Source organism: Acanthopagrus latus, chromosome 17, assembly GCF_904848185.1.
Source record: "Acanthopagrus latus isolate v.2019 chromosome 17, fAcaLat1.1, whole genome shotgun sequence".
NCBI lineage: Eukaryota > Metazoa > Chordata > Actinopteri > Spariformes > Sparidae > Acanthopagrus > Acanthopagrus latus.
The window spans coordinates 9,872,520-10,008,043 of NC_051055.1; the positions used below are offsets into that span (position 1 = coordinate 9,872,520).

The 135,524-nt window shown below is 41.1% G+C and overlaps 7 protein-coding genes and 1 long non-coding RNA gene across 15 annotated transcripts in view; 4 read left to right on the forward strand and 4 right to left on the reverse strand.

Annotated features, from left to right (window-relative positions):
- Positions 1-3,169: 3,169 nt before the first annotated feature.
- LOC119006173 lies at positions 3,170-6,664 on the forward strand. 2 transcript variants are annotated; one of them, XR_005070699.1, is made up of 5 exons: positions 3,170-3,288; positions 4,202-4,234; positions 4,336-4,436; positions 5,964-6,082; positions 6,613-6,664. It is a non-coding gene; the product is annotated as an uncharacterized LOC119006173 (long non-coding RNA). The 2 variants fall into 2 exon arrangements; XR_005070700.1 differs by having other exon boundaries at positions 6,543-6,625.
- Positions 5,270-8,687, reverse strand: LOC119006172. 2 transcript variants are annotated; one of them, XM_037074604.1, is made up of 6 exons: positions 8,463-8,687; positions 8,015-8,153; positions 7,072-7,280; positions 6,468-6,615; positions 5,948-6,070; positions 5,270-5,850 (listed from the first exon to the last, which is right to left on the reverse strand). In XM_037074604.1, exons 2-6 carry the CDS (start codon positions 8,112-8,114, stop codon positions 5,801-5,803), a joined length of 630 nt encoding a protein of 209 aa, XP_036930499.1. In that variant the 5' UTR covers positions 8,115-8,153; positions 8,463-8,687; the 3' UTR covers positions 5,270-5,800. The 2 variants fall into 2 exon arrangements, with proteins under 2 accessions (XP_036930499.1, XP_036930498.1); XM_037074603.1 differs by having other exon boundaries at positions 8,418-8,687.
- Positions 8,688-10,910: 2,223 nt separating this feature from the next.
- Positions 10,911-18,411, reverse strand: cd22 (cd22 molecule). Of its 2 annotated transcripts, none has more exons than XM_037075287.1 (10): positions 18,273-18,411; positions 17,514-17,805; positions 16,526-16,668; positions 16,219-16,301; positions 15,867-16,072; positions 14,028-14,291; positions 13,356-13,661; positions 13,020-13,119; positions 12,378-12,437; positions 10,911-12,003 (listed from the first exon to the last, which is right to left on the reverse strand). In XM_037075287.1, exons 2-10 carry the CDS (start codon positions 17,572-17,574, stop codon positions 11,994-11,996), a joined length of 1,233 nt encoding a protein of 410 aa, XP_036931182.1. In that variant the 5' UTR covers positions 17,575-17,805; positions 18,273-18,411; the 3' UTR covers positions 10,911-11,993. The 2 variants fall into 2 exon arrangements, with proteins under 2 accessions (XP_036931182.1, XP_036931181.1); XM_037075286.1 differs by having other exon boundaries at positions 13,020-13,122.
- A 151-nt stretch (positions 18,412-18,562) lies between these two features.
- Positions 18,563-34,412, forward strand: hpn (hepsin). The gene is made up of 13 exons (XM_037075285.1): positions 18,563-18,785; positions 19,929-20,079; positions 26,790-26,897; positions 27,105-27,146; positions 27,920-28,049; positions 28,132-28,251; positions 28,446-28,486; positions 29,530-29,695; positions 29,946-30,136; positions 31,427-31,522; positions 31,738-31,880; positions 32,130-32,294; positions 32,583-34,412. Exons 2-13 carry the CDS (start codon positions 20,043-20,045, stop codon positions 32,625-32,627), a joined length of 1,284 nt encoding a protein of 427 aa, XP_036931180.1. The 5' UTR covers positions 18,563-18,785; positions 19,929-20,042; the 3' UTR covers positions 32,628-34,412.
- A 30-nt stretch (positions 34,413-34,442) lies between these two features.
- Positions 34,443-39,099, reverse strand: LOC119006512 (B-cell receptor CD22-like). Of its 5 annotated transcripts, none has more exons than XM_037075280.1 (10): positions 38,998-39,099; positions 38,853-38,905; positions 38,244-38,582; positions 37,815-38,039; positions 37,362-37,640; positions 36,287-36,782; positions 35,720-35,750; positions 35,254-35,400; positions 35,060-35,163; positions 34,443-34,902 (listed from the first exon to the last, which is right to left on the reverse strand). In XM_037075280.1, exons 2-10 carry the CDS (start codon positions 38,890-38,892, stop codon positions 34,842-34,844), a joined length of 1,722 nt encoding a protein of 573 aa, XP_036931175.1. In that variant the 5' UTR covers positions 38,893-38,905; positions 38,998-39,099; the 3' UTR covers positions 34,443-34,841. The 5 variants fall into 5 exon arrangements, with proteins under 5 accessions (XP_036931175.1, XP_036931179.1, XP_036931177.1 ...); XM_037075284.1 differs by lacking the exon at positions 38,998-39,099 and having other exon boundaries at positions 35,254-35,397; positions 36,287-36,365; positions 36,498-36,782; positions 38,853-38,991; XM_037075282.1 differs by lacking the exon at positions 38,998-39,099 and having other exon boundaries at positions 36,287-36,365; positions 36,498-36,782; positions 38,853-38,991.
- A 1,925-nt stretch (positions 39,100-41,024) lies between these two features.
- si:dkey-33i11.1 (B-cell receptor CD22) lies at positions 41,025-51,405 on the reverse strand. Its single transcript, XM_037074472.1, has 19 exons — positions 51,272-51,405; positions 51,101-51,166; positions 49,691-49,789; positions 49,448-49,559; positions 49,207-49,352; positions 48,966-49,086; positions 48,703-48,839; positions 48,290-48,412; positions 47,878-48,024; positions 47,206-47,311; positions 46,672-46,835; positions 46,107-46,256; positions 45,788-45,919; positions 44,650-44,731; positions 44,424-44,472; positions 43,802-43,888; positions 43,493-43,626; positions 42,637-42,763; positions 41,025-41,725 (listed from the first exon to the last, which is right to left on the reverse strand). Exons 2-18 carry the CDS (start codon positions 51,147-51,149, stop codon positions 42,661-42,663), a joined length of 1,941 nt encoding a protein of 646 aa, XP_036930367.1. The 5' UTR covers positions 51,150-51,166; positions 51,272-51,405; the 3' UTR covers positions 41,025-41,725; positions 42,637-42,660.
- A 23,806-nt stretch (positions 51,406-75,211) lies between these two features.
- On the forward strand, positions 75,212-88,477 carry LOC119006272 (basic helix-loop-helix transcription factor scleraxis-like). Its single transcript, XM_037074794.1, has 3 exons — positions 75,212-75,606; positions 76,016-76,232; positions 87,749-88,477. The coding sequence occupies exons 1-3, from the start codon at positions 75,212-75,214 to the stop codon at positions 87,785-87,787; spliced, it is 651 nt and encodes a 216-aa protein (XP_036930689.1). The 3' UTR covers positions 87,788-88,477.
- Positions 88,478-121,990: 33,513 nt separating this feature from the next.
- The window catches only part of gapdhs (glyceraldehyde-3-phosphate dehydrogenase, spermatogenic), a 13,715-nt gene continuing 181 nt past the window's right edge, over positions 121,991-135,524 (forward strand). Inside the window, exons 1-11 of the mRNA XM_037074484.1 lie at positions 121,991-122,089; positions 131,412-131,465; positions 131,969-132,065; positions 132,521-132,627; positions 133,353-133,443; positions 133,538-133,656; positions 133,821-133,902; positions 134,039-134,190; positions 134,315-134,477; positions 134,982-135,079; positions 135,204-135,524. The exon at positions 135,204-135,524 is cut by the window's right edge and continues 181 nt beyond it. Of these exons, the coding sequence (XP_036930379.1) occupies positions 131,437-131,465; positions 131,969-132,065; positions 132,521-132,627; positions 133,353-133,443; positions 133,538-133,656; positions 133,821-133,902; positions 134,039-134,190; positions 134,315-134,477; positions 134,982-135,079; positions 135,204-135,273 (1,008 nt within the window). The 5' untranslated portion in view covers positions 121,991-122,089; positions 131,412-131,436 and the 3' untranslated portion in view covers positions 135,274-135,524. The remainder of the gene's footprint in view (positions 122,090-131,411; positions 131,466-131,968; positions 132,066-132,520; positions 132,628-133,352; positions 133,444-133,537; positions 133,657-133,820; positions 133,903-134,038; positions 134,191-134,314; positions 134,478-134,981; positions 135,080-135,203) is intronic.

Below are 135,524 nucleotides of genomic sequence, written 5' to 3' on the forward strand. Positions count from 1 at the left end.
TGTAGTTCAAAGTGTGTGTGTGTGAGTGTGTGTGTGTAAAAGCTATAATATAATAATTAGAAAAAGTAGATAGAGTGGCTGCTGGTGATGACATGGCAGAGATAGAAATGGAAGACAGAAACAATTCATTACCTTTATTATTTTGTGTCAACTTATTTTAATATAATACTAAAGATAATTTAATGGTGTTAATGCTTGCATAATAGCAAATAAGGCCAAAATCTAAATGCCCAGTTACCTCATCTATTGTAACAGGCTCTATGGCCTCACTGTATCCATATATTGTTGCTGGTGTTTGTCTGCATAAAGCACCAGTTGCCTGTAAAATTGTCTCTGTGAGGTTAGATAAAGGTCACTTTGTTCCATGTCAGTGGCACGTCACTGATAGAATTAGAGGAGCTAGGGAATATAGTGGGCGGATGCTGTGTGAGGTATTTCTTTCAGTATATGCATCTGGCCCAGCAGTGCTTGAAGTGGTGAAAGGGCCCCATATTCACATGCTGGCATGAGTATTGGCCAGTATCAGCAAATTATTAAGTGTTAAAGTCTGAAGGACTACAGCAAATAATTGACAGTAATGCTGATGTTGACATATATGTTCTAACCATGGGGGCAATCATTTCAGTCACTAGAGTAAAGAATAGCTGATTATGTACACTAGCTTTAGTGCAGGGGCTGGGATGCCCATTGTTCATTGTATTGTTTGTTGTTTGTTTTGTCTTCGGGCCCCTTTTGGAGCCAGGCCAACATTGTCGTAAGGTTAACATAACAAAGAAAAGCGGAAAGGTGAGAAATGGGATAGGTGAGCTTCACATAGTGCCCCCTGGGTAATGCAGTTTAGTACTGTAGTTTCTGAGGAGAAAACAGAGCATTATTATGACAACATATTGGGCAAAACACAACATTATTGTCTGAATATATATATGTAAAATTGCCCAACAAAACTATTGACTATTTTATATCACTTGTGGAGTCGGTAACAGCAGGCTGACTTTTCCCTTAAAAAACATCTTGTTTAAAATGCATTGCAAAATTCATAACGGCCATTTTCTCTGACCTCATGCTCAGGGTCGAATGCTGGGAACGTGTTCTGCTGCTGTGTTCCAGGTTGCAAGTCCTATAAATGTAGATGATGATGGACAGTGGAAATCTGGAGGGGCTCAGGGCCATAGTTCAAGTCACCAGCTAACATTAGCATTTAACTCCTTCCTAGTTGACATTAAAGTCTGACATCCAATGCATTTCACTGCCAGGCCTAAATAAATCTGTCCTGAACATGTGTTGATATTTTGGAATCAATACAATTTTAATGTATAACACTATCAAATGGAAACGTAAGGCGGGAAGTTGTTCAGTACAAAGAAGCCAGCAGGTTAGCAAAAATGTTGTTGTCTTATCCTTGAAATATGGCCCAGTATCCCTCCAAAATGTTCACTATCTGTTGCCTTCTCAGGTACTGATCAATCAGGGGGGTGACATAAAACCCTCATAGCAGGGTGACAAACCGCTGGCAATTTAGCTGCTGTTACATCAGTGCACTTGAAAAAATAAATCATCCTTGATAGAGGTTGGTTGTAGGCCACTAAAAACGATTCCAAAAGTTGTAAAATCTATTGTTGGCTTGACTCAATATGATCAACTTGTCACTATTTAACTTTAAGTGTAATAGTCTGACCTGTCTTTACTCAGGTACTGATAGGTGTAGCAGGATGAGCTGAGCCATTGTCAGTTAAAGGTCATCTTGAGAACACACACTGAACAATGTAGGTTATCAGTGGACACACATAGGGCGACGCACTCGTCTCTGTTATGATGGTATTCGGTGTGTTTGTCCATAAACAGTCGAACTAAAGGTCTGAGAACAGGTCAGCTGACATTGCAGTGAGATAGATCCTGTCAGTCTGCAGATAAGAGAGCTTCACTCAGACCTGAAAAATCCTATGAAAAGATTTTTAATGTCTGTCTTCGTGCAAAGTTGAGCCTTGACAGTCAGTGGTGGGTCCTCATGTGACAAGGGTGTGTATTTAGACATGGTTACCAGATGGAGCTTTTTTTCCCCCAACCAGAGCTAAGAAGTGACATAGGACACTAGAGAAAACGTGACCTGACTGACTCCTACTGTATGCTGATCACTGCAGGACTGGAAAGAAAGACACTGGAATATGACAGAAATCATGAAGTGAACCGAGGTGTAGCTGAACAGCTGAGTCAACACATTGCTCCATACTGCCTCTGTTGTATCAACTCAAAGACGAGGCAGAATTCTCTCCTGCTGATGCCCTGAGTGTGTGTGTGTGTGTGTGTGTGTGTGTCTTGCTGGCTCTCCATGGTGCTCAATCAGGTGTCACAACACGCATTCAGGGGAATGGAGATGATAGTCAGAGAAAGTTAAAAACCAAAATACCAGTTGTCGTATTACATTTTGGCGTTCACATTTAATTGAGCTCAAATGTAGAGAGGAGATTGAAAAGAGTAGAAGCCTTTGTGTTGCAGATAATCAGTGTTCAGTGCACTGCAACTTAAGAGAACTCACACAAATGGACAAAACACAAGAAAATTCAAGGATGAATTTGCACAAAAATGAAAATTCAGTCATTATCTACTCACCCCTATACACACTATTTAAGATAAAAACTTAGCTGTAGCTGCTAAGCTAAAAGTGTTAGTACGCACCCCATCAGAAGCAGTAGCAGAAGCTCGACTTTGCTTCAAGGTGGTAAATATTGTCTTTTTAAATCAGCTGGGATCTCAGGGATTGAGACTGGGATTACACTGGATGAGCAGTATGGAGACTTTTTTTTATTCAAAAAGTGTAATATGTACGAACTTTAGTGGAAACATGCTACATTTAATCAAGATTATCAATGGAATGTGAAGAAATAATAATTTTGACATGATGACTTCTTCCTATTGTGTTGCAGAGATACCTGCTGAAGTCAGCATGCAAACCAGCTAGCCCAAGGCCCGTACTGATTCATAGCTCCTGTGCTAGCAGTGTAAACACCAGCACAACCCTGCTCATCTGACCCTGCAGTTTGCACAGCTGGCTGCACAGCTAACCAGGCTGACACGCTAATTGTACCTACAGTAACCAACAGGTGGTGGTTACTCTGGAGAAATGCTGCCCACAATATGTTTTGAATCAAACTGAAAATTCGTTCTTACATAAGGCACCTTCAAATCATGTCCCCATGCACTTCAGCTGTTGAGGAGAAAGCCGCAATGCTGCTCCAAAAATAACCCTTTTGTGGAATAGGAACCTTCTGCCGACTTTCCATCGGCATGTGGGTGAGTAGATGACTGAATGTTCATTTTTGGGTGAACTCGTCCTTTATGAAAACACTTTCACCAGTAATGTTACGTCTCTCCTTGACCTCAAAACGTTTTCATCAAGGTCAAGGAAACATGTTGAGGAAGAAATTGTAAGCACCCTTCCCATTTGTGTATGAAGCACTGAGGCATTTAGAGAATTCACACAGGGCTTAACATGGCTGCCACTTTACTGCTCAACAAGATGATTTCCTAACCCTAACCAAGCAGTGTGGTATAGGTTCCACACTATGTACACACTACCTAACCATTTTCAAGAGAGTGTTGTGTAACAGGTGTGTCATGTGGCCACTGTGAATTTTGCCGATGGACCTACCTGCAGATAAGAGCCCCCTCTTGGCAAAACAGACAGTCAACCACAACCTCAGCATGTCCCGTCTGAGTCTGGCATCTACTTGCAGCACTTCTAAATTTGGTTGTGTGTTTTTCAAAAGCTGTGAAGGTTTTGTCAAATAAGTCTAATTCCCTTGTGTTTTGTCTATATGCATGTGTCTGTCTTAGATTCTATTCCAAAGGGTTATTACCTCCTTTGCAGTTGCTAGTAACTCCTATTGTTTCTGGTACTTTGTGCCATAGTCCAACATTAAAACAACATAAAGACAGGATGAGTACAAAGAACAGCAACATCAAAAATACTGGAGGCAATGTCTGAGACACCAGCAGAAATGTAATGAGTTCCCCACCAGGGGGCAGCAACAGACACTCATAACTTCTCTCTCTGTGCTGTCACCCTTGCATTTCTGCTCTATGTGTCCCTGTTACACATTTAGCTATTGTTTCCTATGGTAGTGCACGTTTTTGCAGCAAATCCATCTGAAGAATCAGGGACTGTGTAAAATTGCTAAACCATTTATTATATACGTTTTTACAGCAGCAACACCAGTGCAAGATCATCCTGCTGCAGGTCAGTATTGAGGGGATACAAAAATATCAACATATCAAAATATCAACAAATACAACTGATGACGATGTTTATTTCATCTTTTGCTCTTCTGTAACCACCAGTCATCTTGGACTGTACGGAGTGATCCAAACAGCACACCCAAATGGAGAGCCATGCTCAGGAGATGAGTCCGTAGCTGATATAATCGTAACTATCAAAAATTGTATGCACACTCTTTTTGACATCAGGTAACTTTAATCTTCTATTCAAAGGCCACACACTAACAGCAAGCTCTGATTTGCAAGTTTCAAAAATACGAATGAACCGTAAACAAGAGCAAAGTACATTATCATAACTAAGATATATCCAACGAAATTTAAGGATGGAATGGAGAGCACAAATATCAGTAACAGCATGAAAACACAAACATCCCTGAGTTTACCTTTGGTAACTGTTGAAATAAAAGCTACTTTAAGCTACCAAAGACCATGACTGTACAACCACATCAAACCGCATCAGGACAATTTACTTCACAATGCAAATCTGTGCAAACACTCAGCATGACAACATAATGACATCTACCTCACCTAATCCCAAATAAAGGAACAGCAATTTTTTCAGTTTTAAATTGGTAAATTGTCAAAAACATATTTTTTTTTGGGGGGGGGGGGGGGGTAAGTGCTTCCCTCAAGTGGACAAGCTGTGACAGTGTAGCTGACTTACATGCTAAACAAGCACAACTGGGACCTCCATCTGAGTGTTTGACCTTCAATAGTGTGTTGGTATTCAGCTGTAAAGCTTGTACTAGCACAAAGAACAGACAGTCCTCCTCATCCGGCACAAAGGTTTTTCTGATCACTTGGTCAGCACTTTCATAACCTGTGACCACTTACTGCAGCCAGAGCTAATGTTTAATTAAGTATATATTTGCCATTTTTAATATATATATATATATATATATATATATATATATATATATATATATATATATGTATATATATATATATATATATATATATATATATATATATATATATATATATATAACCGCTTATTTCAATGGCATGATTATGCCAACCATGCTGCTGCAGTCAGCTACCAACCATTATTGGTAGCTGACTGCAGCAGGACGTTATTAACTTGTTCACTACATTTAGTGTGGCCAAAAAACTATTTGAATAATTTACTGACACCAACAATTTCACGTTTCATTTATAAACAATAAAGGCAGTGCATTTTGATGTTTGACCCTACACAAGTGGGGAGGGAGACCTGACTTTTTTTTATTTTTGTGAATTATTTGTAATGCTTGATATATTATACAGTTTGAGGCTATGAGTAATGTGTGTAGGATCTTGAGGGCAGAAGGAGGAGGGAATGTGTTGGGGGTCAGACTGGATCCCTCCTTAGATTAGACTTAGGTTCAATTCAGTTTTCATCTTAGATCAGTGAAATGACTTAAAAAAAATAGACAGGCTAATTTCTGTTTCTATTCCCAGTTAGAAATTGAATGGAGACCAACTTTGGATATGTTTAACAAAGCATCATCAAGCAGCAACACAGTCTCCCCCTGCTGTCTGTCTCTTTTTACTCCTTCGTTACCATTGTGTTCAAATCATCTTCTGTTTCCCTCCCCCCTGAAAATAAAAAGACATCACACGTTACTTTTCAACTTTCAAATTGTAAATGAAAATGTGCATTTTTTACATCCGTGAACTGAAGCAGTGTACTTACAGAAGCACTTCTGCAGGGTCTCAGATCTCCGCAGCATGAGAAATGATAAACCAGCCACCAACAGCGTGCCGAAGAAGCCCCCAATGACACAGCCAATGAGAGTTGCGTAGCTGGTGCCATCATCTAGGAGCAAAGGTAACAGTGAGGGAGGAAGACTAAAAAGAAAAACACCAGGGGAACGCCTAAATTATGTTTTACAAATGTAAAATATAAGAGTAAGTGTATAGACAGCAATTAATAACGCAAAAACAAAATTCAGAAAATACAGAAAACAACTTTATATTACAATTAATTATAGGATTTTCCTAGATTTGTCTATTTGTTTTGTGTGTATCACATGAATCAAAGGAGTAACGATATTTATTTGCATACTTCACCCCTCTTTCAATGATAAATACCAGTCGAATGAACAATATTTTGTTTTATTTTCTTCTTTATATTGACAAAAACCCTGTCTGGATCTTGGGTTATTAAATGTACTAAAGGGAATAGGCAAGATTACTGTGTGTTGATCCTTTACCATAAACATGTAGGGTGGCAGCAGTTGCATTGAGATTGTTTGACTGCTGACAAATAAAGCTTGCTCCATTGTCAGAGAATGAAGTTCCCTTGAGGGTCCACACAGCCACTGACTCTTCTTCCGTCATATCACAACTTCCATACAGAGCCTGAGGAGACAGACAGCAAGGAATGGATGGATGGATGGATGGATGGATGGATGGATGGATGGATGGATTGGCAGAGTGGCTGAGACACCATTCACCCTATTACAAGACGCTATAACATCAAGATGATTCTTAGGCTCCTATTTTGAAGGGGAAATATGCAAGAATTGGCCACCTGCTAAATCCTATTATATATAAATAAAGTGAAGGGCATCATATCACCAGTGTAATAACTAGCTGCTACTAACTGTAGCTGCTGTGAGCTATTTAGCTTGTTTAGCCTTGCATCTGGTGGTCCAGACAGGGAGCCCGGAGCACCGGAGGAATATTGGTGTTTACACTGCTAGGACACGGGACCTTGGACTGGAACAGGACAAGGCTATCTGTGCAACACAATATATCAACATCATAACATCAAAAAACATCAGAAAGACAGTTTAGCGAGTGTGACCAACTCACCTGGGGGATTTTTTCTACGTGGCCATAAGGGCAGGTGAGACTGTAGTTGCCGTGAACCCCATAGATGGTGAATGTGATGTTTGGAGAAGCTTTAGGCACTCCACAGCGAAACTCTGCAGGTTCTCCCACAGCCACGGTGAGGTTAGCTGGGCGAGTGCGATAACTGAGAGCAGCAGGGTTCGGTGCTGAAGCAGTGATGCTGTCTTGAGCTGGAACAGTAATTGCGCATTGCCGATGTGTGTGTGTTCATAAGTGAGAAAGACGAGGAAAGAGCAAAAAAGTGGACATGATTGGATTGCACCGCTAATAACTACAACAGTGAAGACATTTACAAATAATGAAAGGCATATTACGAGCTGGTATAAAGCTAGCTGCCACTAGCCCACTTTCCATTCCTCAAAACTGAATATGAATCGTGTTCATTGTCTGTATTTCAGCAAAACCCAATCTCACCAGGAAACACTTAAATGCAACTTGTGTAGTGTACAATGGATCTTGAGAAATGTATTGTGTAACAGTTGCCACGACACACGTTCCACAACATTACTCTGGTAATTGCTGAGTTGGGTTGTGATTATATGTGCCGATACCCAGCCATCCTGTTGTGTAGTGCTGATCAGGAAGTAACGTCTACGTGGAACTCATATCTGACTTTAGGCAAACTCCCTCCACTGCCTCCATAAACATTTGAATATTCTAATGACTTGAAACTCATCTTTCACAAGGAGATTTCTTCTTTTCACTGGAAGTCATACAAGCTGCAAAAATGCTGACGGTCAAGGTGAAGCCTTCCTGCCTGCTGCAGTGAGCAGTTTGACTAGTTCATTTCCTGCTATGATTTCTTTACTGATGGCAGTCTATGGGTGATGTATTTTAATGTGTGTAAGTGGAAATGTGTCTTGATTAGATCAAATATCTTGAGATCACAGATGTGGTTGATTACCGGAGGAGGGTGTGGTTATTTTGAGCAGAACCAGCAGCAGCAAAAAGATCCATGAAACCTTCGCCGTCTTCCCCATCTCTCTTTTCCTCCTCGTCTCCATTTTTGCATCCACTCAGTCTTCTTTATTCCAAAAGTTTATCTGTAGAGAGTTGTAACTTTATTTGTCATGCAACATAAATAAATAGATTAGATGTAAGCGTACAAGAGTCCTTGTGGCTCTGCTTCCTTCAGATTTAAAAACAGAGCTTTTTTTACATTAAAAGATGGAATGTGTCACTGCTTCACATGAAAATGATGGCAGAATTTTGGGAGATATCAAACTGAAACCATCACACCATCAGGATGGAATAAAGCAGTTTCTAAGGTGTAAAATTAATTCATAATAAAACAATGAAAAATGTACCTTGAAATGTTAAGAAAGACAAACTTGCTGATTAGTGACACGGACCGTAAAATGTCGTAGAAACTCCTCAACAGCTCTGCAGGCTGCTTCCTTATTTGAAGGCTATGACGTTGCTCCTTTAAAAATAGACCTTATCCTCCGACAGAAGCCTCGACACCTTGTCTAAACTGTCTGACCTTATATTTCTACTGACAGTGTATCAATAAACAGTGAAGAGGTCGTCTCCACACAAAGCCGACTCTGTCCTCACCTCTCTGCCTCACTCCATCCTTCGTGCTTTAACCAGGTGGGAAGTTAGGAAACAACAAGGCACCCGAAGGAGATGGATTCCTACAAATAAGAAACAAACAGGTTGGGCAGGCCTGGCCTGAACCAATAATAGCTCCTGGGAGAAACGTCAGCAAGGCTTTTCTTGCCGCCCCATTTACTTACACTCACTCTCACTCACATACACAAATCTGTTATCGCGCCCCCCCCACACACACACACAGTTGTCCTTACCTTTCCTACAGTCACTCAGTCTATGAAGAATATGCTTTAAATACTTGAGTGACAGAATTTTACTGTTAAATAAGTTCCCTCATTTTTGAAGGACAAGCAGCTTGACCCGCTGTCATCACGGCAGAAATGGCCTCACCTCCTGCACTTGTTCTTATTGAATGCCTTAATGTTAGACAATGAGACAGTAGATTTCATGGATTCAAAAAAGAGAGATTACATTTAGTTTTGCTGCTCTGTAGCCATTCTAGCAGCTCTGTGAGGCTGTAGGCTACTTAAGTGCAGTGATTTTAGCTGAATTCTAACATCAACATGCTAACATGCTCAGTTAGGTATTTTCACATGAGCCTGTTACCATGCTAACTATTGCTAATGGGCAATTGATCTTCTGAAATCTTTTGTGTTTTGTGTCAGAGATGATGATCTCAATGCTGGTGCTTCTGATCCTGAAGCCAGGTAAGGACAGATTTGTTTTTATTTTAAATTTTTTTGGCAACGTTTTAAATCACATTTTTAAATTTAGATTACACTGTTATATTTGCTGTCTCTCTTGTCCATGACTGTTTGCCAACATATGGCGAACATAATTCCCAAAAAGAGATATTCTAGATTTCACTTCCTTATTGAGGAAGAAAGAAGCCATCCTCTTCTTCACTGTATGCCCACTGAAAGCTCCCCCCAGTACTCAGTGGCTCAATGATATGCTCTTCTATTCTCTTCAATCTTTCCTTTTCCATGTGTTGGGTTTGTCTCTTATTTTACTTTGAAAAGGCAACGTTTAAAAAAAAAAAAAATAAATAAATCCATTCATATGTACAGTACTTTATATACTTTTCTATATACACATTTCCATGTGGTTCTAACATTGTTTTACCATCTGAATACAAACCTATGGTCTAGACTTCTCTGATGAGTTTAGCCCCTTTCGTTGTTTTAAGATATCATTGTCACAGACAGATACACAGATTATTCTGCATGCTAACCCTGCAGCAGTCAACCACACCTGGCATGGGGCCACTCTTCCCAGTTTCAGCTCCTTCGTTCCAGGTGGGCTCAGGACAGGTGCTGTCATTCCCCTCTATGGAGGCATCTCACCTTGGACTGCTCCTTTGCAAGGCCATGGGAGGTCAGGAGGTCAATCATACACCTGATACATGGATACACTGCGCTGTTATTATCTGTCATATTGATATGGGACCATTGTCTCATCCAATGGGAATGATAAAATGTTACATGCTGGCCTGACTCTAAGGAGGGCTTAGAATTCTAATTATATTTGTCAGATACTCTGGAGTTAGACCCAAATCTACTTGTTTCTCTCCTTATTTTATAAAAGAGGAATTAAAACAAACATTGCATGCAATTTTTACAATGTATTAGTGGAACATTTCTAACTATCAGTTTGCTGAATGAGAAAAATCTGAGATCCTGTCAATGTAATGTTTTTTCTTCCTCTGTCTTTATCAACAGCAAACTATCTGATCTCCCTTGACTGGAGTCAAAGCCATCGTTATGCTGTTACTTACATTGGTTATCATCTGGGCTTGAGCACAACATTGCACATGCTTCATTTTATTATAAATATCATGAAATGTTCAATGTCCAAACTTCCCCCATTTCATGGCTAAAGGAGGACAAGACATGGTTCTGCCTTTGACAAACATGCAGGAGGGATGCAGCTTTCTCACAAAATCTTAAATGTTGCCCTGTTATGCTTCAGAAGAACAGCCAGGATTGTGGAAATCTGCACTGCCCAAACAGCTCAAAAACACCACATTGCCCAGAAGGAAATGTCTTTTGAAAAGAAACAAGAGAGGCAGAATGACGTTTCGTGACATCAGATACATGTCTTGGCACTTTGTACAAGGATGTTGAGGAGCAAGTCTGCCAGCATGAAACATGCAGTGTGAATTCCTCACCCAGTCAATTTGAATGCACCATCCCTCTCATGACCTTCTGCAACAATGCAGACAGATGAGTAGTTAATTATCACACTATAAAGAAAACATTACTGATGTTTATTTCAACAACACAAAAGCAAAAAGAAAACAAAACACAAAATGACCATATTGAGCTAATTTCATCTCTTTTAAATAGAGCCTGTCTTGCTATGATTGCAGGAGTGATAACTGTAGCAACAGCTCCATTATTACTATGAGTTGTGGTTCTCCTAAAAGTTTTGTTGTTGAACATTTTCCAGTGGCGCAAATGGTTCACTACATGTACTGCAGACTCAAACCAGGCAATGCTGCCCCCTTGAGTTTGAACTGCTCATGTACATTATGTTATTGTACACTTGTCCTCACTTTAACCTCAGTCAACCAATGTGTTAGTATTCACTAACATCTTTGTATTAACACTAATGTTAAGGGATTTTAATTGCAACAGAAACAACATACACCATTATAAGGTGTACTGGGCCAACCTTTTTGTTTAACACATTAGACTGGCCTGCCTCACACAGATAGACATGACAGATAGACATGGTCAGTATGGCAGTAATAAGTGATCCATGTATCTTCTGATGAAAACCTGTAAACATGTCTCCCACCTGCTGCATAATGAATAAATGCTGCACTTAGATCAATTCACAGATGACATACTGAACTGTAGCTTACAGCAGTTGCACATGCACCTCTAATGACCTCTATTTCCCATTGAAATGGCTGCACACACAAAACAAAACTGCTAACGGAGTGATACACAAAAATGAAAACGTGTACTTGTTTACTTAATTAGCATGTATAAATACAAAATATGTGCATCTCTTTACTCAGCCACATGTGATACATCAGGCAAAAGCAGGATTCTAAAAATAGGCAAACGGGACGAAGAGTTGATATCTTGGTACATTTTGTAAATGGATGTCCTGGTGTCAGAGTCACTGTCCTGCTGGTTTTCATCCTCCTCCACTTCTCCTCAGGCTCTGGTCAGTATCTGTTCCAGTCTTATCACGCTGAAGAGTTTACTTGGAACCGCACAGAGCCAGCTCCAACCGCCAGCAGCTCTTAATTAGGTGATTGTGGCTGTAATTTCCATCCTCATCTTCATGCTCGTCATCATCACAAACGGGCTTCCTCAGAGTTTCCTGTTTGTGGACATCACATGACGTATACAGTACTTACATACAGTACTTGGCACACTCTGTGGTGTGCTGCTAAACTCCAGTGAAAGCATCAGTGCTAACACTTCTTGCAGTTTGTGTGACTTGGGGCGACACTCAACAGTCTTTGACTCACAGTTTTCTCTTCTGTTTACATGATTTCATTCATGGCTCATGCATGTGATACAGTACTTAACATCTTCACTAGGTTTACTTGGCAAAATGAGTTGGGAAGGTTAATGCACAAGGAAGGTTATTTTGAAAAAAAAACAGAGTCTGCCTGTCTTGATTTACTTAAATATGTTAAAAGGGTGTTTTTGGTGGTTACACAGTGAGTCATGGTCTTGCTGAGTCCTTACGGTGGTGTAGCAGTTGTCCCTGTGAGGACATACGACTGGTGTCTGGATGATTTTCGTCTCCTGAAAGGACATGCAAAGGATTAACAAGAAAAAAAACGACATTTACTAATCATTTTGTCAAGATTAATTTTTAGCATGGTTTATTTTTCTGTAAATTGAATACATATTGTTTTCATGTGTGTAACACTGTCATTTATGTATGTGCTACATGCTGTAAGTAGTTTCTTTTTTTTTTTTAAGGGAGACATTTTTTTATCAGGTTCAAACATTTATTTTGGTTTCCTTCTAGGACAGGTTTACATGCTTTAATGCTCAAATAACCTAGCTAATCTGTCCATTTAAAGTATGTAATCTCTGATTTTACAGTACATGCTGATAACATATTTTCTTTAATGACCAATGACAGTTTTTGTTGCTGGCTATTGCTAAGCCTTACTCCACAGTAATGTACTGTGCATTTTTGGGCCTGGGTTAAAATGTTTTCAATGAAGTGTTTGTTGGTAGGTGGTTAACCTTTCTCTGCATTTCTAAAAAGTGATTTGTGGGATATGTTCCCACTGTCCCAGTTTAAAGGACACCTACGTTCTAGGATTATTGATACTGAAAACCATATAATAAAAACACTGTAAGAGGAGAACTGACCTTGTCAGGATAATCGCCACTATGGCGATAATCAACAGTAGAACACCGATGGTGACTCCGACTAGCACCATTTTGCCTCCTGAAGAATCAGACGGGGGCACTGCTGTGGTGGACAAAAAATGGATAAGAGCTTACTGCTGGTCAAACAATATCAGGCAGCATGTCAAATATGTCCAACTGACTTGACCTCGGAACATCCTGGTACTGAATATGTACAGTGTAATGATATTTTAAAATGTTGGACTTAATGGCAACAGAGCCTGCTGGTGTGGACCTGGTTCATTTACACGTGGGACTGACAATTTTAAAACTCTGACAGGCTCTTCATTCACCTACCTCTTGAATCTTTGAGCGTTACACTGTTTGTCTGTGAGCCATGTCTGTTTCGTGACACACAGCAGTGCAGTCCAGATTCCTCAGTGGTGATGGTAGCACTGCTGAGTGTCGGGCCTCTTCCTGTGGGTGTAGCTGGAGATAGCGTTGCTGGATGAAAACTTTTGTCCACTGTAGGGAGACACGCTGCACCGTGGTACCAGGTGTATGTGTGGACCGGTGGGTTAGCATCACTGCTGCAGGTCAGAGTCACAGGAAGTGTGTCCTGTAGCTCTCCAGAGACCCAGACAGCTGTGTTTCGAGGAGAGTCTAGAGAGGAAGGGGATCAAAGGTCAGTTAGTACGAGTCTTATGAATTACCTGCTTAGTTATTAACTATTATAGGGACATTTCTTCATACATTTCCATAGGAATTCTCTGAAATGCTCTGTCAACAGCACCCTGTTCAACTAATGTTCATGTCGAGCACAGTAATGGGTTAAATTACTAATTTCTTATTTCTCCTGTTACTTTTGCTTTTTTAGTTACACGTATGACAGAACAAATTGAGAGATTAAATGAACAAATGAGTGCATGACTGTGCAGATGTGTCTTCATCCTGTCTTGAGGGCTGTAGATTTGGAAAAAATACATTGACATGACATACTGTGAATCTCCGTCAGGATGAATCACTTACACTCTACATCAATGTACAGCATTGTAGAGTTCTGCACTTTGTCCCCAGTCCGTATCTGACAGTAGTAGCTGCCAGAGTCATCAGCTGTAACCTCACTGATGTTCAACACCTGTCCAGTGTGTCTCGGAGTGGCGCTCGTGCTCTTGTACCATCTGAAGCTGGCCTGTGGACCGGCTGCAGGGCTGCAGCAGGCCAGACGTAAGGCCGATCCCTCAGTGATGTCACTAGAGGGACTCCCTGACACTTTGACTGCACTGGACGAATCTGGAGAAAACAAGGGTTAGAAAAGAAAGTATATTTTGTTTATATAATATTTATTTCATGTGTATATTATTTATTTTATTTTCATTCTTATTTTTTAAACTTCTGTCAATCTTGAGCTGCTGTAAAAAGGCACGTTTTCCCTGTTAGGATGTTTATGTTATCTACATAATGTGGTAAGATTACTTACTAATTCTCAAGTAGACAACATTCATCATTTGACCAGTAGGTCAATACCTATAAGTATTTTGGCAGGTTATTAATTGCTTGGCTGAAAAATATGGACACACAGAGCTTTTCTGTCATCATATTTTCATCAGGATTTAGTTTTTGTTAGCTGGAGCCAACAGTTGTATGGTCCTTTCTTTTTAAGACCTCGGCCAGGATTTTAGAATAGTGAGCGGTCCGGCAGTTACTTACAGAGCTGCTATTATGTTGGATATTTTTCGTTGTTTAATTACTTCACTACAATTACATCGTTAGAAAAACATTCATGTTAAGGAGTTTCTCTACTGCATTTGATGGTCTCAAATGTATCTCTATCCAACAACAAATACCCAATTCTAGTGGAAAAAAAGTATTAAACTGATTACGTATTTATTTTATTTCTTATTCTTGTCTTACGGTAATTGTTTCTGAAAACTTTTGTTTTAATCTTTTGTGATATTAAAGAATGTGCTGTAAATCTTAAAGTTGCAGACACATTTACGCTAAATGGTGGTATTAATAATGTGTAACCCTCTGGCCCTCTGACCCATCAGTGGGTTTAACTAACTGGAGTCGGTATTTTCTTTTTTTCACCATTGTTTTACAGCTGTAATAAACAATGTGCTATGAGAATTTGTACCCAAAATGAGCTGATGTTTTCACTTTATACAAATATCCAACTTTTTTTTGATTATCAATTTTCCACTTCCACCATTTTTGCTTATTTTGCTCATCCCGCAAATTATAAGCACTTAATTGGCTTTTGACACAGATACAGCACGCCTGGCAACAGAGAGGACTAACAAGAAAACAAGAGTTTGACTTCACACAGACGTTTCTCAATTGTTTCTTAAGCCTTAAGACACTTTGTGGTGGAACAACACACCCAACAAACATGATTGCTTGTTAACTTGGCCTAATAGCTTTAATTGCACTAAATCTTCCTTTTATTAACTTGTCAGCAAGGTTAAGTTGCAGTTTGTCCCTACATGTCTGGCAGTGGGTTTGCTTTCACATAACAGTACTGATTATTATCTCAAGCTGAGTATTTATATGCAGTCAGTGGTCAGTTTCAGTTCAACTTCTCATAAATAGCACGAAGTGTTAAACAGAGGCTTAAATAAAGGAAGTGGTTAACACTTAACACACTGGTGCTGAAACATTATTGCATGTTATCTATGCTTTAAAGTGGTACTGTTTGTGTTATGTAAGTGTTGTTACCATTTCAAATATCCCCTTTGTTGAACATTTAGAAACTCTACAAATCATGACCTATTGGTTGATTATTGTGCTCAAGGGAACCATGCTTGTTATGATAATGGTGGTGATCAGCTCTAATATACGTTTTACTTGTAGATGAAAAATTCTCACCTGCCACCAGCAGCTGTACACCAATCTGCTCTGGCATCTTCTCTGTCGGGTGGCTCGTGATGAGGTAGAACACATACGCTCCGCTGTCCGACTGTCGCACATCAGAAATCCTAAGAGAGCAGTTTTTACTTCCTGGTTGTCCCAGGTACTCAACCCTGTTCATGTAGGATGGATCCTGCAAGACACCGGCGCTGTGGAAGACATATCTGAGACGAACAGACACACACACATACACACACACGCACACACACACACAGACAGACTTAGATAGTTTGTCTAAGCTTTGCTGTGAGCACTTTGCTCAAATGAGTCACAGGTCTGGGTGTGTGTTTCTGTGTGTCTTAAACAATACCTTGGTGTGATACAGCGGCTGTCTTCGAGACACCACATCTCAGACAGAACTCTGTACTGCTGTGCTTCTTCTCCTCCTCCACCCTAATAGAGAAAAAATAAACAAGAAACTGACTGTAGATGCTCAAACCACTCCCAATACTTTAACTGCCAATAGTTAAATCAGTTAATCTAACTAAACCCTTTTCAGCAGCATGTTTCTAGTGGTTCGGATAACAGATTTTATTTGCAGCGGAGGAGGTCCTCTGGTTGAAGACACACCGAAGGATACATCACAACTGCTAACAATGCCCTCTTTATTGAGTTACCTGGGCAGGAGGCCGTCCCCTCTCCTGGGTTTCATTAGAACTTTGAGGGTAGTCATAGGAACAAGGGAGAACCACTGTGGAGCCAATCACAGCACAGATAGGACCTGAGGGGAGATGAACTGACCAATCACCAGCAAGAATACCTGAAGGGCAGAGGAAAATGTACATTAGCAATTTACTGTATTGTCACCAACACAAGTTACATTAAAGTGGCACATTATCTGCTCAAGAATTAGATGAATTAGTTGATTATACAACTTTGATACATCATCATCAATACATCATCTTGTTGTCAGTAATAAAATAATATTATCCAGATTAAAAACATGATGAAAATATGTGACACATCCTGGTGTTTCCATATTACAGCCATTATTGCAGTTGTCTGCAATGTATATTCTAGGTGCTCTGGCTTGACTTTTAAATACCTGAAAATAAATAATTGAATGAGTCCCGTCATAAAGACTGTACTTGGTCTCAACTCACTGGATGGGTTTGACACTGTAAACCACAACTTCAAGCTTTATCTTGTTCACAGTGAAAAAATCTGCCAGTGCATCATGCTGATATAGTCTTAAAACTAAAGTGTGACCCTCTAGGCATTTGTGTAAAGTGTAATGAGATATCTTGACAAAAGATTTAGACAAATATACTCGGTAAGATTTTGAGTTTTGAAGTCACAGGAAGAACAGTTCAAATGTGGGTAGGTCTGGATTTAACCCACTTTTTTCACATTTCACACAACTACAACATAACATGACACTTAGTAAAAGATGTGCATCTGAAATAATCCTCAGGGCAGTTGAGACCACACATCAGCTTTATGTTGTTGTTTTTTTTTATGATTTCACCCTCTGAATGAACTGTCAGGCTCAATACTCTCAGCTAATTCTGTCTAATCAGTGTTGCAATTACAGACAGATGTTGGGTCAGGGCTAAACACGGATCCCGCTATCAACACTGCTGGCGCTCTCGTACCAGCTCTTACCTTTCAGAGAGAGTGTGAGCAGCAGCCAGCAGCTCTGTGCAGCTCCACCACCCATCTTCATGTCTTCCTGCTGTGTCTGATGCCTGTTGCGCTGTTAGCCACCTGAACACCTTCTTTGGCTTCACCTTCCTCACCCCTCTCTGTGACTCTTCAGTCCGCTCTTAAGTTGAGTCAGTGATGTGCGTGTGTCTCTTCTTCCAGAATGACACTTAAAGGTCAGGTTCACGTTCCTCTTTTCATCTGCCCACAAGGAACTGGGGTGTTGACTTGCCTCTCATGCAAGCAAAGGAAACTATACATACCGGTAAAAGAAAAAAAAAAAATGCGTTGTCATACACTGTGCTTGTTTGTCTGATTAAGTGTCATGCTGATTCTGACTATGCTGCTGCTGCTGGATGATTTCATGGATGTATTTTAAAAATCAGCGTGATGGCAGAATGGTCATCACTGTATTGTTTTTGTTGCCATCCTGATGATAATGCCTGATCATTGGTGCAGCTGCTAAGCCTATGCTATTTCATGTGTTCTTTTTTCTTTTTATGCTGCAAAATAGAATCATCAAATTGGATTATAACTTGAACTTGGTATGTGTTTCCAGTACAGTGTGTGTGGGGTGTAGAAGGGAAATGAGACATAAAGGGATGTCAGACATCTCACATGCTTGACACACCGAAACAATGGCCGACTTCCTTAAATGAGTTTAATTATGTAAGTGTGCGGTCGCGTGTCACCGTGAGGCCTGTGGGACGGTGTGTTCACCTGCGGCAGGTGTGCACGGTCAGACATCCTGTTGGAGAGCTCTCGTGCCCCTTCTGTCCACTCAGGGACGTGCTGCTGACGTCACTCGCGCCCCTCTCGTCTGCGCAGCTGGCGGCTCGCGGGACGACCACACAGCCCGACACACTTCACAGAAACTATCACCGACTCCTTCTCGTTAAGTCCGGTTTTCCAAATGTTTGTCTCTTTGGTGTTAGAAGCTGGCGCCGGTGGTTTTGGTTGATAGAAACGGTCGCTGAGAGGCTTTTTTTCTGTCTTTCTTTCTTTGGGGTCAGTAACCTGTGAAGAGTGCAAAAAAAAAAAAAAAAAAAGGATTTACTGAAAGCTGGGATTTATCTGTGGTGGCGTTTAAACGGTGTTGTCGCCTGACCTCGAGGAAGAAGATTTTTGCAATTGTCAAGGCGGATTGAAAAGAATAAAACGAAGAATAAACCCCCCAAATTTTTTGTCACAAAAGGAGAAGGCCAGGGCTCCACCTGCTGCAAGAAACGACAGGTGAGTCACTTTCTGGAAGGTGAATTTAACTTTAGGGTAGTTTAGTTCTCTAGTTTTACGCAAATTATTAGCTATCTTTATTATGACACTGCAGTAGGCTGTACATATTTATTACTTTATTTTCGTCAGTTAAAGGAGGCCTAGACCATTTATATAATTTCACCAGCAGTCTACAGTTTGAACCTTTCTTATGCCCTTTGATCTGTTTAGCCTGTTTAACCTTATCTATGCCAACATGTCTGCAGCCTAACAGGGTTTATGATCGGCCTATTAATAAAGACAGTCTTTTCTGCAGAGTGGCACAAGAGGCTTGTTCATATGGAAAATACAGATACCAATATTTGGTAAAGCCACTCAATTTGTTAACACAGTAATTTCTCAGGTTTTTTTTGTTTTTTTGAAATTATTACTTAAACAAAGAGAATCTATTAAGTAGACCTGGATGGGTGGGCCCTTAACTGGGTGGGTCTTGAGTATAAAAATGCTTGTGTGTGTGTGTGTGTGTGTGTGTGTGTGTGTGTGTGTGTGTGTGTGTGTGTGTGTGTGTGAGAGAGAGAGAGAGAGAGAATCAACTAAACCCAGAGTGAAAAACTGCTGTGAGACAAACATGATGTAACCTTTGGTACTTTACCATGAATATTAAACAATACAAGCAATATTTAAGTCAAACTGTAGTGAGCATGAGTAGTATTATAAATAGATCCCAACTAATCCTTGACGTTTGGAGCTGATGTCCATACTAATATTGGGCTGAGAAAAAAAAAATTGATTTGGATATTTGGTCAATACACACATTTTTTGATTCATACCTGAATCAAACATTGGAGACAAAGATATGTAATGAAGGCAGGATATTTAACAATAAACTCCATCATCTAAAACAACACATCTGCACTGAAACAACGTACTGTACTCTGTGTTATAATGTCATATGAAAATAAAGTTCTATATCAGCACATTTCGGAAAACAGATATGCTGATATGATATATCTGCGATAGGCCATTATATACATTCAAAAATTTCAAAAATGATCTCATACCTTTGTTTATCAAGCTATTTCTTTAGCAAATGTTTATGAGAAAATGCATTACCTACAATATGGTGTTTTTTGTCACTTAAGAGCCTTAACATTATATTACCAGGCACAGGTGACAGACCACCTATCCTGAGAAGTCAAGGAGAAGAGGAAGGAAGGAAGGAAGGAAGGAAGGAAAGAGATCGTCGTCTATTGTTGCCCTCTGCCTCCTGCTGTACAGATGTATGCTGAGAAAGTTGTGACAGAGGGGAAGATGGGTGAGTGCACCTATCACATACACTCTCATTCTCCTCACCCATCCCTCTGCCTTCACACCCCTTCACACTCACATGCACGGATCAAAATGCTGTGCTGGTCATTCTTCCGCTCACGCTGCCTGTTTTCTGTATTTGGGACCCAACATCAGTCCACTTGGCAGTTAAACATTAACTGGTTTGTTTAAAACTGGCAGGCTGCGTCTCTAATGTTCTCTTATTATGAGGTTTGGCTTTCAGCTGGGAAAACATACACTTAGATTGTTTGTGATATTTTTTTTCACCCAATAAGATTAAGTGCTTACTCAAATAGAAGTCTGATAGTGATGTTGATAACTGGGGCCAGAGATAACCACTGCCCTTTCCACCAAATTACACTTATTTCCAACACATAACACAACAACAACAGCACACTGTCCTGGTGGTCATAAACAAACAGCTCACTGTACCCTCATTACCGTCAACACGAAGCTCTCCTACCTTATTCCAGCACACACACGCACTGAGTGAAGCCTGTATTTAAAGAGAAAGCAGAGAATCCACATCTGTCCACCTGTGACTTGGCATCAGCTGTAAGGCAGTGCTGTTGTTGTTTTATGGCTCCTAATGAGTTTACTGCTGCAATTATATGATATTGTTATATAGAAGTAAAGATAAGATTACTCGCTGTGTTTTACTGTTGCTAGAAAGCATTTCTGTCCATATAAACTGCAATGAGTCTAAATATGCTGTGGGGTCGTCCTTCTGGATTGCAAGCTTTTTTTTTTTTTTCTTTTTTTTTTTTCTTACAAAATGTTAAATCTTGAAACTTTGGAGAGACAATACATTCACTGTTTATATATTTGCACCTCATGACCCTGCTAGACATCATTATAAGTACTCACCTTACATTCGTTGAGACAAATTGAGTTCCAGGATAATGAAGCCAGTAGTCTCGCATGAAGTGAAGTCTTAAGTTGAAAAGCGACACTGTCTCCACATCTTCTGCTGCTCTTATCTGCAGGTCTTTTCCACCACTGTGCCCTTGTTGTTGTGGTAACTAACTTTCTGTGTCTGAACGCTGTCAGCTCGCGTTTGGTTTTGTTGTTTCCTTTGCCTGACTGAAGGGAGTCCACCCATGTGCAGTGAATCAGGCTGTGTCTTTAGTGTGTGTAATTACACAGAAACAGTCTAGTCCAGGAGTGGCACATGTGGTGGGGCTTTGTGCACGATTGAGCTCAAATTAGGTAGCACATCTATTTTCTGTAACAGGCAGTGTTTACCTTACACATGATGTGCTTGTACACCATACATGTGTGGACAAGTATAGAAACACAAATACGAACATTCATACGTAAACACTCCAGTCACACAGGGCAGAGGGCCTTTCTAATCAGGCTAGTATTCACTGCACAGTGTGATTGTGTTTATTTTTACTTTTCCGCCATGACAACCTCTACGTATGATTCATAGCTTCTGTTATGGCTTCATCTGTGTGTGTGCTTTGTCGCACTCTTACCACACCTACAATTACTTCAGGTCGAATCAGGAAAGGGATATCCTTCAGCACTGAAAACTCTTGAAACCTCTTTTCCTATTTAAATTGGACTGAATGTATGTTGAATTAAGCTCAGCCCTGTTTTTGATGGACCAGATATGTAACAATCTAAGCTTCCTGTTTTGACAGTAGTTTCAGAATCTGTTTCCCCAAAGTCCAGATGTCAGTGACTCTAGGAGGACGAAGGATAATACATATGATGCTGACTCTGCAGTCATCCAGTACATGGACCTTGAGTTGGGATTATTGTGTCAAACAACTATTTTCAAGGTCAGGAATTACTTTTTCATGGCTGACTTGAACATAAAAAGATACTAGTTTGCAGAGGTTTCACTATTTTGAGTCTAAATGGAAAGTATTTTCAGTTTTTTTTGTCTTTTTGAAAGGCTTTTTCAAAACGTTCATGAATAACACTTTTTGGGGAGTTCTCTCTAGAAATTAAACAGTCTAGAAAAACATATTGTCCATAGACAAAAGAAAATTTGATGCCTAAAAAATGCCTGAGGTTGTGTAACTATCATTTAGTAGAAAACCAGGCGGATGTGGACGAAGTGGAGACCAATAAACGAAGCCTCAACACTCTCAGAGAATGAATATTGTCTTTTAAGGCTTCACCTTGAAGTCTTAATCAGCCACTGTGGAGAGAAAAAATCTGAATCAGAATTGGCTCTTTTGGTCAAGTACGTGTATACTAAAAGGAAATTGACTACATTTTTTTACATCACCCTCAGTGTACCACACAGACATACTGTACAACTAGGAACGAGGACAACAATATCTGAACAAACTAAAATGGCACTCAGGGCTTCCACCAAGGTCCACTTTTGTACTCAATTACAGATAAAAGGAAAGGAAGTTGTAGACGTTGTTTGTATATTATATATTAACGTTTTTCTTAATACCGGATATGTTGTCTGTGCATTTTCACGTTATTCTCTTGATGTTGGTTTAGGGGAGGGCGTGTACAACCACATATCGCATCTGGTACACAGCTGCTGCTGCTTCTTACCCAGCAGTGAGGCATTACAGTGGGAGGGCATAATGTGTGCAGATTTAAGGGTATTATTCCCAACTTCCAAGAGAAGGAGTAATGGCACTGTAAACCTTTTCCATTGTGCTGCCACTGGCTGGTCAAGTGACACATGGATGAGGACAGAAATAACCCCAAATAAAATGCATCAGTATGTTTATGTGGATGAGTCACACAAAGAGTATGTGATGATTCAGTCTTACCTCTCGTGCCAGCCTTATATACCACAGTGGCAACAAACCATGGGAACAAACTACTCAGTCACGTACTGTTAAATTTTCACATACAATAGCAATGATGCATTGTACTAGGTTTATCAAAAAAATGTTTGAGGGGCTAAATAACATCTGTCATTTTGTTGTTTATAAAATTAGCAAAAGTCTGAGTTGTATTTAATTTTATTGTGAAAGTGTCATTAATAAATATTATGTTTCAAAATTAAGTATACTGTAAACTTAATATAAATCCACAATCCCATCTAACTCTGTTCAAATCTCTGAACACAGTGCAACACCGTTCTGCTGTAATCATATTATTATGACAAATCTGAACCATCTAGTGGCGTACTACGGAGCAGTAATTTCAGAGAACCCTGCCTCATAACACACACATGAGCAGGTGGTCTCAGGTAGAAGTGGACACAATAGAGTGCTTGTTCTCTCCTGCAGTGTGATGAGGAGTGCTGTTCTGCAGCGAAGAGAGCAGGAAAGTTGGGGTATTTCCTGGAAAACACAGTCACAAACCCGGAATTTCCCTCTGATAATAAAGTACGTCTGGTGGCATTGATCAGCAACGTGTTATGTTCATTCCTTTAGATTCTCACTTACATTTTTCTTTGTCTCTCTGACCCTTTTCACCAATTATACAACCCAAGAATTATCGTACTGACTGGATGTTGGAGGGGAAGCCTGAGGAAGGGAGGGGGGAGAGACGACAGGTAACGAAGGGGAGGAGGAACAGACATGAGGCACAAAGGGGGAAAGAGAGGAAGGATAGAGATGGTTACAGAGAGCGGTGAGGAAAGGTAAGGAGGAAGGGGCCTCAGGAGTTAATCAAGCGGAGGTTGTAGTGTTTGAGTGAGGGAGCAGATGTGAGGAGGTAGTTGAGACGGAGGTTAAGGGCACTGGATCACCAGGTCTACACAGCTATCACCTTTCTTGATAGTAACATAGAAAGTCGGCGACTGGGGGATAAAGAAGTGTAACTTGTTCTGTGTAACACTTGTTCCTTGAATCATTTACTTCCACACATCAAGACACTAGAGTTTATATATAAGTGGAGGAAATTGACTTTTGGTAACTATGGAGGGTCTTTTTGGTTCTACATCCAGATGCAGCTTCCCAATAGGCTCTTCAATGTCCTGACAAAAAATTAGAAATACCTATTTTCAAATTGACCTTGGTGCAATCCAGACTCATTGCCTAGCAGCATACCTTCCTGTAAGTATTCATATTTGAAATAGTTGCATTCTTTGTGATTTAATGCCCCTACACTGCACTTCACTTCACTAATACACCGCTGTCATAAATACAGACAGTTATGCACATCCATTTGTTATGATTGAATTATGTAAGATCGAAAACTGTGTATGACATAAGAATGACAACCAACACAACCAAACATCAACAATAGAAGTCATAGCACACCAGCTAATATTACTTAATAATCCAGCAGCAAGAAGGACCTCCTCTGTCAGTGTCCTTTGGTCTCCTTACCTCTGTCATGATGTCCGATGAGGCTGCTGATCCTGGATCTGTTGCCCACTCGTACTTACTCTGGGGCTGCCCATCAGTAATCCCCATTTGGGGTATTTGACGTAGTGCAAGCAGCTGTGGGAGATCTTACCTACCTGCCAATGTTATATAGAACAGGGGTTTGAAAACAAAACAAAAAAAAAACAACACACACAAAAACAGTAATTTTGTGGGAATGACAGAGGCACCTCTTTCCTTTTTCAAGTCAGTGTACAATCAAAATGAAGACTGTTATTTGAAGGTGTAATAGTTGCATAATATTGCTTTAATTGGGATTACTTTGTGAGAAAGCTAGAGATGTGAGAAAGTAGGGAAAATGAGACAGCGACAGGAAGGAAATTAGGTATGTAGAATGTTTTCTCTGATTTGATAGGAAGCACTCACATGCTTACAGTATCTCCAGGAGTTTCCTGGCACATTGATGGAAAAAATAACGACCAACACAGGCTCTTAATGTACTCAGGTTACACTTGCCCCTTCAGCATGGACACTTTTTTTCTCTAGTTATTACCACTACTGTTGATAAACAGACAAAATTACTTTCGGATATGATAGAAATGACAGATACTCGAGTCTACTTTTAAAGTGATTCCTAGAGCACATTTTCACCAAAACAATCTCGTGTCGATCAGGTTTATTTTGTCAGTCCAGCAGGTCTTTTTACAGTCGACATCATGACATGTCAAAGCTGGAGACACACAGGTGTAATTAATAAGATAATGATGGCTGCTTTAGGTTTACCAAGTTGAGGACTTAACTATTTTGGATCATGTTCATTGTCATGGCTTCAATGTTGTGAGGTCATTTTTAATGATATGAGCAACAGCTGCTTTTCCTTCTATGAAAAGTTAAACGTGTGCTGTGAAGAAAGACTTGTGATACATGGAGAAAAAAATATGTTTGTTGATACTGTAAATAGTGATGGCTGGATTTCCTTTTGATTCTTTAGTTTTAGGGTCATGGTATTTTGCATGTCGGTTCACTTGTCTCAGTATTATGACTGACTGGGACTTTTGATTTGAATATGTCAGACCAGTGGGCGTTAAATATCATCAACACATTGCACTCTGAGCTTTTGTCATTCATGTATCCTTGTGGGTGGTGACCACAAAAATTTAAAGCAACGGATAACACAGTGTGATGTTTCCTTAAGTTAAGATTGAATACTTTGCTGACTGATTTAATGTGTCTGTGTCAAGAGGTGCACCCTGCCCTCCTGCTTTTGTCTGCACTGTCGATCTAACTTTGATGATGACAATGAAGATGACCGTGGATGTTAAATGGTTGAGGGTGGGAAGTGAAATGAGCTGGGCTCTGTTGTGTGATTCCAGACATCCGTGGCAAATGGCCAGTCGACACAAAGAGATGATTTTTGTATGTTTAGTAATATTTGCAGTTTTTGTTAACATTCTGCTTCACACTAATTAAAATTAAGAGAAAGAAAACAAAGAAAACAGCAGCAGACATCAGAATGAAATATAATACAAGCAGAATTTTTTTATCAACAGACTTCGGGGCAGGAACAGGACAGGTGGAAATAATATTACAGATATAAGTATGTGTCTGTGCCAGTAATTGTTCTGACAATTAATCAACATGCACAGTATCAGGATCCTGGAACTGGAGCAGCTCCATTAATGTATTAATGTTAATAATTACACAACTGAAAATTGTGGATTAAGGGTCAAGCCGACAAACTCTGCTCTGAGCATAGCTGGTATGTGCGTGACATGGCATCACAACCAAGCTTAAGAGTTTGTTCTTGCTTTGTGGAGAAATGCTAGACTTTAGACTATTGATCTAATCAGTGTCATTTGTACTTTTCACTCTTTGCCAGGAAATGTGCTGTATGTCCCTCCACATTGGGGACAGTCAGCTGGAACCAGTCATTTTGCTCATGTTTGTTATGGGGTGGCTGAAGAGTCCATAAAAGAGCCCAAATTAAACGAAACAAGTCTGAACATTTGCTATGTGTTATTTAGTCAAATATGCATATGTATATTGTATAGGGGTGGGCAGTCTGTACTTTGTCTACAGCGGTGTTTGGGTGGGTGTTAAACCCACATAAATACCAGGACCTAAGGTTTGCAGGCAGAACATTGCATTTAAACTTGATCAATGGTATACACTTTTAAGTCCCTCTAAAGTAATTTGATTACTGATTTGATTGGTGTAGATTTTATTCCATTTATTTATCAGCAACAGCACAGTAAACTTCAGTGTCCTCAGCCGCCTGTGTCTGTGGCATGTTATGAAATGTTAAAGGCTGCTGCTGTTTATGTGCTCTGCCATGTCTACATACATGTGTGTCTCTGTGTATACTGTACTGCCGAATGAGTACTGTACACTCATGGATTTGTATGTTTGTGTGCGTGTGCATGTGTGTCTGCAGGGAGCAGGGGGATCTCTCTCACCTGTGTGTTGACCCCTTGCCGTGTGATAGGGGTGTGTGTTACGCTGATGACCTTGGGAGCCATTGGAGCAGCCGTCTGGGCCGTAGGTCAGGCCACATACTTTCACACATACACATGTAGACACATATTTTTGTAAAACATGGGATAACTGTAATCTGCATTTTTTTTATTTCAAGGTGTATATATTCTTATATTCACCACTAAAAAAAAAAAAAAAAAAGTCTTTCATTATTTGGTATACGTTCCACTAACTTTACAAATGGCCTGATGTTTTTTTTATTACTGTTTTGTAGTTACGTTTTGCACAATGGAAGAAGATACAGGACTATATGATGGTGAGTAAGAAACGACAGAGTGGTGCTTTCAAATCCAAGGATTACTAAGTGGTGCTGATAGTAAAGCACAGGTATAGTAAACATCAGAGATGCTCACAAGTCAGTTTTTGCAAGTCCAAGTCAAGTCTCAAGTATCTTCTAGTTGTGATTAGTACTTTGTGGCCATGCGCAGCATGCACCAGATGCTTAATGTTGCACATGAGGGAATGACAGTCAGGAATTCAGTCATTTTCATTAATTGGTGTGCCAAAAAATAACTCAAGTCCAAGTCACGAACTGGAGTCCCCATCTCTGGTAAACATCAGATATCACTAGATATCACTATCACCTTAGTGCATTCCTGTTGTCCACAAAAGAGCTGCAAGTTCTAGTTATAATATCAAGAAAATGCTACTTGAACTAGAATTACATACTTTGACTCCTGTCAAAAAAACTTATGTTTTTTTTTTTGTTATTTTTTATTTTTATTACATTTTCGGGGTTATACTAAAGTTACTTGAGTGACAAAAAATGTAGCTGATGTTTGACTTTTCTCTATAGTACTGCACAGCCAATAAGAGCAGGCTCAACTCAAAGAGGAGAAAGTAACATATGTGGTTTTCTAGGCCACATGATGTTAAATAGGATCAAAATATTCACAGACAAGCAAACCAACAATCTCTGGGCTCATGAAAAGATACACACATTTTCATCATGATCACAAGGGAAACAAGAAAATGTGTCACAGGTAGGCAGAAGTATTTTAGAAAGTAACCCCGTATCCTTCCTTGCAGTTCAAGTAAATTCTGCTGACCAACGACTCAGAGTCTTTGACTCCACCCAGAGGAGGTGGCGACAGGTGTGTTCCTCCTCAGCCAATGAGCTCCTAGCCAGCATCAGCTGTGAAGAAGTAGGTTTCGTCAGGTGAGATATTTTAACATTTATATATCAATGTTGTAATGCAGCATACCACGATACAGGACTAAAGTGTGTGTGTTTGTTTTAGTGTGGTGAATTACTCAGTCTCATCGGTACCAGAGGCCAGTGGTGATGGAGGGGAGTTCTTCTGTGTCAGACAGGAAGAGCTCAGCTACGGCAAGAAAATCAAAGACTCATTGTTTCCATGGTAGCAAATACCTGTCTGTCTGTTTGACCGTGCACCTGTCTCACTGCAGTCTAACCTTCTCCTACACTGTCCTCTCTGTTGCTCTTCCTGCCTTTTCTTTCACCCGTCTACTCAGTTAACATAGAGGAAGCTGAACAGTCACTTGGATGTTTTCTCTGTCGCGCTGGTACTGATTCTGTATGTCTTTGTTGCAGTGACTGTGAGAGCAGGGAGGTTCTCACACTGTTGTGCCAAGGTAAGATGTGACTCATTCTGTCTGACACACTGGCACACTTTATACCCTGATACCTGATACCTCACACCCACCTCATCTTTTTCACATGCTGGGCTCGTCCTCCTCCTATATATGTTGAGCCTGTTCGCACTTGGCATTAAAATGAGCTTGGGTGATCCAATCACAAGTGGATCACTCCAAGTATGTCAGTTCACACCAGGCATTAGAATGCATCTCGGTATCCTTCTCTTGGGAGTACTTCCTCTCTCACTCTCCTGCTTTGTAATTACCACATACATTGCTGGGACAAACTGACACGATGTTTGTCACACAAAGAAAGAAAGAGCTCAATGTATTGCAGTGTATGTTAAATTAAAAGTTTCTTCTAGCTCAACAGCTCATACCATTGTGGATAAAATAGATTTTTAAGGTAGTCTCAGGATTTTTTCACCAATTTGACATTTTTAGGGAGTTATGATATCAGTTAAAACAGACAGTGTGTTCACAAACATCCGCTGCTAACCTTGGAAGGTAACAGAGCCCAAACATGTCATTTGCATTACAGTGAGCCAAATGGAAAGAGACTGTGCTTTGTGTTTAGACTACTCACAGGGGACATCGAAAAGGTGGTCCTCCAGTGTGAGACAGGACACTCTGGCGAACACACTGCAAAAAGAATGTGAAAGGTTGTGGCGCAGACATCCTCAGAATGTGGCCTGCACGATCTGATCTTGATGCGTCTTAGGTGCATTCTAACTTGTACTTAGAGCTGCCCACTTGTGATCAGATCACCCAAGATGAATGTTAATGGCAGGTACGAGCAGGACCCTTGTTATTCGTGCTTCTTACTTTATCAGACCTTTTGTCGCTCCTTACAGTCTTTTAATTGTTTCTTTCCTTTCTGCTTCTTCACTCCCTTAACTTTTAATTTAATGAATGTACACTATGTCACCCACCCATTCTCCCTCTTGTATTGTCTTTGCTCTGTTTCTCCTGTATATTTTCTCCACAGTAAACAGTAAACGTATTTGTCTCTCCTGGTTCAACCCCTCTCTCCTCTGCAGACTGTGGCAGGCGTAGTTTTGCAGCAGATCGTATAGTGGGTGGTGTGGATGCCAGGCAGGGCAGCTGGCCTTGGCAGGTCAGCTTGCAGTACGATGGTGTTCATCAGTGTGGAGGATCCATCATCTCAGACCGCTGGATTGTCTCTGCAGCTCACTGCTTCCCAGAGTGAGTAATTAAGCCTTATACTAATCTATAGCCTAATACAGAAACCATATTTTAAATGTGATTATTTCAAAAGGGTAGAAATTATGCCTAGAATTAGGTTCTTTTTATTTTGTCATTTTTGTCTGACTATTACAAACTCAAAACACAGCTAAAATGATCAACTATTCATGTGATTCTTTCATCTGATTGTGTATGTAGTCATGTACAATAAAATCCAGAGGGTCTGATCATCAGATTGTTTAACTTCTAGACGATATCGTTTCGTCAACCGCTGGCGTGTGCTGCTAGGCTCCATCTATAATAAACCGGTCAACGCCAACGTGGCGGAGGTGAAGACCATCGTCTACCACAGCAGCTACCTGCCCTTTGTAGATGCTAACATCGATGACAACAGCAGGGACATCGCTGTTCTGGCACTCACCCAGCCCCTCACTTTCAATGGTAGGACACACAAGGTCATGCACACATATTCATCAAACTCACACATCCACACACACGAGTGTTTGATTGCACGATTACAGTGATGATGGAGTTCGGCAAAGAAATGGAGAGAGTCAAAGAGACACAGAGAGTCAGTCATTATGATAATTTGCCTGCTTCAGGTTTCCTGTTTCCCAGATTCAATTCAGAAGGACCAAAGTTATTTTCTTTTTTTAAAACAAACTGTCTCATCGCTAAAGATGATATAACCTTTCTGGTCCCTGATCCTCTCTTTCTGTCCTGGCATGCCATGACTCCTTTAGCAAAATATTTACACATTCATAATATAAAAGAGTCATCTGTCTTCTACTGTAAGGGGGAGGAATACAGGTGTAACTTAAACTGGCATTATATGTTTGAGAAAGACAGAGGTTAGGCTTCTTAATATCAAGTTCTATACTAAAGTAGAAGAAACATGTAGAAGCTCTGAAAACAAAAGCTGTCACAGTAGGTCATGTCTGACCTCTAGTGTTTGGTGTTCATAATTACAACTAGAGTTCAAGACACAGTGGCTCTGTATGGTGTCCTGATTATTCATGTTTTGGATGTTAAGTTACCTGTTCATTCACTTGTTTTATCTGTATTATTTGTTCATTTTCACCTTGACTCCCACTGCCTCTGACTGAAAGCAATGGGAATTAGCGAACATCTGATTATTTCTTCTCTTTAAAGAAACCTGCTCTGTGCATTAGTGAACATACTAATACATATTAAAACTTAAGAAGATTACATGAGTTCTAAATAAATAACTCATTTGCAGAGGGATGAATTACAAGTGGCCATCCAAAAGAATGACTTCCTCCTTTCATGTAATATCCCAGATAATTTTTGCACGCTCCTTCTCTTACAATCGCTTGCTTGCTCGCTGCATCTTAGGAAGAGGAGTTAGACAGCATGATCCAATGAGAATTGTTCTGTTTCACCCGTTCATAATGTTGTTGCATAATGTTAACAAATGTTACATACATAGCAAACGTAAAAATTAAACCACCTAAATCTACATTATCAGTTCATTAATACTGTCTAGACGTCTGCATTGCGTGGATATATAAGGCTAGAACTCACTTATTTGTTCTCATTTTCTCATTTGTTTCACTGATTTCACCTTGTGTTCTGAGTCCTGACACATGCTTCAGTGGTTTCCTCTGCATTTTGCATGATTAAGCTTTGGACGATGGTACATGTTTACTTTAAAGTGAAGCATTATTATGTGCATGTTTTATACTTATAACTTGATGCATGTGCTTGTAGAGTACATCCAGCCTGTTTGCCTGCCAGCATACGGTCAGAGACTGATAGACGGCCAGATGGGAACAGTTACAGGCTGGGGAAATGTAGGTTACTACGGTGAGTCTACATTTCATTACAGCTGCAGTGTTAATCACTGGAGAACATTGCATGGTGGATTACTTCATTTGGATTCCTTGAGTTTTTTTACACTATAATTGGTGACAGACAATCATGTTTTTTTTTTTCTTGAGTGTTTTCTTTTTCTCTTTTTTTAAAGGACAGATAACACTTTCTACATCTTGATATATAACAGCTTTTTTTTTTCTTTGCAGGTCATCTAGCAGATGTTCTCCAGGAAGCAAATGTCCCCATCATTAGTGACGCTGTCTGTAACGCTCCTGATTACTATGACAATCAGATCACCACCAGTATGTTCTGTGCTGGCTTTGACAAAGGAGGCACTGATGCCTGCCAGGTCAGTGTGCTGGTGTGTTTAGGTGTGTGGGATTCTAATTATGGACCTCTACTCTCTGATATGTCCTTGTGTCTGTCAGCTTTGTTTAAAGCAATGCTTGTTTTTTCTGCCTATTGTGTGCCCTGTGCATATATCTGGTTGTTTGATGTGTTTTTGCGTTCTTGTTTACTTAAATTTCTGTGTATGCTTTACTAAAGTGGATGGTTGTTATGTGTGTTTATGAACTGCTTTAATCCTCTGTGGTGTCAGGGAGACAGCGGTGGTCCTTTTGTGGCAGACGACTGCCTGTCTAAGACCAGTCGATATCGTCTGTTGGGGGTGGTGAGCTGGGGAACAGGCTGTGCCATGGCAAAGAAGCCCGGTGTCTACACCAAAGTGTCCAGATTTCTGCCCTGGATATCGACGGCCATGAGGGTGAGAGACTGCATACTTTTTATTTGCATTTCTCCTGAGTTGTTGTGTTGTCCTCGTGCCATAATGCAAACCAAGAAAATAAACATATCAGTGCCTCTGTCATCAAATGAATTGAGTGCCAATAAGTACAGAAACAGAACAGTAACTCATCTATAAACCACTCACCACCTTTATATAGACGCTGGCCCACATACAATGTAAGCAGTCTGTATTCGTGTTTAGACTTCAGGAGTTTCCATAGCAGTGACTTTATAGTCAACAATTTCTGCTCTTATCTGTCTTCTCCAGAACTATCACAACTCACCAGGGGTTCATAAAATGGCCCGGACATGAGATTCCTGCTCCTATGTTTCTTCTTTTTCTACTCTTCGATGAAAATATTAAATGAACCTCGTAGACGACAGCGAGGACTGTTCAACACGAGGATGAAAGGCTGTGATGTTCACCACATATCAACGTTCCAGATTCAACTTCTTACCTAAAGATTTTTTTTTCTTTGTGACGATATAACCACTTCCTGAACTTTCCCACATTGTTTAATATCTCCCAACACCATATTTGCCAATAGATACCCAGTATCTGTGCAGAGATTCACAGTCAGGGCTCTTTAAGAGATGTGAAGTTTTAAACTTAGCCGTTAAGATGTATTGAACTTGACCAGCTTTGTTATTATGAAGTTAGATATTGATAAAAGGGAAAAAGTTAAATAATGCACAAATCACTGTACTGGATTTAAGAAGCTAGTTTTGTAAATTATAATGAGATTATTTTTCTGAGATGAATTTGTCTTCTTATCTTGTATTTTTTAGCTGCATGCTGCTACCACTACTACTACTACTGCTACTGCAATTTCACCAGAAATCAAGTTAGAGATAACCACTGTCACTCACAAGCTCAGCAGCAATAGATTTAATTAAACATAAAGGCTCAGGTTCATCTTCAGCGTGGATGAACCGGTTGGACTTACTCCAGCCAGTATGCACAGCGGGCCACAATGTGCTCAGACTGCACCCTTTATTCATAATGGTGATCACTAAAGATGTTGTACATACTCAACTTCATTAACTTCAAATATTATTAATTTGTCAGTAATGCTATTTGATAACTAAAATATTATCTGGTGAGCTTTATTTTGTAGAATTACAGCACACATCCAACTTAAACATATAATTTTATCATTAAACTCAACTTGTGTGATACGTGTCATGTCTATTATGCATTAGCCTGACTTTTGTATGAAAAATAATTATTCATACAAGTTTTGTCTTTATTCTCACATGAACTGATGAAGGTAATGCTTTTATTGAACAGTGTTTTGTTGCTGTCTTGTAAATATTAGTCACTGTGTTGTTTATGTAGATGTTTTTTGAGACGTTACAGATGTCGTCATGATCCACTGATCTTAATGCCAAGAGTGCAATATCAACCAAAGTCATCTAGTCAGAAAACATATCTATTATTGTTGCACATATTGATTTCCAGATTCCATATGCTAATGACGTCTCATCATATAAACTGACACGAGTGTGTAGTATTATATGTCCATATGCCTTTTATGCTCCTACAGTCATTTTTAACAAAAACAAACAAACAAAGAAAATATTTCAGGACACGTTTTGATTGTTGATTACCATGGCATCAGGAAACAAAGAGGATGTTATGCAAGTGCATGTTGCTTTGACAAGAAATGTTCTTACATATAAACAAGAGTATTGTTTTCCCACCACATTAACACACACAAAAAAATAAATATTTCTTTAAGGATAAATGGAGAGCATCCTAGATTAAAGCTTTCAATATTTTTCTGGACTGTAAAAGAACATGTTCTTGTTCTTCAGGCCAATGACCAACATGACAAACAATAAGCAAGTACTATATATACATACACACACACATACACACACACGCACACATTACATATATATTATATATAATATAATGTAGAATCACTGTAGATATCACTGAATCTAGGATGAAATGAAGGATGAACACAACGAACTGTAATGTGCATTCATAAAGTCCCATATTACTGTCATTTCCTTTCTAGAATGAAATGAATGTACATTTATAGTAGTTATGAAGTGAAAAAGAGAAATAAATACTGTGAAATGTAAAAGGTGTTGATTAAAAACAATTTGCTCACAGTCATTGTGTAACAATATCACATTTATTTGTCCTAATAGTAAACTGTACAGAATGCGGTCAAGAATAACATGGTATACAACATATAGGTACAACACAAAGAAAGACTTTTCCCAACAATCCCTGTAGTTTAGCAAAATATCAATACCTAAATTGGTATTGAGTAAGAGAACTGTACAAAACTAAATATGAATACAAAAAGACACAATACTATACATTAACATAATAAATACAAAGAATAAACCAGACTTATGAAAGAAGATTGTTTTAGCACTATTGCACCTGCTGTATGATTCAAAAGTACCTTGAGAGGAACATGCCACATGGCATTCAGCTGACTGAATGACTCATCAAGACTCATCTTGACTGTGATGGGAGTGCACTCAAAGGAGTTAAAGGTTTCCATCACCTGGATTTAGCCACTGTAGCATAGATCACAGACTCGTCATTCTCTCTGGCTTTAGACCTAAGGGGTAAATCACAGTATTTGTTCATTGTACTCGCTGTATTCATGCATTAAGTTGGACCCTGAATATTAGCAGTAACAAAGACTAAAGTTGTGAAGTAAAGTACAGTGACACTATGGTGCTGTGATCAGGTCAACGTCTGGACCGTGAACCTACCCGGAGCCCTGTAGCGCTCTGTCTCCATGATGAGGAGGAGGGGGGTTTCTGGGTTTGATGGTCACTGTTGAGTAGGTAACCTCATCTTCACAGGACACTGGCGCCTGAGGGGAGAAAGAAGGAGTCCTTTTGTTCAACATCTGCGGATGATTAATTGCTCCGAGTGGAGATGTTAAAAATTCATTAGTATGCACCATAATTGCATTGTGAGGAGTAACGTCAGTGGCTGGTGGAGGAGAGGATGGGAACGTGTGGATGTTGACGTAAACACTGTCGGATTGATCTTCAGTGGCTGTTGAGGTCGTGCCTCTCCCACTGAGCCTGGAGTCAGACACAGTCTTCTGGAGGTGAACCAACAAAAGTCAGATTAGGTTTTTTACTTCACAGTTTATTTGTTTATTTATTATTTTTACTATATGAGGCAATTGGGATCTTTGGGCTCACATTGTTGTTTTGACTTTATAACATCATGAGAAGTTTAGGTTTGAAAGAACAATTCCATACATGACAACACCACAGGAAAACCAACGAGTAAGTGATTTACCTTATAAATTATTTCCGGGACTTTATAGGACATAAAAATTCCCCCAAATCTTTATCACGGACACAGAGTTTAATCAGATTCAGGAATAATTAACAACTGACAAAAGATGTACTCACTTTTTTCTCTGCATGGGTTCTCTGTTTTCTCCTACCAAGACAACACAAACCAAAATAAATCATCAGAAAATCTTACACAAGCATTATTGCTCAATCTCTGACATTTTAGAGAAGTTGCTCTGTAATAATGGGAAACACAGCAGCTCATCACTTCTATAAACTGCTGCTCAGAACACTCAGATTTTCATGAACATTTCCCTATGTTAGAGTTGAGCTGTAGAAAATGATAAGTAAAGGGAAATAGAGCCTATAAGCTATCATAACTAAAATTACATCATAACTAAATTAAAACATTTGCAGATATTTAAACAGATGCTAATGATGCAAACATAAAAAACAAGAAACGTGATTTAAAAGTGATCAGCATATTCAATATATTAAATGGCCACAGAATGGAAACTGAGATGACACACTCGTACACACCGTAAAAACACAACCAAAAAGAGTTGCACAGCGTACAGATAAAACACATGCAAATGCAATTTTAAAATGTACATGCTGTAACAGTAAAAAAGACGTCATGAGTCATTCAGTCACACGCATTCTCTCAATCATTCATTGACTCACCAGAGCAAAAGAAGAGCTAACACAAGTGTCACAAAAAGAGAGACTCCAATTCCAGCTGTGATTGGGAGGGACTGGCTGCCTGAGGACAAACAGACTGTGTGATTAGACTGGGAAAATGAGCACTTATGCCACTTTAAATACAAAATGAAGATGATAGATTTAAAGTTCCAGATGAACAAATCATTGTTTTTGACAGTAAAGTGACACCAACCACGCTGTTCCTCCCTCATGGTCAGCAGCACCTCAGTTGAGTTGCTTTCTCCCAGTTGGTTCCTGGCCTGGCAGCTGTAGAGTCCAGTGTGGGACGCCTCCATGGAGGGGATAGACAGCACCTGTCCTGACCCCACCTGAAGCATGGATCTTGAGGAAGCTGTTCTCCTGTACCAGGTGTAGGATTCTGCTGCAGGGTTAGCAGCACCACTGCAGGTCAGATTCACACTGCTGCCCGCAACAACATTCGATGGACCCATTGAGACAGAGATGTTCATTGGCTGGTCTGAAAAAAGTAAAAAAAAAAAAGAAAAAAAAAAAAAAAAGAAAAAGACATTTTATTCCAAAATGGAAGAGGGTCCCACATGGGATTTGAAGGATCACAATAGAGATAAAGGAAATAAGAAGAGCCTTTAAGAAAGAGGAAAATTTTCCTTCTGGCTTTTGTCTTATTTTTGCTTTTATCTAATGAAAATCCAGTTAATTTCAGGCCAAACCTCAGATTAAAAAAACTCCCTGTTTGGTTAAACTGCTCAAAACTAAGGCTGTTATCGATGATGAGGGAGATCATTGTAGAAAATTAAAATTCAGATGGGTAAATTGTACTACAGGTCAGAGGAAAAAAAAATGTAATTTTAAAATGGGGTGAACTGTCCCTTTAAAGAGGTCGACATTATGTGTCGATCATATTCATGTGTTCTGATTAGTATGAACATTTTTTCAGCAATTAGGCATACAGAGTTTCCCATTGTTACATGACCATCTTTTTGACCCCCCTCTTGAACGCAGCATGAGAACCTGCTGACCCATGCCTCTGAACAGTGTGCTTGTGTCCTGTAACAGTGTGACATGTCAACATACTTACACTGGACATCAAGGTGAACCTCAGCAGACTTCATGAGGTCGTTGCCCCTCCTGCTGATATTGTTCCAGGCCTGACAGTAGTACATTCCGCTGTGGCTGGGCTGGACGTCGGAGATGGCGTGACTCTGTCCGGACCTGACAAAGTGTCCGTCTTTATACAGACTGTATCCTCTTTGCGTCACAGGTGGGCTGGCATCACTGCTGCAGGAGAAAGTTATCGAACTTCCTTTGACGATGTCTCCTGATGGATTCATCGACAGTGTGACTTTCTCTGGAGCGTCTGAGTGGGAGAAGATTCAGATGTGATTTGAGCAGAGCTTCTATGCCTGCTTAGGGACCACAACAAGTAATACGTTGGACTAAACCGGGATAAGAACAGATTAAAGTCTTCAGGATACTTCAGACAGGAAAACTGCTTAAGTTGAGCGTTATAATGTGTTATTGATGTCCTTACAGTGAACATTCAGAGCCACGGAGGCAGACCTGACGCTCTCTTGCCCCAGAATGGCACAGTGGTACTGCCCGGCATCCTCTCTTCTGGCCTGGAAGACTGGATTTCGTGCAGGTAAACCATCTTTGAACCAGACTATGTTTACAGGTGTATCACAGCCTGACTCACACGTCAGACTGACATCGGCCCCCTCTGTCACAGTGCCTGGCTGTGCATGAGCGGTCAACCCTGAATCAGACACAGACGCGGAAAATAAGAACATTAATTTAAACAAAATTGTATTATTATTATTATTATTATTATTATTATTATTATTATTGTTGTTGTTGTTATTAGTATTATTATTATTATTATTAGTATTGTCTTTGTCATTATTATTATTATTTCATTATTAATTGTAACTGAGTGATTACATTTTTTCCTGGTTCTTACCTTTTACAGACAAGTGTGAGTATGTTCTACTCATCCATCTGTTGAACGTTGTCTCAAATTCGAAATAGTACTGTCCCTCATCAGTGTGTTGTACATCATTGATCTCCAGACTGCAGTCACTCCAGCGATTGCCTGCATATCTAAAGTGGCCTGGGGATGAAGGGGGGTCTCTCACAGGATACAACCTCCCCACGCCAGACACATATCGGGCTTTATACCAGCCAACTGAAGTGACGAAATGGCCGCTAGGATAATCATACTTGCACTTTAAAACCACTGATGTCCCTTTTAAAGCACACTGACTTTTCAAGGTCACCCCCCAGTCCCCACTCCAGACACCTTTGGACAAAAAAACAAAACAAAAACAAAAAACAAAGTGATGAAAATGTTGTCATACCACTTTACCCCTCAGAAGCATCCAAAATATACTTCAATTAGGCTGTCTGAGATCCACATTAAGATCTTTCCATTTTAGCATTCTTTTGTCTTTTACCTTATAAAGTTGTCATTCCTTACAGTTTCACCAAATTTGACAGAATAATCAGAATTAGAATTTGATAAGCCTAACCTTATTTGCCAAAAACTGATTTAAAGAATGTATTGCCTTACCTGGCATTATGACCAGGATGATAAGAATCCACCTTTCCATGTTTACAATCAACCTGCAACACCATGCCACAGAATACAGCTTAAAATGCAGTCTTCGTTCATTAAAGCCCCGAGGATACTGTGTGTCAAAACAATTTGTACTTACCAACTCAAGCAAGCTGACGTATTGCTTCATAAAATCCCCGGAGAAGATTTTGTGCAGTAAAAAGCAGAAGTGAGAGGATGTCCCCTCCTTGCTTCCACTCATCATGTCGTCACACATCCAGCACTCTGCTGGTTAAGTAAAGTGAGGAATCATCTAGTAATGCGATTTGAATCTGACCCCACAGACACAGACACACACCAGGACACAGACAGGAAGAGTTTCTGGGGCGTGGGGGATCAAGATGAGGACAGTCGACCCACTGATCACACAGTATATTACAACAATTAACACAGTACAGTGTCTGTTCAATGCAGTGTTTTCATCATGCAAAGGAACACTTACTCAAGCTGTAGGTGGAGCTTCACTGCAGAGTTTTCTGACAGTTCACTCTCAGTTTCTCCCACCACGCATTTCAAAATGTCCCTGAGTGTCTGAGGGACATGTTGAAATGTAACAGTAAGATGGACCTCAACCATTTTGTTCCAGCATGCGTCACTGCCAGACAAATAGAGCGATGGTGCAATGAAACACTCAGTACAATTGATAAATGATTTCAACCTGTGTCATCTGAAGTGGTACCAAGGACCTACACAGGAAACCTCACAGACTGAATATCTATAAATGTGCGTAAAATGAATCAATGAATTAATTATTTCACTTAATAAATTATGTATGAATTATAGTTCTCATATTATATACATTATAGAACACTCTACATAAGTACATACATTTAGAGATACTTCAAGACACTTCAATATCTTTATTTGACTTTAAGGTTAGTAATTACTTTTCATATTTAATTCAAAGCAAAATATAAATAACAATTAAATTATAATGGGACACTAAAGATACAAGTTGATGGCTGAGGGGAAAATCACAAGCTTCCCAACCTTCCTCAACTATTTACAGCCTCAACATTAAAGTGATGAACGCACTCACGCAGCAAGCAATAAGATAATAAGATAATATACATTATCCAGGATATGTCATTTTGCCTAATGAATATTTTTATTTGTATAATTTTCAAGACCTCAGTACTTCTCCAACCTCTGGTCCTGGTAATGTGGTATGTCCTTGTCCACTGAGTGGCGTTACTGCGCCATGCAACAGGTGAAGGCCATGCAAATCACTGGTGGGTGACAATAATACAACTGTGTCCACAACAACCAAACCTTTAACATCAGTGACTGTATACTGGTGTGCATGAACCACCATATTAGCTGCGGAGGTTTGCTTTTGACAAGACCAGATGAAGCGTCGCACACAGCACTCCACTTTCTTCTGTCCTCAGCTCCACTCATGTGCCCATCAGCGTCTGATGTGAGGTTACTGACGCTGGAGAACAGAGGAATAATAACTGTGGCTCCAAATGGATGACTGTAACATCATCATGACTATGTCTTATCATAACTTTAAGCACATTCCCCCATCAAATATTTACACTGCAGCTCCACATGAAGGGAGAAAATGTCGCAATAAGAGAACGATACTGATGCAACGAAAACTTTTCTTCCACACCACGTGTCTTTGGCAGGAACATTTTACAAGGAGTGTTTTTGTTGTTTCTGTAATGCAAAAAGTGCAATTTGTAGAGTCATTGTGTGGTTGTTTTTTTTAATCAGCAGGTTTGTAAGCCCCATTTGATGTCATAATAAAATTTCCAAAATTCAGCAGTGATATTTTATTTCCTCACATTTTTGTAAGATCATGTCCGTGGCTCCAGATGGCATCACTGAAAGATGGACACACCGACAATGTAGCATCACCCTCATGTGCTGATCAGTGTGGTCAAAAAATAGTTCACTATCAGTTGTGCATTAGGAAAACAAAGAGAACATTAGTGCATTTCATAGTGAAGTCAGTCACTGTAAATCCCTTTAACTGAAATGAATCAAGCTATTGACGCTAAAATACTGATTTCACTGATTGTATTATGTCATCACAAAGTTTGGAACAATTTTAACAACTGTGAGAGAAAATCAACTTATATTTCTGATCAAAATTCACAGCTGACACACTTTTTCTTCACTCTCATGCACTTATAATAGTACAGTACATTCAATCAAGTTACAGTTTGAGTTTTATTTTTCTTAATGTAACAAACACACAAACCACATCATGTAATTTTGCCTTATTGCTTGCTTGGGTAAACCTGTTAACCATTAAGAAGATCGAGGAATACAGTGAAACTCATATGTGTCAAACACTGCATATTCTTTATAGATGCCAAACAATTCTCGATATGTTTTTCCACTAATATGTAATTTGTATTTGAGAAATGTATGTTTATGTACAAATAATAGTCACCTATCAGTGGTCAGGATACAAATGATGCAGCCAGTCATATTGTGTCATCTACATTAACTTGGTTGGGAATTTACACGTCAGCTACCAACTAAAAAGCAGCAGTAGATAGAGCCTGTACTGTGGGTATGAATGCAAGCAAAACGACAACCAACGTGACGATCAGTGTTACTTATTAATGTTTTGAATTGAAGCAGTTCTGCTTCTTCAGGCAGCACAAGATGCATAGAAAAAGAAAGAGAGAGACATGCAACACAGTTTGGGAGCTGGACTCGCATTCAGGACCAGGACCAGGACCACGTGTCGTCCTCATGGGGAAGAATCCCTAAAGACCCAGAGCAGCGTAAGGCATCAACAGAGTTCACAAGGAGTCGTTTCCCGTCCCACAGTCCTCTCTGGGTGAATGTATGTTGAGCGAGGCAGGCTGGTGCGTTGTTCAGCAGAAAGAATAACAGGAGCACAAACATGAGTGAATTTGAAGAGAACAAAATGCAAATTGTTAGATTACCAAACATCATTTCATTCATCATTAAATGCATGACAAGGAGTTTTTAAAGGTAGGGAAGGGGATTCTGGATAAAGGTCGGTTTAGGGTCAGAAATTCGTGTAGAATACAGATATTCTGCTTTTCTCACCATTAATTTGCATTGAAACTATCCCGATTCAACACTGATGCTTCCCTACGACCCTCAGTAAGAAGGCTGGCAGTTTCTGCATAATGTTAAAGTTATTGCCTGTTGTGCCTGTCATTGAGTCAGTACCCGATTTACATGGGTTTGGGTAAGTCATGAGATTAAAACTATTTTACATGGCAGAATGCTGAGGATGAACTGAGGGTTCTCACAGTCTGAGCAAAGAAGCTGCTCTGTAGTCTGGTGAATTGGTACAACACCAAAACAGATATGATTTTGTATCAGGATCATCATATTACAGTGATTGATATTACAACAACATAACCACTACCTTATGGCTATGCATCCTTCAAATGGCTGAGTTTAAGAAATAGTTTATTTCATTCCTCCCGGAAAATCATTTAAAATGTTGATGACTCATCCAGCACATGGGGGCGTATAGTGATTATTTGTCCAAAGACGTACATACCGGCTGCTGCCTGTTTTTACAGAACACATGTAGCTATGCTGAAGCAAATAGCGTTTGATTAGCTGTTTCAGCAACACACACCAACCAGATCCAGACCTTTATGAAGGGAGTGGTGCCGCTCATACCACTTTTGTCCACAGGGGTCGCCACAATCAACCAAAAATTTGAATTTCTCGTCACAGTTTCAAGATTTGAGTTTGTGACTGACAACACTGAGAGAGTAAAGAGTCAAACCTGATCCGCCCTTTCCCCTCCCGGTCAGTGGCGAGGCTGCTGCAGTAACGTGTAAACAACTTTGGGGGAATCCTTCGGCTTTCTGTCCCCGCCCAGTGGCAGACTGTGGACCTGCACCTGCTCCGCACTGAGCCAGCGTCAACAACAAACAGAAACCATGTGAGTTCATCTGGACATCTGACTCAGATCAGAAACCACTGAAATGTTTTTAAAGACCAAAACCGGGATGAGAAATTTATTGTCTTCTCATAAACCGTGGAAGGTGTTGGATATCACAGAAGACAGAGGAGTGTAAAGTGTAGAGAGGGTGATGACAGGAAGATAAAGAAGAAAGCAAGAGAGCCAGTGCAGTTGTAAAATAAAATCCGTGGCACACAGGACATGAAACAGTAGACTGCTGCTGTGGTCAACAGCTCTGTAGGGGAGACAGATGGGGAAGATGGGAGACAGAAAATGACAGAATGCGAGGAAGAATTGGAGTAAGACGGAGAGACAGATGAAGTTCAACACACGGTATGCAATTTCTGCCACTAGGGGTCTTTCGATCAAAACAAAAGAGATAAGTAGTGTGGGATGATGGGAGTTGTTGTCTTTGGGCGTATCACCGCTACCTGTGACAATCTGACTGGTAGAAGTGTTCATGGATAATGTTTTTAGCTTTAATTCATGTTATGTTCAGTCTCATTTGCCAAATCCTTTCATCACACTTTGACATGTTTAAGCGACACGCGACCTAATGCAACGTATCTTTACATCGAACAAATGTACAGATTTCTGTGGGTTTGGACTTTGAGGGAAATGTCTGGTGCAAATGTAACGTACAATATCGCGTGACAGAGATAAAGTCAGATGGTACCTGGATAATTTGGAGTAGTGGACGGAGATGTAGTTGGGCGCAGGGCTGCGACTTTCAACCTCTGTGATTGGTGGAGCATCCTTCAGAGGAACGATGGCCGGATGGGAGCTGTCACTCAAGTCCTCTGGCTCCTCCTACACACACACACACACACACACACACACACACACACACACACACACACACACACACACACACACACACATACAAGCAGAGGAACATCAGACTTTCAGTTAATTTGCAATATATTGTCATTCATTTCCAAGGTTATATCAGACTCTCAAATGGTGTCCTTGGTGAGTTGTGTACCGGTATGTCGGACATCTTGCCCTTTCTCACTGGAAAGGTCTGCTGGGCTGACTCATAGAACATGGTGTCAGCTGTCACTGATGGGCGCTGGTGTCACACACACACACACACAGACACACACAGACACGAAAAGAGAAAGAGTAAAACTGAGGGTCATTTTTAATTAACAGAAATTGGTGGCAAAGCACATCATCTAAAAACTACCCTGAATTTAAAGGTGCACCATGCAGTTTTGGGGACCTAAACAATTAAAAAAAAAAAAAAAAAAAAACTCTCTTTGTTTTCATGACTGAATAATCTGAATAAACAAAGTGAAGGTGAAAGTAACAAAGCTCAGCAGATTCACACTGCTTTCCTGAATGCTTAGGTGACCCTGCCACCTTTTCTAGCTTCAGACAGTGTTCTGGGGACCTTATTTTCATATAAGATCAGCTCGTTTATTCAGTTATGGAAAAAAATAAGTATTCCTGTTTGGGTTTGAGTTTGAATCTCTCCACCAAAACTACATAGTGCCCCTTTAATGTGGGTTGTTGCGTCATTAAAAGCATGATTTCGAACTGGCCACTAATACAAGAAAAACTGAGGATGTTGAGTCATTCAAGACAAATTAAAAGTACTGTACCTTATTTGCCACTTCCCCTGACTCCATGTCTACTCTGTGCATGTTCTTACTGTGAGGACACAGGGACAGTTCTATCAAACCATCACCAAGTGACAACAAAAATAATGAAAATAAACCTTAAAACCAGCTTTATGATGCTCAACTCTGATGCTGAACTCTAACATAAGCTACAATAGACACAACAATGATGTTATTTCCCTCTTAGCAGTAAGTGACAGTGTGTCACCTGATCATGATGGCCACCGTGAGAGTGATGAGTCCAGCAGACACGCCTACTGCTGACGCCAAGGCGATGACCTTAAGGCGACCTGCCAATAGGAGGACAATAAAGATCATCGGCATGACAAGGAAGAGGAAGAAAGGAGCGCTAATAAGGGTTAACATGAGATGAATAAAAATAGAAGTAGAGCAAACTAAAAAAAAAACAAAAAAAAACAGAACAACAGACAAAAATAGAAAGAGAGAAAGTGAGGAATGGGGAAAGTGCCGTGCATCATCTCTCAGGCGTCTAGACCTCGAGACTTGTGTTTCCAGTTCTGATTTCCAAACCTAACTCCACTTCTTCAGCTGTCTAGACTCAAATAGTAGTTTTCCACAACACCTCATCACCCCGTCCTCTCCCCTCATAGCGAGAGGGCTTTACATGACTCACCATGACTCATAGAAAAAACAATCAGAAACCATGAAGCTATACAAAACGAAGACCAGAGCCCGGACCTCATGCTGCGATAGTGACAGGGGAGGTTTCATCACTCATCAGTTCAAAACTTATCCAAACATCCCCTCGTGCTTTAATCTCAGGGAGACATTTTTTATGGTCCACTGTCCGAGATAATAGGAAACATAGATTTGTTACGGGCCAGGGGTGTTTTATTAAACTTATCAGTGACACCTCATCTCTTCCATTGCACCTTTCAAAGTGACACAAGCAGCGCAGTGATTCAGATACAAGAAGTCGCAGCCCTCTACAGTGAGCACAGGGGAGTGTCGTGGAACAGCTGTAAGCAGAGATGAACCACTGCTGAGGTCGTCAGACTGTGACTCTGACACCCTCACAACTCGTGAAAATCACCACATCAAAAATTCCACTGAGACATTTATTTGTCTCAAAGGTTGTTATAATGTTCAACAGCAGAGAGCCTGAAGCCTCCTTATTCTTCTCGCAGGGGTAAAAACGTGAACTATTAACAAAATCCATCCTATTTCCATAGAATTAGTTTCCAGTCCAGATTTTTTAAGTAATTCAGCAACTTCGTGAATTTGTAAATGTAACAAAGACCTTCAAGTAATAAAGTCAATAGGTTTGCCAGGGGTAAGACAGGCAGTGTGAAAGATAAGGTGTCCATGCATGAATCATTGTGTACCTCTGACTCGGACAGTGAGGACAGGAGAGCTGTGGGCTCCGATTCGATTCCTGGCCTCACAGTAGTACTGACCGCTCTCTCCGGGGCCGACCTCTGAGAAGGTGAAGACGGGGCCGGACTTGGTGCCCCACGCTGCACAGAAAGGGGAAAAGATCCACTTAGTGTTTCAGAGAGTGTTGGAGGATACGAACCAACAGGCACACAGAGAATGGCACCTTACTTTACTGACTGCAGACATTAACCACAGGTAGGGAGTGTTAGGCATTGATGATTTTTGTAATGTTAATCTTGAGCGGAACCACATTTTTACGATGCTAACATTGTACAGAGCCCCCGTCCAGGGTCAAGCGGTGCCACGTGAAGTTATCCACCGCTGGGTTGGCCTGACTGCTGCAGGTCAAGGTCAAAGGTCGGCCGGCTTCCACCACGCTGGAGGGACGAGCCAGAACCGAGGTGTTCTTAGGAGGGTCTGAAGAGAGAGGGAGAGGAAGATAGAAACAAGGTTAGGGAAGGAACCCCACAATTAGATATTAATTACAACGTACGTATGTGTTAGATTCATATTTAAAATAGGGAAAACTTTGATTATTTGTGGAAGACCATATCTCCATGATAGAGACAGGGCAAAGAGAAGAACAAGTGGAGACTGAGAAGAGGTGGCTGGAAAGACAGATAGGAGGAGAAGGAGAGAAACTTTAGAGGTATTGATGAGGAGAGGAGAGGAGAGGAGAGGAGAGGAGAGGAGAGGAGAGGAGAGGAGAGGACTGTCATAGGCCAGCATTTACTGCATAAATAAATAAATAAATGAATAAATAAATAAATTTAAAAAATCCACGCTCAGAAGAACATGTCATGCACACACAAACAACACACCCACTACTTACAAAGTACAGTGAGCGTAGCAACCGGGGAGGTTTGGTATCCTAACCGGCTCGATGCTGTACAGTAGTACTGACCAGCGTGGTGAGCGCGCGCCGCGGGGAACGTCAGGTTCTGGAACGTTCCTTTAGCCAACACTTGGTCCCCAAGGATACGATACCAAGCATACCTGCAGGAGTGACGATGATGATGATGAAAATGATTGTGGGACTGGGCAGTTTGAGATACCATATTCTCTGGTCCTTAATAATTGGATTTCTGGATTTTCTAAAGCTAAATATTCACCATTATTACAAAGTGTTTTTTTTTAATTGTGTATTGCCCAGTCCTTTTTTGTAACACCCTGAAGCACAGTGAAAGTCGGAATGAAATGTCAATGACAAATGCAGTGATGAAAACGGAGACAAAATCACCTGTGAGGAGCGTGATGTGAAGGAACAGCATCATATATTATAGTCTCAGTAAAGCATCAGCATCATTTAATACTTGTTAAAAAGCTGCTAATGTTGATAACCCTGGAGGACACGTATTCCTCGTACCTGTTGGCAGGAGGGTTGGCTTGGCTGACACAGCTCAGGTTCACAGAGGAGCCTTCTCTGATGTCACCTGGAGGACTCACCAGCACGCGAGTGTTCTTTGGAGAGTCTGAACACAAACACAGAGAGAGAAGAACGGGAGCATCATTCCTACAGTGTTCATGTTTTTATTTTAAAAAGCAAAATCAATTCCTAAAACAGCTTTAATGGAGGCAGCACTGGTGCCTGTGGACATGTGGACATATACTGTAGATACAACCTGCAGATCTTTTCGTTTAGGGTATGAAGGAAAGCAAACCAGAGTCAGGAAACAAAAACAGTTAATCATGAAAATCAAAATGGTTGCAGAATGATTTTCTGTCGACTAACTAATCGTCTAAATGATAAGTCTCTACAGCTTTCCTGCTGTTTAAGGCATTCTTTGAAACAAAAGTGAAGTTTCAAAATTAAAAATGTATCACTTCCTCCTGAATCCACATGATAGTCTACTGTCATTATGACCAAAGTTTCACATAAAGTTGCTGCCTAATCAGTTTAACCAGACTAACCTTTGACAGATTTTCACAACAGGACTGAAGAAGTGAAACGGGTTTACAAAGGGTTATTGTACTCAATATTACATCTGACTTAAGCATGCAAGTTATTTTTATTTTGCCTGATATCCTGAAAACTTACAAGTGACATTGAGTAGAAGGGGTTTGGAGCGGTCTGTCCCCAGTGAGTTACGAGCTACACAGAAGTACTCTCCTCTGTCTGTGTATCTAAGGTGGGACAGGTGGAGCTGAGGCCTGAAACTGTCAGGGATGCTGCCACTGTCCATGTCTGGAGAGCAAACACACACACACACACACACACACACACACACACACACACACACACACACACACACACACACACACACACACAAATTCACATTAAGTGTCCAAATAAAACAAGATTTTACTTTGCATCAACAACTTACTAAAGGAACTTAACTAAACAACCTTATGATAACACAACTGTGATTTGCATCACAATATAGTTTGCACATATCTTTGACACAGTGTACTCAGAGCATCGTGTCATCATGCCATATGCTGGTCTTTACCTTTGAACCATGCAAAGCTCTCTACAGGCGGAGCTGCGTCACTAATGCAGGTCAGAGTGACCGACCCTCCCTCTGTCACCTCCCCTGCTGGGAACACTGATATGGACGTGGAGTGAGGAGTGTCTGGACAGGAGAGAAAATGATAGCTTTGAGGAAGAAATTGGTACAATGGGAACAGAAAAAAGTGGAGGGAGATGAAATATTGAAAAATGTAAATGAGAACTATTTCAAAACCTTTTTCAATATTTTAACAAAAAAATATTCTTCTACATGAAAATCTCTGTTTGTATCAATTCAAAGTTTAAGCAACTAATTTAAGACATCATCATATTTGTATCAAACTAGTTACGGATGCACAACCTGAAGGCAAAGATCTCCTGCTTTCCTCAACTCGATTGGTTGATTGTACTCACGTCCCAGAGCCAGGGAGAGGGATGGTGACTGGACATTCTGTGGAGGGATTGGTCGACAGGTGTACGCTCCAGCATGCTGCTGGTCAAAGCGGTTGATGATCATCCACTGCTCATAGGAGCCGAGGTTCAGTCCATTCCTGTGTGCAGAGTAACATATCTCTACGGTCTAAGAGATGGCATACCTTTTGAAAATAAATCACAATATATGCTCTGAACTGCCCTCTGTGAGAACGATAGTACAGCCACATGTACAGTAAACGCACCTGTACAGTGCAAGGCTCCGTCCTGGAGCAGCACATCCTCTGGCCTGACAACCTACAAACACAGTCTCCCCAAAGCCAAACATGTTGGCGGGTCTTGCTGGGTGCACCTGCACCTGGAGGTCTGAACACACAAAACATTCGCACACACACAGAGAGACAGGCTGCATGAATCTGCTGCAGAAGTCAACACACGTTTGTCATATCTGAGATGCTACAGCAGTATTACTTTGTGTGAACCTACCTGTTACATCAAGTTTGATGGTGTTCGGGGAGGTCCACCTGCCCAGCGGTTGGTCCGTCTCAAACCTGAAGTGGTACTCGCCTGCATCACTCAGCTTCACAACCCGAATCTGGACCGAGCAGCTGGAATAGCTGCCTCCGATGTAGCTGGAGCAATTCAGCAACAAGTAACAATTCATTTCTCAGACATATCAGCACAGTATGCCACATTCAAAAAAACATCACTGCGTGTTTTCTCCCACCGTGTGCGTCCACGGTATGACAGGCTGATCTCGTTGGGGTCAGTGTGGTGAGTGAACTCCCTTCGGCCGTCTGCAGACACACGGAACCACATGACCCGCTTCACAGTGTGACCTGTGAACCACAGCAACAACTCCGACCTTAACTGATCTAAACTTGGTCACACGCAAATCCATTTTCTAGCAATATTATTGATTTTTAAATTACAGGAATGAAATGAAGGTCTTTGCATTGCTTTAATATACCTGATGGGTAGTCATAACGGCAGGGCAGAGTGACAGTTGTTCCCGCCCACACACAGATCTCCCTCCTAGAAAATGACACACTCCACCTGCTCTGGATCCCTGCAGCACAATTTAAACAAATCAACACCAAGCAAAATAATGCAACAAGTTCATTCACAGTTGCAAAGATAAAGCAAAACAAACAACTATTTAAACTTCCCACACCGCCTCCTGGCATTTGCATGTGGCATCACTTTTAGCCCTGCTGTTGCAAAGACAGCGTTAGCAACCTGGCTACCGCTAATGTCCTGACTACTGTCTGAGGCGAAAAACAACCGTAAGAATCACAATTTTACATGAATGCTCAGTGGCAGAGTAAAATACATGGTTGTATTAATAAGTTGGTAATTGTTGGAAAAACAATGCCTCTTCCTGTTTTGGTTGCACAATGGCAGCGTCTGCGCATCCTTTGTATTCGTCCTTCATTTTTTGGGGAAAAGTTGATCCCAGTGGCAGACTGCATGGCAAAGTCAAAGTGAGGTTTACAGGAAACCAAACTACACACAGATGGTGTCATTTGATTACAGCCATTACAATGTGCAACCAGTATTTACTCCATAATGATAACTGAAAAAAAGCTTGAATTTTGCCAATTTAAAAAAAGAAGGTAATTAAAACACACACATAAGACACACACATCATGAAACCATCCAACCACCAAAACTATCTCTACACCCTGTCACTCACTCTGTCTTTTTACACCATTTGTTCTTGTATTTTTCTTTTTTTTTTTTTTAATCAATAACCAGTTCAGCATTAGAAACAAATAAGCATCTATTGCTGCTGACTGCCACACCCACATATTCCCTGCCTTATAAAACAGGCTACCAAAGGTTGAGGGAATACGCACTTAAAGGCTGAGGCAGTTGTAAATTTCAACCGACCACAAGTCAAAGTTTTCCTCCAATGTGGCTCCTCAGAGAAAAACTTGTTAAACCACAGCTCTGATCAGCTCACAGAGTGACACAGAGAACTGAGGCAGGGAGAATGAGCCCTGATGTGCAGCCGTGGTGTCGTCCTGCGCTGCTAACTGCCTGCCTGGCTGACTACCTTGCACAAAAGGCAATCAATACTTATAAATAACTTGAGCGTAAAGGCAAGGGCACCTGGCTGCAAGACCTTACTGTATGTTCATAATGGATCCAATAAGTCTGCCATCCACTAATTTCACTGTTTTTTTGCAGTATGATTGACACATTTATGATACATCTGAAATACATTCATGATATCTGACCATTAAGGAGCATGCCAGTTCACCACATCCTCTAATAAATTATACGAATATCCTCAATAAAACCTTGGTTTGGAAGTTTTACACCTCATGATTAAAAAAGCTATAATTTCTGATGTACTTTCGTGTTTGTCACTTACCTGGTAAAGCTGTAAGGATGGTGCCCAGAACTAACGCACCTGCCAACATCTCCGCTGACACGAGCTCTATAATGTCACCGGAGGAGGAGAAAAAGCACAGCGACAAAGAGGTGGAGAAAACATTCAGGACAGGATCAACAACGTCCAGCTGAATAAATGTGAAGCACTCACCCTTTAAAATATCTTCATTCAGCTCAGTCAGTCAGACAGAACAGGGTTAGAGGGACGTGCGCGACCCAAACAGTGACGGAGGAGATTTTTCTGAGCGGTGAGGGTTGCGGGGTGATCGGAATCGGGCGGTAGGAGACGGGAGGAGGGGTGGAAGGGGCAGAAGGAGGAGGATGAGGAAGAGGAAGAGGAAGCATATGTGCTTTTTTTAAAAAGTAACTTCTGCTGCCTTCTTATATTCCACCTTTTAAACTCTTAACTGTTTCTGTTTTCACTTGTTCCACCTCTCCCTGTGAAACTGTCTTTAAGGTCAATGATGTGATGTGTCTGGTTTCTCCACTTCATTGCTGTGTAAATGTGACAGCCTTGTGATCGTGTCACATTCACACGCTGCTCTTTTCCATCTCAGGGTCATTAACCTGCAGTTCAGTTAAATACATCATCAACCAATCTTACATTACAGCAAACCACTCAGTGCTGCTTTGTCTTAAGGAAGCATTAAAGGTGCACTACGTAGTTTTGAAAAAAAAAATAGATCAGATTATTTACTTTGTTTGTTTATTCAGTTATGAATAACAATATATTATGATAATACTTTTTCTCATCAGTGATTACTTTTATGATTTTCTGACAAATTTCTAGACCAAAACTTGATAGTGCACCTTTAATCAGGGGTGACATGGTTGCCTACCAGTTATTGTGCCAACCAATACATCATCTCTTTCCTGTCCTCTCTGTAATAGAAGGGATAACTTGGCCCCATGATAATAATAACAACAACCAGTGATTCAACAGCTGTTGGTTCTTGATTGTTTTTTAGAGCAGAAGTATTAAAAAAGTAGTGCTTAAGATTACAGCCCACATTTAACAGGAAAGAACTCTGGAGTTACGGTGTAATCTTTTGTATTCACGCTGTGCCGTGGAATAACCATTTGGTATAATTTATACTGTAGTTATTTATAACTACCGGGTATCTATTCTATTACTACGGGGACATTAATCTGAAATTGTGGGTGGCAGCAGTACAGCTCCTCACAGTGGGAGCTCGCCCTGTCCTCTGTTCATCTCAGAGAATGGAAACACATATAGCACAAGACAAAACACATGTATGTATGTTTATATAATCTTCTGACACAAACTGACACAAACTGTTCCATGTTTTGAGGCAAGTAAAATAAAAACACACTGTTCTCATATTGTTCTCTGTGGTTACACAGTAAGAGCAAGTAAGTCCCTCCTTGTTACATATAGTTATACTGTAACTACAGGGTATGCAGGCAGTAATCTAGAGCAATGTTGCCAAAGTTATTCAAGAATGTGGTCATTTATGTAATAGTCCTTTTGTACTCAGTGCCAGTGCAACACTTCACAATAAGTTTCACAAAAAGTCATGCAGTTATTGAATAATTTCTTATTTCCTACAGTACTTCATGATTATGCAACAGGCTATTCAGTGATGCAGAAGTCAGCACTCCATCTTCCCTAAAATGTCTAGATAATGGATTAGGTTCAAGAGTTACTACAGTATACACTGACTACATATTCATCCGAAATGTTTGGATTATTGCACTGTAAACCCTGTATTTATAGAATACCCAAGTACTCGAGTTCAAAACAGATTTTTTTCCATAGGTAATATAGAATAATGAGTTAATATAGCACATTTTTGTCAAAACAGTGGTCCTTTTTTTCTTTTTTACCAAATGCACTGAAAAACAACTATTTTCAGCTGGACCTTCTTCCATTATAAACATGTGTTTTTAAAGACAATTATAAAATGGCATGCTATGTGCCTATATATTATAGAAACATTATTGGCTGATGTTCTGTTGTTTATAGCATCAACACGAATTCAAAAAGTTAGCTACTAGCAATGCAAAGGCTCAGTCCTGGTTTCCTCGAGCAGCAAAGAGTGAATGTGAAGCACCCAAACAACTCAGATGACCCAGCAGAGCACTGAACCACTCTCGGCAGTCAGCACCCAGTGAGTACAGGAACGACCCCGTCAGCAGTGACTGGAAGCTTGTTTATGTTACTCACTCTGATGCCATATCTATCTTTCTAGGCTTTGCATCAACCTCCCCACGAGAAGCGACGATGTGGACGACTGAGGCTCCACATTAGTGATGACAGAGAAGATCCGGACCAGATGAGTGGGACTGGTGAATGCAGGGCCAGCTGGTCAACTTTCTTTGAGTGGGCTAAGTAAGTCATCCTCATATTTATTATAGGAATATTCTCTGACATTGTTCTGTTGTTAATGATATTCAGACAAATTCGTCAATATACCCACCAACAATGTAAAGGTCGTCTAGGCTTGTCCGACAAGTATTCATGACTCATTTTTTCTGTTTCACAGGGCAGGACGACTGCGTGTGTTTATGGCGTTCAGCCCCCTTCCTGCTTCCGGGCACCTGAACACTGTGTGAAGGCCCAGAGAATGCATTGCAACACTCCTGCCCCTATCTCACAACCGCCTACACCACCTTCTTCACCCACCACCCGTGGTGATGAGGAGCGCCCCGACTTGACCAGCACAGAGGACACTGTTGTTACCATCTGCTCCTCCTGTGCTGGTGAGTTCAGGACACTACTCACACAACTACACACGGTAAGCCGTCACCACGTCTTTGCCTCTTTGTATACTGTATATACAGTATGTATACATTTATCCCCTGATTTTTCTGATTTAATAACAATGACATACAGAATTCAAGCTGGGACAATGTCTGAGAGCCCTGATTTCAAGGCCACAGCTGACACACTACTATGTCTGTGCAGGTAGAGGATATGGCTGCACTTGAAAAACAGAGAAGTAGTAGATCTTTGGGTACAGTTGAGTATGTAATAAAAAAGTTTCTTTTTCAGAATATTGTATATTGAGTATATGTAGAAAAGTTAAAATTCAATATTAAAAAGGATGTAAGACACCAGTCAGTGCTGTCAAAGGTTGAGTGACACGCTTCACATCAGTCAAGTTTGATAGCAGTGTGACACCTACCACATTAACCATCATTATATGATCCATTGCTCTTTTACTAAATATTAATTATGATCAGCAAACAGAATATTCAATGGTCAGTTCCGTTGCACAGTAAAAGGAAGTTGGCCTTCACTCTAACCTGACATTTCACAATGTTGTTACAAACTTTGACCGTCATGATTGACTGATTGTTAAAAAGTCAGAAGTATGGTTAATTTGTAAAATGCATTCAGGCTGGTTGGCATACATTAACACACATAAGTCAAGCAGACATCTACTCGGCAGCCCAGATGTCCTCTCATCCACTGCTCTAATTGAGAATTGTTGGCACAGAAAACTACCCACAACCAGACGTGGGGAGGTTCGAGACCTCTCAGTCAACTGTGTCCACTTAGCCTGATGAGTCTAAATGACTTTAACATCCTACCCTGCCACAACTTGGCCAATAGATGTCAGTTTAGCGTCACAACTTGGCCAATTGGCTACTTACCCCAGCTTTGACCTGGGAGTAATGATGATGTACAGTTTAACATTTCAGTCAATCTCTATTCAAAGACATCCAAGTCACAGAATGAAGGGGAAGTTAAGATGGTATCTTGATCTACATCTGGAAACACGTGCTGACGTTTTACTTATTAGCTGTCAAATATGATGAAGGGGGGTTGGCGGAGGGCGCTTGGGGGGGGGGGCAAATATAAGGCAACATAAGAGATCAGTGCTGATGTGGAAACATGGATGTATATCCGATTTTTAGCCTCCTGGATTATCATCAGCAGGCCTCCTCTTTGTTGGTCTTCACATAAATACATTTTAGTGACATTAATGAGCATGAGGTTAATAGGGAAGACTCAATATGCAGATATTAAAACAGTTCTGTTTTCTTTAAAATATTTTTTTGGCTGGTTTTGCATATGTTAGGTCATTGGTTCTCAATCTGGTTGCCTGAATGTTTTGGAAAAAAGGGAAAAAAACATACACTACATATTGCCTGAACCAATGATACAATTTGCTGTAAAATTGATGTTATTGAATGTGTTTGTGAAGGTTAATGTGTGCGTGCACAAAAGTTCTGATTGGACACATTTTGGCACTGTCAGGATGTCCCACAAGTGGGTGGGTAGCATGTCTTGAAAACCAACCTGATTTTTCTGGGAGGGTCAAAACACGAAAAGTTTGAGATCCACTGTGTTAGATCAGTGTCGAGTAGGCAGGGAACATGGGGAAGGAAAGGTGTATGACAGGCAACATAGATCCTTGTCAAGTGAGGAAGCCACAACACATACCCAAACAACTGAATGATTGTCAGCATCTCCCAAAAACGACATACAGTATATCAGATCTCATGATCCCCACAGTGTGACAGCAACAACTGAACCGGACCTTCATTGTACGGTCACAGTTTGGTTAGGTAAAGGAAAACACTGTGGTTTGGATTAAAATCACTACGTTACATCTGTAACTTCCCATACAAATGTAACTATGTTACCTATGTAACTCACATTATGTTGTGTGTGTGACTCAAGTTCACTGTATTGGTAGAAGTCACCTTAAACTTGTGGTTTCATACAAGAGATGAACAGCAGTCCTGTCCTTGTTTAACCCGACCCTCCAACCCCGGCCTCCTCCCTATGCAGACATTTCACTATACTAATTCTCCGCATTTCATAAAGGATACTGCCTTATAGCAAAAGTCAATTAGGTCAAAATGGTCCTTAATAAGTATCTGAAACTGTGGATGTCGCAGTTTTGTAGCAACATAGTGTCACAATCATGACTCTGCACCATGTTTTTTTTTTTGTTGAGAGAATTGAATATTAAGGCCCCCACACATCGTCCAGACTCAAACCAACAGCCAACTGCCTTAATCCGACCACCCTGCTGCCTCTTGTCTGACCCGTTTGGCAGAAAAGTTGCATTGAAACATACTTCCTCGACGGCTGCCAATTACACAGTAGCGTGTACGTTCTGTGCTTGTGCGAGACTGAGTGGCGCTAGTCTCATGCCAGTGATGCAAAACAGGAAAACAGGAAATGAAGGAACGGAGTGCATAGAAAAACAGAGCGCACACCATGAAGCTGTGCACGCAGAATTCCGCCCCTCCCACACACCGCGCTGATTCACAAGCACACCACCAATCAGAGTATCCAACATTCTCAGACTTCGCAAGTTGAATCGGAGCAGACGCTGTCCACGCGGTCCCAAAAGCTTCCAACGCAGCCGAACACACCGAACGGATTTGATCCTGAACTCGTCCGAGTCTCCCCAAATGCTTCAGATGGCCAACGGTTGGCCTGGTATGTTTCAGCCTTTACATTTACGGACCACTCTACATCCAACTTAACTGATTTAAGTGTTATTACTTATTAAATTAAGTGCTAAATAGCTCTGTATTCAAACAATTATCACTGTGATAGTGTCTTTAGTTAGTAACATATAGTTTCCTCCCCTCCTCTGATGCAGTGAGTAAGGTCTTGTATCCCTGTTCACGTTAGCCAACCAGGACAGAGAACTCCATGAATGGGTGTTCCTATCTGCTGGTGAAGCGGGGATAGAGCTGGACCCACCGGTTCTGGTACTGTAACAACACCAGCAACAGCAGAAGAGGAAAGCTACCTATTCCAGCGCACCTCGTGACGGCCTGTACTACCCAGCAGGTCAAGTGATGAGAAACGCATGAAGAAAAGGAAAAAGGCAATGAGCGCTGCCTCGAAAAGAAAAAAGTGAGTGTGGTGACGTGAAGAGGGAGGACGGGATCGCTAACTGCAAAACGAACAGGAAGTCAGCTAAAATGATGACAATGCTTAAATCAGCTTTAAGATTAGGAAACAAATTTCAGTCTGTGAAACATTAAATATAGTCAATGAGGTTCACTTTGGTCAGAGTTCAGGAAAGATTGTCATTTCTGTTTTCTGTAATAAAAATCAGTTCATGAAATACTGATGAAATATAGCCTTCATGGAAACACATTTTTAATCTTTAACTTTCCATCTTTATTAGTCCTACAAATTAATGTCATCACTATTTTGCTGACTGCTGATACTAGTTGTACAGTATGTGGTATGAGCCTTAACCATTAGGCTATCAGAGAAACATAATTTTGATCGAGAAGTCTGCACTATGTTTAGTGTGAAATCTGAACTTGACTTGAAACATTGACCCTAATAAGAAACAGAAACGCTCTGGTTGTGAAATTTACCTTCAAAATATAATCCAAATCCTCAGGATATGAGGTTAAATGAACAATATATTCCAGTTCACAGATTGCTAGGTTGGATTATGGGTTGGGACCCAAAATGGGTCACAGGCCCTCCTATAGCGGGTCTCCACATGACAAGAACGCTCGTATGATTTAATGATCCTGGATCCCAAGGAAAAAAAAAAGTCATTTTGGTCCCTGGCTGAAAAGTTTTAAAAACCTTCCCCCTCCAAATACTGTCTGTATTATGTTGAGTAAGAAGAGTGGTGGGCTTTGAGCTTAACCTGTAACCACAGAATGACTTCAAAAGGATCACGGCACACTAATAGGTCAAAGCCTGATGTAATCTTAATCGAAAACAGAGCGGACTAAACGAATGAAGAGAAACAGATGGATGGAGCTAGATTAAGTGTGACTGACCACAAACAGAGAGAGAAAGAGGGTGAGAGAGGGAGGAATGAGAAAGTTTGATGGGGAAGGTAGGAAAGGGGGGACGAGAGAGACAAAAACACGATGAGGTAAGGTTGCTAAGGAGGAAAGAGAGAAAGGAGGAACGGGAGGAGAAGCGAGAGAAGCAGGGGAAGTTGAGAGGAAAGGAGGAGGCCAGAATATAAAGAAAAAGGAAAGGTTTGTCAGAGGAGACAGAAAAGAGGAAGAAAAATGGAAAAAGTGTGAGAGGGGGCAATAGACAAATGTATGACAGTGTATCCAACCCTAACGGTAGGGAAGGTATCCATCCACTGACCGCAGCCTCCAGGCCAGATGAAGTGTGACCGTCTGGTGGTCGGACTGGACCTGAAGATTTTCCGCTGTTGCAAAACACTTCCTGCCTGCTGTTTTCATGTAATGTGACCGCTCACAGTTCGCTCCCCTGCCATACTTTAAGTTGTACAATATGTTATTCCTATGTTACTCCTTATGCCCACAGATTAGACTCTTGGCTCTCCAGGCCCTCCAAGCCTTGGATGGACTCCACATAAGCAAATAATGATTGGACTGTCCAACATGTGTTAGTCTTCAATTTGAGTGGTCCTCTCTGCGGGGGGAACTCTGGGCAAGAATGACGATGATCAGAGCTACAATCATATCTGACAAGGTGATGTGTTGTTCCTGCGCTGTCTTTTAGGAGCTCTGTACTTCAGGACCTGATGAGCGGGAGCTTTGCCAAGAGAACCACCGAACCGACGGGGAATTTAATAAGAGAAATGAAAATAAACTGCAAGAGAGAAAGGAGGAGTATCTTCATTGTTAAGCTGATACATCTTATCTATAAAACACTCAGCATTAAGGCACTTTAGACACTTGCCTTTTTGAATAAGCCAAACCAAACACTTGATGAATTCTTAAAACTCCTAAATCTTAAAACCTATTGGAGCTCTATTAAATTTACCCTGGTTTTGCTCATTCTTGCCCCATTCACAAACTCTACAGCGGGGTCGGATTTCTGGTCCATGTCTGCCAGAGACCTGTCTGTGGCTGCTGTGGTATTCCACGCTGAATGAGTCATGTCTGGTGGTTATTATGGGCAGGCGTTTGGCTCCCCCCCTTCTCTCACCCCGTCTAGTGGCAGCAGACAAAATTACATCTTTTTTTGAGCCCCGTCCAACTGAGCTGACTAAGATGAGGTTCTCAGTTAACCAGGCTAGATGAGTTAAGGACACATTTTTGGTCTGTGGTGTAAGAATACATTGATGTTTTAACTTAACTCTGAATCAAAAGACCTCTTGGCCCGCTATTTAAAACCTTAAAGCTGGAAACCAATAATAAAATATGAAGCGTTTGGTGGTCCAGCAGCTGTATGTATATATTGTGTGTCAAAGTCTCAGAAACAGTTAGTTTGTCATTAATGGATGAGGTAGATTTAAGAGTTGTATATGAGTATAAGTTGTATAAGTAACGTATGTAAGGTAATTAACACACATCTCATTAAAACCCCATATTAAAATGTCATCTTACTGGTTGTTTTTGTAAAGACAATCAAACAAGACATTACATACTCATAAGTGAGCTTTAGATGTGCTGGTGGATGGATTTTGTTACTTTTGAACAGAGCCACTATGCTAAGCTATGCTAATTAGCTGGTGGTGGTAGCCTAAGAGTTAGCATCCACACAAGAGACTGGAACTGATCTTCTCATAGTTCTCTGCAAGAAAGTGTACAAAGCAAAGTGACAAATTGTTCCTTTAATTTCTTAACTATGATGACAATTCTGTACCCAACTTTTATCCCAGAAAACACTTTCAAGGTGTTTAATTTGTCTGTAACCACAACCAACAATGTAAGATTGGCAGTAAACTTGTTGTACCGATTTGATCCAGAATTTTTCTTTTTTGCAAAATCATCAAATATCCACATTTTGTTTCCTGGCTGAGTTGAACTGTTCTAGACAACAAGATGATTAATACTCCCATAACCACCAGCTTCACTCACAAATAAACCAGGCTGTCAGTGAGCAGCTCCTGTTGTGCATTGCTCAAAGGTTCACAGACAGTCGATGTGAGGACAAGATGAGCACACCTTGTTCACTTCCACTGTCCACATTTCCCCAGCAGGGAGTCTTGATGTGAGCCTTCAGTGGTACAAACTCTCCACTGAGAGCCAAATTACCCTCACTCTCTGTATTTCATGTGTTTTCAAAAATGAGTAAAAGCCATTTCCTGGTCGAGGCTGAGAGAGAACATGTGTGTCCTCTGTATGTATGAGAGAGTGAGGCAGTGTGTGGGAGTCTGTGTGTGTGTGTGTGTGTGTGTGTGTGCGTGTGTGTGTGCGTGTGTGTGTGTGTGTGTGTGTGTGTGTGTGTGTGTGTTGTGTGTCTGTGATAGGTTTACCATGTGCAGAGTCCCTGTATGGGACTGAATGAAGTCGGATATGAAGGAAACTGTCAGGTCTGGGCTACTGTCGGAAACCCTTCTTCTGTTACCTCCTCCTCCTCCTCCTCTTCCTCCTCTCCCCCTTCATCCTACTTCTTTACATCTGAAGATTATAGAAGACATCCAGGTTATATATATTGTCCTGAAGCAAGTGGGTTATACATAATTTTAATGTTACACTGTATCATTGGAGAAAATGTTAAAAACACATGTTAAAAAGATGACAGCTTGGTCATATCACTGCTAATTTATGTTTTTTTAATACTGCTTATTTCCTCTGTAGAGACGACAGAGGGTTAACAACGTGGTAAAGGTTTAGAGCATTGGGAATTAAAAGGACAGCATACCTTACTGAACCCCATAATTAAAATAATCCTCAAATCCTCAAAAATGACAGAAATTGTGTTTTTATAACACTTTATAATAAAGATACAGATCATATAGTTAAGAAACGTTTAACCAATGAATGACTCATGATGACTGAATGCAGAGCTGGACTGTAGTAACATTAGTAACATTATTGGTTTGCTAAGTTATGGTGTGTTGATGCATTTGCTTGATGTTTGGCTGTTAGCAAAGTTGTCAACCTGCTAGTATTTGATCATAAGCCAGGTGAGCCCATTTCAACAGAGGTTTGCCTGGTAGCATTTTCAAGCCACATGTCATTGTCTCAGGAGTTGCTGTTACTGTGCTGAGTGGTGCGCAGGTCTTGCACTTTGACGGCCATGCCAAACGTTTTCAGGACATCATTGTAAAGACAGGCAGAGTTTTGTTTGTAGTGAGTACAGTACAAAAAACCTTAGATTTTTATTTACAACAGTTGTGTTGCACAAAACACAAATGTCTGCATATTGTTGCTTTAAATCAAACTGGGTGACATTTACATGATAGACATAAACAAACTGTTATTTAACAATCCCATGTTTTTTGCTACTTACATTGTTCATTTGAAACAAAAACATCCACTAAACACTCCAGTAACGCTTCTTCTGAGTTTTATTTGGTGCCAAGTTTATTTACTGGGGAATGCAGTTCATGGCAGGCTGTTTAAACATTATCACAACCACACGATGAATTCTCAAGACAGATAGTTAACAAACTGTCACTCATTGATAATCACTGTTTGTTTTGGTGCTTAGGGGACAAATGGTTATTGGCCTGTAATAAGCTTTTGATCATAATCACAGAATATAGTGTAACACCCGCAAGAAATTAGACCATAGACTAACCATGTGGGGATACTCATGGGCCAAATTGACTGGATTGCTGAATATTTAGAGGTAACTTTACTGTAAATAACAAAATCTTTAGTCCAGAAACTCCAAATATCTAAACATATACCCTGATTTTGGGGTTCATTCAGAGGGGGAGCAATCAGATTTGGATGGTTTCCAGTCCCACCCTGGCAGCCCTCTGGCTACGCCCCTGGCTTCACGTCGTCCACATGGAACAAGCTCAGTCCAGGACTTTCCTGCAATCCCAACCCCAATCCTAACCTTAACCCAAACCCTATAATTAGTTTCTTTGGAGAGAAAATGGTCCACACAAGTCATTTTCTGGTAATTGACTGCAAGTAGAGTTTAAATGGTCACACACACACGCAGCGTGCATGCACGCACGCCCACACATAAACACAGTTAGTCATATACACAGTGGTCGTGCAGCTGCGGCGTGTGCGATAATGAGACAATCCTTGGAGGGGCTCATCTGGACTGTGTTATATCATCTCCCTGGATACGATCCACAGCTCTAAAATAGGAGTGTTTGCTCCCCGTCAGCTGCAGCATGATGTCATCCAATATAATTCCTACAATCAAGGGAAAAAAAAAGATATTTGATGACATGTGAATGTGCAAAGAACAGTGGTTTCCTTTAAATATGGAGATTTTTGTGGTGCAGACTAATTCGACGCTCTGTCTGAGGCTCAAGATTGTCTACGGAGACTTGCCATAAACACAGAAACTTGTTGCCTGAGCACTTGCACCTGTCTTTTGTTTCTCAAGTAGATGAACAGCTTACTTAAAGATAAACAACTTTCTTTTAATATGCAGAACCCATTAATTATCAACCTGTTTTCTTGTTCCTGTTCTTCTATCAACCTTAGGCGGAGCCACAGATGTACACAATACTGAATACACAACAAAAAATGTACCTCAGTCTGGTATTTCTCAGGGTCTTCCAGGTGTTCCACTTTCCTAATGAGCTTCACTAAGCTACTGACTTCATAGCACTCACTAGGTGTCCCCCCCTGCTGTGGCTTGTATTACTAACTCCACATCTGGACAGGGCAGTTTTACAGTACATTTACAGTTCTACAGTAGAACCATATGCAGACAAAGTACTTAAAGTTGCACACATCAGTGAGAAGAGTTTCACAATAGACTCTCATTTCTATATAACCACCACTTATCTGTCATATTCTTTTCTCTTATCTGATTGGGAAAGTCAGTATAATGAGGTTCTTCTGTCATTTTTTCTGGCAGAGAGGACGTGAATATATATAATAATATATGAATGTGAGCGTGACCGTGTCACTCTCGCCTTAAAAGAGCCTCAGATTGGCCTGGGTCTGGTCTGTTTCCCGAGCAATAGCTTTATTAAAGACTGGATCTGTGTGTGTGTGTGTGTGTGTGTGTGTGTGTGTGTGTGTGTGTGTGTGTGTGTATGCGCGCGCGTGTGTGTGTGCGTGTGTGGTTTACTACCCGGCTGCAGTGGTTCTCAGGGGACAGCCCTCTCCAGCTGCTGCTTTACAAGACTGTAACATCAAACACACACACATACACACACACTTAACACAAAGGTTTGACTTCACACATCTTTCACTTCAACCCCTCAGCCTCCTTTAACAAGTTCATCAAATGAACTCCTCACTTCTTCCATTCCCTGCATACCACTGATCTTTACCCTCACGCCTCCCACGGCGTCCCTCTTTTCTTTTTTTAGAATGTAAACACAGTACACAAATGGTTAATTAAGTGGCTGTTCTTCAACACACAGTGCAAAATGATGTGGTTGGATGAGCAACACAAATAAATCCAAGAAGTCTCACCTCTGCAGCTGTAACTCTGTATTTGACCCTGATCTTTGACCTACTGGAGGACAATCAAAAAGCATCTCTCTAACCCCCCTGCTGCCCAATAATTGAGGTGATACTTTTAAAGAAGGATTGTTTTTCACTCTTCAAGGTCTGGGCTGTGAAAATAGCTTGACTGCTGAGCCACAGTAGTACAGTCATAAAATGCAGTATGAAGTATGAAATGTTTGGACTTGACCTGACAATAAAAGCTTTTGCATTTGAATGTTTATTTGTATTCCCCTCCACTTTAGTTTTCCCAGAGTAAAACTTTGGACATTTAAAAGGAAAATTGGGAAACAGTGTTGACCAAGAAATGTAGTTTTTTCCTCATGTGTTGAGTGATGATGAGGGGTTAGCAGTTAGACGACAGCTAACGTTAGGATTCAACAACCGCCTAGCTAAGATAACCATTCGATACACACGATAAGTTAGAAATAGCTTAAATTAACTTGTGAATTACAACCTGCATATACTGCTTTTCCATTAAAATAAGCGGGTCTACCAGGGTAGACTTAAATGTGTTTGCACCCTCTAAAAATTGCCTACTGACTCCATTCCCACAGACCACAAGCAAGGCAGCCTGTTCGTGATTTTTATCTGAAGCATCCAATAACATTTGGAAAGTTGAGAAGAGCCACACGATTGAATAATTTTATTTCCATTCAAGCTAGATGGGCAATAAACCAGAAGTTAGCTGGCTTGGTTGACGATCCAGGTATTTTCATAGCAGGAGCGTCAAGTTTTTTTGGCTTCAAAACACAACTGAGCCGCTTTCATAGGAATGACTGGGGCTCCACCTGCAGCACTGTGTCCAGAAAATAAAACATCCTTGAATAGACTGCATCCAAAATTCCTTCGTTGTTTATGCACCACTAACAAATGTTGATGACGCGTCATCAATTCACGTGGTGAATTTAGTGTGTCAACCTGGGTCAATTGACCTGAATGTAAATGCAGAGTTTACACATTCCCATTGCACACGGAAGCCTGATCTTGAAAGGTTTCAGTGGGATTTTTGACGAGTGGAAAAGGGGTACTAGACGATCGGGAAGTAGGGAAATAACACATTTTCAGATTCCCTACTTGCAACCTCAAACACAGCAGTGTAATTTATCTTCGTGTGGTGACAAGGAGCGTGCTCTTGGCAGCACTTGATTAAGAATGAATTTCACGGCAAACAATGCCACCCTGGGGGTTTCACCCAGGGACCCTTTTTTTAAAGGACTATTTCTCAACCAAAGAAGGCACTCAGGTCGGTTTCACAAGTGAGGCAGAGAAAGCATTTCCAGTTACAAAAATGTTATTCATTAGTTTAAATCTAAGATCTTTAAAAGCTTCAACATTAAGAACTCACTCACTGGGGGGAAAAAGGGGGAGCCAGACAAGGCTGAGTCTTACTGGGCAGATGGGTCCAAAACAAAGGGAATCCCAGGAACACCACGTGAAGTAAATGAAAGTGAGACCAAATCAACCCAAAGTGCTAACACAAGAGGGACACCGCCACAGGTAGCCCATCATACACGGCATCATACTGCTACACTTGCATTGGCATTTCAGAGTAATGTCAGATGAATATGGCAATCATGTGGCTATGGTCTTTATACCTACAGACCGATGTGTGTAATGGGTTAGAAATATTCTCTGTCAATTTTTACAATTTTCTCGTTGACATCACTTATAGACTTTGGTTGTTTTACTGAATAAATAAGCAAGGTGACATGTTAATGAGCTTAAGAGGTGCTGGTAGGCTGATTTTTTACCTATGGGCAGAGTCAGGCTAGCTGTTTCCCCTTGTGTACAGTCTTTATGCTAAGCTAAGCTTACTGTGTCGTGCTTTGCCAAGCATTTAGCGACCAGCTAAAGGGAGAGTTGTTCTGATCTTCCCATCTGACTCTCGGCAAGAAAGTGTCTAAGCATATTTCTAAAAAGTGTTGAACTTGAGTTCATCACCTTTGTGATCGAAGTTGCCACCATCATTGGCTGAAACAACGTCTCAGCAGCAGGTGTATTCTGAGATAAAAAATCTTGCCCGTGGGTCAAAATGCATATAAGTAGAATAGGTTTCTGTGTCTGTCTGGCACCTTTTTTAACAAGGTTCTATTTCTGTTTTGTCTCTCAGTATCTGTCTTTCTTAGTGCCAATTGCAGGAACGACTTGCAGTTTTCAGACTTGGTGGCAAGTTTCTGCCAGTGGGCCCTATACTATGTCCTACCCCCGTCTCTCTCCCCCCTTTTTTGTTTCCCCTTCTCTTTCTCTCTCTTGGTGATGTGAGCTCGCTGGCATCTGAGGCAGCCAGTCATTACACCATGGAACGTAGCTGAGCCAACCAGAGCCTTAAGGGTTTGGAAAAGCATAGTGTGAACCATTTTATTTATTGTTACCTTTCAGATGATGTCCATTTATCATGACCGATCATGTTAACAAAAGCGATCTGTTTCTAAAGTCAGATTGTTGATTACAGGTTCTTCTTCTTTCTTCGACTTTTGTCTCTATGCCCTCAAACTGCCCAACTGCTGCATTCAAGCGTGGCTCTGGAAATGATTGTAGCCAGGGTACAACGGAGCGGGACAGCCTGGTTCGGCTCATATAACCAGTCGGGGGAAACACATAGCCCAGAAAAAACACACTTGTGGTGGGCAGGGACGATGGCAGATGGAGGGAAGAAGAAAGAGCGGGTGAGAAAGCGATTGGGAGAGTTTAAGAGAGAGTTAAAAATACAGAGAGGTGAGCTGCTGAGTGAGTCAGGTGGTCTGACTTGTTCCTGCCACCTCATTAGTGGCAATGACATCACAGCTGATTTCTCTTTAAGTATGCTACTACCGCTCCACCACTTCACCACTTCTCCGTTACAGGAGAGGCAGAGCTGCTACCGGCCAGAGTCTTTAACTGCAGAGTCTGGGGAGCTGCTTTTATGTCGTCAATAACTCAGAGCGAGTAAAGAGGAGGCTGGATGCACTCTGATTGAAGAAGCCTTTTTTGAGCCGAGAAATCACAGTTCAGATTTTTTAATATCGGTTCCTCCACATCATGAATGGCGCGGAGGCCAGCTGCAGCTGTCTGTATTGAACTGATTTAGCTGTAACAAAGCCTTTAACAGTTTCCCTTGACAATATGGAACATATTAAAGAGCTTTATACAACTAAGCAAATGTCTCTCAGGTGACCAGCAGTTCTTCCAAACTGGCACTCGGTCAACTCCCCATACCTTTGTTGTGTGGCTCTCCATTTTTTTTTTTTTTTGCGTCCAACATTCATTTAACAGGAAACAGAGGCCTTATGGTCAGGAGAGATGAGTTTTAAGCAGAGCTCGAGGTCTTATTGGCTACAGAAAACTGAATGGTGTCCTGATTTTTTTCCATTTAATATCTACTGACATGAACCAGACCTTTCACCTTCACTGAAATAAAATGCTGAGAGTAACAATGTGTGGACAGTGGTTTGGCTACATAATACACCTGACACAATAACTTAATTTACTGGTTACTTCACAGGAGTCATGATGCGTCAGACCCAAAGTACCACATTTTTAAAGCTCATTTTCATGTTCATATTTTTATTTTAGGTTACTACTAGAATAGGTTCACATGCATCAGTTTTTCTCATACTGTCCAGTGCAGCCACACTGTATTGCCCACTCTTTCTGAAATACTCCATCTTGGCTCCTGTCTAAAGGCCCTCCTTCATCAACACTCAGTCTGCTCTGATTGGTCTGCTCACACATGACTGAGCCAGTCTCCAGCTCAGCTCTGTACTGTTTCAGCCTTGACTGAGCCTCACCTCTATTGTGAATACAGGCAGCAGTTATGCAAATGTGTGACATGGTGAAGTAGTGTGATGTCAAAAAGTTGTGGAATTAAAGGCGGGGCTACTGAAGAGGGTTTTCAGGCACTTCAGGAGCAGTATTTTGAGATGAAGAAACTTTTCACCTTTCAGAGACCTTTTACATGTACAAGAGCCTACAGTATATGAAACACTAAGGGAAAGGGAAATAAAACAAAAAAATATATAATAGGTCTCCATTAATTAATATATTTCAGTGGCAAACTGATTTAGAAAACACTATCTCCAATAATCAAAAAATGCTGAATGTAAAAACTTGTGATAGGCTGGGCAAACACTTGGTTAACCCATAGTTTAGAGTATATGTATTCATGTAAATAAATGATGCTTATGTTTAATTAACAGTTAATTTACAGTTAATATACTTAAAGACTCAACTATCATATGTATGGGGAACTTTCACTTTTGGCCAATACGATATTTTAGCATGATACCTTTACTTTTATTATGCTTGTGGTAAGTGAAAGTGTGCTGCTTGTTTGAGTCCTCAGACAAGCAGTGACTGAGTAATTCTTTCCGAATTCTCAATATGCAATAGAGGCGAGATGGCCTTGAGCAATGCACTTGACCTTCAGTTGCCCCCTAAGGAGCAGATCGGTAGCTGTTTGTGGAAAAACTCACCAAAGTGTAGGTGTGAATGCGTGTGATGACGTTATTCCGAAGCATAGTGCATCTATGACCAATAGAATAAAAACCCTCAAGGTTAAACAGCAACCAAGACAAGCTGCAGCAGAAAAGAAGCAAATTAAATATGAACACCAGATAATGGATTGGAAACAGACTTCCAACCCTCAAAGCTCCTTTTATTGCCCCAGTGTGTTCACAAATACTGCAAGATTCAAACAAAGTAGAAAAGACACCCTCATGCAGTGAGGCTCAGATGTATGACGACAGCCTTCAGACGCACTCAGACAAACGAGATAAAAGTCACACAGTCTTTAATTTCCCAGCATTTGTTTCATTGTTTTACAGCGTTCTGAGGGATGTCGAATCAAACAATAGCTTTTTACTATGTGTTTGAACCCAGTGCACCGCGAGAGTGTTTGTGAGAAACTCTATCATAAAACGGGATATGAACGGAAAAAACTGCCTGAAAAAAAAAAAAAAAAAAAAAAAACGAGAGCGAGCACGGTTTCAACTGATGTCTTCCAGTTGTGTGACCTCTCTTTCCTTCTCCGTCTTTTTTCTGTCTCTCTGCCTCTCTCGGTTTAATAAGGCCAGCTGTAGAGTCTGGCTCTCTTGGGAAACACAGTCGAGTGTGGCTGGAGCTGAGGCTGAAGGAGGCTGAAATTGGGGCTGGTTGTGGTGGTGGTGGGGGTGCAAGTTGGGGGGCGAGCACTTCCGACCATTTTCCCCATGCAATACACCGCGCAGTCTGGAGCGTTGGCAGGCCGCCGCCAGCTCTCTAACGTTTGTCTTCTTCCCCTCCTTCTTTCATTTCCTTCCTTTCCATACTTCTTTTCTTCCTGGGTCTCCGTTTCCCTCCAGCTCTCCACCATCCCACCGTCTTTTCTTCCCTTTTCTATTCCACTTCCTGTTGTCTTTCTCTCTGCCGTGGAAAGCAGACAGTTACTTTTGGTAATGACTCTCTCCAGACATCTGCTCTGTGGCACCATAACAAGTCTAGAAACTCTTCCCCTCTCCCTTCCTTCTATCACTTTGAGCACAGGCTCGAAATGACTGTCCAAGGACTACGATAAATAGCTCAGTTCCTTGGAGTCTCTCTCCCCCTCTAGACGCCTGCTTTGTGGTACCGTATCGGGTCCAGACCTGCTTCCGAGTTTTGACAGGTCCCTGACCCACGCCAGAGCAGTTCAGCTGGGTTGGGACTGTGTGCGTGAGTGTGTGTGTGTGTTTATGTGTTCTTGTGTCAATGTGTATGTGAGCAAAGTTGGGCCCAGCTAAGTTGGTGGGTGTTTTTCATCAGACTAATGAATAATACGTCTGAGCTGAGAGAGGAGTTTCAAGCAGGAGGAGAAGAGGAGGAGAAAGCAGGGGGAGGAGAGGGGAGGGGTAATGACTATCAGATGGTGTTCTACTACTGTGCTGCTGCCGCCACTACTGCTGCCGCCGCTGCTGCTGCCGCTCTGTCCTTAAAGGAGAACACCACTCTAATAACGCAAGTCCTTCACTATGCACTAGATCACTAGGCTCTGCAATCACATCACCTGGATTCTCTTACCACTGTTATGCAGACGACAGCCAACTGTTCCTGTCTTTTCCACCCATCCTCCTCCAACACCCACATTGAAACGCGCATCGCAGAATGTTTGGCAGACATCTCCGCTTGGACAGCTGCACATCGCCTAAAACTCAACCTTAGTAAAACTGAACTCATCTTCATCCCGGGGAAAGACTGCCCTTGCTTGGACCTGTCATCCACTGTCGAGGATGTCACGGTATCGGTGGTGAGGAGCCTGGGCGTAATCCTCTAGATGGACTGTCCTGCGCCCCCAACATCACTGCTGTGGCCTGATTCTGCATATTTGCCCTCTACAACATGCACATGATCTGGTCTTTCCTCGCAAAAGACACAGCGCACCTCTTGGTCCAAGAGCTGGTCATCTCCCACCTGGACTACTGCAACTCCCTCTTGGCTGGACTCCCAGCCTCTGAGACTAAACTGTCGCAGCGTATCCAGAATGCTGCAGCACGCATCGTTCACAATCTTCCTAAATTCTCCCATGTGACCCCGCCTCCTCCATGACCTCCACTGACTTCCTGTTGCGGCCCGCATCCAATTCAAGACAATGGTGCCGGCCTTCAAGGCCGTCAACAGAACTGCACCTGTCTACCTCCAAACACTTGTCAAACCACAAGATCACTTGCTGGCTGACTGGTACCCCCATTGCTGAGAGCAAACAAAGCCTGCTCAGTGAACTTGCGACTCTTCTCTGTTTTGGCACCTCAGTAGTGAAACAAACTCCTGACCGATGTCTGGACAACAGAATCATTCTCCATCTTCTGCAAAAGATTCAAGACTCATTTGTTCAGACTTTACCTAAACCCCACATAGCATGACTCCCTTCCGACCACCCCTCAAAAAAAACAATGGATGCACTTGTATGTTCGTATCATTAGCACATCTATCATAGCACTTATGCTCTTGAAGAATCTTTGACAAATAGCATTTATGATCCTCAGATGAGGGCTTAACAATTGTTTCTATATTTAATTTACTCCATCAACGGTGATATGTTGTGGTTTCTCTCTGTGACAAACTTACTAATTGTAAGTCGATTTGGACAAAAGCATCTGTTAAATGCCCTAAATGTAAATGTCCATTGCAGTGCATTGAGTAATTATAATCTATATATGTATAGCTTCATTAACATGGCATTATTCAATGTAATTTTAATTAAGAGCTTTATAATGGTTTCTCGCTGTAAACCACTGCTCTCTATCTGATGCACATTCAGGGTGATTACATAAAATCCAGAGACTGTGTCGTGCACTTCAACACTTTATGGAGTTTTATGTAAATGTCACCATTACTGTGCTGTAATGTAGCTATTTCCTCTTCATATAACATTCCTCTGGTAAATGCAGCCACGTGTGATTATGAAAAGACTTATAGTCTACATTATACCCAGTCAAATGTTTTCTGGCCTGCGGGCACCAATTCAGAGAGAAATGGATACTGTGTGAGAGCAGCCATACGCTCCTGGGACATGCAAATCAGAGGAAGATCATGCTAATGCATGTAATGACTGGCCACAGTGAGTGTTGCTGGTTTAGAAATATAGTGGAGTATCGTCACTCATATGCATGCAGTTGGTTTGAACATGTTTTTAAGATATACCAAAATGTACAGCACTGTTTAAATTGATCTACTATACATGATTGTTTTTATAATGTCTAGACATCCCTTAGATTGGAACATAATGTTGCAGAGCACAAATCAATTCAGCCCTGATTTGTTCTAAGTTTAACATCAAGACAGGATTTCTATGTCGCTAAATCTTAATAATTTAAATAACTGCCCTGATTTGTCAGTTAGAAAGAACATATCAAACTTGAGTATTCTGCTGACTTTTAGACACAGACCCAAAAGGGGAATCCGATCCAAACCTCACTGTTTACCACATGTTGTCAGGATTTTCTCCTCTTGCAAGACCAATGGGCTGCTGGATTGCATTTCAATGTTGGCTCACGGAACACAAAGTTTGCTTTCGTTGGGTGATTCTGTTCTTTTTGGTCCGGCATCATTAAGCCTTTTGTAATTTCCAAAACTAACACAACTAATTACTTAAATAATATCAGCTGATGAGTCTGGGTCACTGGCTGAGGTGTGGGAGTCTGATACAAGGTAACGGCCAGTGCAAGGTAACGGCCAGTGCATAGGACCTGGGGCACTGGCTGCATGAAGGCAGCGTGCTTTCATGAGTGACACAATGTAATGTAGATCCAGCCTGCGTCTCATATTCACAGTTGACAGCCAGGAAGCTGTTTTCGAACACATTTGATATCCAGTGACCGGATGTGTCCATGGAGAACAAGAGGAGAGTGGAAAACTATAAACTATAAAATTTGACTCTTTTTGCCTTGTTTCCATTCCACTGCATTCTTGGACAATGAAAGTTTGAACAACACAGAGCTGGTTATTCGCTGTGCAAGACGCAAATGTGTTTTGTGTTGATGGGCTTAGTATTGTTAGAATTAATGTTGGTGGGGTTGGTGTTGGTTGGGTTAGTGTTGGTGGGTTTGGGGTCTAGGGTGAGAGTTGTTGGGTTAGGATTCATGGGGTCAGTCTCAGGGTGTCTGGGGTTAGCGTTATTAGCCTCGGGGTTGGTGGGGTTGGTGGGGTCAGTGGGGTTGATGTGGGTGGCGTTGGTGTTGGTGGGGTAATTGTTGGTGGGGTTAATATTGGTGGGTGTACCATGGTGGGATTTAATCTTGGTAGAGTTAGTTTTGGTAGGGTAAGTGTTTGTGGGGTTACCTTGGTGGGGTTAGGGCTGGTAGAGCTGGTGTTGGTGGAGTTAGTGTTGGCAGGGCTTGTGTTTGTGGGGTTAGTGTTGATGGTTAAATTCTGAATTTCCTTTTTTCCCCCAGTCTTTAGGCCTGATCACCCCCTGTAGCTGACCTCGTCATCCGCTTCCTTCATCCTGGCTGCATCAAGCACTTTGTGCACTGTAATCCACCTCTTCAGCAAGAACTGGCCCTACTTTACACAGTCAGTACCCCAGTATGAATATTATGTTTGTGATTGAAGGGTAGAGATGGATACAGCGAGGATGGAAAGAGACAGAAATATGGACAGACGAGGAGAAAATAAAGGAAGAGGGAGAGAGAGAGTGATGAATGTTGACTGTAACATTGTGTAACTCTGACAGATTATTCATTGTGCTATTAGTTTTCAGCAGCAGCAGCACACTGTTGCCAATCTACACAAAAGCGGCATACCAGCAATGGCCGTTGGGTTTAGAGTTTTCAATAATGTACTACTGAGGATTAAAGACTTCATAGTTGAGTTTTACATAGGTTGTCAACCTTTAACCGCTGCACAGTTGAAGCAGGAAACAAAATTTAAAGGTCAGTCAGTTCCTTGGAAATGAGAGTTAAGTTGCACGATCATTGCTAATAAAATCCCAAAGACTTTAAGTAGGAAAAGCAGCTTAGATTTTGGTGTATGGAAGTTTGAGTCAAATTTGAAGGAGACTTGATTTTACAAACACCTCCACACCTTAAAACACAATATGAATATGTGCTGTGGCTTGCTAGTGTGATGGATGGCTCTTTTCCACTCTGTTGTCTTTCATTAGTGTTTCTCCCACTGGTGTCTTTATTCGCTCCTCTGTACTTGCTCCCTTTGCTGTCTCCTCTAATTTTTTCCTCTCTCTTGGAGGAAGACAGATTATTAATGGGAGTGAGCAAAGTAACATCTCCCCTACAACATCTCCCCAACATCACCAAAACACTCTACCCAAAAGTCTGAATCCCATGAGGGCAAACTGCTTGCAGGCCCTTCAGCGTCACAGCTTGTACAGATAAAAGGCTTCGGCCACGGCTCAATAAATCCCTGTCCCGAGCAGAGGCTGAAGCGTCCAGCGCTGCGGTCGCCCGCCTCCCAGCCTGCTGTCCAGGGACAAACACGGCACAGATGGGGAGGCCGAAGGCAGGAAAGAAGACACAGGGAGCAAGGCAAACTCTTACTTCACCACTCAAGCTTCTTGGCTTCTCGCTGTCAAGAGTGTGGTTGAAGGAAACATCCGTTTTTGCAAACCCAAGTCCCAGTCGTACTTCTTGCTGGTATCCTGCACTCTGTTATGGAAATATTATGATGACAAAAGATTTGAGAGCGCAAAAGGCACATTTGAGCCAAACTCTGTCTGCAAGATTCATAAGAGCAGAATTAGATTTGTGCACTGGGAGGAAAGAATTGTGAGCGTAACGGAAGATTTGAGCATCCAAGAGGAATTGTTTCAAATGGGACTGTCAGGCTCGTAATGATCAAAGATCACCATTGCAGTCTCTTGAGCATAAACTTAAACTGAGAGCACCACTTGTTCAATTTGCAAGTGAAACTTCATGTTAAGGTCACCCAGTTAAACCCTTCCAGGTACTTTCAAAATAAAAGTTGGTCTGTGGTGTTTTTAACCACTGGATAGAGACAAAGAGCAGTATTCACTTCTTGTCTCAAAAATCAAAATGCGTTGACAGTAAAAAACTAAATTGCACAATCTGAATTCTGCTCTCACAAAATGTGCGCGTGCTTTCAATTGCTGACCATGGAGTGCTCAAAAAAGTTGGGTGCTCCCTCATCTTCAGCATTTTTTCCATACTCTGGACATCGAACATAAAGGAAACAGGAAAATTGGAGAAAATGTTTCTCCTGTAGTCCTCTTAAAATAAATTATTACATAAAATTGGAATTCATATTAAATGGATGTGATGCAGTTCTTTGTTGCATGAAAATTTGGACCCCAACGAGTGAAAATAACTTTGAGTTGACAGAGTTACGTTCATGTCTTGCTGCAACAGGATATAAAAAAAAATGAGCAAACAGAATTAGAGATTGTCTAAGACTGTGGCTTTATCACTCCTGTGAGATGACAACACCTTATCTCTGTCTCTCTTCCATTTTAAATCATTGTCCAGGAAACTGGGTTCGTATACAGTATTAACACTGATAGGATCACATGTTTTCCTCTGTGATCACAAAGGTCATCAAACTCACAGAGCAAATGCCGATGATACAGGTTCTGTTTTAGGGTGGATTTCCCCTGAAACACATGAGCGTGCAGCCAAAACAAACTCCCGCTGATGGTTTGCCTCTTGCCTCCGGTCTCTCTGGCCTGCTTCTAGACAGCAGCCGAGGGACCCTCAGCGCTCAGAGGGAGGAGCGGAGGACTCCTCCGGCCCTCCCACCGGCTATAAGACCAGGGGCAGACGGAAACACTCAGACAGCAGGCACACGTGGAGCAAAGAGGCAGAGAGAGAGACAGACAACTAGAGAGAGAGAGAGAAATTCAGACTGCTGCCACAGACTGGGAGCCATTTGTGCTATTGGGATTGAAACAGACAGATTTAGAAACTAAGAGCCAAGACAGAGATCTAGAGAACACAGAGGCCATCTGACTTCATCATGCCATTTTAAATTTGGTCCAAAGGATTAACTGGAAGAAAAGCTGACCTCTTGGATTTGAAGAGAGAAAAACAAGACGGACCAGGAACCTGAAGCCACCTGTGACACAGCAGCTCTCAGGTCAAGTTGCTCTTGACCACTGACTGAGGATCAACTTGCTGATCTCAAACCCCAACCTGATTCAACTTCATCAGGGCTGTATCTGACTCACCTGGCTTAACACATTCTGCAAAGAAGAGAAGTTGGGGGTAAAGTGACGATTTACGGAGTGGACGCCGTTAGTCTGCAGCATCACCCGCTGACAACAAACTAAAAAACATCACAAGCTGACCCTTTGCAAGTGGAAGTGCCACAAGGTCTGACTAGTAGCTGTCAGAGCCGATTTGCGGTGAAGATGACATTCGCCATGCTGCGCACGGCGCCTCCCGCAGGCCGCTTCTTGTACGGCGACATCGCCCTCCTCTCTGAAGACGACGAGGAGAACGGGAGCGAGGGCTCGGGCTCCGAGGAGCGCACCAGCAACTCATCCAACTCTGCCGCCTTCCGCCTATCCTCCTCTTCACCATCTGCCTTTCACATCAAGGTGAACAGGAAGAGGAAGCTGTGCTCGGGAATAGGTGGGGTAGATGTAGGGACCATGTCAGGGAGGCTTGGCCCCCCAATGTCTTCTCCCCAGCCAGAGGGCCGCCAAAGGAACGCAGCCAATGCACGGGAGAGGGATCGCACCAACTCTGTCAACACAGCGTTCACAGCGCTGCGCACACTCATCCCCACCGAGCCTGCAGACAGGTGAGGAGAGACATGAGTCAAAGTGGTTCAGGACACTAAATACAGTTCTTCCATCTGTGAACAGAAATAAATAGACTCTGATGTAGCTCACTGTTGAATTAGTTTTGGGACAACCTTGCAATCTAACTGAGGCAACACTGCATGTAATAATGGATGTTTCCTGTAATAGATGTGTCATAGAGTTAGTGTCCAGGAAGTTGCCAGCGCAAACTTAAATGAAACATTCAAAGGCTGGTATCACTGTCTGTGAGTTCTATATATGTTGCATATTGTATTTTGAAATATAAAAGTGCAACACTTGCATAACAATGCATGACAATTTTTTCCCATTATTGTACACTTTTTAAATAGTATAATATTAATATGAAATATGTTTTGATTAATACTGTGAATCTCGTTTGATGATCAGGAAGCTGTCGAAGATCGAGACGCTACGTTTGGCCAGCAGCTACATCAGTCACCTGGGGAACGTCCTGCTCCTGGGCGAGGGGCTTCATGACGGACAGCCGTGCCACGCTCCCTCACCACCGTTCTTCCACGTTAACTCCTCCCCCACCCGAGGATCCGACCAATCAGGCCAGCCGAAGCACATCTGTACTTTCTGCCTCAGCAACCAGCGGAAAATGGTGAGCAGACGAACAATTATAAATCAACAAGCAAGAAACAAAAAAGGCCAAAGATAAAAATGTGTTTATAGTAAAAACTCCAACAAAACAATACTTGCATTATCATCAGTTGATTCCTTCTGTGTGGCCTTAACAACTTTGATAATAAAAAAGTTCATGAAGCCTTTAAGTTCTAAATGCTAAATAAATGGAGCTTAAAAATAATGAATCCAGGATAAGAATGTTTAAAAAAAAACTCAGATTCAGCCAAAGGGAAAGCTGATCATTCTCTAGAGTGAAACGTCTTTTGGGAAACCATGCAGTGCTTTAGGGTCAATTTGGTATTTAAAGCTAACCTGAGATCAGTGACTATGCCTATAAACCCGATTGGCCCTGAGGGACATTAAAAGCAGAACCTCTTTAAAGTCCTCTTCTGGGGTGAAGGACTGTGTGTTATTGTTCTGTTGGGGGTTAGTTTTACTCGAGCAGGTGGCTCAAAAGTTCAGGCCGCTTTCTGAGATTTGCTGCACATCACAGCAAGGCAGTGTGATTGTTAATCTACACAAGAGAGGGCTAACAACACACAGCACTGACAAGATGTGCACGACTGCTGTGTTAAAAAAAAAAACACACAAAAAAAAAACACAAAAAAACACCCAACCCCAACTATGGTGCTTTTTTCTTTCTGTTTTTAAAAATATGAATCTGAATTTTTACAAGGGCACTTATGCAGTGAGTGAGATTTATGACCGGGAACCCATGAAATCCATCCAAAACCATGTGTATAATTTGAAGAATGTATTGACGTCAGCCTGAATAGAAGGTTTTAATCATAACTGACCTGAGATACAATGATTGGCAACTGGTAATGACTTTGTTCCACTGAAACTGGATGTCACAAGACAAAAACTGCACATTTCATACATTCAACCCTTAAAGGGCTTTTGTGAGTTGAATTCCTACACAAAGTCCTGCACAAACATTTTTTTTTCCAGTATTTAATGTCAGATTTAACATGTTTCCACACTTCTTCCACTGCTGCACTGTCGTCCTACAGCTCAATAGAGACACAGAAAAGGAGAATTTCATCCGGTCTGAGGTTCAGCTCACATTTGATTGATTCAGCACAGGAAATCGACATAATCAAGAACACTCCTGGCACATGAAAATCGTCAGTCTGATGAGAAATAGCAGGGAATGAAGAATTCCTATCAGCTGACTGAAGGCAAATTAATAATATATGACTCCAGCAGCCTGTGCAGAGGATGATAGAGAGGTGACGTCCGCTCAACTTTCCCCCTCTAACCTAGCCGCTGCCCATTTAGCAGGATTTATGGGTAAGGAGCTGACATCTGGCAGACTCCCCCGTTACCCCAGCAGTGTGTGAAAGCTAATACCCTCCTCAGTGTCTAAACCCAGAGACCCTTTAGCTGGGGGATAACCTGAGTCTCAGCAGTGTGTGTCTCCCCCCTCCCTCCTGCCTCCCCTCTGAACCGTCGTGAGTGAAAGCCTAGACGTCCTCAGCGTCTGAAACCCAGACACCCTCGGCTGGGAGATAGCTGAGTCCGTTCCTCTGCTCCGTCTCCCGTTCTTTTTTGCTTCAGTCTGTCCTTTCCGTGAGTTCTTCACATCTATTCTCTTCCTCCTCTACCCTGGCACACTTCACCCTTTTTCCTCTAGACAAGCATCTCTCGCTCCCCCTCCACCCCCCCGGCTCTCTGCATATCGATCAGCCTGGTGGAGGTCAGAGCTGTCAGTAGGAGCTGTGTAATACTATCTGCTGCTGTCAGCTCGCTGCTGCAGACGCTGCATGACTGACCTATAAATGCACGCTGGGTTGAAAACTATTTTGAAACGTTCTCATGTCAGACCCTTGAAATGTGGACACTTAGATTACTTGACGTCGGTCAGCTTATGCTGTTTCACATTAGCTCAACAACAGTTGGCACTGTTCTGTGTTGTGCGTGATGTGGGCAGATCGAACTTTTAATGTTTTCATGCAGTGCAGTGAGAAAGTGAAGCCAGGTGAAAGTTATTATCTCTCGATTTTCCCCACGATTGATTTATTCAGATTGATCCACGACGATTACAAATGAGGAGAGAGAGGAGGAGTTGGAGAAAGATTTATGAGTTTTAACCTACACATGGTTTGTGCATAAGGAGTGAAAAGTTATATGTGAATTCAATTTAATTTTCCTTAACTGTATCTCACACAATAATTTTGCCTTCGCAGATCAAGTTCAAGTGACTCAAATAAAAAATGTAAAGATATAAGCGCCTCTGAAACTGAGTTTGCTAGAAGTGCTCTTTGGACATGCCAGCATAAAAATCATAACAAAACTCCAAGGCGCTCTCTTATAAACTTGAGCACTGAAGTATTGGAGAAGAAATTCAAACTCTAAATTTTAATATTTATATTATCAACACAAACTGTGTTGATAATGATAATATTATGTAAAAAATAAATAAATAAATAAATAAATAATAAAAAAAAAAATATATATATATATATATATATATAATTTTTTTTTTTACATAAACTGAATAAACAGACAACTCAGAGGTAAGTTAGGTCCCAGAACACTGTTTGAAACTAGAGAGGTGGCAGGGTCCGCCAAATAACATTACAAAGTAAAACAGTATGAAAGTGTATTGTCCTTTAAGGTCAGTTTGTTTATTCAGTCACGAAAACAATCGATGAAGCTCCTCCTCCTTTGACAAAACTACTGAGAGCACCTTTAACGATATTGTTATTCCATATTTTCATTAACAGATCCTAAGAAAACACAAAACACAGCTCACAAACATGTAGTTTGATTTTTAAAAAAATGTCTCAGTAAATTCCTAAAAAAACCGCTGGGCACTCTAGTTTTTACTAGACGTTGCACAAACAGGAGTAAAGAGTAAGATGCCCATGTTTTTATTGATGAAAAAACATGTCACCCGGTACAAAGGTGCAACTTATGGATATGTTATCAGCAGGTTTTTTTCACGACAACCATGACGATTACACAGATAATACCTGTTAGAGGGATCAGTTTGTTGTTGGGTTCAGTCTCTTCACCAGACTTACCCAGTCAGGAGAAGCACGAGGGATCCCAGGCTCACCTAGCATACAAATGGTTAACTGTGATTGGCAGAACCTAAGAGAATTTCATTTTCCCTGGAAAAGTGGCCATACAGTGTGTTTAAGTGGGCTAAAGGGCAGAGTCAGAGCTGGTGATTACAGAGAGGAAATGATTGTGAGGGTAAAATGAGACTTTGTGTCCTGAGTGCTCTCTCTGTATGTTTTCATGGTCATTGAGGTTCATCACAGCTGTCAGGTCTGCTTAGAGCAGCCGCTTCAATTACACTTATTTCCAATGTGGTAGAGGCTGAAAGTGAGAAAAGTACACGCTCATTTCCTCTTATTACATGTGTGTGTACAGTATAACTGTTTCAAAACAAACAGTCACGTTAGTAATGACTACTGCACGTATTACATATTCACTGGAATACTAATGTGATTTCATTATTCTGTGTTTATGCACACGATAGTGACGGATTTCAGTTTGAATTTAATTCATCTGAGGCGTAGATGATTTATTGATTGTGTCTGAACGTTACTGTGGGGAGGGTGATTTTACAGCAAGTGAAATTGAATTTATTAAAAACTTCTCATTGTGGCTCTGCTGTGAAATACGCGTATTTATTTAGCCGCCTTGTGACGATGCATTCAAAAAGTTTCAGAATTCTTTGGATGTGTGAACACTTATCCTTTAATCTACCTGAAGTTCAGTGGCAGTTGAAGAACAGTGAAAATCTTCTTTGTCCTTCTTACCTGGTGAGACCTATTGAACACTTTCATTGCTCAGATTCAGTATGATAATCATGGTTAAAATCTCTCCTTCTTCATGACTGTTAGATATTTTTCTCTCTCAAGTTGTCAGCTGTATCCACACAGGGACATTTTGACTCAGTATCCTTTGATGAGGAGCCAGTCATCAACCTCATTCCTGACTAAATTTGACTTTAAAAAAAAAGAGAGTGGTGTGGAGCAGCAGCAGTTTGGCATGGATACACAGGAGCCCAACTGATGCCTTTGATACTCGCAGTGAAAAAAAAAAGAAAAACGCAGGTCGCTCCTGATGGCTACATCTGTAAATGAGATGTCCGGGGCTGAGGAGAGAGGATTGAGGTGAGCAGAGGGCTGCTTAAATCCCTGTGCTGTCTGGTTGATTGATGCAGATATCCTGTGTTAGGCCTCTCTGCTTATGCTGATCAGTGCGACTGTCAGGTGCTCAGACTTAACCTACAGCAGGATTTAAATCTTTGTGGTGGAGTTATCTCCACTATGGGTCTGCTAAAAGACACGCTTAATGACCGAGACGTGTCGTACCAGGTGAGCATCTGCAGTGGTGTTTGAATACATATTTATCGGTGCCACAGGTGAAGGCAGCATATGGGTGTAATGTTACTGAGTGTTAATGAGAGGATGCTTATTCAGCGTAGGACAACACGATTTCATACTGTTTTGCTTTGTTTATATTTGGCGGACCCTGCCACCTTTCTAGCTTCAAACGGTGATCTGGACCTTATGTTCCTCTGAGGACAACTTGTCTTTTCAGTTATGGAAAAATAAGTATTTCTGAGATGTATTATTACGTCCTTAGTATTGTCAATATTAACATTTTCTCCAAAACTACACAGTGGCCCTATAGGGCCGTAGCGCTTGAAGCAATTTAACAGTTTCCTCCTCAACCGTGCCTTATTGCTTTTGGCCTGAAACAAGGACAGGGTCAATTCAATTCAGTGGCAAACGTAAACAGAAGCAGGGAGTCATCTGCCAGTAACAGCGATCATGCCGAACTTTTTCCTCTTCAGCTGGGGATCCAACGTCCAAACATTTTCCAAAGATTTGAAATTTAAAGAAGCTCATTCGCCGAATTAAACGCGAATTTATAAGTTCAGAAACAAAATAAAAACCTGGAAAAATATCACTGCTATGATACTTATGGTGTGGTTGCTGTAAACAGACCGTCGCTCCTTTGAGATGATTGAGTTTAGTGGAGTTTACAAGGCTTTTTTAAAGCTCGGCCCTGACTTAATTCCAACTTGCAGGAATCTTATTTATGTGGAATTTCTAGAAATTAAAAAAGAAGTGTGTAAACTTAGCAACACAGCAGGGCTAACAAATGAGTATACAGCTGCTAATATCACGAACACAGCATTAATTTACGAGTCGGCTGCAGTAAAACTTTTATGTGTGATGATATTTGTGGGTGGCTGGAAAGCAGGGCGTATGGAAAGACAGTGGCACTAAAACTGCACCGTGCAACTGGAAACGGACTTATCTGCGCTTGTGTGTGTGTGTGAGAGGGGGGTAAATGTGTGTATTTTGAAATTGATTTGAGTGACACAGATTGACATTACCTCCCTGTAGATATACAGTTAAAACCCTCGCACACATTCACACACACGTATACACACACGTATACACACACACACACTGGCTGGCTCTCTGTGTCTGGAAGTCATTGGCAGTGCAGAGCGGAGCAACAAATGAGCTAATTGTTCTGTAAATGATTTATCCTCTGCTGAGGCCTGTACAGCCAGTGTTTAATTCAGCTGCTGCTATTAGAAACACATTGACGTTGGGCTTTGATGGTGATGTTAAAGAAGCCTGGAAACCGCTCTCTGTGAAACGCCCTCGCTGCATGCTCGCACACGCACGAGTATGACACATACGCACACACATGCAGGCGCGACACGTAAGGGCGCAGTGCGCCGCTCTCAGAGACTTTTATCAAAAGCATTTCATTCTCTCTCCTCGTTTTTTTTCCCCCCTTGCATTTTCACCCAGACAGCAGTTTGTTGGGTCTTTCTAGACACCCGAAGAAGAAAAAAAAAAACAAAACTCATATATGATTACTCATTTAAGGAGCCCTGGATCACGACTGTGCTTTCAACACTTTCTAAAGTAATGGTTTGCAGGAAGTTGTGGAAGCAGAGATGGAGAAGCCGAGAAAGAGAAGGCAGAGCAATGGCCAGCGACTCAGCGGGATAATCAACTTTGCTATTTATCCTCCGGTTCAGACAGTTTGGTTTTCTGTGTCGAAACTACACTTTGCTTCTTTATTGCGAGCAAATGAAGCGTGCACCTTAAGAGGGCTTAAATGCATGGATAGGACTAATGACTGCGGCCGTTCGGTTATTAGTCTGTTTTCACTGGAAAAAGCATGATGTCACCTTCATGAAGTTTCGAGGTCATAGATGAAAACTAAATTACCCTCATTTGCTGATAATGCTGGTGTTGACTCGCAGTTAATGTTTTGTGCCTCAAGAGCGAGAGCTTCGCCTGGTCGCCTCTCAGTTCGAGCTGCTCTAATGAGGTGCATCAGAGGCGGCTATGATACACTGCAGGCAAGTTTAAAATGTATTCTTGCCCACGTTCGGTGTGCGTCTGTGCGTGTGTGTGAGCCTGGCTCTGTGCATGACGTGTGCCTTCATGCATGGACCTGTCTGTGTACTTTTCAGCACAGATGGAAGCAGTTAAACCCTAATTTAAAGCCAGCAGAAGAAGTCGGGTCAGATAACTAACAAAATCTATTAGCAAAACTATCATTCTGTTGTCATTTGGTCTTTGGGGAAAAGGTTGCTCACGGAGCAAATTAAAGCGAAACTACGGGAAAGTGATCCAGGGAAAGAGCAAATCACAGAGAAAAGCAGAGAACGGTGCAGTTTCTTAAGACAATATGTACTGAAGGTAATGACATTGTGGCTGTTACAGGGTGCACATCTTAGCACTGATGATAAAGTGCTGGTTGGTGTGTCGCAGAATGAAGTCATCAAAATGAAGTCGAGCTTGTTCCGGAGTCACTACAACCGATTATTAAAGGGACACTCTGTAGTTTTGGAGAAGAAAATCCAAGTCTGAATATTGATATTCACAACATCAGTGAGGTCATAATACAAACTTAATGCCGTTTACTCCGTAACTGAATTAACGAGCTGTTCTCAGAGGATTTATGGTCCAGAATGCTGTTTGGAGCTAGAAAGGTGGCAGGGTCCGCCAAATATAAACAAAATAAAACAATATGAAGTTGTGTTTTCCTTTAAGGTCAGGTTGCTTATTCAGTTTATTCAGTCATGACTACAAAGAGAGCTTGTGTTCGTTTGCATGATCATTGAATCTTTCTCTCCAGATAAAAATGTCGTCCCCAAAACTACAGAGCGCACCTTTAAAATGTGGGAGTGATTATGTGTATGTGTGGCCGGCTGGTGCGAATTACATCTGATTAGGCAATCTAAAATAAATCGTCTGTTTTTCAGGAGCCATCAGGATGCTTATTAGCCAACCACAGTGAACATGAAGTAAATGTCAGACTGTGGTTTACAGCTTAATTTAAGCACCTGATGTGTTATTTATTGTAAGACATCAGCATTTTAATTTGAATGTATGTCTGGGATCTTCTAATCGATGTTCGTTTACGAGGGTAATTACAGCTACTATTGGACACTGGAGGGAGCTGACGCATGCTCACATATTTTCACTGGATAATCTAAAGGGATATTACCAGTTTTCATTTCATGGTTGAATACTAATCTCCTTATACGATTGTCGGGCCAGTGACCAAGTGGAATTATTTTTTCCAACCAGTCATTCCTCTCGCCACGCAGCCAGAAACTAAATTAGATGTTTATATTTGACAGAACGACTTAACACAGGAAAAAAGAGAGAGAGAGAGAGAGAGAGAGAGAGAGAGAGAAAGAGAGCGGGCATGGAAAATCCACATTTATAGGTAAAGGAACGGCCCAGATTGAGTTTCGGAAAAACTTAATACTAAAAGTTTGAATTTGACTTGATAAGATGTCGTGAGGAGGGTGTTTACTGACTTTGCGTTCGAGTTAAAGCAGGCTCCTTTCACCTCAGTCAAACAACAATATTGTTCAAGTGTGGTAATATCATCACATCGTATCTAAAGTAAACATCATCAGGTAATCATATTAGTGTTGGACAAATCACCCCCCTGGGAGGTCACTGGTATGTCCGTGTGTATGTGTGTGTGTGTGTGTGTGGGTGGGTGGTGGCTGGAGAAAGAGAGAGCAGAGATGTCATCCGACCGTGCCCTATTAGTCTTAGGAGATTGTTTTGACTACCAGGCGAGCCTTAAAGCCCCCCTCCTCCTGTTTTGACTGAACCAGTTACACTCCAGCTGAACCGCCCTCACCAGCTACAGCTGTGCTTCCCAAACCGCCGGTGAGCGCTCGCAGCGGAACGTGAGCCGATTCCGAATGATTTCATTGTAATTTGATGTAATTTGGTAAATCATCCAATTGTCATGTACCCACTTTCTCTCAACTGCTTCAAGTAGTTTTATATCCACAGATAAATACTTACAATGTTTCCACGGTGCCGTCCAACTCTCTGTTTTTCATAGCTTGTGTTTGGAGAAAGCATAATAATAGTCAGGGGCAAAAAGTTTTCCAGGCTCTGGGTGAAACATATGAGACGGTTCCATGTAGAGAGTGTGTGATAGCAAAATACAACTAAAAAAAGGAAAATTAAAAAATATACTTCTCAGGTCATTTAGGCTATTAGACACAACAATAGTTATTAAAAGTAACGGATTAGTGACCATTGATTGAGTCATTATGCCTTTAACTGCATAGTGGAACAAGATGAGTACCTATATATAGTCCCGTCCCATTTTTATAATACTAATTGGTCATAATTAAAATCAAACTTAATGCAAATGCTGCCAGGATTATGTTCTCTGGCAAGATTCCTTCCATTGAAGGAAGTAAGACTGTTTTGGACATTTCATAATTGGAAGAGAGGTGGTCAGCATGTAGGGGCTTGAATCTTGGCTGTTTTGTCGCTGCCCACACTTCAAGGTTTGCAAAGGTTTGATTTGGCCCACCAAATGTTTCTAGTGAAAAAAACAAGAATAATATAAATTGTTCCTTCTGCTATCTTTTATTTTCCTGTGAGGTTAAAAAAAAATGCTCTTTATATGCTTTATGTAGGATCTGTATTTAGTGATTTTCTTTCTTAGTCTGAGGACAGCAGACCAAGTTAAACGCACTTGGGACTTAAGTACAATTTTGCATCTTTACAATACAATAGTATTGTCAAAAATGTATATATATAAGTACATATTGGTCCTGAATATTTAAAGTTGTTCCAGAATAGATACACCTGTACAAGCTGTTCACTATTGCTCTCTCTTGCCTCCGACAGCGAGTTGATAGACTTGCCACTGTAGTGAACACAGACACTACACAGACAACGTAGGTGCTTAATACACAGTACACAAGTCTTAATCTTTTAATAAATATCTAAGGTAGAAATAGTATAGCAACAACACCATGACACGACACAACTGGTTTTTGGGTTTGGCCCCTAGTCCACTACTGAGATTCAATTTTGGCCTCGGAGGTCACTAACATAATTAAAGCTAATGCACCTCTATTGTGAATAATACAATAGTTGGCATAATTTATATAACAAAACACAATGAAAATAAAGAGAGCAAATGGTACAATCCAGGCAATAAATCACTTAAATGTTAAACAAACTAGTTTTCAGTCTTGTGGCTGCAATGAATCTGGTATACTGAGCACCCACGAGAGAAAGTAATTAGAAAAGCACACCAAGGAGTACCTGGTTTTAGACATTGCAAAAAAAACAGATGACTATTTGCATACAATGCTAACAACATAATGGTGATGGTTCATGTTTAAATATAAGCAATCTAACAATGATCCTCAGCTCGCAGTCCAGCTGGACGACGTATTGACAATAATAACTCCTATTTCTCCTCTCGCTAACCTCAATCAGTGGGAGGACCCATTCCTGTCCAAATCCTATGAGCTCATTCCCTCATTACCGCCTGATACCCTTCCAAACACCTACCCACCTTTGTTGATGTCAGTCAAACGGATTTTTCCAAACACCTACACGTTGTGCACGGTCTGAGAGGAAATGTGTAACAGGTGTTCGGCTGATGAGAGGAAGGCGAGGGGGAGGTGCGAGGGTTAGTCGAGACGATATGAGAAGGGGAAAGAAAAGTCAGGAGAGGACAGGAGTGCAGGGGAGCTGACTGACGCTCCAGAAAGTGAAGCTGTACCTGTTTTCACTTGCTTTTTTACACATTTGTCCATAAAAGGTGAACACAAATTAGGATAAACAGCCTAAGATCATTTTATACGAGTTGATCAAACATCAGCACTGACAAGTCATTCAAAAAGCAATCACGTCTTCCGTAGCACCCCACGGTGTGTTCAATAAAAATCCTCTGTCTGTAGCTTGGAAAGTGAGTGGTACTGTAGATGGCCTGAGAAGTGAGCAGAGCAGAGGTTAGGTGAGGAGGGAAAATGTGATGTTATTTTCCTGGCCAGATAGAGAAAGCCTCCTCACCAGCCAGGAAATCGAGGCTTCACTGTGCTGATACCACAGATAAATGAGAAGCATATCATCAAGCAGCGCTGTCGTACATCGGCTCACGATGTCACTCCTCAGGCTGCTTATGGAGTTAGCTACCACAGTCCATGTACAGTATGTGGGCACTGGTTTTAGAAAGGGCCTTTTCTCATTTTGTGTAGCCACTGTAGGTTTTCCTACACGCTTGGAAGAGGAGGGTGAGGCATATTCAGTTGGTTGCCATCTGCAATCTCGATGCTGGATGGCAATAAATCCTGCACACTGGACCTTTAATGCTTTTTTAAATCTTTGAGTAAGTGTTTGACAACTGTGCCATACCAGTACCCTTCTAGAAGGGTTGTCATATAGTTTTTACTGTGCTTTACATTCAGGAGTTTATAAAACTCCAGAGGGATTCTTTCAAAACCAAGAGATGATAAATTGGTACAAAGACTCAAATACAGAAATGACTAATTATTAGCAACCTCTTTTGTTTGAACCCAACTTTGAATCATTGAGAGAAACATTTTGGAGAAATCTGGGAAAGGTGCTTTATCACTTTCTTGCCGAGAGATTGCTGAAAAGATTGATGTCAGACTTGTGTAGGTGAATATTAAACTACAGCCAGCAGCAAGCTAGCTTAGCTTAGCATAAAGATTGGAAAAAGCCAGTCTGGCTCTATATAAAGTCAGAAAATCTCTCTAATAGCACGTGGAATGGCCCTTATTTTTTTTTTCATAATGTTACCAGTCTAGTTGCAAAAGCTCTACCCACAGAGAAATGTATATTGTTCCTTTAAATGAGTTGTTGCAACTTTCGTAAGTTTGTGATGTCACAACTACACTGTCACTGCCCTCTCTTCACACACGGTGAATAGACGTGCTTCAGCAGTGAAAAATGTATTTTTTGAACATTGCAGCATGTAAACATTTTCGGGCATGTATGAACCTGACAAATGAGCATAATATGGGACCTTTAAAGCTCACCAGTGTTGTATTTGTCAAAAACTTTGGGTTGTAAGAATGTTTTGTGTGGCTTTACAGGGAGATAGCTGTCTCCTACTCGTCTTCATCCTCACTGATTTCAGCGTCCAGTCCTCAATGATGTGAGATTTTATTTCTCTCTCTTGCAGAACAAAGACAGAGACAGGAAGACGGCCATCAGAAGTTAACGACGAGGACACAAACCACGCGGATAAAACGCTCGTCACTCTGACCGGGCTTTCAGTGATTTCACAGTTACTGCAACTTGAAGACATGTGATGCATTTCAAAGACTTTTGCAGGACTTCTTTAGCACTTCCAGGACTTTTCAACGAACTCTACCGAGCAGTTCTTCTTCTTTTTAAAACTTTTTATATCACTTTACAAGAACTTTTTTTTTTTTTTTTTTTTTTTTTAATTTTTAGGGCATCTTCAAACATGTTTGAAACACTTCTGAAAAGCTGAGCAGTACTTTAAAGGGCTTTCACATGATTATCAAGACCGTGAAGAACCTTTCAACACCACTTTTTACTGACTCAGTGACTCTCTGCCCAGAGTCTGGGGAACTTACGGCACATGATCGAACAACACACAGAACCCATGAAAGACAACTTTGTACTCATCAAAAGCTGTGTGTTATTAATGTGTAAACTGAAATATAAATGTATATTTATGTGACATAACATTATATAATGAAACTATGTTATTTAACCAGCATCATGACAAGTTTAAGGTGCAAGACATTGGCTATTGACACAGTTTATGGCATCACAGGAAACATGCTGGAACGTTTGTGGTACTGGTCATTTCTAATAATCATTTCTGAACATGTCTAAATGCTGGAAAATAACTCAAGATGACCAATAAATTGTTTGTATATCTGGAAGTTCACTCATATGTTGGTGGTATTTTGAGCCTATTGTACTCTCAAACCCTCCCCAGTTCCAACCAATAAACATTATAAAAAGTTTCCACTGTGAAACTATCCCGCGTCATAGAGATATTTTAATACCAAATGGTGGTTTTATCATACTTTAGCTCATTCGGGCAGCTAGGGGAGAGATAATTTTGGAAGTTGCAAATAAATTCCTTCGCAAAGGAAGCAGCACAGCGAGGATAAGTGGAGGTTCCACAGTGGCTACACCTGCAGCTCACATCAGCCTAATTCCTAGTTTTACTCTTGGCTCTCTCGCTGTGTCTCTCCCTTCCCTTTGCTTACTTTCTTCTCTTCTGGGGCACCCGGATCAGAGCAGACAGAGACAGAGAGGGTCTGAAGATGAGGCGGACAAGAGGGGTTTTGAGGAGCAGAGGAAAGGGTGAGCAAGAGAGAGAGAGAGAGAGAGAGATGGGGGTGGGGGGAAGAGAGCAGAATTGAATCTGCAGGTGAGGCTGTTTGGACATCTGCCTGTGTCCCCTCGCTGTCCTCTTCTTTACCTTTCCACGTACGCTCTCTTTCTCTTCTCCTCCTCTCCTCCTCTGCTCTTCCTCTCTTTTCCCTAGAGTGCCACTGGCCTGAAGTCTGGTTGGTGATGGCTTTCCAGCGTGTTTAGCCACGCACTTCTTACCCTTTCCTTACCTAGTTTTCCCTCATCTATCTATCTATCTATCTATCTATCTATCTATCTATCTATCTATCTATCTATCTATCTATCTATCTATCTATCTATCCATCCATCCATCCATCCATCCATCCTTTTTTCACTACCTTTTCCATTTTTTCCATCCCTCACTCCCTCTATCACTCTCTTTCAGCTTCTCCATCCAAATCTGTCCACCGCCTCCATGGAAAATGATCAGGGCATTAGCCATGTGGAATTTTGCCCCTTCCTTCTTTTAAATTGTCACATCTCTCATAATAGCTTTCGCCTCTCTCAGGTTCTGCAACAACACTTTTCAAGGAGAAACCAAAGTTGCACCCGACAGCTGCGGTGGGAGAAATGCTTGTACTTTTCTAGGATTCTTCTTGTAGTTTTTGCAGGTTTATTAGAGAAAATGGCTTTGGAAAGAGAGAATCTATTAATATGGTCTACCCAGTCTATGTTGTCCCAGTTCAGCTTTTTAACGGCAGTATTTCTGAAGCCATTTTCCACCATTAGGCGAAATGTAAATGAGCCGTTCTTTTAATGGAGGCTCTCTCCTGTGCTCCACCGGTTCGCCGTTTCCAAATTATTTTTTAACAATGCTAACAAGCTGTTTCTGCGACCAAGGTGCCAATTATGGAGCTTTTTCCTACAATGTGACAAGTGCCTGCTGAAGAAAAACAACCAACAAAAATCCACGCGTCAGCTTGATCGCACTGCCAAAAACACAGTTTTTAGTGGAAGCGGACCTGAAAATCAAAGCTGATTTATTGTGTGTGCAATCTCACAAACACCCCAAAACTATAAACAGCACCAAATGCTTTTAGAGTTAATGTGTCTGAGTTTTCCTCAGAGTGATGTCACGTAGAGGACACTCACTCTAATGAAATAACTCACAAAGGTGATGAAGGGGGAAAAAGGTGCAGATTTCAATTTGGGAATGGAGAAAGACTGAAAAATATGGTTTCACAGTTGATAGCATTTGTGATGAGGTCTAGCAAAGAACAAGAATTGCAGCCAAATAATGAAGCGAAGATAGTTGCAGTGTCCCACCTGGAGAACCGCTTATACCAAAGACAAAATGCAGTTCTGGCATATTATGCTCAAAATGCCCTTTAAACTGAAGTGCCAGAGCTGGTTTTTCCTCCCAGAACGTAACGCAGGGAAACAAAAGGCTAAATCTCGGGGCGCAGTTTTAATGTAAGTGGTCCCTGCTGCGCGCTGGTTCCTGAGACAAAGGTTTGAAAAGCACCGTGCGACTTGTTTAAAAGATCTTAGTTCTATTATGAGCCGATGAGACGTAGATAATCTTACTGCTGAGGGTTTTTTAAAAGGAAGCGAAAGCTTTGAAAATAAAAAAAAAAGCTCTGTGTGTCTAGTGTGTCCTAATGACTTCTGGTCCAGTTAGTCTGAGAGTCTGATCTCTCTAGCAGGCCGTCTGTCTGAGCAGCAGTGAGGGGGGAAAAGGAACCGGTTCCTCCCACACAGACCAGATCAGGTTCCCCCAACGCCTACACACGCACAATTTAGCGCACACACACAGATGACCATTTACACACTCATACGCCGATGAACTTGCGTATGCACAAATAGATGGACGTATGCATGCGTGTGCAGTCACACGCTCGCTCACATGTGCGCACACACTAAGCAGGGGGATCTGTGATATAGCTTAGCTGTTAATGATCTCTGTGTTCTACATTGATGAAAACAGATCAGCTGAGAGGGCAGACTGCTGTGGTGAATTTAAGTGGGCGGTTTTGGACCAAGGTGAACCGGAGGTTGGACGATCCACTGGCTCTTATTATCAATATAATGGTGTCTGACGAAGATGCCCCCATGGAAATCTGGCATGTGAACGCTGATAGACGAAGTAATAAAGAGCAGCTTGTGTCCTGGCATTCGCAGAGCTTTACATCTTGATTTCACCGGGCAGGTCTCTGTGACCTCACATGTGCGGTGCTGTTTTGTTCCGTCCTCATATCGGCTTCATATCCCACCAGAAGTGCTGCTGAAGCAGAGAGTCATGCCTGCCTAAAATTGTTGACTTGTTCAGACTGTGTGTATCGCGTCATTTCTTCTTGAGTTTTGTGTTTCCACCAGGGGTGATTAGCCAACACTTGTTAAATTATTTCATTTTAGTCTCTTTTACTCATTTTTTTTTAAAGTGAGTTTATTGCTATTATGTCCAACTTTGTTGTCCTGTGAATTCAGAGTATGCACAGGGTGTTTTATTATGAAAATGGACCAAATTCTTTATGCCATTCTTGTTTCTCCTGCATAGATCAATCTGACCTGTGCAGCCTGATACAGCATTTGTCTACTTACGTCAAAAAACAGACTTGACGCATGTTAGAGAGCTGCATGTAGGAGGCACTATGGCCCTGTAGGTCCCTCAATTGAGTGACCCCTTTAACATTACACAAAATCCTCTGAGTCACTGTTAAAGCTGCTGTAAACATTGTCTTCACTTTAGCTAACTTTCCGTCTGTTTTGTAGTTAGCAATCACCTCCCTTTTCTCTACAGTGGAATGCGCAACGGTAACCTCCAGACGCCACAGCAGATGGGAGGATCCTGCTCCCTGCATGTTCAGGAGCAGACACTCTTTATGGAATTCTCTGTCCTGATTGGATAAAGTGGGAAGGGATACCAGAAAGTGTATTTTCTATTTTATTGCCTGAGTGGGAGGAGTACTGACATGAGTGACTGACCAAACACTGTATACCAGTGATTACTGTTGGAATACAGACCTTTTTAATACTTATTTTAATGAAACTTACAGCAGCTTTAATAGGAAGATATTCATTTGTGCAGCTTTAAATTGGCTACTTGTGAATGTTTGCCTCGGGTAACTGCTTGGTTTCATGTGTTTCTTTAGCCCGGTCCTCCAATATAGACTAAGTGACTGGTGAGTAGGAAACTGAATGTGAAGTTTGTAATTCTCACATCAAAGTTGTTTTAAAGAACCACCACTATTTTTTGCAAATAAGTCTAGACTGGCTCTTGGACTTGCTCTCAAAAGCATAAACAAGTCACGTCTACATTTTTTTAACTGTCATAACATGAGAATCAGTGGAGGAGACAGGAGCACTTCCTGTTTTTTTTCCAACTCATCCATGTTTTTGCGCTCAGATGGTACCCAGCTGAATAAGGTCTATTAATTAAAGATGGATAGGTAGCAGTGCTTTTCCTGAAGCATGACCTCCTGTTGACATTGGAGCAGAAGTTTCCTCTGGTGTCCTCTCCTGCTCTGTAGGCCTGTTGGCCAACTTCCTGCCTCCACTCGAACTGTCTCAATAAAACATAAAGAACAAAGATATAAAAACGTGGAGGAAAGAGCGAAATGCACCTTTAGGAACATTAGTCTTTCCAACCCAAGTGGGAACTGAGCTACGCAAACACACACACCACACTACACTACACTCACACACACACGCACACACGGCAGGAGACTAACTGCTCCAAGTGGGAGCTGTGCTGCTGAGGGCCGGATGAAAGGAAACACTAAAACTACAACGAGGGAAAGACAGGTGGCCAGTTTGGCAGCTCCACACACACACACACACACACACGCACACACACACACGTACACAACCTCCTTCCTCCTCAAACCCCCTGTTGTGCACACCTGTGAAAGTGCCAAATCCTGGACTCCTTCAGCTCTCCAACTCTCTTCCTACCTCCTCTCTGCTTCTATCTCTCCCTTCTCTCCCCCACGATGAATCTTTCTCCCCCCTTTTCTCTCTCTCAGAAAGCTCCTCTGTGTAAACATTCCTCCTGTAAGCTAGCAGCCTGGCTCACCTTTAATTGGTTGTTAAAAAGACATTTCCTGCTCGCGAGGATACCACCATGGAAGCCTCTATGATTGCATATGACCCCGTTTGTACTTGTGTGTGACACGCGGCTGCGGAGTCTGAATGTGTATCCATGCGTGCATTTATACATGTCAGATCACCGAGCGCTCATCACGTGTCGTCATTCATTAAGTTCAGTCGTCTGACGATGAAAAGCACTGGATGCTGAGGCGAAACACCTTCACGGCTCAGCAAAAAACATCAGAATTTCTCATTATCTGAAATGTTGTAATCCTTGCACGGTGTTCTGTCTCCTGAACACATCCTGGGTTTTAAAGGCCAGTTGTTTCTCTCCAGCTCTGCGCTCAGGCATCTTTTCAGGCACTGAAGCTTGTGGTTAAGGGTAATCTGGCCAGGTTATGAAAGATGATGTTCAGTCCAGAGCCAATGATTGTTTCCCCGTTGTGCTCCTCCATTGTTATTCCTCTGGTTTCCCCCCTCATTTAAAGCAGAATTCTCCCTGGTAACTCACAGCGAATGTCTAGACTCAATATTAATCTCTGTGTGGAAAATGTTATGAGCAAAGAGAAAATGACCAAGAGACCAAAAGTACAAGTTCAAAGGACAACTGGTGCCCTGTTTTTCTTTCAGTATAAATCTATTTTATAACAGTGTTATTAATGAAACCTTTCAAGACTGAAACTAATGGTTATTTTCATTATCAATTAATATGACAATCATTTTCTAGCTTAATGGACTTCATAGAAAAAGCTATAAGCTATAAAAACGCTTTAGCGTGCACTATGTTTGAAGTGGATGCACAAGTTCAACTGCATGTCAAGGGTTTAATTAACCATATTTAAATAAATGTGGACACGGATTACACCAGCTGAGCTATCTGGATTTGTCCTCCGCAGGAATTTAGAAGACGTGGAAGAGGGACTAATTTCAGGTCTGCTGCATTTTTTATTTTTCAGTTGTTTTTGACGTTTAATACAAGTCTCCATCTACTTCAGTTGTTCAGAAATGTTCTCTGGACTATGAAACTTAACATGACTTTCCATCAGCATGCTGGTGAGTACATTTGGTGCAGATAGTCCCTCTCATGATGAATTATTTTATGAATTGTCATCACTTCATTTGTCATCAGATTTGTCCAATACTTTAATTAATAACCATACACTTGTAAATAATGAATTGCCTCAGCTGTACTTTGTGTTTAGTGATAATATGCAAATGTTAGCATGTTAACATGCTCAGCTAAGACACTGTGAACGTCTTACCTGCTAAAATCAACATGTCGGTTGACGGTTAGCATTGCGAAGTGTGATATGAATGAGCACCAGTGATAAAGCCGGTATAAGAAAGGAGACAAACCACTGGAACCACTTTGAGTTATAAAGTTGGTAACGTCAGAGAAAAGCCAATCATCTGCTTTATCACAGCCAACCCAGAAAACATATCAGCCAAATGTGTTTATGGACACAAGTAGTGATTCACAACTGTTTCCACTGATTTGGTGTGGCTGCATACGGACTTTGCTTTCAGGTGAAGGTGAGGCAGCAGAAAAAGAAGACAGTACTGACGGCCTAAATCACTGCTATAATCAAAAAGGGTTATTCCCCTTTTGTAGTGTCCCTTTCTGGCAATAAGTTTGATGTAAGGAAAACAACAATCCTACTAAAGGATGCACAGTCTGGTTTAACAAACAGAGCCAAAGTGTAAAGTCAGAGAAAGGTGACAATGGTAACAAAAGCAAATTAACAGGAAAACGCTGAAGAAACAGGAAATGTAAGAAAAATAAGCGCTAATCACATTATGGTTGGATGATTAATTGCATTAATTCTCAGAGCGGAGATGTTGACACTGGCTGCTCTGCTGTTGCCATAGTTTCCCATGTGCAATCTGGATAGGGTTCCCATTAGTTCATAATTGGAAGGGAAGACCAAAGTGCACAGGTTTTGATCCAGAGCCAAACCAGAGCTCGACCCAGCACAGGTACAACTGTGCAGTTAGAAAAATGATAATTAGCTGGATTTACACGCTCAGACCTTAGAAAACACAATTTTCCAAACTAAAGAGGGAAGCTTTTTGAGAAAAATTAAGTTGTATTTATGTACATTGGAATATTATACAGCGCTAAAAAGGGATTTACATTTGACATAACAGCTCTGTGCTGCTGGGGATGGAAAACAGAGCCAGACATTAACTGACTACAGGCTCAGTGGCCACCAGCTGACAATCAACGGAGACGTATGAAATATTAGCAACCAAAAGAAAACAGAATATCTGGTGACTGCAGGTGACGCTGAGCTCTTCCTCCAGTCCTGCATGGGTGACCTCTCTTGACTTTTCTACTTGACCTGGGCTGGTGATAGATGGATATTGAGATAGATGGAAGTTGAGACACGCCCTAAGTTGCATGTACGAAGGCACACGCACGCACAGGGCTGCTGGTGTTTCATCCTTTTACAAGCTCTGTGAATCGGGAGGCACTTAAGGTTTTATTAGCCACTAAGCAGGCGAGTACAGATCCAACAATGAACACGTGCTGACCTCCCCAGTGTGAAGACTCCAAGCATCCTAGACGCTCTTATAAGACACAAGAAATAAAACGCAATAGAAGTGGAATGCAGGAGAATGCGAAATAACTGAAACAAGGAAACGGAGGAAGTCGACGAGTAAACTAGCAATATTGAGGAGAGGAGGTGGGACGAGGAGGAGGAGCAGGTACAGACTGTGGCAGTCTTCTCCTCGGTTATTGAGAGAAAGAAGTAGATGGTAAGAAAGAGAGAATAAGAGGAGAAGCCAAGCCTTCAGTCAGTAGCTGCTTGCCAGAGCGTTGCTTTGCTTCGCCAGGTCCCTGTGCTCTCTGCTCTGTCCTCTCCAATAAGACCCCTAGTTTAATGCTGGAAAATTCCCTCCAAGCTGTCAATCACCCCCTTTAATAAAAACAAAGTATAACATTGCGGTCTCGCTCGCTCTCCGTTCCCCCTCGAGAATTAGAATGCGAGGTTTTGTCTGCGGAACTGTGAAAATCTCCTCTGCTTTTATTAGCAAAGCCCTGGTTCGACCGAAACTCTGGAAAAATCTGGCCACTCTCCGCTCTGCGGCTCCCATCTGGACTGCATTAAAGCCAACCACCTGGACTCAAACCAAACCTGAAATGAAACTGGGGGTATTACAGAAAATAACTCCGGGATCTGCCTACACACACACACACACACACACACGTAAGCCTACAAAAAGATACATATCTTCCTTCATTTGCGTGCGTGCACGCCCCAGACATGGTTCATGAAGCCTCCTGTTTCAATCGCGTTCGATTTCGTGCCTAATCAGATTTCCTGAAGGAAAACTAGTCTTAACCGGCATGATGGGATCTGATTTGACTGACTGGCTGTTTTTCTTTTTTTTCTCGCGACTGTTTGGTTAACTGACTAGCTGACGGGCTGGTTGGGTGCTGACAAGCTGGCTCACACGGCTGACAGAATGAGGGATTGACTGGCTGACTGATGAGCGACAATTACTGACTGACTGAGTGGCAGCTGGCAGCGTACAGTATGTGTGAGATTAATGAACTCTTTCTTTTACCTGCTGAACCAAGAAAAACTTCTTCAGATTATGGATTTTGGCCCTGAGTGAAATGCAAGTCTGTCAGCAGCCCCGTCTCCTGTACATCTCTGCAGTACTGATCATCACAGGAGGTTCAACCCTTGTGTCAGTTAAAAGATGAGTCTTGTAATCTTCTGTATTTTTCTTATTGTCAAAAAACTGCATGAAAAACAGCAAGTTGTTTTATGTCCAGGCACAACAAATATTGTCGGTGTGGCCAAAGCATGACATAGCTCATTCCTCTGTGCTACAGAGCATTCAGCCAGGCCGTCTTTTCCTTCGGAGCATCACATTGATAGAATTCAGTACCACAATCAATTAGAGAGACCCCATTATATCTTTCATTTAAGTGTAATGCCAAGAAATGTCTTGTTGACACCCAAAAATGTGGTGCTATTTTAATCCATTTGTATCATGGATTTGCCCCTCACCATGTTGTTTATCTGTATTATATGTTTTAAAATCACAATGTAGTCTGTTTTATTTTTTACACTATTGCACATGTTGTATTGTCTTTGTATTTATTCTAGGATGCCCATTAAGATCAAGTGAAGGGTCTGTCCATGAAAACTAGCTGCATTTAGCATTTACAATAATTTGATTCTTGATTCTTAATTATGCACTGTCCTTTTTAAAAAAATAATTCAATTTTTTCAATTTTTAGAATTAAAGACCTCCATTGTTCTCCAAAAAACTAAACACCTTTGCTCTGGCTGACATGTTTCTTCATAACATTGAACATGCGCACTAAAGTTTAGTTTTAGTCAGTCCCACATCCACCGTCCTGCTGCTGCGGTTAATCAATCACCAAATCTGTATTAATCTGCCACTGAAAGTAGTCCAGAACCAAAAATAACAATGAACGAATACATTATTTAAGTTGTTTGTATGAAATGTCGCAAAAGGAATCAAAAAGTGAACCAAGGTTGAACAACATAATGCAGGGATGAGAGATGGTAAATTAGTTTTAACACAGTTATAATTTATATATGTATACTACACTGATTGGCCACAACATTACAACCACTCTCAGGTGAAGTGATTAACCGTGGTCAGTTCTTTACAATGCAGTGTGCTTCTGGGAAAGCTTGAATTTATATGAATGCCACTTTGACACGCACCGCCCACCCAAACAATGTTGCAGATCGAGAGCAACCCCCTCACGGTGATGGCATTCCTCGACAGCAGTGAAACTTCCACAGTTTGGACTTCCAACATGTCCCGCAGATGACGATCTGGGAGAACTCTGGTGTCTGGAAGGACACATTGTCCTGCTGGGGTGTGGGACCCGCCATTGGGGAGTGCCTTTGCCATGAGAGGGTGTATCAGTCTGCAAAGAAGTTTGGATAGGTAGTACATGCCAATTAACATCCAACATGAGGACCCAAGGTATTCCAGCAAAACACTGAACTGTACCGATATGATCTATGTCATTAACTTCACCTGTCAGTGGTTGTCAGTGTACAGTGAACAGCATGTACAGCGTATAGAGCTTGTTGTAGACGATTCTCGAAAGAAAGAATTTAGCTAACGGTAGGTAGACAACAGAGGACGACAGCAACCAGCTGTAAAAAGAAATGTTTGTGACATCTTAACGGTAGATTTAATCTTCAAAGGACTGATCTCTGAAGAGCTGCAAAAATGGTATGCAATTGTAATTCACCCATCAGATATCAGTTATTATACTTGGATTAAAGAGCACATGCTGAGATGACAGGTGTAGGACAGGTGAAGATGTTCCTTCCCACCTTATTACGAACATGCTATCGAATAAAGAGGTAGAACAGCAGAGGAGGATTCAGTAGCTTAATACTTTACACACACACACACACACACACACACACACACACACACACACACACACACACACACACACACACACTGCCAGTTGGTTGTGTTCCAAACCCACTCTTAGCCTCCTTAAATCACCGAGGTAAAGTGTTAGTAGAGGCAGAACAAAATGAAATGAAAATAAACATGGCAGAGCAACGTTTACAGCCCAGAACCCGGTATCACTCCCCTCGGTGGAAAACACACCATAAATTACTGCAGATCATTTTGTGGAATTTCGTCAAAAGATTGTTCTGCGCTCCAACAAGAAATTGGGCAGTTGATTTATATCACCATTAATTGTGCGTGCATGTGAGCGAGTCTAGATGATTTGTGTGTGTGCCTGCTGGGTGTCCTTGTGCGCATCCATTTGTTTATATGCAGGATCGGTGTGCTTATTTGTGTGTGAGTCAGAAAGAGAGAGAGAGAGAGAGAGAGAGAGAGAGAGAGAGAGAGAGAGCGATGGGATTCTGGCTGTGGAGAGTAACAACGCTGTGGTTTTTGACCATATGATCCTGTACAGTTCTTGCTCTGTAGGCAGCTGGACAGCCTCCACCACTCATAACAACGACAATATGTTCCATATGAATCCCACTCCTCACCACTGTCAACGTCTAGCTACAACCCGGGCTGCGCACATTTGTAAAGTATATACTCTGTGACTGGTGCTTGTCTGGAGCAAGTAAAAAATGGACACGACAAAATGAATAATTTCAAGGTTTTCACTTTTTATTGGGGCATCAGTGCAGAAAGCATTCTTCCGAGAGATGATGAAAGGTAATGCAGCAACTGAGTTCTTCCTCTGATGTAGGAGAAAAATAATTAGCTTGTTAGCTGCTAAATGCTCCATTATGGTCACTACGATACTACTTACTATTGCTTGATGTCTATGCCAGTGAGTAGGTTGCATTAAAAAGAGCCATGAGTTGACACTATCAGATATCATTATATATGTATCACATATGTATCATTGTATCATTGTATATAACAAAATATATAATAAATAACAATAATGGCTAATATTTCACAACACATGTAGTGGATACATTGTTAATCATAATAAACTCATGTGTTTAACTTAACAATCGTATATATAGTAAATCAGTTGTTAATATAACAAATCTTGATTAGCACGGCTTGCTTTAGTATAAAGTGTGTCAGTTATATTTGCTCCCTGACAGCAGAAGGCTTACAATGTGCTGTCAGGGACGATGTGATGTGAAGTAGTAGCGCAAACACTTTAGCCAAAATATTCTTCAATCTGAATATGATGAGAAAATTGGTAGGGCCCTTGGTAGCAATTACAGCTGCGAGGCTAGGTTGAATAATCTCGGCTCTGCACATCTGGAACAGGCAGTCTTATTTCGATAAATCGCTCCAGCTTCAGCTCACTGAGGAACTGGGAAAAATGAAATTGTCAAGGCCTCGTCTACATTTTCAGTCCAGCTGAAGTTTGGACTGTGTGTTTGGGTCAGTGGCCTGTTTGAATGTTTTATTCCAAAATTCTACAATTCTGCATTCATTTTGTTTTTTAGACCTTCATGTCTTTGGTTGTTCATTATTATCACAGGTTGATGCAACTACTAAGTCCCAAATTCATATAATTTATGCCCTGCAGGTGGTTTGGCACGTAAAAAATAGATTCAATACAGCAGCTCTGTTGTTGTTAGCAGTGCTGGCTCAGGCATGTGTGAGGTAACTAATCAGAGCAAACTGGTTAAGGAGGAGGGACCTTAAAGAGACAAGAGCTAAAACAGAGTGCAGAGGGGGAATACAGTGCTGCAGCACTGGACGGTATGAAAAAACTGTTTTTTTGAGCATTAAAGCATGTAAATATATTCAAGAAGTAACCCAAAGTTTGTTTAATTGGGCATATGTGTCCTTCAGATGAGGTGACAATAAATCATTAGCTTCCCCTGTATAAATAAAGGATGATGGCAGGATGAGCCTTCGGCCATTTTAACAGGCCAAGGATTTTAGAATAACTGGAAAGATGTGCGTTGCTCTTTTGGTATTTTTAAATACATCAGAAAATCAATACAGATTTTCAAGCTAGACAGTTTGTCCAAGTCACTTTTGAGGATATTCATGATTATCCCTATGAATGGAAATTCACTATGATCATCTTATCCTCAGTGTTTTTATCACAATCCGTGATGAAATCCTTCCATCCTTCCTCATAAGACTCTTCATCCTGTATAAAAGTCATTAAACTATAGGATGTAAGTCTAAGAAAGTGCTTTTATGAGCCATAATTATAAATGAGGTGTATGAAAGAGCCAACTAGTGAGTGAAACCTCCTTCAGACCTGCACCATACTGTACAACTTAAAAGCATGAGGTCTGTGTCCCAGTTTCACCCAGAGTTGTGGCCTGGATAGCAAATCAAAATCTCCCATTTTAAGTATAGAACTGAATTACTATGGGCATCTCAGTCTAAGGGCTTTTTTTTTCTTTTTAAATAATACGGGCAGGATTGTACACTGGCAGTGACTCAAATGGAAAAGGGGGCATTAGTCTCAGACGTGTGGTTGGAAATTTAACATACAGGACAGTCTGCACATTCTGAGTGTCTGAGGAATTCTTGTGTTCCTTCACTACGCCGTGCTGGTCACTTTACAGGACAGATTGCTTAATGTTCAGTTGTGGACCAGTTGTCTTTGTAATGCCATTCAGACCCTGGTAACTTAAATGACTGGTACTGTTGTCAGGCTTCCTGGCTTCCACGCTTATGTTGGCCCCTGTGCCAGTCCAGATTCCTGTGTACTTGCATATGCGATGAATTGGCCCGGGACACAAACTGGAGGGAGCGCGTGTCTTTTCATCATACAATATCATTTGTCATTCTTTTTGAGAAAATGCAACAATCTTTTCAAATATTGAGGTTATAGGCAAAAAGACAAACTTGACAATGTTCAGTGACTCATGCAGTGGCAAGTGCTGTAAAGGGGAAATCCAAAACAATCATCAATTAATAATCCTCTACCGAGTAGTCCTGCAAGTTAGCAGCTACCAAAGGCCAGGTGTACTCGTCCTGCATGTGCAAGGCTCACTTTGCAGATGTAGATGACACATTGTATATACGGGAAGTTGTACCGAACAGGCAGCACTGAGCTGGAAGTGCAGGATACGCCCTGTTGAATTTGGGTGCCACGGATTTGTAGCCACTTCCACGAGCAGTTTACCCAGGCAGTTACTGCATGGTTTTGTGGTCAGGGCGGAGGTCAGAGCACGCCGGGCTTCCCTATAGAGGAGCAGCTCACTGAAGTCTCATGTCACAAAAAAACATATCCGTCATCTGATGGCAAAGGTTGATACTAGATTGTCTTCTTCTGCAGTGTAACTTTTTTTCTAAAATGGTTTCAAAGCAGTTGCTAACACATTACATACTGGTGATCTAACCCGATTCAGCCTGAGATTTTGTTCATGTTTTCTTGTTAAAGAGGGGAGTTTTTGTATTTTATGTAAACTCAGTTTTTCACATTAATCAAGAAATATGTTGATTTAAGAATTGTTATTTTTGCAGCATTTTTTATGGATGTTGTGAGACAGTTACTGTGTCCAAAGATGACGCCCCAATCATTAATCCTGTTGATTCTCCAACTGGTGACAACAGCCATCAGTAGACAGAGCATCAGGTCTATTTGTATCTGTGATTATTCCAACCTGACATCTGGTAGTCTTAAACCTGTTTGAACCTTTATGTAATGTTATAGCTTCAACTATAGTTCAACTGACTGGGTCCATGTTGTACATATGTCTCTTTTATAACAATTATCTGAGCCAAGTATGTCTTTCAGCAATCTTAAACAATATTATGCTAAAATGTGTTAAAATGTCCATTGTTAATCTTCATTATGCAATGGAGCCACAGCTTGAATTAGGTCAGTCTTAAAGTCTGTTATTGGGGCTGAGACAAGTGTATCACATGTAAAAAAGCAAGACTCTCTGCTCAGTTTGTAATGTTTTCATTGAATCAGTTTTTGAAAAGTGAAACACACTCTTCCCAACATGTAAAACATGCATACCTCAATTCACATTTACCTCAGAATCTGAAAGGAAGTTGTGATGTAAGAGCATCCAATTTTAGCTATTGGTGGAGCTATCTATGATAGGTACAGATGCTAAGAGTGAGCAGAGAGAGTCCAGTCTGCTGTGGTCCAGAAAGAGACTAAGAGATTACTCTTTAACTTCTGGGATTAAAAAGTGGATTTATCTTCATTCCTGTTTATCAGCCTTACTGAAGCAGTGATCCAGGGAGGTAAAGTCCATTGTTGGGTGTTAATGTACTGTAGTGTTGACTACTGACTGGAGCTGGAAGGGAAAAGCTGTTTACTACTACAATAACGAAATGACAGAGAGGGAAAGGGAATAAAAGAGAGAGAACTATGAGGTGAGGTGAGTGCTGAATTCTGTGATAGTTGGGTGATCTGAATATACAGACAAACACACCCTCTGTGTGTCACTGCTTGCTAGCTCCTGACAACTGTACAGTAAAGTAATGTGGCTGTTTGGGGTGAATAAACGCTTGTTTGAATAAGTGAATAAACACAGATATTCCAGCAGACAGACTCACTGCGCTGGTGGTGAACACTCCATTAAACAACCACCATTGCCGTGTGGTTGTGACCAAATCAAATGCACCACTGCCTTGAGTAAACTTGTTAATTTCTTAAAGTTTTAACATAGTTGGAAAATTGTTGATAATGATAACGGTCTAGTCATTTTGAGATATATTGAGGCAGAACTGTTAAATGTTAAGGAGGCCTGAAATGAAACACGCATTTGAGATGAACAAAATACATAAAAGATTACCAATCTTTCTTAAAAATCCCTTTTTAAGTTGATATTTTGGCCTCTCTTGTTGAATTTATAAAATAGTATCTTACAAAATGCACCAAGCATTGTTCATTGTATCATGGAATATCAGTTTGGTGGATGTCTTCCTTGTGAGAAATGCTGTTGTTAAACGAGTGCAGGATAATCTGGTTCTGATGGACAAATGTAGCTCCTATATTTCGGCACTGCGTCAACATCAACCCCACGCAGGATGGATGACATCGGCCAGAAGCTAGTAGCATACTGTGTTCATTAACTTGACATGTGATTTCATTTATTCTACAATGCTTTATTACTTTTCTATTTTTGTCATAGCAGACCAAGAACCATTATCATGTCATCACTGAATCATCACACAAACATACACACAGGCACATACAAAATAAAGCTGTGGTTGGAGTGGAAAGCATTAGAGCCTGCAGAACTCTATTTCCCAGAAGGCCTTATAAGACTCCTGCACTGACTCATAATGCATTCACATGCTCCTCAGATGGTCCCAGCTCCCTTGTCGGGAGGTTGTTTTTCCAACTTCGGTGTGTTCATGAGTTTCTAATGTGGTTTCTAAAGTCCTAATGTGGAAAAAAGAAGATAAATGTCCCAACTAATCTAGGTCACTCAATGTGGACAGCAACTAACTGTTTCAACCTGATACCATATTACTAAAACCATGTGAGAAAATGAATGTATGTGCAATATGTCTGTCAAACATTTACTGTCATCCACCATGTTTCTGCTTCAACACATTCTTATGCCTTAACAAACAAGATGTATCACGGTTCCCACCACGGTTAGGTTTAGAGAAACATTTGGGTTACAATCACTACTCCACTTCTGCCACTTCCTTTACAAATGTATTTACATTACCAAAGTTACTAGTGTCACCGTATGTACCTGACATTACCACGTTACTAAGTTACAGAAGTCTCCTGAATAAAAGTCCTGTGCTTGTTTAATCCGATCCATCACCAATCTCTTCTAAGCCAAGCCAGAACCACACTGACATAATGAATGAAAGACGCTTCCAGTAAAGACTCAGAAGTCTATTTACTTTCATTTCATTGTCGGAAGTACTTTTTCTTCAGTATTTGGCTTTGGCATAGTAGAAATGGCTACCATGGTTGCAGATTTCGATGTTGTTGCTACAAGGATGTGATTGTGTTTAGAAATATGAGGATCGAGTGAAAACAGAAGAGAGAGAGCCGCTCCTGTTTACACAGTGTTCCGACTTGATTTGACGTGAATTGATCCCAGCAGTCAAACTGTGCAAACGTATCCTGGCAGACGTGGAGTGACGGGATTTCAGGTCACAATAAGTCATGGAATGTGCCTCGGCCACTTGTCTCTGTATGGACCATAAAGCAACTTCATCTCTACGGACAATGAGCCTCCTTGTGAGAGAGCAAAGATGTTCAGGGAGAACGAGGCAAGCCTGCCAACAGAAATAAGGATGGAGGAGTTGGAGCACACGATAGAAATGTGGAAGTTTTAAAATGAAAGAAATAATAAGATCTCTGCTCCGCTGTGAGCCATCAATCAGGTCAGAAGCCTCTTTCTTTTTGCGGGAAGAACAAATGATAATATTTTGATCAGAATAAATTTGATGCTGGATGCTACAGAATGTTCTGTTTCTTTCCCATGACACACATGTTACATCAAATCTGGCAAAATATGTCTAGATAAATCTACTGTTAATCTGGCTGTAGAAAATCAATAACATCAACACAAGGGAGTAAGGTAGACTCTTGGCATTGTAGGATTTCTCTTACTTTTAATTTTGTGTCCAACAGGAATCGAAACATAGATCTTCTGACATTTTTATGTCTCATTCAAACAGATTCATCTGACTCATATACAAGTGTGTTATTCTGAATGGAAAAACATTAAATGTAAATTGGAGCAGGTATAGATCACATCAGCAGAAAAGTCACTGGTGTTGACGGTTAAGAGTTGATGTTTAAACAGTCACACATTTCAAAGATTAACAGTATTAAAAATCAAATGATGGAAAAGTAAAGTATTCAAATCACTTTTGGTTGGATAGTGAAATGATCTAACTTCAATAAACTGTATTTACTTACTTTCATGTAGAATGTTTGATGACACGATCAGTGCAACACTTGTGTCTGCTAAGTTCATAGGTGGTTAGCTTATCTTAGCTTAGCTTAGCTTAGCATCTGCTCTAATCATTATGCAGTGTGTATGTAGAATGTGTTCACAATCACTGTCTGAACCCCCCAGAAACCGTGGTCTCAGAGGCTTTTTGAGGAAAGAAGACAAAAGAGTTTACCCACTTGCTCAGCACTTATGTGCCCTGCAACATCATGGGGATGGAAAAACTCGGGAAGTCATTGTGCATAGCTGTTGTTTGCCAAGAAATAGTGACAGCGCACAATTTTTTATTTATGTGCAGATTTTAAACCCTTGATTAATAGTTAATTGTGTGTTTTAGTGGCCAAATATTTTAACTTTAGATATAGTGCCAGGTTAGCTGTTTCCCCTTTTTACAACTTTTATGTCATGCGCTATTCCCTGAGAAATGTCCAAAAACCATGATAAAGTAAATGCGAAAAAACCCTGGGTCTGTCTCCTTGGTCAATTCTGGGCCGAGACCCATCCTCCATCCAAGTTTTGTGAACTATAAGCAAGTCTATAAGCATTTTTCGTTCTTGTGCACCAAATTAGCATTGACATTGGTGGTGTGATCAATCAAATTGTTTTAGCTGCACAGTTTTAACCACAACCAAATCTAAACCAAAAAAACAAAACAAAAAAAACCCAAAACAACAAAACCAATAGAACAAAGCAACAAAACAAAAAGGTAATTTGCATCACAAAATTCAGTAGTTTCTCCCATTTGACCTGCAGGCTTATCGGCAGGATTTTCACTGAGGTTTCACAATGCAGTCTGATAACAGCTAAAGACAACAACAAGCTGAAAATGGAAAAAGTTGTGGAGGAAAGTTTGTAGCGGCAGCCTTGTGGGAACAAATTGGCCGTGTTAGGGGAGTTTCTGCTAAGTGTTTGAGAGTTAAATATACTGTTTAGTGGCAACTGCAGCTGACTGGTCATTATGGAAACAAAGTGAGCAATGCATGACAGGTTTTTTTATCAGCACAAAATGTGGTGGAGGCAGCAACTTTTCTACACGTGAGCATGGCCAAACTGAGAGGCTAGGTCAACCATCATTTCAGGGAAACTGTTGATATTAATTATGTTTTGGAGCACATGTGCAACACAATACCTGCTAAGCATACTATGTTAGGAAAGATCCTCATTCTTAAGCCTCTGTATGTCTGTTTTGTTTTATGTTGATTTTTTGGAAATGGTGCAAAGGGATCTTGAGGAGGATCTCTGGGGCTCTGGTTTTATGTTCTGGTGCTGCGTCCATACGACTGTGGGACAGAGCAGTACCTCACCTCCACCAGGCGGCTCTCTGTTACGATTATTATTAGGCCTACTTTTTGTCCTGTCTAATCAAAAGTGCTTCTCCTGATTTTATCAAAGATTAAAAGGGTAATTGGTTGCCACCTTTAAAGGTGAATAGACATCCAGCGCAGTGTAGTGGACTGACAGGTAAAATGCTTTTGCCAGGTTCAATTGGACTACAGTTACAGCTGCAGTGCATTGCATCTGTTGAAAATAAAACCGGTTGCCACATTCAGGAAAATTCTTTGCTTTGACTGATTGAAAGTGATGATCGTTTCCACTCATTATTTCCCCTCAAGGTACGTAACTGTAGCACCGAGGTAATGTAACTTTCTACTTCTCCTCATGTCACGTCTCATACCTTATTTCCTCTCCACCTTTTTTTTTTTTTTTTTAAATCCGAGTCCATTGCTGCTGCTTCAGCTATCACCAGTTACGTCGATCCACAAATCTCCTCCGCTACATTGCAACTGTGACGACTAATAGGTTAAACCAACTGCAACAAACTATCCACTTCTCCCTTTGAGGTTGGTTTCAATCTTGAAATATGAAGTTGGAGCATATTTAGTGATGGAAACCACCAGAAGTGCTAAAAATACCTCTGCCAGTCTGGTAGCCACGAGGCTCCATCACACACTCATTACCACACGACCTGAGGTTGGGAGGAGAGGAGAGAGGAGGGGATGTGGTCAGGAGAGAGGCATATAGCATGTGCGTGTGTGTGTGTGTGTGTGTGTGTGTGTGTGTGTGTGTATGTGTGTGTGCGTGTGTGTGAGTGTTGAAAGGGTTTGCAGCAGAAAGAAAAGGAGAGAGAAAGTAAGGGATGTGGTAAAAAGAGGAAAAGAGAAGTGGAAAGTGAAAGAAAGGAAGAGAGAGAGAGGGATATGAGGTGTGTGTGCGTGTGTGTGTGTGTGTGTGTGTGTCTGTCTGTCTGTGTCTGCACACAGTCAAGAATGGTTGTGGTCAGATACATTAGTATTATATGATATTTCCTATGGTCTCCTGGCATTTCTGAATGACGGCACATATTGAAGCCTACTGGTCTATTATTGAAATCTTGCATCACATCATTTCTGAAGAATTTGCAGTTTGTTTGTCTGGACAAATCCCTCTCTCCTCTCCTCTCCTCTCCTCTCTCCTGTCCTCTCATCTCTCCTGTCCTCTCCCCTTCTCTCCTTCCTCCAGCCACCTTCCTTTTCTCCTCTCTCCCTCTGATTTATTCCCCTGTTTCTTCTCCATCCGTCCGTCCGTCTGTCTGCTGCTCTCTGTTCCAGCTGCCGAGTCCCTCCAGGACCATCAATCCTTCTCCTCAACCCATACCTGGCCCTCGCTCAGTGAGCACACGCACGCACACACACGCAAGCGTACACATACACCAGATAGCAACACACGTGTACAAATAGGAAGCCATATGCACGCATGCAGACACATGTAGTATGTACGCATGAACTATCACTAAAATACACACTGAGACACACATACGAGGAAACCAGCGGGGCAACCTGATCCTTCAGTCAACCTTGGAGTGAATCACACAGATGGAACTTCCAGGTTTGGGTCAGAATCTGAAATCAAGACTAACAAGGTGATGTGTGGCTCAGCGGGCCGAGGCCCTGTGCTGGCGAGAACACGGGTTTGAGCTCAGCTTACAACCAGTCACTTAACTGTCCTCTTTCACAGTCTAACACTGTTAATAATAGACTGTAGTTAAGAAGATGAAATAAACAAGGAAGAGCATTACATGTGGACAGTTTCTATATTTTTCACTTTCAGAATTCATTCTTTTAATTAGATTTTGCTGGTTTTACAGATGTCAGATGTTTCAATTTCCTCGTTAAAAAGTTTAAAAAACAACTTCACTTTTTAAATATATTTTTTGTTTGCTTTTTTTTTATCCCATATCTTTCAAACCATAGTAGAGCTCAGACAAAATTGTCATTGTATCCCGTGTAATAGTGCTTTCAATATGGTTGCCTGTGTAAATGGGTGAATGCTCGATGATACCACACGCGCAGCAGCTAACAGGCAGATAGTGCCCTCTGCGTAGTCACAAGTGGATAGGACCACCTCTTTACGGAGTTCTCTGTCCTGATTGGATAGAGTGAGCAGGGGCAGGGAAACTAGAAAGTGTCTTTGGTCTTTTATTGCATGGGCAGGGGCAGGAGAAACACAAGTTACTGATCCACTGTCTGCTGTTTGAATGTAGAGCTATTCAGGAGTTATTTTAGTACAGATATTTTTACAAATCACATGGGGCAGCTTCTACAATGATGACAACAACTCCCAGCATCCCACACTTCTTCACAACATCCTCATTGTACGTGTTTTGTTTTCACTGTTTTGATTGAAAGAGCCCTTGCAGCATACAGCACCTTTACTGACCTCAGGATGAACAAAATTTAAATATGCAACATTATGAATGTATTTAGATACTAATGTCTGATTTTGGGGAAAACTTAATACATTTCAAAGAGTATATATACATCTTTCTAAGGTTACCACTACTGTCACACAGTACAATGAATAGGGTCCAAAGTGTAGGGTTCCACTAATTACTGTCCCTCAACCACAAAGTGGCCCAGGGACCAAAGCATATTTCGCTGCTCTTAGTTAAACAAGCAATTTTAATCATGTTAGTGGATCGAATTCACATTTTTAGGTTTGTTATTCTTGGTGGTTCGGTGGTGGAAATCTAGACTGGTGGTCAAGGTCTGATTCTTGCCTGACACAACAGCCTTGTCAACCTCCATCATACCACGGAAGACTGATTTTTGCGTGTTTGATGGAGGAGGCGAAGTTTGCGTCCAAACGTGATTGACACTGTTGTTACCCGTGAAAATCGGCTCCTTTGTTCAATGTAGATCAGCGGCGGCAGCTGCGGTCAGAGGAGCGTCACTCGGTGTGTGAATTCAAAGCTGCTCCTCTGCATTGGAGGACACGGCTGGGGAGATGTACAGGACGGAGAAAGAGGCACATTTTTTTGTCCATGTTCACTTACTTGCAAAGCAGGTTGCAGCTTAGAGTGTATTTACACTCGATCATTGGCTGCTAAGAAAAGTTTTACTTTAAGAGCAAAGGGCTGTCCCAGGAGCCAGCTCTCCAGCTCCAACTCTCTCCTGCACGTGCTCAGTCACTCGCCCCTTTCCTCAATAATTTAAGAGTCTGAATTATTGTATTTGGACATTCAAACGGCCAATTAAGGGATATGTCTGGGTAAACATCATCACATGTTTTGGTCCGTATATATGTCAAAGAGTGCAGAGCAGTCCAGTGCAAACACATGACATCAGCATACAGAGAGCGAATGAGAGAGAGAGACATACAGTAGAATTACAGAAAGCAGTGGTGAGAGAGACTGAGAGATGAAGTGTGAGACAAAGAGAGGCAGTAACAACAAATTGGCAGAATTAAGTGGGGGAGAAGAAGAGGAGCTGGAGCAGGGGGCGAAAGACAACTAATGACACAGAGATTTGAAAAATAACACAACTGGAAAACACAGGGAACGTGCACAAATATGTTTCTTGGGTGGCCAGCTGCTGGACGATGTGTTTCATACACTTAACAGTCCCTGATTTATTAAGTGGCAGATGTGATAGTGATGAGAGCGAGGGACAGATGAGGAGTCAAACAAAGGAGGGAGGTCAGACGCAGGACTGGGTGTTGATGCTCGAAGGCGAGAGGAGGACACAATGAGTGAAGTCAAGGTGTTAATACTGAAGGGGTTGTGGGAGAGCGTACTGAAAGAATAGAAGAGACAGAGAGGCAAAAGTACAGAGGAGAGAAAAGAAGAAAAAAATGTTGAGAAAAGGAAAAAGGAGAAGCTGGTTTCTGGAGAAGAACTTGACTCTGCAGCTGTTTAAACACCGTAGTTAGTAGTTTATAGTTTATTGTGTATATGTAAGAATGTGCTTCATTATTAATGGAATATCTTTAGAAATATAAAACAATCAGATTTAGATCTGTTTTTTCAGGAAATATCTGAAGATGTTGTTGGTTGTCCACGACGGAGATTAAAATAGCTGCCTTCACACTAAATGTGTTTTTCCACGTGCAAGTCATCGATACGACACTAAAGATTAGAGAAACTAGTCAATCGTCTTTCAAATGGAAAACACAGTACAAAAAATATGATCAAGGCCTCTTTTCGCAGGCCACAGCAGGTCTGGCGTCAGGATGATGTGACTGAGGGAGCTGTTTAAAACTTCCAAAAATTGAAGAGTTTGTGACAGAGATTTCAGCATGGAGGATTTCGTCTGTCTCTGACTGTGCCTGTGCTAATGAAATATTCCCTGCGTGTGTCATAATAAAGGCTGAAGTATTCGATCAGACAGAAAAGCATTACTTCATTTTTGTTAAAAAAAACATTATTTTTCTGCCTTACTTTTAAAAGTCTTTGCATTGAACAGCATGAAAGGCTAACATCTATTGTAGTCGGTGCTGGCATGTACACGTTACCACTGGGAGCTCAAGCCAGCACTGAAGGAGGCGACGGGCATCACTTAACACAGGTCATCATAGCTCCAACTGGAATATACTGGTTACCAATAAACAAATACATTCCACATCTGTTTAAAGACTTCCATATTTATAAATATGAATAAGATGCACGTATCTTATATAATAAGATATGTCTCACAGACAGTGGCCACTTTTTTTCTGGCTGTTTCATCCCTCACACACACTCCTACCCCAGAGTCACTTGCCAGACATGTGTCAGGTTTGAAATTGCTTTACTTTTCAAATTACTAACAACTCCCAATATCGCTGTGGGGAATATATGTAGCCACAATTCTCATAGACCAGGAACTTTTTAAATTCAATAAATGTCTTGTTTAGTTCTGGATCTTATCTGATTTCATTGCATGTGTTCAATGTGAAAAAAAATGTAGGTTATTAGTGTTATTATTATTATTGTCATAATAATGATAACAACAACAACAACAACAACAACAATATTCTTCTTCTTCATCTCATTATTGTTATTATTATTATTATTATTATTATTATTATTATTATTATTATTAATAATAATAATAATAATAATAATAATAATAATAATAATAATAATGTCATTATCATTATTGTTGTAGTTGTTCGTAACTAAACCACAGTCATTCAATCTATAGATTTCATTGCAGTAGTTTTTATATTTATTTTTTTCTTCTGAAAACATGGGTCATCAGATCGTTTTATTATATCGCGGTGTGTCAGTATCATGGCTGATGCAGTGACAAGGAGGTCATTTTGACAGATTGAAGAGGGGGGGGGGGGGGGGGGGCGGTAACATGTAATCATGTGTCTAATTGCTACAATCAAATGCTTGTTAAATGGGCTGAAATTGTTACTATCAGTCACCATTATAATTTTCATTAAGCTCAAACTCTGCTATAAAACACTGACCTGATCTGATGTGATTTGAAAAGTTTGTGTAAATCCCAAAAGAAAACAGATTCATTGCACACCTTCCCTTCATGTGAAATTGGATGTCAATAGAACAGCAAACAGATGTGCAAAGTGGTGTCCCCCTTATTTAGTCTGAGGTGATACAAATGGTCTGGCCAGTACAGCAGGACAAAATGAAAAGTGTGATCATGTCAAAGTTTGTGGTCATTCAGCTCTTTCTCCTTGCTTTATACTCTAACATGTTATTTGCTTTTACAATACCTTATATGAAGTTCATATATAACTTTTATTGTTTTAAGCAAAAAAAAAAAAAAATCAAACAAGTTTTTCCAAGGAAGCCAAGCTGTACAAAGTGCTCTTTAGGAAATATCCCTGAAGAACTTCCCTTCCTGTGGTGGTTTCTTTTGTGGTAGAAAACAGTAATAAATTCTCCTTGTTTTCATACACAGTGTGTTATTGCATGAAATATTTTAAGAATAAAAGAAATGATGAGGATGAATGGGAATAAACATAGCGCAGGCAGTCACTGGCAGAGAGAACTTCTGAGAACATTTCAAGGAAAGTGGTAACCTAAATGACTGCTAGATGTATGGAGGCCTGAAGACACCGAAACAACGTTTACACAACCTTAAAGGTGCATTACATAGCTTCGGGAAAGAAATTCTACTTAGCGGAGAAAAATGCTTATTGACTGATTTTTTTTATGCCTCAACGAAGTGATTAAAAAAACTCTTGGTTTTCATGACCAAATAAAGAAACTGATCTTAAAAGACAACACAATTTCATGTTGTTTTACTTGTTTATATGTGGTGGACCCTGTCACCTCTCTACCTTCAAACAGTGTTCTGGGAACCTTATTTTCCTCTGAGAACAGCTTGTTTATTCGGATATGGAAAAGATGACCTCATTTATTTTGTAAATGTTAAAATTCTGAGTTTGAATTTCTTCTCTAAAACAATATAGTGCCTCTTTAAACCGCTTAATGGGTCATTTTTACCATATAACATATATTGTTATATTATGTTAAAATTAGATTTAAAAGGAAAATATCTACACCCTAGTTGGGGCTGTTTAAAAGCATTAAGACAAAACAGCAATGAAAATATTGACGATTATGTACGAATAACTTGTAGATGTGAATAACTACTAGATGTATTTCTGTGCAGCATGTGTTAAAACACCAGTCAATGATTTGAGTGGTGACACTGTAAATCACTGTTATGAAACACTGCGGTGTGGAGCAGGTTGTGACCGTCTAATGAGTTTTGCAGCTGCTCAGAAACAGCTATAAAAGAATTTGCTTTTGTTTATATCATGTTAGTAATGTGTTAGTTTTGGTCAGCGCTGCTCTGGCAAAAAAAAAAAAAAAAAAAAAAAAGTGTGTGTCTGCTAAATTGATTCCATTTACTGGATTTGTGAGCTACCGGTCCCTTTCAGTCTAAAATTAGCTGTTCTTCAGAACCAGAGTCATTATTTATTCTCATCAGAGTTTGCTCATCTCTCTCTCTCTCTGTTTTTCTTTCTTTCTCTGACTCCCTCTCTGCCCCTCTCTCTACCTTGCTCTCTGTTCCTCCAAGAAGGTTTGCTCATCTCTCCAGAGAACCACCTGATGTTTTTGACAGAAGGTGAGCAACAGAGAAGAGACACGTTGTACTCTCAAGAATGTCATCTTAACCTTGCCATACCACGTCCTGAAGACACACACGTGCACACACACATGCACACACACACACACACACACACAATGACACACACACACACACACATGAATGCACGCACGTACACACGCACTCATCATATTTCTTGCACACACTCTCACACACACAAACACTCCTACACACACATTTGTGAGGACATTTTACTGACTTGCTTCATTGTTTGAATCTAAAACCACTAGATGACTGAACTTTTGCTCTTGTGCAGCAATCAAACCGCGAAAAGTGGTTGAACAGACGTACGAAAAAAACTACAAACTTTGTACATTTTTATAGTTTTGTGTGGGTTTTTTTTTTCTAAACAAACAAACCTGTGATCTTATAGAATTGGATTAAAATAATCTTTGTCAATCATATAGGATTATACATTTCAAAATCCTATGAGAATATAACATTTTGGAACAATTAATTAACACTGTAAAATTTTGTAGCGTATTCCTTATAAATTCTACAGGATTGATTCCAAAATTAAGTAGAAATCCTTATTGGAAATTCCTATTAGAAGCAGAACTTTTTCACATACAACCCTCTACAGTGGAAAACTAGTCAATGTCAAACTGTCTCTGACATACACACACATTTTATCTATGCAAATGAACATAGATAAATTTCTTTTAGGTCGTAAATATTGTACTGGAGGTGGGGTTATCAATAAATATCAACAGACAGCGAGGAAATGAGACTAAAAGAGTGAATTGGAAGTGAGACACATGAGGAAGGAGAAACAGGAAGAAGAGAAAAAAAAGTCAACAGATGACAGGGATTAAAAACACAGTAATAAAGGAAGTCAAAGTTTGTATCAAACTACAAACTGAGTAGTGTGTGGTCAGCCTCTGTAATATCTAAAATATTTTTCTTCCGGGTTTTAGTAAAGGATAAAAGTAGATGCAGCAGAACCAAAGACATTGTCTTTTTTATTCACTACATTCTTTATCCTCATCAAAACCTGGTGCTTACCATACATAACAGAACACATAGACCACAATACAACTCCGCCACAGTGTCAGTAAAGAAACTCACAATTAAAAGTAAAGATATCATGTAAAAATATTACTTTGGTGTAGGTGAAGGTCACGAAGATGAATAGTACTTGGGTACAATTCTTAAAGTGTTTTATATCAAATGTACGTAAGTATGAGAAATGTATGGCAATAAATGTACTTCTCTATCAACTGTAAAATTAAAAGTATTTTATGCATAATTGTATGTATATAATGTGTAATATGGGTCAATAGATTATTAGATCCCATATTAAGCATTTTTTAGTTTATTGGAATCAGTGTTTTTAATCTATTCTAAAAAAAAACAAGTTTGGCTGTGATGCAGTCTGCCTGCAGTCTCCAAAGTAACTAGTAATTAAAGTAGCAGAAAATAGAAATACTTGAGTAAAGTGCGAGTACCTGAGCACTGTACTAAAATACAGCACATGAGTAAATGTACCCAGTTACATTCCATCAGTAGACAGTTGAGCATTGAGCTGCTACTCTGCAGCAGAGCATGAGGAGTGGACTACAACAGTCTGGTTAATACATTTGAATGAACAGATTCAAACATTTATATTGTGGTTGCTCTGTGATGTCTCATACTGAACACCTGTATCTAACCAGTTCCTGTCGTAAAGCGTAATCCTCGCCCACTGACTGATAAATTGCCCATCCAGGCTGCCAGAAAGTCAAATACATCTTCGGGGCATCTCAGTGGAATCTGAGAGCCGTTTATTACACAACAGCTTGTTTTCCTCCAGAGCGAAACTGAGCCAAAGTGAGGAAAGGTTAAAACTGGCACGGTCCCACACACCGCAAGGGCTGATTGTAGAGTTATTGCAGGCAGTCTATCTCTCCGATAGACAACGCTGTAAGAGGAGCTTCATAGTTCATCGTTCCTGGGCCAACGCTGTTTGTAGGTAGCTGCCAAATCCAGGTCGAGAATTTCAGATCAGATTAACAGACATCCCACTGCAGCCTCCAAGGGAAACAAAACTCTGCTGTGATGAGGTGACACTTCCAGTCCCTCAGCGCCGGGCCAAAGAAAACACGGCGGAACGGGAGAGGCTGGAGAGGAAGTGGAAGAGATATATACAGTAGAGAGACAGGTAGGTAGGAATGTAGGTGGATGGACAAGCAGATGTCATTCATGAACATAAGACAAGTATAATACACAAATACAGTTAGCATAATCACACGTGATATCAAATCAAACACTTAACAGGTGAGTGAACATTAACAGCTTGATAACTGCAGTTGGTTTCCTCTGTTGCAACTTCCATTGTTTCCCTTTTTACACAACATGACAAAGGAACTGCAAATGTGATTTGAGGGGTCATTTTTATATATATTTCTCACACATAGAGCCTAACTATTATCATATTCTTTTAACTATTAAAAAAAAAACAGTAAAAAGATGGAGAAAAATACACCTTTCTTGGGTTGTGCCTGGTTATATGGTAGATGGATTGAATTTATATAGGACTTTTGTGGTCTGCCGAGCACTCAAAGCACTTCAACACTTGCCACATTCACTTATTCACTCTCACGCTCACCACCTGAGGGCAGAGGCTCCCATGCAAGGTGCCAACCTGCTCATCAGAGGTGATGCACCCCACAATATTTCCACGCTCAGCCAATCCAACAACCACTCACACATTAATCGAGCAAACATCAAGAGCACTTTGGGGTTCATTATCTTGCCAAAGGGCACTTCAACATTTAGCCAGAGCCAGGGATCAGACTGCAGGGCCCCTGATTTGTGGATGGCCCGCTCTGCTTCCTCGCAGTCACAGCAGCCTCAGATCAGGACATCTATTTCCTGAGACAGTTGTGCGCAAGAATATGCAGTACAGACAACAATGGCGAGATTCAAAGAAATGTCAGCAGAGTATAAAGACGGCCTACAATGCTTAAACTTAAATAATTCAAAATGAAAAATGCTTCAAGTCTTATTTTTTATATGGAAGACTTATTCGATACAGCTCAAGTTACAGTAAAACGCCCTGCAATGTGACATTAAAATGTGATACGTGTTTTATAATTCAACTTGAGATCAACTTTCACATACCAAAGGCTACACTGGACCTTCTACAATAAGAAAGGAGATAATGCCGTCCACAAGTCATTGCAGCCCTATTGTAAGTGCACGCTGGCCGTTCTTTCAGGAATCTTCACAAATTCTCCCTCACATTTTTCCTTGACCTCATGACTTTTTCCATCGAGAAGTTTAGGAAAAGACATGGGACGTTTTCTTTTTCACTTATCGACCACAGCCATGGTTGCCATCAGTTAAGAAAAAAATGTTTGTCCGTCCCAAAACGGTGATTGGACAGCAGATTTTATTTTTTATAATATTTTTTATTTTGACATTCGGTGATTTGTCACGCTCTGGAAAACAAAAGGCTGGCATGCACTTTTTCACTCATATTAACGTCAGTGCTCTGCAGGTTTATGCTGCCTTCTGCTGGACGGCACTGAAATGCATCTCAGCTCATCACTTCGGTGTCTGTGTTGTGATATGATTTGAAATGTGACATAGTAAACTTCCAGTCACCACCTAAACTAATGTCTTCAAGTTGTATTAAAGACAGTAAGCCAAATAATTTCCATTTTAATCATGAGACAATAAAGTGATATACATGTCACAAACTTTGGATACATGTAGACATGACTGTCTTTCAAACTATTAAATGCTTGTATCATCGTGTCTTGGTCCTGTTAGCCCTTTAAAACAAACTGATGCATTACAGCATCAGGCCTTCATCAGGGAGTCAAAGGAAAGCTTGATGCTGAAATGCACAGTTTTATGTATTACAACAATGTGTCATCTATAATGTGAGTGTGTATCAAACACACTTTATGTGTTTTCATTTAGGTATTTCTTATCTTCCATATGCTGGAGGTGAAGCACTGTCCTCTGGAGAATCTTGACGTTAGCTGTTGAGAGGGGGAGGAACATACCCTTTCTCCATCAGGTTTACTGAGCCAGCCCAAGGATTCAAGCCAGCGCTCTTACCTTCAAGCCTTTGGCTACCGTTGCCGTCCACCATTTGCCGCCTTTGCCAGAAATTTTGTGAAACTCTGGAAACGCTGCAGCCCCAAGGCACACGCGTTATAGAAATGCTGTCAAGGATTTAAATCTGAGTAAGGATGGCTTTGCTGTATTTTATCCCCCGTCCTTCACATCTTTTATTTTCCACTGTAAGGCAGATACGCCATAAAAATAATTGTTATAATGAATGTTTTAACTTTGGCTAAAACCTGGCTCTCCAGGCTCTCCATCCAGACTTTGTGGTTTACTGATGCTAAGCAGCTCTTGGCATGAGTGTAACTCTGCGATTAGTGCCCCTTTAAACACTTATAATTCACAGCCTATGAAAATATTATCTGAGAGGGCCAGCTCTCTGCCTGAGGGGGTCAGGAGGTTGTTTTAATGGTACCATGGGCTCGGTGTGTTGAACTGTTCAAGCTCACAGCATTAGGCTTGTCTTAAATCACTTTCAGTGGGTTGAGAATGTGAAGAAAAACTATATGAGTTATAATCATATGTGTATGGAGTAATCAAAACGTGAAAATTAGGCATAATGCTCCAGCTATTAAAACCCTGACATGACTGGAACATGTGGAAATTATTTTCAAAAGTTTGGATTGTAATGACGAATGGTTTGTTTTTCCAGTGTTGTGTATGAGGGAAAGGCTGATTTCTCATATGCTCACATCTGCACACGCCCCCACACACCTCGGCTCAGACCTAAATTTCCTGTTAAGTAGTGGTAGGAGGTGTATATGAAAGATCTGTCATTTGGCTAGTGGCTCCTTTCAGCTGACAGTTTACATAAGGAAGTTTCAATATCAATAAATACTTTGTTCTGCAGCACAGGTGCTTTCCGTTTCCAGGACATAATCTATGGAGTGCGGAGGAAAGAACATACTGAAAAATAACCAAGAAAGGTTGACCTCATGAATGGCAAACACTTACAGAGCACTCTTAAAATATAAGGTTTTCCTTACAACATACAGCACAAATAAACTACTTTCGTTAAACATATTTGCTACATTCTGATTAAAATAAAGTCTAAATTGTTATGGTTCAGCTGTGCAGACTGCTATTTTTCTATTTTCATTTCCTGGTAACTTGACATCGTACATATTGATATAAAGTCTGTTGAGAGTTTTGTCAATGCAAGAAGTCAGAGTGGAGTTGTTGAGTTATAAGGGTGGATTCAACGTGCCTATCTTTAAATAAATAACTCTGTGGCAGTAGTTCACAGATTTCAAAAACTTTGCCCTTATGAGGCCAAACAAAGCACACATATTATGGTCTGTATGAGAGAATAACTTTAACCCTCTGCACTTAATTCAACTTATTTATGACTTGCATTTTTTTTTAAATCAAATTATCAAGTGAAAGGCATGTTGCAGTTAAGATATTAATTCCTTTGACACCTTGATTTTTTTGTGCATTTATCAAACACTTCTCATATTTGTTTTCAGTTTGAAAAAAATGACTTCATACATATTACAATTAACCGTGAGTGAATGGACACCAACACTGACCCTCCAACTGATGCGGCCTCTTAAACCTGGTTTATTGTAAAGGCAAGTTCGCCCCCTGCTGCACAAAAGAGAAATTGCACAGGTTGTGTACAATGAGTCAGTTTTCTGTTTCATCCCTTTGTGGGGAGGACACAGCGCCAGTGCATTATGGTGCAATTTTAAAAGAAAGGTTTAGGGACCAGGCAAAAATAAGGAATATTATGAAAATGATATGGATACACGGTGGAATTGAAATCTGTGCTATTACCCCGGCAATCATACTTATGCAAGGGTGCGGCTTGCTCACTGTGTTGAGCAACGAAGAAAACTCTCGAATTTCAACTTCCTGTGGAGCTGCTTTACTTTACTGAAATGGTCACTGACATTGGTTTGACAGCAAATGTTTCTCCATAGGTTGAAAGCAATGGACAAAGTGGATGTTCCAACCACTGCACATCCACACCAGTGCCTCCCGACACTATTCAGTCCAACATTTCCCTGCATCACCTTGCACAGAGCTGTTTAGTGAAGGGCCTCATTGCTGTGGTGAGACTCAGTGCGAGGTCAAACCAAACATAATGATAGGTTCAACATTTACAGAACTGCTGCTTTCGCAACAACATTCTGTCTTCGCCAATCTGAACACTTTCCATCATTCTTCATGGATACAATGAAGTGTTTCCACTGCAGTGAGCACCACAGACATAAGGGTTCCACTTTGAAAATAAACAGAGGTCCTCCAAGCAAACCATTGGCATGCTGCGTGTCCAAAAATGCTGGCAGTCGACAGAAACAGTGGTGTCAGAGAGTCTTGTTAGGACAAGGCACAAGAGACTGGCTTTTACAACAAACCTGCACAACGTTTCAGCACTATTTTATATGAGTGCACTTCTCAACATACACTGGAAAGTTACACAGCAGTCGTCGTGTGCAGAATGGTGGTTTGTCCAGTAGGTGGCGCCATAGTTTCAGTTCTGGTCCTGAATGGGCCACATGGAAGTGCCACAACACAGTTACAAAAATGAGTCCTCCTCTTTATGATATGCTTTGATTTGACTTTATCCTGTCATTATCAACCACTTTAGAAGAATAAGGGAATAGACAAAAAGCCATTTTAAAAAATCAATAAACAAAATATTTCCAATCCTATGTGGGGTGCAAGTTTTGTCTATATATACTTTGATAAATCAGTATCCTTGTATACTGTATACATAATTTACTTATGATTGTTTATCTATTTTTGGTATTATATATTCTATACTGTAGATAGATAGATAGATAGATAGATAGATAGATAGATAGATAGATAGATAGATAGATAGATAGATAGATAGTACTTTCCCCCAGTACACGTCACCATACCACGTGTGACCATTTGAAAGGTAAAATATATGAATGAGCAATGATGGGATGAGAATCATTTAATGAAATTATCTAAGTATTATCTCGAACATTCATATTTTAAAGAGCAGGGTCAGCTCTCTACTATATAATGTAGTTTGCTTTCCAATGCGGAAATCAAACGATTTAATGCGGAAATCAAACGCCAATCAGAGATGACGAAATGCAAGATGTGCAGCTTGTGTGAGGAAATGATGTCCATGCCAGAGAGCGTTAGGCTACTTCCTACTACTGCACTGCAGGGATTTCCCATGTTACACTACTGTACGCACCATATCTCACGTAGCCTCGCTCTGAGTCTGACACGTGCTGTGACATGAAGAGGGAAGGAGGAGAGAAGAGGAGAGGGGAGGAGAGAAGAGGAGAGGAGAGGAGAGGAGAGAAGAGGAGAGGAGAGGAGAGGAGAAGAGGAACAGATGGCAAGGGAGGAATAGCGGAATAAAACCGAAAATAACACATTGCAACTAAAGGTGGTCTAATTCCAATATATTCTTATTTTTATTGATATGGATTGTCTTATTTCGTATAATGGCGCATGCAAGCACACAGTTCATCGAGCCATTCTGGCAGCTGAACATCCTGTCTCCATGGGTACGTGACATGTTAGTTTCATGACTGCTTATATAACAGTGCAGCATCTATTCCTATAGGTGCACATTCTCTCTCTCTCTCTCTCTCTCACACACACACATGCAGCATCCATAGGCGATGCGGTCTGCAGTCCTTTACAGATCATTGCACAGTGGAGGCCTGCTTACAAAACATTTGCCTCTAAAGAACATGGAGTCCAGCAGGACCCTGCCACATGCAGAGTGACCAGACTACCAATTACATTAGCAGTGAGTTGCTGTGACCATTGTCTAGCTTGTGTCCTGTCTCCGCTCTAACCCTACCCCACATGAAGGACGCCTGTGTATCAAGCTACATTTCCCTCATATTTCATTGCATGCACACGTGACCAACTGCAGCGTGTCCATGGAGGGAATGGGGCAAAATGCTTCATCATTCCACGTCCACGTCCTTATGCTGCCAGATTCTCTCATTTTCCCTTATTCCTCACCCTCACCTGTCTGTGTGTTTTTCTCTTATAAATACTATCTTTCATCATCGACACAGCCCTCGGGCCAGTGTCATAAATAAGAAGTGTGAATAAGACGCAAAACAGACCAGTGTTTCATCCCTCTAATGACCGACAGCCGCTGGGAGACCGTGACCGGTCCCTCGTTCCGAATGGATCCTAGCAGCAAAGGATGACGTGACGTCACGTCGCCAGAGCAACCAGGCTCCCCGAGGCACGTGTCTTGTATAAAAGCGGAAGGCGGCACCGTGAACTGCGCACACTGACTGAAGAGGCATCGGCCGTGAGGTAAGCTGCCAGACAGATTTACCCTCCAACGCACAGGGGCCTTTGTAACAGCTATTTTATTTTGCCCAAATTACGTACATTGAGGACGTTAAAATCGTTTTACACGACGTAGCTTCACCACAGATTCAAATGCTAGCTTATCTGTTGGTGCACAAATGTCGGCCTCTCATCCATCAGCTGGGTTGACTAGCTAACCTAATGCCTTTTTAAATGACACTTCTTCTTTGCAGTCAAATTCGTCGCACATTTTCATGTGAATGGCTGTACTAGACGACTTGCGGAAGCGAGTGCTCAGCCTGTATCCTGTCGGCTGAATACCGTTCATCAGCTTAATTTTAATCAGCCACGTATCCGTGTAACGTGGCGCACATGCAGGAGGAGCAGGCGAGTGGAAGAGAGCGTTTTAACAGCTCAGAGTCCTTACAGGGTGGTTAGAGGGCTCTATCTCACATGATGCGTGCGTTAATGATACAGGGAAGCGAGGAGGAGGATGGGAGGGGATGCGGCCATGGCCCTGCGGTCTGAAGAGAGGCTGGCGGTTGTGTAATGCTTTCTGCTCGAGTCGATTCGTTGCATCATTTAGCTTTGTCGAAAAACCAACTACAGCTGTAAACACCCCGAAACACTAAAATGACGCAGCTGTAACGATAATCTGCACATATTACGCACGACCCGCTCATAATATATTTCATTTATCTGAAGCTAAATTATTCCTGAGCGGGTAACGTGACATTGGGAGCTCCCATTCCTGCATCTTTGCGGAAGTGGATTAGTCTCCATGTTATGTAACCTAATCCAGAAACGTATACTACATATATATTACCACATTTTATCTCTAGAGGATACTGAGCAGGGCATGTATTACCATATGTTGAAAGGAGAACAATTTTACCCGAAAAACCTGACTATAATTCTGTCTTTGCTGGTGTGCCGAGCTGAGCGGGGGCCGGTGAGGCGGGGTGAATGAGTGTACTTGAACGGAGGTGAAGCTACGTGCCTCCCCTGGTCCTCATGATGAAGTCTGTCGTCGTTGCGCAATTGGATTTCACAGATGAATCGCACTCTCGCAATGACGAGAAACAGAGGACACGATAATGCAAGAACCGAGAAGGGGACAAATTAGCAACGTGGGTTTTTGTTTCAGGTGCAAAAGATGAATAAGTCGTGCTGAAACCTTCCTGTGAAGGGCAGACAGGCGGTGTGGTGTCGCATGATTCTGCCGCATTTTGACTCGACGGACCTGTTGAAGCGGTTTACAAAGAGGCCTGTTTTTTTTTTCCTAAAGCAGCAATATCATACGGTTAACGTCATATACAGTTTTTTAAAACTACTTAACCATCCGCACAGTGTATAAGTGCAAAACGGCTTTAATTAGACAGATGAATAGCAGAGCCAGTCAGATTAAGTGGGTGAAACTAACAGAAAAGAAGATTTTCTTGCGAAATACATAATGTCAAACCATCACAGCCCTGTTATGGACTGTTGGGAAAGCTTATTTATTTTATTATTCATCTTAGTATGTAATAACATTTATGATGATACTAGTAATAACACAACGCATAGTACTGGGTTTTTAATTGCAGCAATCACTATTATCTAGCAGATACTTCGATTCATCTCATGTAGGTGTGGTACATGCAGATGCAGCCATGTCTGGCCTAGTCTCTCTGTTGAAGGTCATCTCCTGCTGAGGAAGGTCACTGCAGGCCTGGAGCTGCTGTAGTGATGCTGACCTGCCGCTAATCCTTATTCTCAAACTCCTTGGCAGTTTGAAAATGGTCATTCAGACTGTACTTGCAGATGGGAGGCCAGACCTCTTAGCTCAGGCCCTTGATGACTGAAGGTGACCAACAAACAGGCCTAGTGCTGCTTGCAAGGGAGATGCTAAGTGTCGTAGCCTAAGCTCTATGACAAATCTAAGGCACAGTGGTCACAATTTTGGAAAGAAGTTAGCCACCATTAGCAGATAATAATTTAGAAGTTTTTCTAATAAGCATGATTTAACTTCCCCCTAGATTAATATCTCCAACAGAGATTTGAAGCACCTGTATAACCTTATTTTTCGTTAGTATATTAATGATGATAGTCATTGTGACAAGATCTAAAAATAGAATTAGTTTACTAGCTTCATCCATGTATTAGCGGTGCTGTAATAATACACTTAAATGTCATGACAGGCCAAAGATGTACTTGTTCTGAATTACTCGATATTATCATTTTTTATCAGACATGAGGACATTTATTGCATATGCTGCACAGAATGTATTTCCTTTTCATGTAACTCATACTTACTTTGAGGTGTTTGACATCAGGGTCATGTAAATGGTTGTGACTTTGTGACCAGCATGTTACCACTTTGCTGAGCAAGGAGTTAACTTCTAGCCAATGAGAATAGTTGGAGCATACTAGCACCACACGGGAAAATGTTTTGCTGCCTAACAAGGACTCCAACCATGTTATTAAGGATTTATGGATAATAACATATAACAAGATATTTATGGTATGTAAGTGAGAAGCCATGGGATCTCTGTGACACTGGTCTTAAGGTGGACTGGATTCCTAAACCTGTTTTTCAGATGTGAGATTAGTATCTTTACAATTTGTGTTGGTTGTAGAGAGTCACCCTCTTCCCCTTTAGAGGCTGGGTTCAAAATCAGTACAAATAGGTTTAGCTCACATTACACGAATGCAGCTTTGAGGCATGCATTTATCTTGAGTTAGTTATGACTCTTTTTTTCTAGAGCAACACAATTTTTCCACTCAAAGGTAATGCGGTTGTTTCTCTGCCGACGTTAGTATGAGAGTCCCTCTTTATATTGCTCAGCAGCTGACTGAACAACCAGCCATCTTGTCCAGGATGTGCGTAAGAGAGAAGGAACTCTGCAGTGACTCAGCACTCTGCAACTGTCGCCAGTTTAAGGAAATAGACCCCCCAGTATGGGAGCACATACACAGCTAGGACATTAAAGGTCCCTACTTGTACAAAAAATAAGTTTTGCTTTGTTCTTTTCATACAGTATATTGCAGTTAGTCAAAGGTTCAGGTGTTTGTCTAGTGGGCAGGATATAAGAAAGTAGCGAACACAGCATTAAACTGTACTTCTGTTAGAAGGAGAAGGGCAGTGACGGGCTCTGAGCCTTGGGAAAGTTAACTGTCATTTGCCTGCTGATTCAAGCTCATACACCAGGGCTACAGGCAGTGTGTGTGTGGTCGAGCATTACCTCCTCTGAGTAATCAAATGTCAGTCTCCTATTGAATCCTCTGCAGTTTGATACAGCACACCTTTTACTAATTCATGATGGTTGGTTTGCGCACGTACGTTAACTATTGCAGTGCAACACTTTTATGTGCTGTGCTGAGCTGCAGTAATAGGTGACCACATTTATAAAACCGCCTTCTTTGTCTAGATGTCTAATAGAAACAGTGACCTTGTTATTTGTCTCTCCCTGTCAGCAGGAGACCATGCCTGCTGCTGAGTAGGACACAGGCTGTGGGGTTGTGTCTGCATGTGTCTGACAGTTGATGTGATAGTACTGGGCATTTAACTGACTAGTTTACAACATCAAAGTGACATTGTATCTGTGATAAGACTATAAAAGGCTGGGGTTCTGCTAAAGAAAGGATGAGCAGAAGGAAAGTTCCTCAAGTTGCAGACAACACAGAAAGTTTCACACTTTACTTGTACCTGCATGTGAGGTTGTGTAATGGTAATGATTTTGCTCAGTCTCTAATGTATTTGATTTACTGAAATCACAGAGAGGCGGGCAAGAGAAAGCATTACCTTATTGGATAGCCTGCCTGGCCTCCAGCCAATCAACGCACTGCAGTGGAAAAACACTGGGGAGAGAAGGGCGTGACAAGGGAGTAAAAGCTGGTGGAAGGTTTGAATAGACAAGGGACACTTTAAGAAACGCAGCTGAAAGAGGAAAGCTGAGGGAGAATGGCACAGTGGGCAGGAAAAGTAAGGGCAGCGTCATTGAGTTCAGTCATTTACTGATGAATTTCCAATGAATACACTGAAGAAACTGAAGCTATTTTAAAAGCGCAAGTCTGAATCAGGCTTCCGTGTACATGAATATAAGTTATAGTTTTACTCTTAAAATGTAACATCTCAAGAAAACAGCCACTATATACAAAATAGTTAACCCAGTCATCACCTACTATAGTAAATTATATGAACGGTTCATGTGTCTTGTCTGTAACCATAACCATCTGAGCCATGATATTTTAGAGAGATTAAGTGTAGTCTGTCTATGCTCCTCAAGACTTAGGTCCATATAAGGGTTCGAGAGTTCACATGTTGTCCAAATGCTCTTCTAAGAGTGTTGACACATGACAGAGGAAAGAAGAATGAGTGTCTGTCCAGTGAAGTGTTGGTGCTTGACATCAGAGGAGATGTTGGCAGAAGTGAAATGCTGTGCCATCTCCTGTCACTGGCTCTTTTTGTCTCTGATGAGATTTTATCACCTGATGCAGAAGCCTGTTATCTTTGTCCTTTTCTGGTCGACTGGTTATGAGTCATCGTTTTCCCCCAGCGGTCCCTCCGGTCCACATGCATATGCACAGGCATCATGACCCTGCCTTCCATCCCACCCACCCGATTAAAATGTGTCTGTGTGAGGAAAATGGGTCGCAGCTCAGAGGGAGGGTAGCGTTGTGCTCAGTGAAGGGGACTGGGCAGACAAAGAGTGGCGAGGACAGACAAATGGGTAGCTGGAGGGAGGGTGTTGAATTTTAATGATTAGTTTGGGTGTTGGGGAAAAGGGGAGGTGAGGTATGGTACTCATGAAGCCAAAAAAGTGAGGGGGAGACTAAAACCGGTGGACAACAAAAGAAAGTTATTATGCCAAACAGAAGACACAGAAAAATTTGTACAAATGGACAAAGAGACAGAAGAGAAGCAGGTAGGGCAGACAAGCGAGTAGCTGGTGAACTTCCTCATTAATTAGGATTGAGCACATTAAAGCTCCTCTGACTGGCTGGTTCTTCCCTTTGTCTAACAAATCAGGAGGGGAGATGGTTGCTCCACCCTTGCCAGCTGACTAGCTCATAACGGTTCGGTATATTCTCAGGCTGGTGATCATGAAGAGGAAGGTTGAACAGAGAGATGCACTGCCAATCTTACTCAAACTGCAACAGTTCTCTCTCTGATTGGTCTCTGTCTTGCTCTTTGGCCAGCCAATCAGAAGAGGAGGTGGCTGCAATACAGGAATCAGAATATGTATTTTGCTCACATCAGTGCAGGAAGTACAAACAAATCAATTCAGATGCTGACACTACTGCCGAAAAGAGCTGACAAAATAATATTCACAGATGTAAGCTGATTGGGTTTTAGAAACAACCTTATTGTGGGGTTTCAGTTATACATAGAACTCTTCCTGTGTAAACTAGTGAAGCTGCAGTGTAGTAAATTTGCAATGGGTAGCAAATGGTCAGAAAAATATCAAAGGAAACTTGCTGCTCCTCATGTCTGGACATCTGCCTCTTCCTCCTACATTTTAATGAGTGTCAGCAGATTGCAGCTTGCAGTTAACAGCATGTAACGTCTTTGCTCTGCTCTGCACAATGCTACCTCTGTGTACTGAGACATATCTATGTGAGGGCTGAATCCCAGATCAGGGCTGATTGGGCTACATAAGGGGCAGGGCTGACATGGGAAAGGCTGCTGGCTAAGTGGATTTTGCTTTTGGTTTTACATTATCTAATCTATGTTTTCATAGGTTGTTTACCACATAATATGCATATTGCATGCAAAAACTGCACAAGTACACTGCCTGGCCAAAAATAGTTGCCAACAAAAAAAAGGTCACACACTGTAATATTTCATTGGACCTCCTTTAGCTTTGATCAGGCATTTGCTGTGGCATTTTTTTGATAAGCTTCTGCAGCGTCACAAGATTAATTTTTGTCCAGTGCCGCATTAAATTTTCACCAAGTGGGAGAGTCGGACCATTGCACAAAGCCTTCTCCAGCACATCCCAAAGATTCTCAATGGGGTTTAGGTCTGGACTCTGTGGTGGTTAATCCATGTGTGAAAATGGTGTCTCATGCTCCCTGAACCACTCTTTCACAATTTGAGCCCGATGAATCCTGGCATTGTCAACTTGGAATATGCCCATGCCATCAGGGCAGAAAAAAATCCATTGATGGAATAACATGGTCATTCAATATTCAGGTAGCCACCTGACCTGGTTCTTTGGGCACCTAATGTTGCTGAAGCTAGACCTGACCAACTGCAGTAACCCTAGGTCATAGCACTGCCCCCACAGGCTTGTACAGTGGGCACTAGGCATGATGGAAGCATCACTTCATTTGCATAGTTGGATCCATTTTTTTTTTTTTTTTGGCCAGGCAGTGTATATGTATGTAACACTAAATTTTGAAACTGAATAATTATCAATTAATGTTATTCAATGTATTCATAAATCAAAGCTGCTTTTTCACAGCTGCTTTTTAAGATTTTTTTTTTCTCAAAGCTAATATACATTTGATATTACAAACAATATTACAGACTTTTTTCTGTATTCTGTATTCTGTTTTCTGTATTCTGTATTATCTTTAAAATCATACCATTTAAGTTGTGAGTGAACGACTTGCTGCTTTTTTCATGGCAGTGTCCCTTAACCAAACTCCAACAATTATGCACGGTCTTGCACATTTCAATTTTTTTCAGAAAGTTCTTGACCATTGAAATTGTTGGTGTTTATTCTAGGTCCAAGTGTAACCCCCCCCCCTCTTCTCCCATTGATCAGCCAAAAGTGTCACACTGTTGCTAGGCAGCAATAATGGACATGAAGAGGGGAAGTGTCACCAAGTGCATTAAGGCAGACTGACACACACACATGAACTGGCCTTAGAGGCTATTAAAACACATTTTCACACCTATTTTTATGGTTTTAACTGAAGCAGCTGAATATTTCTATTTTCCATGCACAGCAAAGTATTCAAATTGGTAAATCCTCCACATTTAGAGCAACATAACTAGGTTTGGGTCCAACCAGATCTCTCTTAGGTGGCTCCATCTTTCCTATTCTACTGCTGTCCCATTTTCAATCTGCTTCAGTTAATCAGAAAGGCCAAGCAGTGTCATTTGTCAGTAGAACAGACATTTAATGCTGGAAAACCAGGGCAAGTGCTGTCTTTAGAGAAACTGAAAAGAGACCAAAAGCCAATGAGTGAGACAAATTGATCAAAAGTGCACAGGCAACAGAGGGAAGGAGACTTCAAAAGAGGGGAAAGAGTTGTGAATATACAATGGGTAATGGTGAGAACCAAGTATAAAGGAGAGGAAAGGAAATATGAGAGTATCATTGTTATACTGTGTGTGTGCACATTGTTTCTCTCCTTTGGTGACCTTGTGTCATTGAAACAAACAGCAGAACACAAAATGTCTGCTATACTTGAAGAAAGATACCACAAATTAGCAAACAAGAGGAAAAATCATCCAAATAAGACCATATTACAAATGCAAGAAATCTGATCTTATGTTGAATTCCACTTGCATCGATGTGGTTACAGTGTCAGTGAGACCAAACATCCATTTGTGCTTAATGAATCCAGATTAAAGTAGATCCAAGATGATCTAATATTATTCATCCTCGAGAGAGTGTTGGCGAGTGAGAAGAGATAATTTACCTTAATCTGGCTGTTCCTTTAGTCTATTTAAAGTGCTCCCACAATGCATTTCAGCAGATTGACAGCCTGCCCTGCATGCTCCCACTGAGAGACACACACACATAGACACACAGCCGTGCACACACACACGCACAGATTAGGAGATTACAGGAGTCTAAAATGACAACCAACCAGTTTCAAGGACAATCCCCATTGCCCTTGCTTAGACTACCTTCACCTGTCACCACACACGTTAGCTACTGTTCAGGCTAGCACCTGGTCAATGTGACTGAGTTACCATATCTGTTCACCTGTTTGAGTATGTATTTGGATACATGTTGTAAACAGAAATCTATAATAAATGAGTCCATATATTAATTCAGGATTACATTTTAGATTCTAAAACATCTCTTTAACCATAATCTTAATCATAGAATGTTCAGACACAGCTTAATTTAAATCCTATATTTGCATATCAGCCACCTATTCTACAAACTAAATCTTAAAGGCAGATTCAGGTAGTTGCACCAAAAACACAAGTCACATGTCTTGGTTTAGATTTTGTGTGTATCCTTTCCAGCATAAACAGAAAGTCAGAAAATGGGCAGGAGAAGTTGGAGGAGAGGACAGAGGAGGTGTGGAGGGAAATAACGGGCAGTTTAGTGTATAATATGGAAAGGAGAGGAGGGCAGAGCGAGGAGGAGGCCACATAGTTGAGTCAAGGCCAGGCTTTCTCTCTTTATAGTCAGTAGACAAGTCTCTGTTTGTTGCATACCTACTTCTTTCTCCTTCCCTTCTTTTCCCATTGTTTTCTAAACATGTCCTTGCTTGCATAATATAACAGCTCCCTGCTCCTGCAGCAGATCCACCTCAAGTATGCACTTTTACAGCCTGTATTTCTCTGTCGCTCACAACAAACAGAAACACACCCTTGCACAGCTGCTGTTGACTTCAACCCAGCTCATCTTGGCATACTAACTATCTGAGCACACTGTCGCACTGTACCACGTTGGTGTTGTTTCACTCTTTAGTGCTAATGCGTCACAGCACCTGTTTACTTTGCGGTGAGGCTACTGCCACCAGTGTCCTCGTTATTTAATCATTGCTACACAGACGTAACAGCGGACACCACAATACAATGAGAACATTCAGAAGATGTTAAAATGGTTTCCACAGAACATTTTCAAATGCGTACTTTCTCATGAGGAGCTACATGAAAGCAGGGGCTCTCCTGCGAGCATGAGAGAGCAGATGGTAACCGTGTGACAGTCAGTGTGCATGTAACAGGGTGATGAAGAGCTGGCAAATAAAGAAAACATGAATTGCGATGACAAGCACAGATACATACAGATTTTTCTAGTGGTTTTTGTAGCCTGAAAAACAGTAAAATGGCAGACTGGACATGGTCACATTTAAATAACGCACACAGTCATTGTGCTGTGTAATGCCAACAACTTAACAAACCTGATTAAAGCTACCTTCTGCTGCCTGGCCAACAGTTTGTCTCTGTCCAAGCACCCGTGTGTACCTGTACTTCCTGCTATCGAACCTACCATTGTACATTATGTTTAAACTCAATGGAAGACAACAGAGGGCATTTTCTGGCTTATTGTTATACAGTGATTTCTGACATTGTTAAGAAGAAAGGCATTTTACTTTCCTTTTCTAACGTGATTGGTTTATCTGTTTTTTCTTTTTTTTTCATCAGATAACTCCCCCAAACCGCAGCAACCATGTCAGATCTCTGTGTTGGAATCAATGGGTGAGTTTGAAACACACACATATTTTATCATTAGGATGGTTCTGACTAACTAATTAGGATATGATGTCAGTGTAGCACATTTTTGGGGCATATTTTTAATTCAATTTCAGTTTCTGGTGGTAAGTATTTTTTTATAATGAAGGGAGGGCCATTGCAAAGTGTGCAGCTTCCATAGCTGTAATTAGACCTTAATAGCAGTGGAGCTGCAGTTGTATATGAGTGGATATTTATGCTGTTGTGGATTAATAGGCAGGTCTTCTATATGGTAATAATCCACTGCAAGTTTTGTTGAAGTCTGTTATGACATGATGTTTAAGTCTGAGGCTTTGTTAGAAGATTCATGTAAGGTCCCAGGAATGGTTTGACATCCTGAGGAAGTTTCCCACCATTTTCCCAAAACAACTATTTAATCTCTCTCTCTCTCTCTCTCTCTCTCTCTCTCTCTCTCTCTCTCTCTCTCCCTCTCTCTGTCTCTCTCTCTCTCTCTCTGTCTACACTCACAGCTTCGGTCGTATTGGCCGTCTGGTCTTGAGGGCTTGCCTTCAGAAGGGCATCAAGGTTGTGGCCATCAATGATCCCTTCATTGACTTGAAGTACATGGTGAGAAGACTTGCATGTGCATACTTGCTTACAAATGATTAACAGTTTATTTAGATTTTAGTGGAGCGCTTATTGCAAGAGAACATGCAAAAAAGGAATAAAAACAAGATTTAAGTCTTTGATGTGCATTGTTGAAAATGGCTTGTCTGCAGAGTAACAAAAAACTAAAACTAACACATAGCTGACATTATTTTTGAAATTATTTAGTTGGTAATTATTGGTCATTCAGTCATAATTCTTTAGTAACATGTCAGGTGCTATGGCAGATCACTACCAGTGACTCCCAGAATTGCATAGATTGTTCAGACTTTTGTGTTTGTGTGTGATAGTGCGTAATGTATGAAATAGGAAAATATTGTGTTCGAATAGTTTTATTGTTGTGACGAAGCTACCAGAACCACCTGCCCCGTCAATACGCTGCCTTTATGACCTCATTATTTCATCTTACCTCCTAGGTCTACATGTTCAAGTATGACTCCACCCATGGCCGTTACCATGGTGAGGTCAGTGAAGAAGATGGCAAGCTCATGGTCGACGGCAACGCCATCGCTGTCTACCAGTGGTAAGTGGTGACAACGTTCAGTGGTTAGGAGCTACAGATATCAGAGGTGTTGATGTTGTCTGGTGGTCACAAGCTTAAGTGAGGCTTAAAAGAGAGCAGCTGATTAATGAAGTGTGACTTCAGTTCAATTTTTCATTGTATCAGAGAGGTCTCTGATAAAAAAGCAGACAGCTAAGTGTTCACTTGGAATCATTCCATACTTTATTTTTGATTGAAGTTGAGGTCGTATGGGAGTTCCAGGCAATGGAATGAGACTGTCTGCTGCCTGGGGCCTCTGCTTCATGGATATCCCTCCACTCCATTGTACCGAATGTTGTTTTAGTCCATTGAGTAACAGGCCTCATCTCTGCAAAATGCAGCACGACCAAAGAGAAGGGTTAGGGCACGATTACATTCCTGTTCTTCTTTGAGCAGACCCAGTGGAGTCTGTTTTTAGGATCTTATTTTTGTAGGCTTATCAACCTTTACATCTCAAGTATTAATTGATAAAATATCCTCTGCTCTTCACTAGTATGACACTATCCACACTGATTTAGAAAGGACAGGATTTACCATTCAGACAAGATTTCCCCCTGCCCCCCTCCTGCCATATCTATCTTGCTCTGTATCTCTGTTTGTTTTTGTTGTTTCTACTTTTGCTGTATGTTGGTGTTACTTGGTCTTTACTTAACAGTAGCGATAATCCATTTCATCGTTGACTGACTCTGTTCTTTCTCTGACTCTAGCATGAAGCCAGCAGAGATCCCCTGGGGCGATGCTGGAGCCAAGTACGTTGTTGAGTCCACTGGAGTCTTCCTCAGTGTGGAAAAGGCCAACGTATGTACACACATACACACATGTAGAAACAGATTCACAGACTGCCAGGTGGTTGGTTTCTAACCTGTGCCCTCTTTTTCTCGGCCAATCACAGGCTCACATCCAGGGTGGAGCACAGCGTGTGGTTGTGTCCGCCCCCTCACCCGATGCTCCAATGTTTGTCATGGGAGTTAATGAGGAGAAATATGACCCTGCCACCATGAAGATCGTCAGGTAACATCACTTTGGTCTTGGTCATTTACGCTTTACATTTTGAATCCTTACAAACTTGTTCTTTGATGTTGGCAGAGCGATAACATTATGTACTTACTGTATGTATGAGAGGAGAACTGAATCTAGTAGTCTGGTAGTTAATGAGTTTGTGTTTCTGTTGATAGCAATGCCTCCTGCACCACCAACTGCCTGGCCCCCCTGGCCAAAGTCATCCATGATAACTTTGGCATTGAGGAGGCTCTCATGGTAAGTTGCAGTCAATCTGAACACAAGCGTCATTTTGACTGTAGTAAACAATATCGAAAGGGCTTTTTCACAGATGGCTTTAGCTTCCCATGCCAATGCGTTGATGTTTTCTGTAATGTGACCATCCTGTCTGTAGACCACAGTCCATGCATACACAGCCACCCAGAAGACAGTGGATGGTCCCAGCGCCAAGGCCTGGCGTGATGGCCGTGGTGCCCACCAGAACATCATTCCAGCATCCACTGGTGCCGCCAAGGCAGTCGGCAAAGTTATCCCCGAGCTCAACGGGTGAGAAGAAACACATTTGTTATCAAGCTGATGAACACAGGGACTTTTTGTGGCTTAAGAAAAAAGGTAACCTAAGGTGACACAGATCCAACATGTCTCTCTTTTGTCCATTTTCTCCCTCTAGTAAGCTGACAGGCATGGCCTTCAGGGTGCCTGTGGCTGATGTGTCAGTGGTGGATCTGACATGCCGTCTGTCCAAGCCTGCATCTTATGCTGAGATTAAGGAAGCCTGCAAGAAGGCCGCACATGGGCCCATGAAGGGAGTGCTGGGTTACACCGAGGACTCTGTAAGACTCTTAAGTTATTTTACATATTAATGACAAACAAAATTGTGGGTCAGGCTGTACAGTGCAGTTGTCAATTTTATACCAATTACGACAAAGATTTCGAAGAAAACACCAGTCTGGTTCAGTTTTATTGACTTGAGAAAGTTGATTTACATGAATGTAAAATGATTTAAATTAAGGAATTTATTACTGGGGTCTTTTTTTTTAAGTTGACAACGTCATATGATTAAAGGACATTTAAAGCTTAACTTGAAAACCTTAATAAAAGCTTTGAATGCAGAAAACAGTGACATTCAACATTAGTGTTGATAGGGTGGGGTAGGGTAAAGAGGTTTAGGACTTTGTTCCTTCTTGTTCTTAATTAATTGTGATTTATTTTATTGCTAAAAATGGAAATAGAAATTAAAAGGCCTCTGTGACTGTAGGCGGAATTGAGTTTCCATTTTGCATTTGCCTGGCTGTAATATAGTATTTTTAACTTGGAGTGTGGTTTGTGTTCTGCAGGTGGTGTCCTCTGACTTCATCGGTGACACCCACTCCTCAATCTTTGATGCTGGCGCTGGCATCTCCCTCAACGACAACTTTGTCAAGCTCATTTCCTGGTTAGTTTGTCAAATGTCATCATCCATCCAACATGTAAAATAGAGAGTTAATGTTGCTCTAAAGAGGAAACACAGTTTTCTCTTTTCAAAAGTAAACCATTAATTTTTCTGTCTCTCTCTGCAGGTATGATAATGAGTTTGGCTACAGCCACCGTGTCGCTGACCTCCTTCTGTACATGCACTCCAAGGACTAAATACTTCCTGTCCAAAAAGGAAGTCATGAAAGGGACCATCCCAACCATTCTCCCACCCCTCTCCCTTCTCTTTTACACACAGGCCCCACTCATAGCCAAGTCATAGTATCACAGCCCTTAGCTCTACTACAGTATACGTAGGCAGCAGCAACAGTGTGTTGGAGTGTTCTGAGTTTATCTGTTTTTTCCTTTAATGACAAGACGATCGGTCAGTGACAGTATTTGTGTCCGTGTGCCCCCCTTCCACCTCC

What these genes read in the sequence shown, in the direction of transcription:
- si:dkey-33i11.1 (XM_037074472.1), bottom strand. Translation starts at nt 51,149, where the DNA reads ATGTTGGCAGGTGCGTTAGTTCTGGGCACCATCCTTACAGCTTTACCA. An exon ending in GCCAACCCTCCTGCCAACAG is followed by an intron (nt 46,836 to 47,205) that starts GTACGAGGAATA and finishes TCACTCCTGCAG; the next exon opens with GTATGCTTGGTATCGTATCC. An exon ending in GCAAGATGTCCGACATACCG is followed by an intron (nt 43,627 to 43,801) that starts GTACACAACTCA and finishes GTGTGTGTGTAG; the next exon opens with GAGGAGCCAGAGGACTTGAG.
- LOC119006512 (XM_037075280.1), bottom strand. Translation starts at nt 38,892, where the DNA reads ATGGAAAGGTGGATTCTTATCATCCTGGTCATAATGCCAG. An exon ending in CGTGGCTCTGAATGTTCACT is followed by an intron (nt 37,641 to 37,814) that starts GTAAGGACATCA and finishes TCTCCCACTCAG; the next exon opens with ACGCTCCAGAGAAAGTCACA. An exon ending in GGTTCACCTTGATGTCCAGT is followed by an intron (nt 36,783 to 37,361) that starts GTAAGTATGTTG and finishes TACTTTTTTCAG; the next exon opens with ACCAGCCAATGAACATCTCT.
- LOC119006272 (XM_037074794.1), top strand. Translation starts at nt 75,212, where the DNA reads ATGACATTCGCCATGCTGCGCACGGCGCCTCCCGCAGGCCGCTTCTTG. An exon ending in CCCACCGAGCCTGCAGACAG is followed by an intron (nt 75,607 to 76,015) that starts GTGAGGAGAGAC and finishes TTTGATGATCAG; the next exon opens with GAAGCTGTCGAAGATCGAGA. An exon ending in TCAGCAACCAGCGGAAAATG is followed by an intron (nt 76,233 to 87,748) that starts GTGAGCAGACGA and finishes TCTCTCTTGCAG; the next exon opens with AACAAAGACAGAGACAGGAA.
- hpn (XM_037075285.1), top strand. Translation starts at nt 20,043, where the DNA reads ATGTATGCTGAGAAAGTTGTGACAGAGGGGAAGATGG. An exon ending in TCTCACACTGTTGTGCCAAG is followed by an intron (nt 28,487 to 29,529) that starts GTAAGATGTGAC and finishes TCTCCTCTGCAG; the next exon opens with ACTGTGGCAGGCGTAGTTTT. An exon ending in CCAGCCCCTCACTTTCAATG is followed by an intron (nt 30,137 to 31,426) that starts GTAGGACACACA and finishes ATGTGCTTGTAG; the next exon opens with AGTACATCCAGCCTGTTTGC.
- LOC119006172 (XM_037074604.1), bottom strand. Translation starts at nt 8,114, where the DNA reads ATGGAGACGAGGAGGAAAAGAGAGATGGGGAAGACGGCGAAGGTTTCA. An exon ending in AATAACCACACCCTCCTCCG is followed by an intron (nt 7,281 to 8,014) that starts GTAATCAACCAC and finishes TTACTGTTCCAG; the next exon opens with CTCAAGACAGCATCACTGCT. An exon ending in ACGTAGAAAAAATCCCCCAG is followed by an intron (nt 6,616 to 7,071) that starts GTGAGTTGGTCA and finishes CTGTCTCCTCAG; the next exon opens with GCTCTGTATGGAAGTTGTGA.
- cd22 (XM_037075286.1), bottom strand. Translation starts at nt 17,574, where the DNA reads ATGAAGATGGGTGGTGGAGCTGCACAGAGCTGCTGGCTGCTGCTCACA. An exon ending in TGTACAGCTGCTGGTGGCAG is followed by an intron (nt 14,292 to 15,866) that starts GTGAGAATTTTT and finishes TGTTTTCTCCAG; the next exon opens with ATTCGTCCAGTGCAGTCAAA. An exon ending in AACGCTCAAAGATTCAAGAG is followed by an intron (nt 13,123 to 13,355) that starts GTAGGTGAATGA and finishes TGTCCACCACAG; the next exon opens with CAGTGCCCCCGTCTGATTCT.